The sequence below is a fragment of the Oncorhynchus mykiss genome, chromosome 16, assembly GCF_057628025.1.
Source record: "Oncorhynchus mykiss isolate SJ-2025 chromosome 16, ASM5762802v1, whole genome shotgun sequence".
NCBI lineage: Eukaryota > Metazoa > Chordata > Actinopteri > Salmoniformes > Salmonidae > Oncorhynchus > Oncorhynchus mykiss.
The window spans coordinates 44,895,985-45,016,479 of record NC_143037.1 but is presented as its reverse complement, the minus strand read 5'-3'; the positions used below and the strand labels follow the sequence as shown (position 1 = coordinate 45,016,479).

At 41.4% G+C, this 120,495-nt stretch overlaps 5 protein-coding genes across 17 annotated transcripts; 1 reads left to right on the top strand and 4 right to left on the bottom strand.

The window, feature by feature from the left end:
- Positions 1–5,553: 5,553 nt before the first annotated feature.
- On the top strand, positions 5,554–37,488 carry LOC100136795 (adenosine deaminase). Its single transcript, XM_021566004.3, has 11 exons — positions 5,554–6,035; positions 22,174–22,235; positions 22,568–22,690; positions 26,991–27,134; positions 27,414–27,529; positions 28,539–28,663; positions 30,032–30,103; positions 34,917–35,018; positions 35,924–35,991; positions 36,161–36,290; positions 36,449–37,488. Exons 1-11 carry the CDS (start codon positions 5,991–5,993, stop codon positions 36,566–36,568), a joined length of 1,107 nt encoding a protein of 368 aa, XP_021421679.3. The 5' UTR covers positions 5,554–5,990; the 3' UTR covers positions 36,569–37,488.
- Positions 37,489–40,772: 3,284 nt separating this feature from the next.
- On the bottom strand, positions 40,773–60,326 carry LOC110492034 (cAMP-dependent protein kinase inhibitor gamma). Of its 4 annotated transcripts, XM_021566000.3 has the most exons (5): positions 59,918–60,188; positions 53,151–53,310; positions 43,539–43,602; positions 41,950–42,134; positions 40,773–41,516 (listed from the first exon to the last, which is right to left on the bottom strand). In XM_021566000.3, exons 2-5 carry the CDS (start codon positions 53,290–53,292, stop codon positions 41,434–41,436), a joined length of 474 nt encoding a protein of 157 aa, XP_021421675.2. In that variant the 5' UTR covers positions 53,293–53,310; positions 59,918–60,188; the 3' UTR covers positions 40,773–41,433. The 4 variants fall into 4 exon arrangements, with proteins under 4 accessions (XP_021421675.2, XP_021421677.1, XP_090058990.1 ...); XM_021566002.3 differs by lacking the exon at positions 53,151–53,310 and having other exon boundaries at positions 59,918–60,326; XM_090202864.1 differs by lacking the exons at positions 53,151–53,310; positions 59,918–60,188 and adding an exon at positions 46,461–47,024.
- A 3,494-nt stretch (positions 60,327–63,820) lies between these two features.
- On the bottom strand, positions 63,821–69,168 carry LOC110492033 (alpha-tocopherol transfer protein-like). Of its 4 annotated transcripts, none has more exons than XM_021565999.3 (6): positions 69,042–69,168; positions 68,169–68,457; positions 67,715–67,896; positions 66,915–67,108; positions 66,623–66,733; positions 63,821–66,168 (listed from the first exon to the last, which is right to left on the bottom strand). In XM_021565999.3, the coding sequence occupies exons 2-6, from the start codon at positions 68,447–68,449 to the stop codon at positions 65,884–65,886; spliced, it is 1,053 nt and encodes a 350-aa protein (XP_021421674.3). In that variant the 5' UTR covers positions 68,450–68,457; positions 69,042–69,168; the 3' UTR covers positions 63,821–65,883. The 4 variants fall into 4 exon arrangements, with proteins under 4 accessions (XP_021421674.3, XP_021421673.1, XP_021421672.1 ...); XM_021565998.3 differs by having other exon boundaries at positions 68,826–69,096; XM_021565997.3 differs by having other exon boundaries at positions 68,757–69,094.
- A 1,406-nt stretch (positions 69,169–70,574) lies between these two features.
- On the bottom strand, positions 70,575–98,370 carry LOC110492032 (hepatocyte nuclear factor 4-alpha). 7 transcript variants are annotated; one of them, XM_090202861.1, is made up of 10 exons: positions 98,017–98,370; positions 76,173–76,347; positions 75,834–75,928; positions 75,045–75,151; positions 74,591–74,746; positions 73,143–73,230; positions 72,819–72,971; positions 72,385–72,621; positions 72,023–72,145; positions 70,575–71,532 (listed from the first exon to the last, which is right to left on the bottom strand). In XM_090202861.1, the coding sequence occupies exons 1-10, from the start codon at positions 98,069–98,071 to the stop codon at positions 71,390–71,392; spliced, it is 1,332 nt and encodes a 443-aa protein (XP_090058987.1). In that variant the 5' UTR covers positions 98,072–98,370; the 3' UTR covers positions 70,575–71,389. The 7 variants fall into 7 exon arrangements, with proteins under 7 accessions (XP_090058987.1, XP_021421669.1, XP_090058988.1 ...); XM_021565994.3 differs by having other exon boundaries at positions 75,804–75,928; positions 98,017–98,202; XM_090202862.1 differs by having other exon boundaries at positions 70,575–71,496; positions 98,017–98,201.
- Positions 98,371–99,592: 1,222 nt separating this feature from the next.
- LOC110492031 (peptidase inhibitor R3HDML) lies at positions 99,593–103,105 on the bottom strand. Its single transcript, XM_021565989.3, has 6 exons — positions 102,942–103,105; positions 101,900–102,241; positions 101,423–101,541; positions 101,160–101,262; positions 100,820–100,935; positions 99,593–100,581 (listed from the first exon to the last, which is right to left on the bottom strand). The coding sequence occupies exons 2-6, from the start codon at positions 102,224–102,226 to the stop codon at positions 100,440–100,442; spliced, it is 807 nt and encodes a 268-aa protein (XP_021421664.1). The 5' UTR covers positions 102,227–102,241; positions 102,942–103,105; the 3' UTR covers positions 99,593–100,439.
- Between the last annotated feature and the right edge of the window lie 17,390 nt (positions 103,106–120,495).

The following is a 120,495-nucleotide window of genomic DNA, read 5'->3' as shown; positions in this document are numbered from 1 at the left end:
CCTCAGAGCCTCCAGTGGTGCCATTCAAGGCTTTGGCCGTGCCATGAGCCTTGCGGTGTCAGGGGAGAGAACCTTGTGGCTCCACTTGTCCAGCCTGTCTGACAAGGAGAAAGCAGACTTCCTTGACGCTCCTGTCGAGCCAAAGGAACTGTTTGGGCCAGCTGTCGCCGCCATTGCGTCAGAAGTGCAAACTTCGAGGGCCTCCCGGGTGGCGCAGTGGTTAAGGGCGCTGTACTGCAGCGCCAGCTGTGCCATCAGAGTCCCTGGGTTCGCGCCCAGGCTCTGTCGTAACCGGCCGCGACCGGGAGGTCCGTGGGGCGACGCACAATTGGCCTAGCGTCGCCCGGGTTAGGGAGGGCTTGGTCGTTAGGGGTGTCCTTGTCTCATCGCGCACCAGCGACTCCTGTGGCGGGCTGGGCGCAGTGTACGCTAAACCAAGGTGGCCAGGTGCACGGTGTTTCCTCCGGCGCATTGATGCGGCTGGCTTCCGGGTTGGATGTGCGCTGTGTTAAAGAAGCAGCGGCTTGGTTGGTTGTGTATCGGAGGACGCATGACTTTCAACTTTCGTCTCTCCCGAGCCCGTACGGGAGTTGTAGCGATGAGACAAGATAGTAGCTACTACAACAATTGGATACTACGAAATTGGGGAGAAAAAGGGGTAAAAATTCAAAAAAAAAAAAAAAAAAAAAGTGCAAACTTCGAAAGAAGGAGGTTGACCCCTTCAACTTCTGGCTGTCCTGTAGACCCGGGAATCATGGCTACACCTCTGTTGTATTCAAGCGTATTGCCAAGGACACCGAGCAAAAATACAGAGGGTGCTGCGGCACCACTAGTAAGCGAGAGTCTGTCGACCTGTGGGCTACTCACCACCAGAGCTGGGAACTCTGTGCAGTCCAGCCCTGGATCTGGTCCACGGTCATGAAGGGTGTAGAGACAGCAGTCCACCCGCTTTCAGTAGCAACTGGCGACTTGACACGCATAAAGAGGATGGCTCCTCTTTATTACACAAAGGGGCTATCGGGGTGATACCAGCCGCCGAGAGCCACCTCGGCTTCTACTCCCGGTACTTCCTGGTTCCCAAAAAGGGAGGAGGGGTTCTCTTACGTTTAACATGCTGTCTCTCTCTATTTGTCAAAGCAACTGTTTCCTCTCAGTTGACCTGTGGGACAATTCACATAAGCATCCTGCCAGCACACATGAGATTTTTAAGGTTTGCTTTTCAAGGCACAGCCAACAAATACCTCGCTGTCCAATTCGGGCTGGCGCTAGCTCCCCGAAGGTTCATCAAGTGTATAGAGGCAGCTCTCACACCACTGAGAAACAAGGGGCTCAGAGTCTCCATGTGGGAGCAAGTGTTACGAGACACGACTATCCCACGTCTCCGAGCCAGTGTTCAATATCAATCTGAAAAATAAGTGTTTTGTGACAAAACAGGGAATAGAAGACCTAGGCGTGATGCTGGATTCTCTCTCTAATCAGGCAACACCCTCTGGCGACCGCATCGGGTCGTCCCGGCGTTTCCTCTCCCTGTTCCACAGGGGGAGCTCGGGTCACATTCAGTACGTGCGTCTGAGTGCTGGGGTTGATTGTGTCCTCCATCTCAGTAGTACCCCTTGGCCTACTGAGGATGAGAGACTTCCAGTGCTGCCCAGCATCTGTGTACACAGCATCACCTCAACCGTCAGATAGAGGTGACCTCTGCTTGTCTTTCAGCTCTCTGTCACTGGAAGAGCCCCTTGGTCTTTGTTTTGGGCACTCCCCTAGGGGTAGTGGCAACGGGGATAGTGGTGACGCGTTACTTACGGGCTGGGGTGCCGTTCAAGAGGGGAATGCAATAAACGGACTGTGGATCCCACAATGCTGAATTTCTCATATAAACTACCTTGAATTGCTGACAGTGTTTCCTACTCTGAGACACTTTCGACCCTCCCTTCGGAATTATCACGCCTTGATCAAAACAGACAATACCACTGTGGTGGCATACATTAACCGCCAGGGTGGCACTCTCTCCCTGCGCTTACACAGACCATCAATCAGAATTATTCTGCTGAGAAAAGCACACCTACTGTCACTACACTGCGCGACTCATGTCCCAGGCATACTTAACGTAGGAGTGGACTTATTGTCCACAGGGAATCTCCAACAAGGGGAATGGAGATTCCATCCTCAAGTGGTGAAACAAATCTGGGAGAGATATGGACAAGAATCAATAGATCTCTTCACATTGCAAAGAAAACGTGCACTTCCCGTTGTTCTTCGAGCTAGAAAGAGACACACCTCTGGGGGTGGATGCACTGGCACACCCTTGCCTGAGGGTATTGCTTTACGCTTTTCCTCCCCTCTGCCTCACACTCCCCACTGTAGCCAGAGTGAGGGACGAATGCTCATCCCTCATCTTGGTAGCCCCACAATGATACAGCAAGCTCTGGATAGGGGGGATTTTAATGCTGGATGCGACAGGCCTGTCTCTCTGTCATGTAGACTTTCCAGAGTGCTAAGGGTTACTTCGCCAAGCTCACTGTAGGGAAAAAGTTGGTGCGTTTTTGAGAAGCGGTGTGACCAAAAACAGATAATTCCTTTCCAATGCTTTGTGTCTGAGGTTATATGCTTTCTGCAGGACATTTTGTACAGATGGAGGGTGTTCTCCACTGTTAAAGTCTACATAGTCGCTATCACGGCCTGTCATATCGACTTCGACAATAAGACTGTGGGTAAACACCCCTTGTTATGTCATTACGTGAAGGGAGAGCTTTGCTTACATATCTATTCTTTAAGACTGTTTTACTGGTTGCCCTTCCATCCGCAATGTGAGTGTGTGAGCAACACGCACTGTCAGCTCACCTCACCGTTGGTACCTGCATTTATGCCTAAGGTCAGCAGCAATTACAATTGCCATTGCCTCGCCTGTTTAAGGGCATTTCCTTGCAGGAGATTTGCGATGCAGATTGTTGGGCATCCCCTCATACTTTTCTGAGGTTCTACCGGCTAGACATCACTACACAGTCTTTGGCGCAGTGTCCTCAGTGTCCTTTGAGGATTGAAACCTTGAGAATACCTGGCTTCAGAAAGCATGTGCGATACGGGAGTTGGCCATATATCCCATATGTGAGATATTGAAACAAATAATTGAAAGAGAATATTATGATATTATGAGTGAGATATCCCCACCACATTCCCCTACTCACAAGAGTGGCTCTTTAGTATGAGGTGAGGGGCTCCCTGATTCGCCACTTGACTTGTCTGTCTCTGACAGACATGTATGATTGATTCTTCAAGCTGCTTAGAGATTCGGTGAATCCCACTGTGAGATATCTCACTCATAATATCAGAGAACCGGGGTTACGCAAATAACCTTCGGTACACAAAGGTATCTGTTTATGGAAAGATAATTACATCTGTTTATGGAAAGGTAACATACTGTAGAAATAGCCATGTGCAATGCATTCAGACACACCTAAACCAACAACAGATCCATTTCTAGCCGCAGTTACTACAAATAACTGGAGAACAAATAAATACGGTCCAAGGACCAAATTCATCTGTGAGACCACTTCCTAACATGTGGTGAAGTGTGTCAATATTTTTTAGCTGAGACTGTGCCCTTTACTACAGTGGTGGAGATGTACTGTACTGCATACAGCATACTGAAGACATCTAACACACTGAAACCACTGAGAATTCAACTGAGATTTAGCCTTTATTACAATGCAAACCACTGCTAAAATGAATGAATATGTGATGACAGATGTGAATGGTAGTGGGCTGCTGTGAAAATGCATGACATATTGTGTGACACAATGCACATGGAATGTTATGGGAATGTTTAAGCCAACAAAGTTGCTGTGAGAGAAGCTCAGCTCGGGAACGTGTGTGATGGATCACACCTCTTTTCGTTGCTGAGGGCCCCAGAATGACACAAACTGGCATTGAATACAACTTGTAACTTACAATTTGAATGGCATTGTCAATCATTCACTGTGAATTTGAACTCAATGAGGATACACATTCAATGAGGGCCACATCACTGTGTTATGAAGGTTTTATTACTCTGAACAGGTTATGACACAGCCAGTCAATGCTTTCAAGTTAATATAGTACCCAGTATAATTCCAGGTCAGGTGACGTTCCTTGTCTCTTGCCATGTTTTGAGTTCTTTTGTCATAAAATTGTTCAATTTGATTTGGCAAAACCATTGTCAGAACTAGTATCAACAACCATAATACTTAAATATCCCGATTATTTGCGGTTTTGGCTCTTTCTTGTCTCAGCCCTCACTCCAGGGAGGAGAACATGTGTACATGTTGTAAAGTGTGACATTTTTTATTTAAAGGGACAGTTCACTTCTTTAAAGTTTATTTTAGATTTTTTATTGTGGGTAAAAAAAAAACGGTTTTAAAAAATCTTACGATTTGTCCACATTTACAACCACTATCACACACATGACCAGACTCAATCAACTTGAACACAAAACAAATCTCTGTTTTGTGTAGAACAAAAACAACATGAGACATATACAACTGCCACTTTGATTTATCACACACAACACTGGTTAAACATGTACTGTGAATATGAAGCCTATGATGATCAGTTCATGTTGACAACATGTGATACAGTAGGCTACCTGAACAGTGGGGCAAAAAAAGTATTTAGTCAGCCACCAATTGTGCAAGTTCTCCCACTTATGCATACCTTCAGATTACAACCACAGGGGGGTGCTACATCCTAATAGTGTTGTGAATTTCAACAACCTGTTAGTGGGTTACCCTAACGCCACACTGTTTCACTTGATTTTTAGAACCTAAATAATCTGTGTCAAAGAATAGGCATTATACAAAAAAATATGCAACTGCAACTGTTTTTTCCCCGAGTGGCACAGCGGTCTAAGGCATTGCATCTCAGTGCTAGAGTTGTCACTACAGACCCTGGTTCGATCCCAGTATCACAACCGGCAGTGATCAGGAGTCCCATTGGGCGGCGCACAATTGGCCCAGCATCTTCCAGGTTTGGTCGGAGTAGGACGTCATTGTAAAACAAGAATGTGTTCTTAACTGACTTGCTCAGTTAAATAAAGGTTACAAAATAAAACAAACAAACAAATTAATATAAACGAGCCATGCAGGCAGAACTAATTTAACAGTGTGTATACTGCAAGGGTGTATACTGTCTGTATGGCATTAATAGCCTACTGTACCTGATGGCAATGCTGTTAGAAAGATGTCCGTTTGTAATGTTGACTGTAGGATGCACCTATTTCCTGCCCAGTGACAGGAAGTGGCCCAGCACTTGATGGACATCTCAGTCAGTTTATCAAGCACAACTCACAGTTAAGACTGACAAACATGGAACCTGTCATAATATACTCATCATGCTGAACTTTAACACAAAGAAGAGCACATTCAATAGTGGCCCCAGGGCAGACCCCACAAGCTCCTGTAAGAGGACCTGACACATGGGTCCCATGGATGTCCCCATTTCCTTACACCACAGTGTGGCACCACCAATACAAATGTAATGGTTTTGATGTAACATTTATCATCATCATTAGGCCTTTATGTGTTTCCTTACCAGAAGTACAGTCCTGGCTATAGTAGCTCTGGACAGGATATAGGCCTAATCAGGTCATTGTTAACCCTCTAAGCATAGGATTAACCTGTGCTGCTAATCTTACACACCACAACTATTCTACTGGCTACATCGTGGAAATATTGTAACCATGAAATATCCATAGGTCTTAATAGATGTATAGAGGTGGAGAAACTCGATTTACGAGCGCGTTTATGCCAAATACCGACTGGAACGTGGAATAGCTGTTGAATTCACGTCTGTGCTCAGTGTTGTGGTGGGTTGGATCAAGGCGTGTCGCGCTAGCCATGTAGGCCTGCCTATATAATGGGAATGTTAGCCCTGCCGGGAGAAGCTTGAACTCGCGCCACTCATTCTGTGCTATCAGCAGTTTCACATTCATCGGCAGTCACAGGAGAGCTTTCACAATGGCAGAACACTTTACAGAGCAAATAGTATTTAACAAACCAAAGGTAAGTTACAAATGAAGAACATAATGTATCAGGCAAAGCGAATTTTGCAGTAAATTATTCACTCGTATTACTCAACCACGTTCTTGTATTTAGGAAATATACCAGTTCACTCAGCTACTTTGTTTATATGGTAAGGTTTCACTTCGTTAATTCATCTGTTTGATTCTAAAACCCCGGATGCACATGGTTAGAAGAAACGAAAGGTAGTCTACAGGTTAGGAGAAATCACGCAGCAGGTTAGGAGAATTAGTTTAAGGTTAGCGAAAATGCTTTCCTAACACTGCTACGAAAATCACTTCGGACAAAGTGGTATGTTTTTAAGGAGTCCCAGTCTACTACTACAGCAGAACTGCCGTCCTTGCGCAATTAACCTATTAATTTGCACAAGCCTCGCCGAGCAACACGTTAAATGGAGAATGCATAGCCTAGATCGGTGTTACTCACTATTTTTTGTAAGGGGGCACTTTGGGTTGAGACAATCATTCAGAGGCCGGCACAGAACTTACATTTGTTGTACGTTCTCTTCCAATATTATCAATTGAGAGCAAATTCGGAGCAATAGAGCACATGCAATTGATTTGATTTACAGCACATCGCAAATATATAAACTCAGTAAAAAAAAAACACGTCCCCACTGTCAACTGCGTTATTTTCAGCAGTCCTAACATGTGTAAATATTTGTATGAACAACAAGATTCAACAACTGAGACATAAACTGAACAAGTTAAACAGATGTGTGACTAACAGAAATGGAATGTGACCCTGAACAGGGGGGGGGTCCATATCAAAAGTAACAGTCAGTATCTGGTGTGTCCACCAGCTGCATTAAGAACTGCTATGCGTCTTCTCCTCATGGACTGTACCAGATTTGCCAGTTCTTGCTGTGAGATGTTACCCCACTTTTCACCAAGACACCTTCAAGTTCCCGGACATTTCTGGGGGGAATGGCCTTAGCCCTCAACCTCCGATCCAACAGGTCCCAGACATGCTCAATGGGATTGAGATCCGGGCTCTTTGCTGGCCATGGCAGAACACTGACATTCTCTTCTTACAGGAAATCATGCACAGAATGAGCAGTATGGCTAGTGGCATTGTCATGCTGGAGGGTCATGTCAGGATAAGCCTGCAGGAAGGGTACCACATGAGGGAGGAGGATGTCTTCCCTGTAATGCAGAGCGTTCAGATTGCCTGCAATGACAACAAGCTCAGTCTGATGATGCTGTGACACACCGCCCCAGACCAAATCAATCCCGCTCCAGAGTACAGGCCTCAGTGTAACGCTCATTCCTTCGACGATAAACGCAAATCTGGAACCGTGACTCGTCAGTGAAGAGCACTTTTGCCAGTCCTGTCTGGTCCAGTGATGGTGGGTTTGTGCCCATAGGCGACGTTGTTGCCGGTGATGTCTGGTGAGGACCTGCCTTACAACAGGCCCTCAGCCCAGCCTCACTCAGCCTATTGCGGACTGTCTGAGCACTGATGGAGGGATTGTGCGTTCCTGGTGTAACTCGGGCAGTTGTTGCCATCCTGTACCTGTCCTGCAGGTGTGATTTTTGGATGTACCGATCCTGTGCAGGTGTTGTTTACACATGGTCTGCCACTGCGAGGACGATCAGCTGTCCGTCCTGTCTACCTGTCTTAGGTGTCTCACAGTACATTGCAATTTATTGCCATGGCCACATCTGCAGTCCTCATGCCTCCCTGCAGCATAACTAAGGCACGTTCATGCAGATGAGCAGGGACACTGTGCATCATTCTTTTGGTGTTTTTCAGTCAGTAGAAAGGCCTCTTTAGTGTCCTAAGTTTTATTAACTGTAACCTTAATTGCCTACCCTCTGTACGCTGTTATTGTCTTAACGACCGTTCCACAGGTGCATGTTCATTAATTGTTTATGGTTCATTGAACAAGCATGGGAAACAGTGTTTAAACACTTTACAATGAAGATCTGTGAAGTTATTTGGATTTTTACGGATTATCTTTGAAAGACAGGGTCCTGATAAAGGGACTTTACACACACACACACACACACACACACACATACACATATATAATAGGCTACATCACATGTATAAGACCCATATTAAGGGTTACCTCAGTAGTTGGATGAGTGAAAATGTCCCTTCTGCTCCTTGACTGAATTAATTCTAAATGTATAGTCTGTTGCTGCTATTCTTGTGAGGCAATCCAGGTGTGCATTGGTCAGTCTGTTTCTCTGTTTTGTTTCACAATGTACATTGTTGAACATTTTGCTTCACATAAATAAGTGCTGACAAAAAATGGTACCTTTTGCACACACTGCTTCAGAAGTGGATACTCTGTGTCTTACACAAGGCTCCAGAAATGGGTAACACCTGATCTTAGTTCACTTTGAAATGTGTCATTTGCCTGCAGCTCCACTATCTCACTCTCTATGCCAGCACGGTCAGGACAGAGGGCTGTGATGACTGGGGTCAGAGATGCCACTGGCGCATGGAAGGGGTTCTCAATGAAGTTGAAAAACTCCTTGTACTCCATCATATCCTTGAATCTTGACGCAAACTCCAACTTCAACTCTTCCAACACACGCACAAATGCATCATAGCTAAAATGTTGCGGTATGTCTGGGTTTTGTTGGATGTGGTGACTGCTCTGAGTTTTGGGAAATTAACAAACTGTCTGTCAGGTATGAACAGTGTGGTGGTTTTTATTTTGAAATGCTGTGACCACACGCAGCATTTTGTCCAGAGTTTTATCTTTCCCTTGGAGCTGGAGATTCACCATGTTCAGGTAGCAGGTGATGTCAGTTAAAAAAGCCAGCTTTAATATCAACTGTGGATCATCCACTTTAGTTCTTCTCCTCTTTCTGGCAACAAATTCACAGATTTGAGGGAGGAGAGAGAAATCTATCCAAAATTCTGCCAGGAGACAGCCATTTCACCTCATTGTGAAATATCAAGTCGCCGTATCCTGTCTGGTATTCCTCCAGCAACTCACAGAATTTCCGGTGGACATGTTTTGTCAAAGTGGGCATGATGTGACTGGAAATGTCACTCTCTAAATGTGCTTGTTTAAAACAATTGACTGCCTTCTGGCAAATAAGACAGTGAGCTAGTCCCATCATGCAGTACAAAACAATACTTGTCTGTCCATTTCTCTTGGAACTTTCTGTGTTCTTCTTGAATCGACCGCATACTTCTCTTAGCTACGTTAGCTGCATTAGCTAGCTTCATTTCCCCGCTGCCATCTTCCTGGTTTTCCTGGTTCTCCGGCGGTTGTTCGTTCATAGCTTCCCCCTCATTTTCATTGTCAATAGATTTACGTTTCTTTTTTTACAATAAATCGATCCACGTCGACCAGACTGCAAAATTAGCTAGTAGCAAACTGATATGTGTCAGTCGCTGTAGCCGAGCAGTTGTGTTCTATTTCGGCCTTTATGTTCAACAGCTGTGCTATACTGCTATCTATCGGCCGTCCAAGGAACAATAGATATATTCAACAAAAGTGATTCAGGCCTGCATTAAACACATTTAATTGAAATTGCATCATTGTTATATATTATGAATGGAAAATAGGTAAATCAGAGCGAGCCACAAATTAATTGCTCGGCCTGCGGGCCGTGCAATGACTACCACTGGCCTAGATGGTCTACATTTTCTATTGATATATTTTGTCAGTCACTTACTGAGGTTTTACATAGCATGCAATATACTTAAGCAATCGAGTACCACAGTATGAGTCATTGTACCAATAAAACCCATTGCGCAAACAGGGAAATGGTTCCAATCGTTTTTCCACTATTCATTTCTCCCATCGGGGATTTTAGAAACACTTACAATAAGGGCTGTTTTGTGTATGCTCGAATAAATAACACACGAGCACAATGATTAACACACGGGACGAGACCCGTAATCATCTGCGCAATCCTCAATGGCACAAAAACAGGTACTCGCACTCACCAACGAACATTGTAACAATAATCGACCACCCAATGGAAACCAAATGGCACACTTATACAAGTACTAATCAGTGTGAATAGGGGACAGGTGTGCGTAATGAAAGTTCCGGAGGGATCCGTGACAGTTTGATTCCCACAGGGGACCAGGATGAAAAATTATGCACTCACTACTGTAAGTTGCTCTGGATAAGAGTGTCTACTAAAATGGAAAAACAATGAATAGACAGACCATTTCAGTTTTCACATAGAAATACGTTGCATTTTCAAAGTATTTAAAGAAACTGTAAAACATATATCAAGCAAGTATTTTTATATTCCACAAATATTATCAGATTACCAATGTAATTAGACCAGTACACTTTTTTGTCATACCCATGGTATATGGTCTGAAATCAGGTCTTTCAGCCAACGAGCATTCAGGGTTCGAACCACCCAGTTTATAATGAGTATTAGGTAACATGCCACTGTGGTGATGGATGTTTGAATTGGTATGTGCTTTACTGGTGGAATCAGACTGATTAATGTGTTAGGCAGTAGGAAATGTACTGTTTATGTAGAGTATAACATAAACAAAATATAACACCAGTAAAAAATAAAAAGGCCTTCCTTTCCCCTCTACCTAACTTCCCCTCACAGGCCCTTCAGTTTCCCTTAAATCCCGTTAGGTTAGCTGCTCAGCCTACCTTAGTTATCCTAGCCCTGCTATTCCCAACCAATTAGAGCGCTTGGAAATGCTCATCTAGACACTTGCACCCGCCCATTCAGGTCACTGTTATCGTCTACCGAAGGGAGAAGACTCATGTTTCAGAGAACTTTTAGTTGTCGACAGTGACACGAATGTCTCTGAATGATGTGCTTGCATTGAAATTTAAGTTGCAGGGGGGGTTTTAATGGGGGTGTTGCATGCTTTCTAACAATAATAATTACCACTAATTACTTAATGTTACTTTGATAAGTTTCAACCATATGTTCTACTAGATGGCTGTAACATTTATTTGAATGTTAGAGTTGCCAATACTGGTTTGTGTATTGTTTATTGTATATAGTATTATTTTGTATTGCCATAAGTGTCTTTATTGCATTGATTGCACAAGTACTTTTGTAGAAGTGGTTTAATTGTTCTATTAGTAAAAACATTAGGGGTAAAACGTTTCTCAAAATTCAAGGTTCGGTACGATACGGTACAGTGGTGTCAAGGTTTGGTACGATACGGTACAGTGGTGTCAAGGTTCGGTACGATACGGTACAGTGGTGTCAAGGTTTGGTACGATACGGTACAGTGGTGTCAAGGTTCGGTACGATACGGTACAGTGGTGTCAAGGTTCGGTACGATACGGTACAGTGGTGTCAAGGTTCGGTACGATACGGTACAGTGGTGTCAAGGTTCGGTACGATACGGTACAGTGGTGTCAAGGTTCGGTACGATACGGTACAGTGGTGTCAAGGTTCGGTACGATACGGTACAGTGGTGTCAAGGTTCGGTACGATACGGTACAGTGGTGTCAAGGTTCGGTACGATACGGTACAGTGGTGTCAAGGTTCGGTACGGTTTCGATACATCGCCAAAATAAATGCCTGAGAAATATGTCATTTGTATTTAGATTTTCCATTGATTATAATAGTAAACATGGGTAGCTTGAATTCCCAGGAGCATGTGGAAACAAAGGGACAACAAAAACCAGCAGTGCCTGCCTTATAACATGAAATGAAATAGTCATTTAAAACAGAACTTCAACAAGAGTGCATAGTCCAGCAGCATATATCAAAATGAAGTCCCATAGCAGTGTCTTAAACAAAATAGGACCACTTGAGACTGGTTACTTGGAAAAAATAACAACATTTCTATCAGATTTTCAAGATTTTCTTTAAGAAGATTAGTCTATCCACATTATCTGCAGTGAGCACAGATCAGCTTGCTGTGACAATGTCAGAGGGGCTGTGGAGAATACCCTCTCGCTAGGGACAGAGGTCCCAGGCACAGCCAGGTAGTGCCTTGCTAACATGGCAACATGTTAACCCTTTGGTCTTCAACCATGTAAGTGGATCAGCATCCAGGGAAATACAGTACACTTCCCTGTATGAGGTCACCTCCTCCTCTATGATCTTGACCTTTGACTTGGTTCCCTGCTCCTGGGTTGTGAACAACTCCCCAAAAAAGCTCCGCCATGGTAGACTTATTTTCTGGAGGAGAACGTCTGCCGTCTCTGGAGAGGGGTTTGCTCGTGTGGTATCTGTATCTTGACCCTGCAGAATTAAATTAGATGAAAATTACTATCTTTGAAGTGGCTTTAAAAATATGATTTTGTTGTTAGAAATATATATCAGACACTTATGACAATTACAATTATTACTTTGTAATTAATTGTTACTTTGTAATTAATTGTTAAATCACTAATTAATCAAATAATAAGTGTCACGTGAACAAAATAAATACAAAACCTGTTGTATATTGGTCACAATCTCTGTTGTGAGTTCATTGTCGACTCTCAGACGAGCAGCAGCATCCAGGTGCAGCAGGGACTTGAACCGGGGGTCCAAAGCGGTGCTCTTGTGTAAGAAGTCTTGGACACCAGGGTCAGCATATCTAGGCTCCAGGTTAACTCTGATCGCAGTCTTGACATCCCTTACTGCAGGTTCATCTTCATCAGATGCCACCATTGAGTTCAGGATCATTGTTTTTCATAGGCAGGACCATGGAAACCGATGAAATGCTCATATCAGTGCATATCAGTGTTGTGACTGTTTTGAGACGTTTGCCCACTTTGATAACTTCCTCTGCTAGTCTTATGTCATTTTCAGACAAAGTCACAATATCTTTGACATTCTTCCTCACAGCTTGATCAGTCAGTGTAAGAACACACTGCAACTTTCTGCTCAAGGTATCTCTCAACCATGCCATGGCTTGAAATCCATCTAGTAGGGACATCTTGAATTAGTTTGTAGTTTGGCAGCTCCAGCATCTCCTGTTGTGTCTTGAAAACATGTGCAGCAGTTGTGCTGTTATGAAAGAAGGATACCACCCTCCTGATCTTTGCTAGAAGGCAAGATAATGGATTCAATGACATTGCTTTTTGAGATGCTAGATTAATACACTTTAAACATGTTTCTGAACCCTGCATTCTCTACCACAGAGAAGGGTCTCATATCTGCCGCTATGAATTTTGCTATGGCTGTGTTTCGCCAAACCCCACAGATTGGCACTTTTGGGTGATTTTTTTTACAATTGAATATGTATATATTTTCCTAGCTATATGATTAATGTATTGTTCGGTTCGCAGTGTGTACCGTGCACCCTGGACCCTGTTCCGAACGGTTCGATAAGAATACACAAACCGTTTCACCCCTAATAAACAGTCTTTGGCATGCACATGCTATCTCAGCTTTTTCCATAGTTGCCTTTTATTATCCAGGCTGTAACACATCTGGCCATGATTGGGAGTCGTCCCATAAAGCGGCGCACAATTGGCCCAGCATCGTCCGGGTTTGGCCGCCGTAGGCTGTCATTGTAAATAACAATTTGTTCTTATCTGACTTGCCTAGTTAATTTTAAAAAATGAGGAGGTTTATTGCCTTGGATGAGCTTCTAAATTCATCACAGACTGTTCTTGGCGCTTGCTCATGCTCTGAGTAATTTATGACCCTGTGGCACCTTGCCAGATCTGATAAAATTGCAGATTCTCGCACCAGGCTGGAGAGAGGTTGTCAATCCAAGTAATTTGTTTTTCTCTCTCTCCAAGAGTGAATGTTTATGTTGATGCTGTGTTTATAGCCCTTTATAGACATGTTGTAAACTTAATGCTGTTTGTCAATTATTCATCTACATGTACAGTACCAGTCAAAAGTTTGGATGCACCTACTCATTCAAGGGTTCTTCTTAATTTTTACTATTTTCTACATTGTATTTTATATTTGAGATTCTTCAAAGTAGACACCCTTTGCCTTGATGACAGCTTTGTACACTCTTGGCATTCTCTCAACCAGCTTCATGAGGTAGTCACCTGGAATCCATTTGAAATGAATAGGTGTGCCTTGTTAAAAGTTAATTTGCAGAATTTATTTCCTTAATGTGTTTGAGCCAATCAGTTGTGATGTGTCATAGTAGGGGTGGTATACAGAAGATAGCCCTGTTTGGTAAAATACAAAGACCATATTATGGCAAGAACAGCTCAAATAAGCAAAGAGAAACAACAGTCCATCGTTACTTTAAGACATGAAGGTCAGTCAATCTGGAACATTTCAAGAACTTTGAAAGTTGAAACTGGCTCTCATGAGGACCAGCATAGGAAAGAAAGACACAGATTTACCTCTGCAGAGGATAAATTCATTAGAGTTACCAGCCTCAGAAATTGCAGCCCAATAAATGCTTCATGGAGTTCAAGTAACAGATACATCTCAACATCAATTGTTCAGAGGAGACTGTGTGAGTCAGGCCTTCATGGTCAAATTGCTGCAAAAAAAACACTACTAAAGGACAAGAAGAAGAAGAAGAAGAAGAGACTTGCTTGGGCCAAGAAACACGAGCAATGGACATTAGACCGGTGGAAATCTGTCCTTTGGTCTGATGAGTCCAACTTTTAGATTTTTGGTTCCAACCGCTGTGTCTTCGTGAGACGCATAGTAGGTTTACAGATGATCTCCGCATGTGTGGTTCCCACCGTGAAGCATGGAGGTGTTATGGTGTGTGGGTGCTTTGTTGGTGACACTGTCAGTGATTTATTTCGAATTCATGGCACATTCTGCAGCAATATGCCATCCCACCTGGTTTGCGCTTAGTGGGACTATCATTTGTTTTTCAACAGGACAATGACCCAACACACCTCCAGGCTGTGTAAGTGCTAATTGACCAAGAATGAGAGCGATGGAGTGCCTCATCAGATCTGGCCTCCACAATCACCGGACCTTAACCCAATTGAGATGGTTTGGGATGAGTTGGACCACAGAGTGAAGGAAAAGCGGCCAACAAGTGCTCAGCATATGTGGGAACTCCTTCAAGACGGTTAGAAAAGCATTCCAGGTGAAGTTGGTTGAGAGAATGCCAAGAGTATGCAAAGTTGTCAAAGGATGGCTACTTTGAAGAATCTCAAATATAAAATACTTTTGCTTACCACTGTACATTATTCCAGATGTGTTATTTCGTAGTTTGTCTTCAGTATTATTCTACAATGTAGAAAATAGTACAAATAAAGAAAAACCCATGAATGAGTAGGTGTGTCCAAACTTTTGACTGGTACTGTATGTATATTGCATAGTTATAACCCTTAACTAATACTTTTTACATGTGTGCAGATATTTGTCTTTTAGAACCACAACAATAATATTCCAAGTCATTCGATTTACCACAATCATACATATACCAAAGTATGTGGACAACCCTTCAAATTGATGGATTCGGCTATGTCAGCCACACCCGTTCCTGATAGGTGTATCAAAATCCAGCACACAGCCATGCAATCGCCATTGACAAACATTGGCAGTAGAATGACCTTACTGAAGAGCTCAGTGACTCAACCTGGGACCGTCATAGGATGCTACCTACGAGCAACAACGGCTCAGCCGCGAAGTGGTAGGCCACACAAGCTCACAGAATGGGACCACCGAGTGCTGGAGCGTGTAAAAATCGTCTGTCCTCAGGTTGCAACGCTCATTACCAAGTTCCAAACTGCCTCTGGAAGCAACATCCGCAGTACAACCATTTGTAGGGAGCTTCATGAAATGAGTTTCCATGGCCGAGCAGCCACACAAGCCTAAGATCACCATGCTCAATGCCAAGCGTCGGCTGGAGTCGTGTAAAGCTCACCGCCATTGGACTATGGAGTAGTGGAAACACGTTCTCTGGAGTGATGAATCACGCTTCACCATCTGGCAGTTTGAGGGACGAATCTGTGTCTGGCGGATGCCAGGAGAATGCTACCTGCCCGCATGCATAGTGCCAACTGTAAAGTTAGGTGGAGGAGTAATAATGGTCTGGGACTGTCTTTCATGGTTTGGGCTAGGCCCCATAATTCCAGTGGAGGGAAATTAACGCTACAGCATACAATGACATTCTAGACAATTCTGTGCTTCCAACTTTGTGGCAACAGTTTAGGGAATGCCCTTTCCTGTTTCAGCATGACAATTCCCACGAACACAAAATGAGGTCCATGCAGAAATGGTTTGTCGAGATCTTTGTGGAAGAACTACACTGGCCTGCACAGAGCCCTGACCTCACTAATGCACTTGTGGTGTTATAGCAGCAAAGGGGGCTGCATCTTAATGCCCATGACTTTGGAATGAGCTGTTCAATGAGCAGGTGTCCACATACCTTTGGTGATTGTAGTGTATAAACATATTCAAATGGTCCCCAACACACATAGCTGTTTCCAAGTTCAGTATGGGCCTCAAAATCATGTTCTGACCAGACCGTACTATAGTGGGCAGAACCAAACCAATATGGGGGCATTCATAGCCGACTGCTCAGAAGGTGAGGGCATACCAGCCAACCGTTTCAACATGGTCCTTCTAGACGGATTTAGCTACCAACAGTTTTTTACATGGTCCTTCATTCCGCCAGATTTAGCCACCCAATAGTTTTTTTACACCGGTATACCATTATTAGATATAGGCACATTGACACATTCACTCTTTCTCTTATCGACCACAGGTCAACTATCCATGTGACATAAGCATATACTGTGCATTACAGAACATGTTGCGTCGTTTGATAAGTCTTGATTATGTATTCTGTTACTGCCATGCCTGCCTGTTACACACGCTAACAAAATAAAGTTGAAATAGACATTTTCTTTCAGTTCCTGTATCTATGTAAGCGGCAAGAGCACAGATTATAAATAACTATATTTTCCACTGCATGTACAATTGCCGCCAAATAAATTGTCACCCTTGCACTTTTCCTAAAAAATTCCTGAACATTGCACTCCAAAACACCTTGATAATCTGCCGAGTTCATGATATCCTGCACACGTTCAAGGCCTCCAGTGACAGAGGCAGCCATGTGACCCAACAGCCACAGAGTTTCTAAAAACCAGGTGCAAGATTTCCAGAAATGCTTGCGAAGCAGACTAAGCAGATGTGGCCGGGGTTTGGGATTTGAGAAGTGAAACATTCTTCCTTAAGTTGTTCATGTTCTGTAAATCTAAAGGCAGAACCTAGATTGGAGCCAATGTCTTAAGTAGTTGAACATGTTATTACTTAAACCTTGTGAAAGTTTTATTCAAAACAACTTTTATATTGAAGGAGTGCCTTTTGATTTGACGGCCTGCAAACTGTGCAGTTTGGCTCGAGACGACCGTTTGACCGATGACATGTTCCTGCGCGTGAGCTTAGCTAGCCAACGTCGCCAGGATATCGCCTAGCGTTATCAGGGATAACTAGAGGCAGAAACTGCTTCTCCAATCTTCATAATGTACTCCCTTTTGAAACAGCATTATCAAACCTCCCCATGTTTTATTGTAGGGAGAGTGTATGAATGGCTCATTTGGTCATTAGAAAAACATGGGAAGACCCCACTGCTGAAGAAAAATATGATTTGATTTGTACTTCTCAAAAACCCAATCAAACAAGACTAAATCCTGGGGGAAATGTTCTGTGGACAAGTGAAACAAAATGTGAGCTTTTTGGCAATACAGATCAGCGCTGTGTTTACTGACAACCAAATGTAGCATTCAATGAAAATAATACCCTCCCTACAATCAAATGGGGGAGGTTTGCTAATGCTGTGCTGGTTGATTTTTCTGCCTAAATGTGCAAGGCATCATGAAATCAGCAGATTATCAGGTGTTTTGGAGACCAATGTTCAACCCAGTGTCCAAAAACTGGGTCTCCGTTGAAGGTTGTGGGTCTTCCAGCAGGACAACGACCCCAAACACACATAAAAAACACCCATGAATGGTTCAAGAAGAGGTTCTGGAGTGGCCAGATCTGAATCACATCCATAACCTATGGCGAGTTCTGAAAACAGCAGTTGGTGGAGGTCACCCTTCAAACATTGAAGAATTAGAGACGTTTGCTCATGGTTAGTAAAGTAGGAAAGCACAGAAGAATAGCCCATGAGGAAATAAGTTGTTACTACAATGCCAGAAGATGACCTCGCCTCTAAATGACTTAAACAGCTGTCTTAAACCTGATCTGTCTATGTAGCCTACAGTGGATTGATGCTCTGACATCATTGTCCATGTTGTGGTTGAGGCAGAGAAGCTCTCTGCTTGAAAGTCTCTGTGAGATTGTTTGTCTCCCAGCCTTGATAGACCTGTAATGGGCCTAAACAACAGAGACCGGAGAATATCTGTACTCCTTAAAACTCACTAATGTTATTGAAACACTGTCTTCTTCAAAACCGCAATGTATAACTCATTGTTAAAATTACACATGACACATTATCTAAGCACACATTCCCTCATCCTTTTGTCTGTTTCTTTCTCGCATAGGCATGTACACATACGCAGGCACATGCTCGCACGCATGGATTTCATGAAGGCCTTTTGGTGTACTCTGACGTAGTTTTACTAGGGTGTGTAGTACACTGTGAAGTCTATCGAGTCATAGCGTGTTCAGACAGGCTCCACATTCTTTCTAAGCATGTAAATCAGGGGTGTCAAACTCATTCCACGGATGGCCTAGTGTCTGTGGGTTTTTTGTTTTTTTCCTTTTAATTAAGACCTAGACAACCAGGTTAGGGAAGTTCTTAAGGTTGGCTTGCCAGCTATTTTATTAATCATATTAATCATTACCTCTTATCATTTCATCATTCTGAACAGTCGTAACCTGCTTGCATTTGCAAAACCCCCAGCCTTACTAATGATTCAGTACTACACAAATTGGTGTAATTATTTATTTACTAGCTAACTAAATAATAGCACAGGATAACATACACACTTACTTAATACATTATAAAGTGTCCCTAGCGGACTGACACAACAACATATGGCGGCTTGTTACACAACGACATGGAGAGGGAGGAAAAAGAGACACATCGTTGAAACTATTCGCACAGTAATCATATACTTTGCACACAAATTGCCGCCCGTTTGGAGTAAGATAAATGTATTTATGTGTGAATGCCTTCGTTCGTTTTTTTATCTCTGTCCGAACCAGCCCTCCTTAGGAAGGGTGTTGGGTTGGCCTTTCAGCGGCACGCTTGTAAGGCTCTGATTGTCCGAAAGGGGACCCCCTTTCCCGTCTTCTAATGTTGTTCACTCTGGAAGATGCTCCTTGGAAGATAGCCGTGTCGATGGTGATGAAAGTAGCGTACTACAGTGATTTGAGAAGAGTAGTACGGTGGAATGGTTTGAAGAGTAGTAGGATGGTCCCACTTCAATTCGCTTTTCTAGATATTTGTTTTAGGACCTAATCAGCTGTACCAGTGATTGCCTGAGAGGGTTTTCTTCTCCAAATCATGTTGGTATTCAGGGTTCAAACCACTCTGGCGTGAGCTGCAGCTCGACGCTTTTCTGGTCTGGGAGTTGAGTTTATTTTCTTCACCTCGTGTTGAGGTTCAAAGTTCCAATCATTTCAAATGTGTAGCTACCACTTCACGTTTTTCTGGTCTAATGTTAACTTCTTTACCAATCCTTCTATGCACTCTGGTAGAAGGGGGCATTTCCATCAGGCTGACACACTCTCTGACCTCACTCGGGGCGTGGCTACTTACCATGTGTAAAGTTTATAGGAGACAAATTCTCATAGCTCCTAAAATCACATTCAAAACGTATGACAAATGATGAAAGTATTTTTGTTATTTCATATACAACGTTAAGGATGGAGACGTCATAGATGTAGTGTATATACTTTTCAAGTTACCTTATTTCCTTTATAACCTTTTTAATGACATCACAAAATATCAACCCATATGACATGATTATTCTTTAGTTCACCACTGACCATTCCTCACATTCGTCTGTTAGAAATATTGTTCTAGTATTCGCTTTAGGACGTGTTAGGGTTTCGGCGGGAAGACTGTTTGTATAGATAAAGCACATCCCTCTCTTAACCAAAACACTTTCGTGATTTTTCATATTTCATATTGCCCTGTTCACCGACGAACACAAGAATTTCACGTATATACATTAATGATTTCTTACTCAAAGCGGGCGACGGTTTGTGTGCAACGTATATGGTTACTTTAGGTGAGAGGAGTTTCTGAATGTACCAATGTTAAGTGTCTCTGTCCCTCTTCCTCTCCATCTTAACAAGCATCAATGTTGTTGTCATTCCGCTATGGACCTGTTATCAGCGTATTACGTCTCCAGTCAATAACCAGTGCGGAGTGTGTATGTTTATCCTGTGTTCCCATTTAATTAGCTAGTAAATAAATAATTAAACCAATTTGTGTCATACTGAATCATAAGTAAGCCTCAGGTTTTTGCAGATGCAAGGAGGCTACAACTGTTCAGAATGATGATATGATACAAGGTTATGATTAACAAGTTGACTGTTTATAGATGTGATGGGTAAAGACCTTTTTAGAGTTTAATTCGGTAGATGCTAACTCTTTAAAGAACCACTCTCGTGGTGCCCCAGATCCTAATGAGTTAATTGTTACATGATTAATAAAAAATTGGGTAACAATTAAACATAGTTAGTTAATTAGATAAATAACAGTCTTCAGATTGATGTTAAGGTCAAGTCACGACACATTGATTTTCGCACTGTTAATTACATAACATTAAATTATACTAAAGTAGACTACCTTCACATTACCTATAGAAAACATATTAGTATTTCAAAGCGTTGGTTTCCTGTCATACCATTGTTAGTGACCGGGATCATGTCAGACCATAATTATCACACTCATACTAAACTCAATATGTAATAACCGTAATGGTATTCCCTTCAAGAGCCAACCTGTCAGACACGTAGGTTCTTAATTTAAAAAATAAATAATTTATTGTTAAATTTGACCCGTTTTTCATGGTATCCAATTGTTTAGTAGCTACTATCTTGTCTCATCGCTACAACTCCCGTACGGGCTCGGGAGAGACGAAGGTTGAAAGTCATGCGTCCTCCGATACACAACCCAACCAAGCCATACTGCTTCTTAACACAGCGCACATCCAACCCAGAAGCCAGCCGCACCAATGTGTCAGAGGAAACACTGTGCACCCGGCAACCTTGGTTAGCGCGCACTGCGCCCGGCACGCCAAAGGAGTTGCTGGTGCGTGATGAGACAAGGATATCCCTACCGGCCAAGCCCTCCCTAACCCGGACGACACTAGGCCAATTGTGCGTCGCCCCACGGACCTCCCGGTCGCGGCCGGTTACGACAGAGCCTGGGCGCAAACCCAGAGTCTCTGGTGGCACAGCTGGCGCTGCAGTACAGCGCCCTTAACCACTGCACCACCCGGGAGGTCGTAGGATCTTAATTTGACCAGTATTGTCATAACAAAATAGTACTGCAGCAACAGGATTTTAACGTTTAGTCCATACGTACTTTCCGCCAACGCAATGTTGCTTGATCAGTGGTTAGGCTATTAGCTAGCCAAAATTTAAGCTACATGAACAGTGCAATACTGTAAAAATAACCAATTGTTAGTGCAGGTTTTCAGTAAATCCTATGGTGCAGAGAAAATTCCCAGCAATAACAGAGTGATCAAATTAAGATCCTACACCTGTAAACTGTAAGATGATAAAGATGGCTTAGAACTTTTCAAGGTTCTTTCCTGTTGCTCGTCTTGGAAGATTTGTTATTTCTTAGGAATACATGACCTATATTCTCAATCTCATCCAGTATGTGCCTCAGACGGTCAGAAGATAACAAAAACGATACATTATATATCTTCCCTTTACAATCGAATCCTCTGGTCATGTTTTATTAGTTGTAACTGAGGCTTGGGGGTGACCACAGTCAATCTGCCCTGTAGTCAGCTGGTGTACAGTAGCTGGGCAAGATTTAGAACTTTCCTCTGTCAGCTCTGATGGAATAAGGGCCGAGCACTCAGTTGCTCTTCTTTGAACCTTCCCTGGCCCTTTCACCGACTGCAACAACTACGGTGCCCAGTCATGCACACTGCATTCGTTATAGATGTGGTCCAGCCAACACATTGCATTGAACCACATCACACAACAACACATGCTCTCTCATTTGCCAATGTTTAGTTTATTGATTTGTTTGAGTTCATCCTGATTGTCTGTACTTCAATTCAGGCTAAATTACTCTATAGCTCATTAGGTTAAAGTACATTACATTTTGAATTTGGTCTCATCTTCAGATTGAGCTGCATGTGCATCTTGATGGCGCTCTCCGAGTGGAGACCATCCTAGACGTTGCCAAGTAAGTCTATAAACCTGTTGAATTCTTAGTATTTTGTTTAAATAGTGTGTTTTATAACAGGTTTTGCAAGTTCTCTTTAAACATTAACTGTCAATTACCTTTGGTAAAAGGGCTATTAGACTCAAGTGACATGGTTTATTAGGTTCATGTGACACATTGTTCTTTCAGTATCTTTCGTTTGGAACATGTAGACCTATTTATGGGGCTATTTTTAAAACTAGCAATTTCCTTTAAGTCATTAATATAATTCATTGAAATTAACATTGAGCAGCTGTGGCTACCTATTGCTGGTTGTACTTTTAAAGTCCTCTGTTTCTGTATGTCTGTACCAGGCGACGTGGGATCCCCCTACCTGCATACACAGTGGAGGACATGAGACGAATCTGTGTGATACACCAGCCTGCCACCCTCACAGAGTTCCTTGGCAAGTTCGCAGAGTACATGCACGTTATTGCGTAAGTACCCTGAACATGAAGATGGCTGAGATAATGAGATGCTGACTACTGCACGAATCCCCTGAGCTTTTGGTGTCATACTGTAGTTATCACCGGGAGAAGTTGTCTCACGATGTCAAACTCAATAGCAGTGGTGGAAAAAGTAACCAATTGTCATACTTGAGAAAAAGTAAAGATACCATAATGGAAAATGACTCAAGTAAAAGTGAAAGTTACCCAGTAAAATACTTATTGAGTTCAAGTCTAAAAGTATTTGGTTTTAAATATACTTAAGTATCAAAAATAAATGTAATTGCCAAAATATATTTAAGTATCAAAATAATTTTGAATCCTTTATATTTAGCAAATATAAAGGCATGGTTTTCTTGTTTTAAAATGTATGGATAGCCAGAGGCCCAATCCAACACTGAGACATAATTTACAAACAAATTATTTGTGTTTAGTGAGTTCGCCAGATCAGAGGCAGTAGGGATGACCAGGAATGTTCTCTTGATAATTGCATGAATTGGACCATTTTCCTGTCCTACTAAGCATTCAAAATGTAACTAGTACTTTAATAGTTTTTTTTAGGAATGTAGTAAAAGTAATCAAAAAATAGTAAAGCAAAGTACAGATAACAAAAAAAACGACTTAAGTAGTACTTTAAAGTGTTTTTACTTAAGTACTTTACGTGTTACAGCACAAGATGGTGTCAAGGGGCTAAACTACCAATCATAACTGCTGTACAGTGTGTTAGGAGTTAAGAGTTTAAAATATGTTTGCATGACACGCAATGCAATCAACACACTTTTAAAGACTGTCATTTGGGACTGTCATTTGTAATGATTGTGAATTGAGTTAAGTTAAATAGCAGCCCAATTGAGGTACCTTCACTTTTAAGACCAGCGCTTGATAGGTCTTCTTCCTGGTTAGTATTATGCAATGTTTCCTCTGGTGGCCAGACTAGGGGGTCAGTTAGTTGAAATGCAGATCATGCAGCACAGAGGAGCACGTCATGATGCCAGCAGGTGTTTCTTTGGCAACCAACTGAACTCAGACAGAGTCAAGGTTGTTATGTATTCCATTCCCATTACAACACTACCTTATATTTAACCCAAAATCTACAGTACCAACATATTTCACATTTTGGCCCCCCAGATGGTACTTTTGAAAAAAGCAACAATCCTAGTAAAAATCTAACCTCAAACCAGTACATCACTGGGGCCAAACTTCCTGCCATCCAGGACCTCTATATCAGGCGGTGTCAGAGGAAGGCCCAAAAAATTGTCATAGAATCCAGCCACCCTAGTCATAGACTGTTCTTTCTGCTACCTCACGGCAGGTGGTACCGGAGCGCCAAGTCGAGGTTCCAAAAGGCTTCTTAACAGCTTCTACTCCTGAACAGCTAATCAAAGGGCTACCCAGACCCCTCTTTTACGCTGCTGCTACTCTTTGTTTATAATCTATGCATAGTCACTTTAACTCGACCTACATGTACATATTACCTCAACTAACCGGTGCCTAACCGCACATTGACTCTGTACCGGTACCCCTGTATATAGCCTTGCTTGTTATTTTGCTGCTGCTGTTTAATTATTTCTACTTTTATTTTCAACTTTTTCCTGAAAACGTATTTTTTTTAAAACATCTTAACTTCTTAAAGTATTGTTGGTTAAGTGCTTGTGGGTAAACATTTCACTGTAAGGTTGTTGTATTCGGCGCATGTGACAAATAACATTTGATTTGATTTTAACACGTGATGTTTCTATTCTCTGCCAGACTAACCAACAACCTCCCACAACTATGAAAAGAAACAATAATGGTTTGTAGTCGTAGCCTCTAGCCAGGACAGAGCAGCTGCTAGCTAGCGGTTATGCTGAATAAAGCATTCTTTATCAAGTCCTTCCCTTAAAAGCCTTGTTGTTGTGTCTGGTGCAACCCCCCCCCCCCCCACACACACACACACACACACACACACACACACACACACACACACGTACACACACACACACAACAAAATGGGGAACTTGATAGCTGCGTTTGGCTCATGCAGGATTTTTGTGTGTTTAGATGGATGGATAAGCATGGGGGTGGGGGAACAAAAAGCATTCAGACCAGGCCAGTTAGCAACAAGCGTTCGCGTTTTCACTTCCAGTGTAAAAGCCGGAAGCAGTCTTTTTTTTTTTCCAATCATGTGATGTGAAACAGAATCTGTGTTGTGAAGTCAAAAAGCAACAGAGAGGAAAACGACGCTAGGAACATCTGAGTGAGTTTGCAGACATTTCCCACCACTCCAACATACCCATTACTCCACAGGGACTGTTGCAGAAATATAAATAGTAAATCAAAGTACAGATACCCCCCAAAAAATCTACTTAAGTACTACTTTAAAGTCATTTTACTTACGTACTTTAGACCACTGCTCAAAAGTGAGCGTTTGATTAATCTCTTGATCAATGAGTGTTAGGGTGAGTTTGTTTTATGCTGGTAGTGTTACAGCACAAGTTGGCGTCAAGGTGCTGCACGACTCATTTGTGTTCGTGTCAAGTTCAGTTTACAGGAGGTTGTGCTCCACCGAGCTCTTTAATCAGCTTTATTATTGCAGATGGCTCTTAGATGGAGATGAAAGTTCAATCTGTAGAGAGCCATGACAGGGAGATGACATGTACTGTATGTACTGTTTACTTCCCTGTTTTATTTCAACAGGAATCATAACTGCTGTACGGTGTGTTAGGAGTCAAGAGTTTAAATGTATTTGCATGACACGCAATACAATCAACAAGCTTTTAAAGAACACGTGATCACCTAATTTGTTAAATTACGGCTAAAATATGAAAGCGAGGGGGAGCTTGGTATTGGGACTGTCATTTGTAATGATTGTGAATTGTGTGAGTTAAATAGCAGCCCAATTGGGGTACCTTCACTTTAAGACCAGTGCTTGATAGGTCTTCTTCCTGGTTAGTGAGTGAATAACGCAGACAGAGACAGTATTATACAATGTTTCCTCTGGTGGACAGACTAGGGGGTCAGTTAGTTGAAATGCAGATCATGCAGCACAGAGGGGCACGTCATGATGCCAGCAGGTGTTTCTTTGGCAACCAACTGAACTCAGACAGAGTCAAGGTTGTTATGTATTCCATTCCCATTACAACACTACCTTATATTTAACCCAAAATCTACAGTACCAACATATTTCACGTTTTTGCCCCCCAGATGGTACTTTTGAAAAAAAGCAACAATCCTAATAAAAATCTAAACTCAAACCTCACCCACTGCTCAGACTAACGTGATGTTTTAATTCTCTGCCAGGCTAACCAACAACCTCCCACAACTATCAAAAGAAACAATAATGGTTTGTAGTCGTAGCCTCTAGCCAGGACAGAGCAGCTGCTAGCGGTTATGCTGAATAAAGCACCCCCCCCCCCCTACACGACAACAACAAAATGGGGGAACTTGCTAGCTGCGTTTGGCTCATGCAGGAGTTTTGTGTGTGTAGGTGGATGGATAAGCATGGGGGTGGGGGAACAACACGCATTCAGACCAATCATGTGATGTGAAACAGAATCTGTTGTGAAGTCAAAAAGCAACAGAGAGGGAAACGACGCTAGGAACATCTGAGTGAGTTTGCAGACATTTCCCCCCCACTCAAAAATACCCATTACTCCACAGGGACTTTTGCAGAAATGTGCACAATATAACGGAATGATATGCACTCAAAATCCAATGAAACTACTATTACAAATAACTATAATATTCTATTATCCCCTATGTCATTCTTCAAATACTGTACACAGGCTGATCTTATGTCCTTTATCGTCATTGCAGGGATAATGATAATTACAGGGATAATGATAAGTAATTTTCTCCTCCAGACAGTCAGTCCTATTGGCAATAGCAGCTAATTGCTCAGTGTAAGTTCAAGTGCAGTTCAGAGGTCACGTGGAGTGTTGGTTCAGCGGCTCGCTATGCTCTGACTCTGTGACAGTAATAGTCCTCCTGCTGTGGTGTGCTGAGGATGTACGATCAGATTACCCTTCTGCCATTCAGACACACAACTACCCTTTACTAGCCCTGCAGGCAAAGAGGGAAAAGACTGAAAGAATAGTTGGCCGTTCCTAGAACATTTCCTTTGTTTTATGTGTGTCCTAAATCAAGTTGTTTTAAAAATGTATTTGTATCTGGATGAGCATAATTTGAGGAAATCCCCCAACAATGTAGGGCCTTTGTTGCTGACTAACAATTAGCATTTTACCTGCCATCGTTGAGTAAATATTTGTGTTGTTTCTCTTGGCCTTCCACTGATTTTGTATTACCTTTCCAGTGGCGACAGAGAGGCGATCAAGAGGATAGCTTACGAGTTTGTGGAGGACAAAGCCAAAGAAGGGGTCATCTACGTTGAAGTTAGATACAGCCCACACTTGCTGGCTAACACTGACGTGGAACCCATTCCATGGAAGCAAGAAGAGTAAGTGGATATGATATTTTTCTGAGTTGGTAAGGTAGCTGGCAGAAAAGTGTGAATTTGAAACATACCGCATTAGCGATGGTCACACTTGAATATATGGACATGTGCAATACAGTACTTCTTTGAGTTCCTTGTGCTCTCCAATGGCAGAGTTTTGTATTGTTCACGTCATTTGTAGGTATCTGTTCTTGTCCTCAGAGCTCAAAACGTATAACATTCAACATAGAAATGCATTCAAGGATTCTCGCGGTCTTGATTTCACTCGCTCTCTTCTCCCAGAGGTGACCTGAGCCCGGATGAGGTGGTTCACTTGGTGAACCAGGGTCTGGCCGAGGGAGAGAAGGCGTACAAGATCAAAGCCAGGTCCATTCTGTGCTGCATGCGCCACATGCCAAGTAATGCCCTCACTGTCCTGTTCATGCTCCTGTCCTGTCTGTCTGGCACGACTCATCCCCTCCTCGTTGTCTGTAGTTAATGTCTGTGATCCTTATCACACTGTAGGAGGTTGCAAGCCAAAACATCTCACATTTAAAAACACCTCCCACACTTCCTGTTGTGTCATTTTCCGACTGTCTCTCGTTTCATTCCATCCCCACTCAACTGTGTTGATCTATACTTGACGATGGTTGTGATGCTGTGCACATTTATTTATTTTTCTCCTTAGCTGATATTACCATTTGCTGACCCAATGCAGACAGTAAAAAAAGGGGCTCTTGTTTGTGTATTGTATCACTGAATGAACAATTGCAAGTCTCATCTCCTATGTTACAGTACAGAATGGAGCTAGCATTGTCTCCCATACAAAAGATCCCCTTTCAGGGCTTCCCAAACTCGGTCCTCGGGACCCCAAGGGGTGCCCGTTTTGGTTTTGGCCCTAACACTACACAGCTGATTCAAAAGACCAAAGCTTGCTGGTTAGTTTATTACTTGAATTAGCTGTGTAGTGTTAGGGCTAAAACCAAAACGGGCACCCGTTGAGTTTGGGAAACGCTGCAAGTATTAGTTAAGTCATTTGGATTGATGTAACTTTCTGACTTACCAGAGCATAGTATCTGTATTTGAAATTACATGTAACAAAATGTCAGTGGCTATTTTAGGCAGACATTCCAGTGAACAGTGCTCTGTAGTCAGTTTTGGGGATTTTGATTCTGCTTTTAAATTTTTTAACTGGACAATTTGACCTTTTCAACTATTACTTTTAGCTTTTACTGAGATGCTTGGCATATTACACATTCGTGGACTGCAGCAGACCATTTAGATAACCATTAGGTCATAAATCTAGCATGAAAACATTTCAGAAACATCCCCAGAAATCAAACATTATACGTTTAAAAAAAAAAAATCTCATCTGTTTGACCTTACTGGGTTGCTACTGCTAATAAACGTGTGTGTTGCGTTGCACAGGCTGGTCCATGGACGTGGTGGAGTTGTGTAAGAAGTATAAGAAGAACGGAGTGGTGGCTATTGATCTGGCAGGAGACGAGTCACTCAACTGTGAGGCCTTCCCAGGACACAGGATGGCCTATGAGGTAACTGCCTAACTTTGAACCCCTCCTATCCAATGCACACTGTATGTGCTCTAGTCAACTGTTTTATCATTGTCGTGCAAGCATGCATGGTTAACGGAAATGCTAAAGGACTAGAGTTGTCTTTAGCACATCGTATGCACATCGTATGCAGGATATGAGGTTAACCACGGTCCTACTATCATGCAGCATACCATGCTAGGTTTTATGGTTTAAAGGTGAGAGCTCAAACTCCAACTTGCTCAAAACTTAAAGGAGTGGGAGCATAGAGCGAAGGTGTACTGAAAACACTAAGAATGATTCACATTTGATTGTTGCAGAACAGATGTTGCAGAACCGCAGACATTTAAGTCCTGCAATTGGTTGATGTATTTCCTAACGGGCCAATTACTTGCACCTTTCTTGTCATTATAATGAATGGAGTTGCTCTGTAGCAGAACCCATTCAGTACATAGAGGCATGACGGTCACTTTAGAGACCCATTTGATGGCGAGATCATTCTTGTGAGCCATTTTCTTGAAACCAAAAAACTTTCTTAAGAATAACAAAGGACTTTCAGCAATAAAACTATTCGCGCTGTGGTAAAGTTGGGCCAACTTTAGAAATACCATAAGTCGGTAATAAATGTGGTAATAACAAGCCGACCAAAAGTCGACACACGTCGTTTCAACACGCATTTCGTTCGTACTGCTTTGCATAGATCTATTTTCCATGTTTGTGGTGTAAATGAATACGAGACCGTTAAATCATTCCCTCAGGACAATATCTGGGAACACTGTGGTAAGTTTGACCAGAGGCTGGAGTGATACATTTGGACATGCCAGGGCAAAATACTAGGGGCTGGTATCTCAGAGCCAGATTAAGCCTAGTCCTGGACTAAATGGCACTTTCAATGGAGAATCTCCATTGAATATAAGGATGCCTTTTAGGCCAGGACTAAGCTCCATCTGCATCTGGGCAACTGGCCTTAAGAGAATATTAAAAGAGAGCACTGCACTAATACAGACTGTTAACATAACTGAACAAGCTCTAGATGTTTTTTTTTTTTTTAGAAGCGATGCTGGGGTTTGTCAAAATCTGATGTTTCTCAAATGTTGTTGGTGAGATATAGTCCTTTTCAGTCTAGCCCTTGGCAAAAAAAGAAATAAAAAATATCTCCCTACTCGTGACAGCAGCACAAGCTCTTGGAATCTCTGAGGTCTTGGAACAATCTTGTGACTGTAGGTCATCCATGTATAATTACATAGTTTCAAGACAATGAAAAGTATTTAGGTCGGGAACTAACTGCATTGCTAATGTAAAACCCAGATAGTTCTCTGGTTAACTTGGTGTTGATGCTTTTCATTGACCTTGATTGACCTTGATTGACAGGAAGCAGCGAGATGTGGGATCCATAGAACAGTCCATGCAGGAGAGGTGGGCCCTGCCTCGGTGGTGAAAGAGGTGAGCTTTCCTTTCCTCTATAGTCTTTGGGGAACACTAAATATGTCCATTTTAAATGACATGTCCAATGGCTGTTCAGCTTGACCCAAGACTTCCTCTACTGCTCAACACACAGCAGCGTTATTATGTTACAAGTGATTGCGTTGTGAAAACATATCCCCTCCCCTTTTATAACAACTTAAATATGTATTTCAGATGGAAACAACTCAGTACTGTTAAGGTTTTCTTGTGTCGAAAGAGAGGAGGACCAAACTGCAGCGTGGTTATTAGTAAACATCTTTAATAAAGATGAAAAACAAACAATAAAAAACAATAAACGTGAAAAACCTAAACAGCCCTATCTGGTGCAAACATACACAGAGACAGGAACAATCACCTAAGAAACACTCAAAGAATATGGCTGCCTAAATATGGTTCCCAATCAGAGACAACGATAAACACCTGCCTCTGATTGAGAACCACTCCAGGCAACCATAGACTTTTCTAGACAACCCCACTAACCACAATCCCATAACCTATGAAAAAAAACCTAGACAAAACATACCACATAAATAACCCATGTCACACCCTGGCCTGACCAAAATAATAAAGAAAACACAAAATACTAAGACCAGGACGTGACAAGTACACACAGCACACAATCCAATTTCATGTCTCCCGGAAAGTCTTCGCTAGCCTATGTGACTTCCATTCTATGGAAGCCATCTTTTAAAATGGTGCAACCAAAGACCGCATATTACCAGGCATAGGGTGAACTCATTTGAATTCAATCCCTTTTTGACAGCACCCCTTTTGATTAGAACGAAGCCTTCCATACATATTTGCCCATCGTAGAAGTGCTCAGAAAGTTACTTTTTTTTTCTTAAAGGGTTACTTCGGAATTTTGGCAATGAGGCCCTTTATCTACTTCCCCAGAGTCAGATGATTTTGTGGATACCATTTTTATGTCTCTGTGTCCAGAATGAAGGGAGTTGGAGGTAGTGCTGCGAGGCAATGCTAACTAACATTAGCGCAAGGATTGGAAGTCTATGGGTATTTAAAAGCTTAGAAACAGGGTGGTAAAACTGTTTTTACAAAAATGTGACCTGTTTCAATAAGCTAGGCTTACGTTGCACGTCACTACTGCACAGGAGAGACATTTCAAGTTTATTTATTTATTTGAGGAAAATGTGTTTTTTGGGGGCAGAAATGCCTTGTGGAACATGTTAACTTTCATGTGCCTTAATAACAATCTTGTATGCAATCTGTAAATAAAAATAAAATTGTAAAATTATGAGCCTAGTTGGTTTAGCCACAGAAAAAGCCAGGAACCTTCCCTCTAGCCATGATTGTCTGAAATAATGGATGGGCTGGACTTGCCGAGAGAAGTTCGGATTGGTCTGCCCTGTAGCATGCTTCTGTCTATAACATGAGCTGCTCAGTAAACAGTTAATGAACATGCACCTGTGGAACGGTCGTTAAGACACTAACAGCGTACAGACGGTAGGCAATTAAGGTCACAGTTATGAAAACTTAGGACACTAAAGAGGCCTTTCTACTGACTCTGAAAAACACCAAAATAAATATGCTCAGGGTCCCTGCTCATCTGCGTGAACGTGCCTTAGGCATGCTGCAAGGAAAGATGAGGACTGCAAATGTGGCCAGGGCAATAAATTGCAATGTCCGTATTGTGAGACGCCTAAGACAGCGCTACAGGGAGATAGGACGGACAGCTGATCGTCCTCGCAGTGGCAGACCACGTGTAACAACACCTGCACAGGATCGGTACACCCGAACATCACACCTGTGGGACAGGTACTTGATGGCAACAACAACTGCTCGAGTTACACCAGGGATGCACAATCCCTCCATCAGTGCTCAGACTGTCCGCAATAGGCTGAGAGAAGCTGGACTGAGGGCTTGTAGGCCTGTTGTAAGGCAGGTCCTCACCAGACATCACCGGCAACAACGTTGCCTATGGGCACAAACCCACCGTTGCTGGACCAGACAGGACTGGCAAAAAGTGCTCTTCACTGACGAGTCGCGGTTTTGTCTCACCAGGGGTGATGTCGGATTCGCGTTTATTGTTGAAGGATTAAGCATTACACGAAGGCCTGTACTCTGGAGAGGGATCGATTTGGAGGTGGAGGGTCCGTCATGGTCTGGGGCGGTGTGTCACAGCATCATCGGACTGAGCTTGTTGTCATTGCAGGCAATCTCAACGCTGTCCGTTACAGGGAAGACATCCTCCTCCCTCATGTGGTACCCTTCCTGCAGGCTCATCCTGACATGACCCTCCAGCATGACAATGCCACCAGCCATACTGCTTGTTCTGTGTGTGATTTCCTGTAAGACAGGAATGTCAGTGTTCTGCCATGGCCAGCGAAGAGCCCGGACGTCTGGGACCTGTTGGATCGGCGGGTGAGGGCTAGGGCCATTCCCCCCCAGAAATGTCCGGGAACTGGCAGGTGCCTTGGTGAAAAGTGGGGTAACATCTCACAGCAAGAACTGGCAAATCTGGTACAGTCCATGAGGAGAAGACTCACAGCAGTACTTAATGCAGCTGGTGGCCACACCAGATACTGACTGTTACTTTTGATTTTGACCCCCCTCTGTTCAGGGACACATTATTCCATTTATGTTAGTCACATGTCTGTGGAACTTGTTCAGTTTATGCCTCAGTTGTTGAATCTTGTTATGTTCATACAAATATTTACACATTTTAAGTTTGCTGAAAATAAGCGCAGTGGATAGTGAGAGGACATATTTTTTTGCTGAGTTTATATTGCCAATTTTAATATGGTACGTAATATCCACTTTCCTTGATTCTAACAAAGATTATTCAACCCCAAAATCTGCTAAGGAGCAGGTTTGATCCAAACTTTCTCATCTCACAAAATATAATACTTTTCTTGCCTCACACCCAAGCTAACTGGCTAATGTTGGCTAGCTTGCTAGCTAACGCTACTTCCAGACACGAACAAGAGAATACATCTTCCCTCTCCATTCTACTCACCTAGCAGAGCTGGTTAGGCTTTTTTCATGTTTATTTGAAACGTTGGTGACTAACTGTGCTGCTGGCAATAATTTAAATGACGTTATTTCCCTAACGTTTACTGATGCCGGCTATATTCAACCAGCAATAGCCAGAGCGAATTTACCAAGTACCCCATTTAACAATGTCCATACTCAAATTACTTCACAAATAGTACAGCTAATGCGATTATGCTGATAGAACTCTAACATCAATACACTGGTGTATTGAGCTAATGATTCTTCTTCTGCCAACTCACAATTACATCCCTGAATTCTATAATTACATCCCTGAATTCTCTAAGATTGGAATTTTCTTTCAGCAGGGCCGAATTTTTAGAATGCTTATGCGCTTCTATTAGTGTTTTTATGGCTTTGTTCGTGTCCCTCTCTTCTATGAATTTATTTCCGCTCCTCTCCTCTCTCCTCAGGGTTTTAATATATGCCAGTCTTTTTCTGAGACTATCTCCCAGATCCTGTAGACAGTCATATAATGCTTTAACCTAATCTCTAACAAATGATCCATAAAGAGACTTTTCACTTTTCACTCTGTCAATTATGTTAGTATTGTGGAGTAACTGTAATGTTGTTGATCCATCGTCATTGTTCGCCTATCACAGCCATTAAACTCTGTTTTAAAGTCACCATTGGCCTCATGGTGAAATTCCTGAGTGGTTTACTTCCTCTCCGACAACGGCGTTAGGAAGGACGTCTGTATCTTCGTAGTGACTGGGTGTATTGATAAACCATTCAAAGTGTAATTAATAACTTCACCATGCTCAAAGGAATATTCATTGTCTGCTTCTTTTTTTCTCCCATCTACCAGTAGGTGTCCTTTTTTGTAAGGCATTGGAAAACCTCCCTGGTCTTTGTGGTTGAATCTATGTTTTAAATGCAATGCTAGTCTGAGGGACCTTACAGATAATTATGTGTGTGGGGTACAGAGATGAGATTGTCATTCAAAAATCATGTTAAACACTATTATTGCACACAGTGCGTCCATGCACATTTTCTCTCCTGAACTTATTTACTGTAGGCGTGCCATAACAAAGGGGTTGAATACTTATTGACTCAAGACATTTCAGCTTTTCATTTTAAATACATTAGTAAAAATTTTGAAAAACATAATTTCACTTTGACATTATTGGGTTTTGTGTGTAGGTCAATGACATCAAAAACAACAAATAAAAAATCACGATTTAATCCATTTTAATTTTAGGCTGTAACACAACGAAATGTGGAACAAGTCAAGGGGTTTGAATCCTTTTCTGAAGGCACTGTATCAAACTCAACCATTGATCTTTTCCAGTGATGAAGACATGGATGTCTCCTAGTAGGGTGGGGTATGCAAAAATGGGTCAACTTTAGGCACTTCTATGTTTTGAAATTCAGGTCCAAAAAGTCCCTTTCTCACCACTTCTTCCATGGGCAAACATGTCTGGAAGGAAGGTTTCGTTTAAATCATATGGATTTACCCAACAGCCAGTAGTTCTGTTAACGTGTAAATGAAAACATTTTTACCTGTTTGTGCATAGCCGCGGAAAGTAGGGGTGCTGAGGGTTCTGCAGCACCCATTGATATATCACAATGAAAAAAAAATATATAGAAAAATAATGATAGAAAAAATATATAATCACAATTTGGGCACTAGGTCTTTATTACTCCCGTATGAGCGGATAGAAATGTCCTTGAGAGCAGAGCGGGGAGAGAAATACCCCTCCCCAGCCCAAAACATCTTTAACGTGATTTCTCTGCCATGCCTTTGAACTGCTTGGTGACCCATATCTGATGTCTTCTTCAGGCTGTGGAGGTCCTGAAAGCAGAGCGAGTAGGACATGGATACAACACACTGAAGGATCAAGTGTTGTACAAACAGCTCCTGGAGCAGAACATGCATTTTGAGGTAAGAATGTGCACGTTACTTTTCACCTGTAATGAAAGTCACATTGAGCTTTGTAGACACAGTATATTACATGATGTATCACTCACTTTATCTCATAAAACAAGCCATACACACTGTGTACAAAACATTAGAAACCTTCCTTAATATTGAGTTGCACCCCCTTTTGCCTCAATTCGTCGGGGCGTGGACTCTACAAGGTGTTGAAAGTGTTCCGTAGGTATGCTGGCCCATGTTGACTCCGATGCTTCCCACAGTTGTCAAGATGTCCTTTGGGTGGGGGACCATTGTTGATACACACAGGAAACTGTTGAGCGTGACAAACCCAGCAGGGTTGCAGTTCTTGACACTCAAACCGGTGCGCCTGACACTTACTACCATACCCTGTTCAAAGGCACTTAAATATTTTGTCTTGTCCATTCACCCTCTGAATGGCACACACACACACACAATTCATGTCTCAATTTTCTCATGGCTTAAACATCCTTCTTTAAACTGTCTCATCTACACTGATTGAAGTGGATTAACAAGTGACATCAATAAGGGATCATAGCTTTCACTTGGATTCACTTGCTCAGTCTGTCATGGAAAGAGCAGTCATGTTCCTAATTGTGTATATCCTGCCATGGAGGCCTGTATGGCAAGCTAGTGCACAGGGACCTCTGGTGGTCACGGAGAGACATCACACATCTCATCCGCTAGCCGTACATCTGACTACGTCCTGATTCACCACTCCTTATTTTGAAGTGTGCACTTCTACACTTTCTGGCATGGATTTAACAATGGTGGAAACTTACACCAATCATATGTTGTTTTTTTTTTTAACCAATGAGTGGGAGTGTGCAAGGGCACACTTCTGGAAAAGGTTGGCGACTATAGGTACATGAAGGAATGCTGTGTGATTTCAGGTGTGTCCCATATCCAGCAGACTGACTGGAGCCTGTCATCCAGACTTCACCGAGCATCCTGTCATCACGTAAACTGTCTTTCACTCCCTATATTATTTGAATGATACGTCTTTGGATCACGTTTTCACCAATTCATGAAGATTGCAGTTACAGGCTCAGCTTGTTTCATTTTCGTTAAGGTTTACTTCATCACCTCGGAATGACGTGTGTGTGTGTGTGTGGTGTGTGTGTGTGTAGATTCAGGAAGGATAAGGCCAACTACTCCCTGAACACAGATGACCCTTTGATTTTCAACTCCACCCTGCACTTAGACTACAGCACTGCCCAGGAGTACATGGGTTTCACTGAGGAGGAATTCAAGAGACTGGTACAAAGCAAATTTGAACTCTTATTCCAATTTGGCATTGTGGTTTAATACCGTGAAATACTATCTACCACTGTTGATAATACCATGTGTGTCAAATACTACAGTATACTCACCTTTGGATGGTTGAATGTTTCTCTCTCGCTCACCTTGTTTTCCAGAACATAAACTCGGCTAACTCCAGCTTCTTGCCTGAGAAGGAGAAGAAGGATCTTGTTAACGAGTTGTATGAAGCCTATGGGATGGTGAAGAACACCATGTCTTTTGAAATGAAGCGCTGATCAGATCCGCTTAAATGGCAACACAACAAACCAGGAACCAACCACTTTAAACTCTTACTTCCACTCTGGAATGTCTATGCTCCTATGTGTACATGCATTGAACTAGCAATGTGTTATTGTACTGCTGTACATAGCTTAAATGCTCTCATTGCAATGGAGAAAAAAAAATGGTTAATTAGTATTCCATCTAACTGTGGATCCCACTGATAAAGCAGTTGTTTAGCCTATTGTGGAATTGGTGCAGAGATATAAAGATGGTCTTAAATGATTTATTTCAACCTGATGGTAAACAGTACAACAATCTGTTTGGTCTTTCTCAAAGTGAAACTAACAACTTACCTTGCCTCATCAAACAACAAGCACTTTATATGCCTCAGTCAATTCTCAAAGTACTTTTTGCATCCGGTATATATCATATATCATTAATTGAATGTAATAGATATGTACTATCCATTTATGCTTAAAGGTAAGTACTTTTCATCTACTGGTGGTAAAGGAAAGCTATTGTGTACTATATATGAGTTGTGCCTAGATCAAGTGAGATAGGCCAATAGACCGTTTGAATCACCATGCCCACAACTTACTTATTTTTTTAAATGTGGGGATGCATCGGGTTTACCAGCTCTATACCAAATATTTTCTAAACATTTAATGTTGTTGTAGTTATAGTTCGCCACCTAGTGGTCAACTATAACTATCTACTAGCCATCTCATTGTAAGACGGCCTACTAAAGTGGTTTTATAATTTTAAGAATAAGTTGTGTAATATGTTTTTCTCTGATTTTATAGCGTAACACATTTGATATATTTTTGCATTTTTACTAATTTGAAAGTAATTCAATGTATTATACATCTCTTCTGTGGAGGACAATGACGTTAAAATACGAGCAATGTCTACAATTAAACACTTTTGCATCAAATGGTATTTTCATTCTTGAAACGTATCAGAATAAAACTACAAGATGGACATCACCGCACTATACACAATGTAGTTCAAATGTAAAACCACATTTCATGGCAACCTCCGTATTGAATGGAGAATGGAGAATCAGCAGGACCCAGGCACTTAGAGAGCTTCCTGGTGAGTAACACTTCACTAAAACGTGCTTCTCCTCCTTTATCGAATAAAGACTTACTGTAAATGGAAGTTCAGGTGCTCCTTCCTATTGGCCGAAATGTAAACATTGGCTGTAAACATTCCAATGCACACAAAGCTGTTTATGGTCATAATTATGAGTGCAAATATTAAACTTCCACCAGTCATGTGTTTCTTTGAAGGGGCTAACGCCATTGTTTAAAAAAAGAAGAAGAGTGGAACACCCTAAATATACACTAAACAAAAATATAAACGCAACATGTAAAGTGTTGTTCCCATGATCCATGAGCTGATTTCTGTACAGCACTTTGAGATATCAGGTGATGTGCGAAGGGCTATATAAATAAATTTGATTTGATATAAAAGAACCCATAAATGTTCCATAATTAAAACATCTCTCTCATTCTGTGCATAAATGTGTTTACATCCCTCTTACTGAGCCTTTTTCCTTTGCCAAGATAATCCCTCCATCTGACAGGTGTGGTATATCAAGAAGCTGATTAAAGAGCATGCTCATAACACTGGTGCACCTTGTGCTGGGGACAATAAAAGGCCACTCAAATTTTGTTTTCGCATTTTGAGGGAGCGTGCAATTGGAATGCAGACTGCAGGAATGTCCACCAGAGCGGTTGCAAGATCATTGAATTTCCATTTCCCTTCGATAAAACTGCTCCGAACGTTGTTTTAGAGAACTTGGCAGTACGTCCAACCAGCCTCACAACCTCAGACAAAGCGTATGGCGTTGTGTGGGCAAGTGGTTTGCTGATGTCAACTTTGTGAACAAAGTGCCCCATGGTGGAGGTGGGGTTATGGTATGGGCAGGCATAAGCTACAGACAATGAACACCATTGCATTTTATCAATGACAATGGGAATGCACAGAGATACCATGATGAGACACGGGGGCCCATTGTCGTACAATTCATCTACTGGCATCACCTCATGTTTCAGCATTATAATGTACTGCCCCATGGCGCAAGGATCTGTACACAATTCCTTGTAGCTGAAAATGTCCCCGTTTTTTTCATGGCCTGCATACCCCCCAGACATTTCACCCATGGGGCATGTTTGGGATGCTGTGGATCGACGTGTACGACAGCGTGTTCCAGCTCCCTCCAATATCAAGCAACTTTGCACAGCCATTGAAGAGTGGGACAACATTCCACAAGTCACAACCTACAGCCTGATCAACTCTATGTGAATGAGATGTATTGCGCTGCATGAGGAAAATGGTGGTCACACCAGATACTGACTGGTTTTCTGATCCACGCCCCTACCATTTATTTTAAAGGTATCTCAAAAACAAATGCATTTCTGTATTCCCAGTCATGTAAAATCCATAGTTTAGGGCCTAATGACAACTTAAATTGGCTGATTTCCTTATATGAACTAACTCATTAAAGTCTTCAATTGTTGTTTATATTTTTGTTCAGTATAATTAGCATAATACAAAAGTCCCCATAAAAATCTGTCAATTTAAGAGAGATGTGGAGACCCCTTCAAATGAGTGGATTCGGCTATTTCAGCCACACCAGTTGCTGAAAGATATATAAAATCGAGCACACAGCCATGCAATCTCACTGCTCAAACATTGGCAATAGAATGGCCTTACTGAAGAGCTCAGTGACTTTCAACATGGCACCGTCATAGGATGCAATCTTCCCATCAAGTCAGTTTGTCAAATTTCTGCCCTGCTAGAGCTGCCTCGGTCAGCTGTAAGTGCTGTTGTTGTGAAGAGGAAACATCTAGGAGCAACAACAGCCTGAAGTGGTACCCCACACAAGCTCACAGATCAGAATCTCCGAAGGCTGAATTGCTTAGCGTGTAAAAAATCTTCTGTCCTCAGTTGCAACACTTACTACGGAGTTCCAAACTGCCGCTGGAAGCAATGTCAACACAATAACTTTTCGTTGGGAGCTCCATGAAATGGGTTTCCATGGCCGAGCAGCCGCACCCAAGCCTAAGATCCTCATGCGCAATGCCAAACGTCGGCTGCAGTGGTGTAAAGCTTGCCGCCATTGGACTCTGGAGCAGTAGGAAACTCAATCTCTGGAGTGATGAATCACGCTTCACCATCTGTCCGACAGAGAAATCTGGGTTTGGCGGATGCCAGGAGAACGCTACCTGCTCCAATGCATAGTGCCAACTGTAAAGTTAGGTGTAGGAGGAATAATGGCCTGGGGCTTTTTCATGGTTCAGTGAAGGGAAATTTTAATGCTACAGCATTCTGTGGTAAAAGTTTGGGGATGGCAATTTCCTGTTTCAGCATGACAATTTCCCCGTGCACAACAAGGTTCTTACAGAAATGCTTTGTCGAGATCGGTGTTGAAGAACTTGACTGGCCTGCACAGGGGCCTGACCTCAACCCCATCGAACACCTTTGGGATGAATTGGAAGGCCGACTGCGAGCCAGGCTTAATCGCCCAACTTCACTAATGCTCATGGCTGAGTGGAAGCAAGTCCTCGCAGCAATTTTCCAACATCTAGTGGAAAGCCTCCCCAGAAGAGTGGCGACTGTTATAGCGGCAAATGGGGGGGGGGACCAGATGTTCGAGGAGTAGTTGTCCACATACTTTTGGTCATGTAGTACATCTGTTTTTTTTTTGCATTGGATGTCTCTCAATCCACCGCATCCGCCGATGTCACACTTCTGCATCTGGGGTGAAAGGTGACAGAGCTGCAAAACTATTATGACCCTTCTATGGAAAGATGAGACTCATGAACAAGATGGGGTTCTCCGTTTTGCTCTACGACCCCCACAAGCGTCTTGGGACTCGTCTGAATTCAGTACAGCTGATCTGCCAACTTCTGTCTGTAGCGTCCGAACTGTTTGGGCTACACACCAATATGACCCCTCTGTGAAAAGGTGAGACTCTCACGAACATGTCGGTTGTTTTGTTCTAGGATGCACACAAGACTTGTCTGAAGGTCCCTAAGTACCAGTTGAAAAAAATGAATGGAAGTATATATGGAGACTGTTTAGTGCCCAAAATAAGGGGTTAAATACAATGTAAAAATTATATTTTAAAATATATATTTCATCTCTCTCAGATATAGGATAGGCACTTCAGTCCCCCCAAAAAAAATCTAAAGGAAGTTTGTTCTGTTGTTCCTTGTAGTGAATCTGTAATTCAATGAGTTTGTATGGGCTATTAGCAGTAAAGACAAATTACATTTTTTTTTGTTAAAACAATTCCATATAGCCTAGCACTTACACATTTTATTGCACAAAGAAATTCCAATTACAAAGATATCAGAGAACCATTTGAAATAAATATGACCTCCATTACAGTACATTGTAATTGCAACTTCATGTGTTCTTGTAAAAGAAAGGGTAAACTAAGAAACATGTTTAACTGGGCCACAAACGTACACATAACAAAAGGAGTAACAAATGATTATAGATTCTGTATAGCTCTTCTTCTTGATGGGAGTTAGGTCCAAAGTTCTGTGCTTTCTCATAGTGATATGAGAACATTTCCTTTACCACTGTATTCCAGCAGCAACTATAGGCCAGGATCAGATGTAGTCCTACTTGTCAACTGTCAAGTTCTGTCAACTCCATTTCCCACAATGCCAATTGATAAAGGAGAGGAAGTATCATGCAACTGGACCAGCAAAGCTCCATCAGAGCTACACAGTGAGAGATTATGTCATTGCTGTTGAGGAGTAGGATTCAGGCAGGCAGGACAACCAGTAGATTTCCCTCTCTCCGTGTCTCCTGCTGTCCCTTCCTGTCTGTGTCCCTCTCTCCTCTCCTGTGAGGTGGTTTACGATGGGCCCTTGACTCCCTGGGCCTCTTGGCTGGTTGACCCTTCACCCTCAGGGGCTGGTGATGCACCAGTCTCTCCTTCTGAAAGACAGAGGAAACATGGTCCATTAAAAAAAAACAGCAACCACAAAGGATATTTTTCCACATAAACTGTTTCATATGGCGCAAGTGAACAGCAAATAAGGTATCGTTTAAAAAATAATAATACATGTGCAAAATTCTAAAACACTTTTTGTCATTATGGGGTATTGCAATTTTAGAATAAGGCTGTAACGTCACAAAATGTGGAAAAGGGGACGAGGTCTGAATACTTTCCGAATGCACCCTATAAGTCTAATATCTATGTTCATGTTTTACAGGTATGTCAATTGTAAAGTCTTTTTGTCTAATGTATTTTTCATTATATGTTGGACCCCAGGAAGACTAGCTGTCGCCATTGGCGTCGGCTAACGGGGATCCTAATAAAATCATAAACCATAAAGACACCTCCTGGTTATATAGCATATACGCTCACCTGCAGCCTTCAGGTCCATCCCTTCCATGCCTTTGGTTAATTCACTGGTGCTGGCTGCTGCCCCCTGTCCCTGGATGTCAGGTACTGCGTTCCTGCGGCCTGTACGATCACAATTGATGAAGTCAGAGTACGACGTTGTTGTCTCCACATCCATCATCTGTCCATGACCAGAAACCTCATTACACCTGCAGAGAGAGGGATGGATAAAGTGGGAATGAGAGAGAGAACACAGATGATGCAAAGGACATCAATACACACTTGGGCTTTTCAAAGTCCTACTACTGTGCCAAACACGGTAGTAGCCTGGTTATGCATCCACCATAGCAGCTGGAACTGTGTAAAAACGGAAAATAAACAGTTTGGTTCTGGTTGACACACTAGTCTGAGGGGTATGACTCTGTCAATGTTGAGCCATACAGGTCTGTGCCATTCTGTAGCAACAGTGAAGGAGTTCATTATTGCCATTTGTATTTCTGCACAGGGGCTAATGGAGCTGGTGTCAGTGTTAACTCACCAACCTAATTACAAAAACAAAAAAACAGGAGCGCTGATCTGAGACTCAAACCTTCAAGCCCATCACTCACTTCGGCCGTCTAAAAACTACTCACACAAACAATGCAAGCTTGCAGGAAGTTCCTCTTTATAGGAAATAAGGAGCTTTTATTGAAGTAAAAACACGAGAAGTGATCAATATGAACCAAAGTGTCTGACTGTGCTTATAAAGCCATTCAAAAAGGGCGGAGGTCGGCCGGGGGAGAGAAAAAAAGAAAATAATGAGTTCAAGTAAAGAGCGTATTGAGCTCAGCTATCGATTCCTCCCTGCTCGGTCTTTTTCTTCTTAGCCCATATTAAATTGGGTCATGGATCCTGCCAGGGACTACAACACTGTACAACTGGTGGTTCCTAGGAGAAAAGGAGGGTGGAGGAGAAAAATAAGCTGCTCCAGAAAGAAAAGACAATCATCTACTTTTCGAAGTAAGGGCCTTTCCTCTGGAAAAGAGATGGAGACTGAATCTATGAGCTGGTTAAACCAGACTGAACGCTGCACCCACCATTTGAAACAACTGTGACATGTAGCAAAAAAAATGTGGACTCCAAGCTATGAATTTGTTGGCCCGGTGTGTCTGACAATTACAGGCAGCCGGACGAGTGGACCTTTCCTACTCCCACACTTCCCTCCTCCTCCAACCACCATTAAGAATCAGCCATGGTTGGCCTATGGTCAAGAGCCTTGTAGTGACACTCAAAACAGCATTACAAAGAGTTGATAAGAGAGCTGAATGTCAATCTCGAGCATAACAAAGTTCTACATAGTTTGATAGTCAAGGTCAGGTCGCCACAAATAAGCAACTTTGCCTGCCAAAAAACAACAACGTGTCAACGGATTCAACAAAACATTGAACCCTGAAGAATTCCTGGAGAAAAACTAAGTTGGCAGCAACAGCCTTCTCTCCTTCCATTTTAGCAGTGACACAGTAACCCTGGGTCGGGTGGTTGTCAAACACTCCACTCACATTCCTTTAGTATCACTCAGAGGAACTCATTCAGAACGGCTTCCTCTCTACAGATATTATAAATATTATAATTACCCAGTGTCCGTCGGTATGGGGCAAGGGCAGCTGTGTCTGTGCTGCTTGAAAAAAGAGGAATGAGCTGCAGGGGAGAGAGAGAGAGAGCCGCATAGAATTAGATTACTAGAACAGACATTTGCATTCAAGTCAACACTCTGTGATGGGTGGACCGGTGACCTTATTAGTCAAATTGTCATGGTCTGAAAGGTTTTATCCGTCCTCCCCTCCAGGAGAGGACAGCACCCCAGGAAATGTCACTGAGTGTAGGGCTTCCCTGGGCTGATCCAGAGCACTCATCATCCACCCATCAGCTAGTACCATGACCATGCTTCTCACAAAAAACATCCAAAAATAAAACTAAATACCTCCTCTAATCTATTTTCTCTGCAGACAGAAATTGTGTTTAAAATGTACCTTAGATCAACATTAGAAAACAGCACTTTCTCGGTGAAAGATGTTCCGTTGTTGTCTGCCTCACAACAGCATTTGGGACCTTTATCTAATTGCCATTTTTGTGGTCTCATGAGGACTTACCCACACATGCTGCTTTTCAGCCTCACACACACACGATCATTAACAAGCTGGTTTCCATGGAGGGATGTTCTGATCTTTAGCACATTTACTCTGCTCTGTTCCAACGCTGCTGTGGAGGCTTAAGAAGGCTGCAGCATCTCATTGAAAATACTGTGTGTGTGTGTGTGTGTGTGTGTGTGTGTGTGTGTGTGTGTGTGTGTGTGTGTGTGTGTGTGTGTGTGTGTGTGTGTGTGTGTGTGCGCATAATCTACATAGAGTATACATAGACGTGTTATTATAATGCATGGCACTGTCTGCTTGAGGCAAGCAGTTTGTTACTGTAACCAAGTTCTACCTCAGTTCGCCACTTCACTTTTACTGTAGTCTATGGCTTAACCGTTTGTTTTCCCAGTGCCACAGTTTAAAAGTCACAATGGTAACTCAATACATTAGCCTAAAGGGCTCTCTTTATGTCCTGAAAGGGTAGAGCAGGGGAGGAGAGGAAACTGTACCCAGCTGCAGCTTTTAACATTACCAGAGGTCAAATGTGTGCTTTCAGCCCAGACAAAAGACCTTAACTCTCTACGGGAAACGAATACTGTAGAGTGCAGTACAGTCAGTGTGATCTGTTAGTTTAGCTCAGTGCTCGCTCTACTGCAAGACACTAATGTGTGTTTACAATGTTCTGTGAATCTCTGAGGAAGCTATGATTCTCGGAACAAGAGGCGGAGCTTTCATTGGCTCCATTTACAATACATCACTAGTTGAATTTGTGAGAGGGGGAGAGAGCAACCTGGAATCAGGGGTAGATGTAACATAGTAAACGTAAAGCCGAGAGACTAATTGGTACATGTTACATTTTGCATGGCATATATTAATTTGTGGATGTTCATTTCGTATGGTATTTGTTACGAATTGCAATGTGTACAATATGTTACAAAACTTGCTAAACGTATGATATGTTACGAATTCCAATTTGTTGTGGCTAAAGCTGTTAGCTAGGTGGCAAACATTAGCTGGGTTAGGGGTTAAGATTAGGAGTTAGGTAAAAGGGTTAAGGTTACGGGAAGAGTTAGCTAACACGCTAAGTAGTTGCGACATAACTAAAAAAGTAAGATGAAGTTGTTGCAAAGTTGCTAATTAGACAAAATGCTAAAGTTGTTTGTGATGAGATTTGAACACGCAATGTTTGGGTTGCTAGATGTTGGCGTTATACGGCCAACCAACCGTACTTTCGTTTTGGCCTTAAGTAACCTTAGTCGAATCCCCGAGCTGACAAGGCCAAAATCTAGCATTCTGCACCTGAGAAAAGCAGTTAACCCACTGTTCCCCGGGCGCCGTGGATGTCGATCAAGGCAGCCCCCTGCATCTCTCTGATTCAAAGGGGTTCGGTTAAATGCAAGACACATTTCAGTTGAAGGCATTCAGTTGTACAACTGACTAGGTATCCCCCTTTCCCTTACCAAACGTAACATACAGTCTGAGTGTCCTGGGTTTACGTTTACTATGCTACGTCTTTGAAACCAGGCTGGAGCGAGAGAAGGCTCTTGATTGAATAAAGGGCTTTGTTTACAGTATATGAACATCACCGACAAGACAACATGATGTAATAGGACCACCACCACACACATGCACCAATAATCATCAACAAATTAAATGAAATTGTATTGGTCACATACACATATTTAGCCGATGTTATTGTAGCCTGTGAGATCAGCCAGGGAACCGAATGGATATGAGTCAGCAGAATGGCCATAGTGCTTTCACTGGCCTATAGGGAGAGATGCTGGTCCAATCACACCGGAGCCTTTTAAGCCTGATCACTGTAATAAACTCTACATTACCTGCAATAACCTGCACAAAGAAAAGCCGCCTCGCTGTCTTCTAAACCCCATTAGGGCAGTCTCCTGCCCAATTTCAAGTCCGTCAACTATTTCACTGCATTTATTGAGTAGAGGGGAGAAGGCCTAGGCTACACATGACTTAATCCAACTCTCTCATAGCAACAAGCTAATCTTCTGTGACTATTCTTAGCTCCTGCCTGGTTGCTTTGGGGATCTGTTCATTATATTTAAGCAGGAGTAAAGGAGAAAAAATAAATTAAGGTGTAATTATTATAGGCTAAACATGTTAGCTAGACTATAACAATGATCAAAACAAGAGCCCTTCCCTTTTAAATAGCAGAACAAAGGGTATGATTTGCTGATATTGGGATGAGAAACCATAGGAAACCATGTGCAACAGGCTGAGTAGGACACTCAACTTCCCTAATATTCCTGTTAAAACAGGAATGCCAAGTCCAGCCAAACACCAAAAAGCCTTTATAATCAAACCACATTCATTCAGAATTTTCAGACAGAAAAAGATACCAATTTACCAAAAATAATCTGAAAAAAAAATAATAATAATTTTGTTTTTGAATTTTACCCGTACGGGCTCGGGAGAGACGAAGGTTGAAAGTCATGCGTCCTCCAATACACAACCCAACCAAGCCGCACTGCTTCGTAACACAGCGCGCATCCAACCCGGAAGCCAGCCGCACCAATGTGTCGGAGGAAACACTGTGCACCCGGCAACCTTGGTTAGCGTGCACTGCGCCGGCCCGCCACAGGAGTCGCTGGTGCGTGATGAGACAAGGATATCCCTACCGGCCAAGCCCTCCCTAACCCGGACGACGCTAGGCCAATTGTGCCTCGCCCCACGGACCTCCCGGTCGCGGCCGGTTACGACAGAGCCTGGGCGCGAACCCAGAGTCTCTGGTGGCACAGCTGGCGCTGCAGTACAGTGCCCTTAACCACTGCACCACAAACTCCAGTTTTAGAACTCCAAACTCAGTGTGTGTAAAGCAGACAGCAGTCCATCGAGGCTCTCTCCTTCCCCTCCTCGGAGCCAGGGCTTCACCGATACACTGGGAGTCTGGGTGCTGGCCGTTCTCATTCTGTCAGCAGCTACTGCCTGCCTGTGTTGACTACCAGCCCATTCCACAACACTGAGTTGTATTTCCTCCAGCAACAGGGTTAGCATTGTTGTTCTACACAGCGCTTTAATTTCCCCTGGTAGTAGTGAGAAGTATAAAAGTTAAATCAGAAAGATAGCCTGGTGTGAGTTGAGGGAGAACTTGCAGCAGTTTGCATTTGTGAAGTAACAAATTCCCTGACTGACACAGGGAGGCTTAGGCTCCAACATCTTTGCCAAGTTTAATTTAGAAGAGTAACTAAGGGCTTTTTCAGAACCTCACAACTGCAGTTGCCCTCATTGCTCCCTGTGGCGCACTATGTAAATCCCTATGTAAATCTATCCAAATCGTTCCCATAGCTACAGATCTAGCCTATCATTAAGGGATAATACACTACTTAATGCAATCTGTTTTCTCCCTCTTTTGATGCTGAAGAAACCATGTTGATTGGCAATATCCAATTAGCATTTCTTGAACGATCATTTGGATCATTGTGTGTTGGCAATAAGTGGTGGGGTGAGCTGAGCAGTGCTCTGAGGGAGTAACAGTGACAAGGAGACCCAGGGGATGTGGAGTTCTAGTGGGCAGCCTGGTTCGTGTTCAGTAGCGCACGCTGTAGCAAAACATTTTGCAACAGTAAACAAAATCTTTGATCTTATTGGACAAGTTCAGCTGGTAATTTACTGTTTCAAAGGGACTGTTTCAAACAACACAACCATTCTGCTTTAGGACCTTCAGCTGGAGGATGACATCACTGGGGCTTCACCCGACGTCCCTCACATGACTCACCACATCTCAGGAAGTCCTTCATAACTTCCACATATTCTCAAGGCGCCTAATCAACTAACACAGCTTCCCTGAAAAACTTGCTGCTCCCAGGCCCACTGAATAAAAATCAACATAATCTACTGTAACACACCAATGGCAGGCCTGACATGGAAACTCATACATTAATTAACATCTAAACAGCCTTTTGAATCTTTTAAAATCCTAGTAGGCCAAAGATCCTGAGGACGTCAAACTAACACAAAGTTTAATATTCATCTTGCTTCATAGGTTCTTCAAGGCATTTCAGAATCCTCCTCGATGCCCAAAACCAGAAGGCAAAAATAAGGTCATGAACAAGAATAAAATAGTCTCACAATACAGGTAGAATACATTCTTTACAGTAGACCATTCTGTTCTCTATGTTGGCCTAGTTCCGTGTGTTACAGGCTACCGAAAGCTAGGTCAATATCAGTGCCTGTGGACCACGGGCTTAATGCATTATAACAATGTAGGGCCCGTGGAGATACATAATGGTTGGTCTTCTCACACTGCAACCACACCACATGACCACAATGGAATAAAGTGACTTCCATCTTGAGGGCAAAGCAGCACAAAAGCAGAAAGTGTATAGTGCCTCTGGTGAATGAATGTCATCCATGAGTGGAAATAGAGAGGAGAAAGGAGCTGTACAATTAAATAAGCTTTTCTATTCTCTTCTCCAGAATACATTAGAGGGATACGTGTGTAGGTCACCCTATAACCCTTCTCCACCCTGTCAGCCAGACACGTCAGATCAGAGAGCAACAGTAATGGCGTATTTTTGTAGGCACTAACCGAGGCTAACTCCACCCTGGCTCAGTGTCCAAAGCCTATGGGGAAATTAATGGATGTTTTGGTTAAATGACTAAAATAAAGCCTGTGGTAAACACAGGCTTAGGAGATCTTATAAGTTTAGTTCTATAAAATAATCTTTATCGGCTAACGTCAGCTAAACAATTAAAACGCTAACGATGTGCTAACATTTAAACAATAAAACTATAATTCTGGTTGCATGCCTTTCACGTCTAGCTAACAGGCGTCGCTTGCCTTATCAGACGGACCCAATGTCTCGTCTGGACAACATCGTTCAGGAAGCGATAAAACGAGCACCTTCCCCCTGAAGAGATATGGTTGCAGCCTGGAGTAAATCAACATACTATCCTTGCGTTTTCGTTCAAGCTGGTAAGCAGAAAGCTAACTAAACTAACTAGCTTTTTGTCAGACTAGTGTAGCGTAGACTAGTTTGTGTGGTCCGCGTTGTAACGTGAAAAATGACGCTACTAATGTTGTAGTTCCATATCTTTGGCCGTTAGCGACTAATTAGTAAATAGCTTGAGCACATAAAGGCTTCATAATTCATAAAAAGTTCATGTTAACTGACTGATATCTCATAGAACGAAACATACAAGATCTTCTAAGCCTGTGTTAACCTCAGACCTTATTTTCGGCGTATATCCCAAAACACTATTCTTTTCCCCATTAATTTCCCCCACAGGAATAGCCAACGAACCAGAGGTAGAAAATACAAATGTACTTCAGTTATTTTAGGACTACAAGCTGGCGAGCTCTATAAGTGTACTGTAGCAACATGGCCTGCCAGACCTATACAGCAAGGGGCTTCCCCAGTCCGTGTGTGCGTGTGGAGGACAGCCACAAATCACAGCTGAGGCTGAGTCAGAAGCAGGTGTTAACAGCTTTAGAGGAAAACTGCTGATGTTAACAGTCCAAAGAACTCACTCATCTCTGGACGTCATAGAAAAGCCGCATACATATCGGAACTGGTCTCCCCCCCCCATGCTGCTAAATCACCATCGATTTACCATCGTAAATCAAAATGTTTAATGGGGATTAAAACATTTTTTTATGTCCTTTTGAGACAGACTGGTTGGATAAGCAAAGGCACAAACACTTACACTCTCCTCTTTTCTGGTGCAGAATGAGTTTATAGGAAAAAGCTAACGAGCCAGGACACCCATATGGTGAGGCACTGGGGTGCTTCTGAAATGGCAATCTATTTCACATACGGCTCTGGTCAAAAGTAGTGCACTATAATGGGAAATAGTGTGCCATTTTGGATGTGATCAGAAACTCACTGGAGAAGATAATGTTTCTGATATGAAATAGAAAAAAGCTCTGAAGTTCTCCTGAAGAAATGTTCCTAAAACAACAGTGACTAAAACAACCGTGACAGAAAGTACAATTTGTGCTGCTTTTCTTTAGAGTAAATGTCATCGTGCTATCTTTCTAAGCCTGCTAAACAAACACAGATCTGTTTCCGCCAAATGAAATATGATATGGCCTACCTAACAATGCTGAACATGTGCAAGAGTAAAGTTGAGTATGACATGTTTTTTTTTTTTTTACAAACATTTACCAATAATCCCCGTTTGTTACTTTAAGCTGAATGCACATGTATAGGTGTCAAGCAGAGCCCGGGTTTCCACGACAACAATTTTAGGAGTGTTTTAATGACGCATCTTCCCTTCAACAGCAGAAACCACTTTGTTACCAATTATTTTTCACTAGTCTTGTTCAACTAAAAATGTCTCATCTCAACTTTTTAAGTCACTCAAACAAAACGATTTTGAGGTACATTTATAAAATATTTTGTCATAGGTGGATATATATATAATCTAATAAATTAGATCCATAAACATTTTTATATATATAAAAAAAATTCTGACCATGTGGATTATTTATCTTTATTTATATATCAGTATGGGAGCTTAAAGATAAATAATCCACATGGTCAGAGAAAAAAATGTAATCTATATATATATATATAAAAAACATTGTTCAGTGGGGCAAAATGCCCCCAGGGCAATCAACACAAGTCAAATGGTGCCTATATTAGCATTTTCCAAATCATCTAAGTAACATTGAGTTACACAATCAGATATTTTAGGATGATTTGGACAAAAACAATGTCAAACTATATTAATAGTGACATGTGCAATTTTTTTCCTGTCAGACAACAGACATTTCCCTTAAGGGGGACAGTTTTCCCCAAGTTACCTTACTGATAGGACAGAAAGAAAAGGGAGTGCTGCTCTCTGATCAGCTTTCTCTATTCAAAACTTACCTTAACATTATAATTATTTCACAATACTAATGACGGATCAGCTCCTAGAGAGATATTGCCACCTTCGGCTGCAAATATTGAGGTGGCTTATTTTAATGCTTACTCAATAAAAATGCACAAAATCCCCGATTTGGCACATCATTGCGCACGTTAGGCTACACACACCATGAAAAATGTAGAGACAAATTACAGACAGTAGCCTACAAGCAGCAAAATAGTGATTGAACATGAAATATATCTCAATATGATTGAAAAAGGCCAATACCGTTTATTTTAATGCAGTCATATCGGATTTCATTTGAAGCTTCTCTTTAAATGCCGCTTGTTTGTATAAATTGCAAAGACATTGGCAACTGTGTGTTTGTAGTCAACTTGGTTCTAAAGTTAGAGGTCACAGAGAGAAGGCTAAATGTGATTCTATGTTTAGCAGAGATCTTCTGTGTATGAAGTGATGCGGGGGGGGGGGGGCAAATAAGCATCTAATGACGCACAGCTGTTCTATGAGTGGCCTGAGGCAGGCGTAAGATTACGAGTATTTTCAAGTGAAACGATAAAGGGAAATTTAAAAAAATGGTCAACTTCATATTCATAATTTCCAGCACTACCTGAATATCAACATACTGCATGTGAAAATGACACATCTATGTTTTGTAGTGCAATTAGTATGCAATTAACAGGCGATACCTACTCATAATTGGTTAGAATTACAGGATGCACACCGATGTCATTGGAAACTCTTATCGTCTATATTTTTTACTACAAAACATAGGAACGCTCCATTTTCACATATGTTGATGTCGGGGTGATGCTGGAGATGAATTTGAAACACTGACATTTCCCTTTAATACCGATGATTTTGGGAAACAGCTGAGATTTAATGATGCTCCTACGAAAGGTTCTAACGGTCAACTTACATGCTGACCACACCACTCGCGTTGCAAAATAAAATGCACACATACATATTATTTAATCATTGCACCCACACTGCTCACGAGCGTCTGCATGGCCAGGCACTAAAATAGAATTTGTTTCTATTTGTGACGCTCAACACGCTGAAAGTCCAGCCTCTCCCATCTCCTCATTGGTTGTTAGTTGCACATACACACGTGGGTAATTGAAAGATGAACTGAGGTTTCCGAATGGCGCAGCAGTCTAAGGCACTGCATCTTAGTGCTAGAGACTTCACTACAGACACCCTGGTTTGAATCCAGGCTGTATCATAACCGGCCGTGATTGGGAGTCCAATAGGGCGGCGCACAATTGGCCCCGCATCATTCGGGTTTGGCCGGTGTAGGCCGTCATTGTAAATAAGAAATTCTTCTTAACTGACTTGCCTAGTTAAATAAAGGTTAAAAAAAAAAACTGAGGTCCACACTCCAGTCAGTTGTGGTAACACACGAAAGTTGGTGGCCAACCGCCATATACAGTCCAAAATATGAAGAAGCCTGAAGGAAGGAGAGACGACTGGAAGCCGTTTTATCTGTGGATTAATTGTCGGAGTAGAGGACCTTGTGCATTTTAGGTAAAATAACAACCCAATGTTTATATCCCAGGACAAATGAGCTAGCTACAGCAAGCTAGCTAGCTAAATTGCCATACATGCTTAATACTTTTCAACCCGTCCCCAAATTAATATAATTGGTTCAGAGTTTGTTTTGATATTTCAACCCGTATGTCCTGATCGCGTCCGGTGTGGGTGGACAAAATCAAATTGCGCGCGATGGCGCACACGGTCTGGTCAGCATGTTAGCCTTAAGATGTTTTTTGGGGGGGAAACCGAACACAGGCGACATTGCAAAGACGAGACAAGCAGATAACTCTGAGAAGGAGTCAAGAGAGTGGGAATATTTAGACGTCTCTTTAGCTCTGTTCACTATCACGGTGGTAGAAAGGGATCATGGTGACAGACTAAGTATATTTCTGCTCTCATATTTAACATACAACTCTAGCAGAGTTGTTTATGGACTGGCTTCTCCAAACCACCCCGTCAGACTTAAAAAGTAAAAAGAGGATGGGACTGAACAGGACCACCATGCTTTACTTCTTAGAATAAACAAGAGGGGAGAGGAAAGAATGCATGTTTATTATTGTGGTTGTGGCCAAATAAGGCAATCTGTTATTGGATCATACTGGAAAACACCCTGTTATGCATGTATGTGTATAGCGACTGAACTGGTATCTACACAAAACAACTAGTAGGTTGCAGCTTTTTTCAACACCTGTTTCAGTAAAGGTCCTCCCCAACCAAACTGAACACATCTCAATCACTTACCAGGGCTAAAACATATCCACAGCTGCACCAGGTCTCGCAGCCGCAGCCTTGTCCTCTCCAACAAATCTACCAGGATGTGGATGTCCAGTGATTCGATTTTGCTTTGTACAGAATGAGGAGGGTGGAAGTGAAGGCACAACATTCCCCGTAAGCAGCAAGCCTTGAAAAACAGCAAACTTGGGTAATCATTATGGTTTGTTAGAAGTAATCAAACCAGCTCTTCACTATAATAACTACTAATGTAGTACATGAAGATTATTGAGAAATGTAATCTTAGTTGCTAGTTATTTACTCAGGTTACCCAGTCATGTTAATGATTTTTTTAAAGTCAATCATTAGCATTATTCTAAGAGGGCCTCAATCATACCCACTTAGAACTAACTAACCAACCCTTTACATGTTCTTAATGACTAAGCCTACGTAGTTATTTTGCTAAACCAATTAGCATCTAGACTTCCTGAAAAAGTTTGAAAACACAAAGTGATGTGTAATATGAAAATCATGACTCAACTTAACTAAAGTAATGCCACGATTAAGTTAGAGACTTAAGAAGCAGCAAACAAGCACATTCGGACAAATCTTAAGTCTGGTCTACAGACGAGGTGTGTGTGTGTACGCGTATATATGATGTCTTTGTGCAGTAAAATACATTTAACTTCCTGCCAGTCATTTGGTCATGAGAAAGTGAAGGAGCTAAAAACTGACACACAACCAAATGTCCTCCAGCCTGGTCTAACTACAGAGCATATGCTCTACAAGTCCATCACATTTTCAGAGAGGGCTCACAAGTAATTTTGAAGGTAAAATAAATTATGAGCACCACAAACATAGTGAATGGAAAAATGGATTCAAAGAGAACTCTGCTGGTGATTTGCTGAATGTACACTACTAAAAGGAGGGCTGTGATTGGTTAATGACATACACTACCAGTCAAAAGTTTTAGAACACCTACTCATTCAAGGGTTTTTCTTTATTTTTACTATTTCCTACATTGTAGAATAATAGTGAAGACATCAAAACTATGAAATAACATATGGAATCAAGTAGAAACCAAAAGAAAAAAGTGTTAAATCAAAATATATTTGAGATTCTTCAAATAGCCACCCTTTGCCTTGATGACTGCTTTCCACACTCTTGGTATTCTCTCAACCAGCTTCATGAGGTAGTCTTTCTGGAATGCATTTCAATTAACAGGTCGGCCTTGTTAAAAGTTAATTTGTGGAATTTATTTCCTTCTTAATGCGTTTGAGCCAATCGGTTGTGTTGTGACTAGAGGTCGACCGATTATGATTTTTCAACGCCAATACCGATTATTGGAGGACCAAAAAAAGCTGATACCGATTAAATCGGACGATTTGTATTTATTTTATATTTGTAATAATGACAATTACAACAATACTGAATGACCACTTATTTGAACTTAACATAATATATCAATAAAATAAGTTTAGCCTCAAATAAATAATGAAACATGTTCAATTTTGTTTAAATAATGCATAAACAAAGTGTTGGAGAAGAAAGTAAAAGTGCAATATGTGCCATGTAAGAAAGCTAACGTTTCAGTTCCTTGCTCAGAACATGAGAACATATGAAAGCTGGTGGTTCCTTTTAACATGAGTCGTCAATATTCCCAGGTAAAAACTTTTAGGTTGTAGTTATTATAGGAATTATAAGACTATTTCTCTCTATACCATTTGTATTTCATTAACCTTTGACTATTGGATGTTCTTATAGGCACTTTAGTATTGCCAGTGTAACAGTATAGCTTCCGTCCCTCTCCTCGCTCCTACCTGGGCTGGAACCAGGAACACATCGACAACAGCCACCCTTGAAGCAGCGTTACCCATGCAGAGCAAGGGGAACAACCACTCCAAGTCTCAGAGCAAGTGATGTTTGAAACGCTATTAGCGCGCATCCCGCTAACTAGCTAGCCATTTCACATCGGTTACTCCAGCCTCATCTCGGGAGTTGATAGGCTTGAAGTCATAAACAGCGCAATGCTTGAAGCACAGCAAAGAGCTGCTGGCAAAACACACAAAAGTGCTGTTTGAATGAATGCTTACGAGCCTGCTGCTGCCTACCATCGCTCAGTCAGACTGCTCTATCAAATCATAGACTTAATTATAACATAATAACACAGAAATACGAGCCTTAGGTCATTAATATGGTCAAATCCGGAAACTATCATCTCGAAAACAAGACGTTTATTCTTTCAGTGAAATACGGAACCGTTCCGTATTTTATCTAACGGGTGGCATCCATAAGTCTAAATATTCCTGTTACATTGCACAACCTTCAATGTTATGTCATAATTCCGTAATATTCTGGCAAATTAGGTGGCCCAAACTGTTGCATATACCCTGACTCTGCATGAAATGAACGCAAGAGAAGTGACACAATTTCACCTTGTTAATATTGCCTGCTAACCTGGATTTATTTTAGCTAAATATGCAGGTTTAAAAAGATATACTTGTGTATTGATTTTAAGAAAGGCATTGATGTTTATGGTTAGGTACACATTGGAGCAACGACAGTCCTTTTTCACGAATACGCACCGGATCGATTATATGCAACGCAGGATACGCTAGATAAACTAGTAATATCATCAACCATGTGTAGTTAACTAGTGATTATGATTGATTGATTGATTGTTTTTTATAAGATACGTTTAATGCTGGCTAACAACTTACCTTGGCTTACTGCATTCGCGTAACAGGCAGGCTCCTCATGGAGTGCAACGAGAGGCAGGTGGTTGTAAGCGTTGGACTAGTTAACTAAGGTTGCAAGATTGGATCCCCGAGCTGACAAGGTAAAAATCTGTCGTTCTGCCCCTGAACAAGGCAGTTAACCCACCGTTCCTAGGCCGCCATTGAAAATAAGAATGTGTTCTTAACTGACTTGCCTAGTTAAATAAAGATTAAATAAAGGTGTAAAAAATAAATAAATAAAAAATAATCTGCCAAATCGGTGTCCAAAAATACAGATTTCAAATTTGTTATGAAAGCTTGAAGTCGACCTCTAGTTGTGACAAGGTGGGGGGGTATACAGAAGATAGCCCTATATGGTAAAAGACCAAGTACATATTATGGCAAGAACAGATCAAATAAGCAAAGAGAAACGAGTCCATCATTACTTTAAGACATGAAGGTCAGTCAATACGGAACATTTTAAGAACTTCGAAAGCTTCTTCAAGTGCAGTCGCAAAAACCATCAATCGCTCTCCTGAGGATCGCCACAGGAATGGAGGAGCCAGAGTTACCTCTGCTGCAAACAATAAGTTCATTAGAGAGTTACCAGCCTCAGAAATTGCAGCCCAAAGAAATGCTTCAGAGTTCAAGTAACAGACATCTCAACATCAACTGTTCAGAGGAGACTGTGTGAGTCAGGCGTTCACGGTAGAATTGCTGCAAAGAAACCACTACTAAAGGACACCAATAAGAAGGAGACTTGCTTGGGCCAAGAAACAAGAACAATGGACGTTAGACCGGTTGAAATTTGTCCTTTGTTCTGGAGTCCAAATTGAAGATTTTTGGTGCCAACCATGTCTTTGTGAGACGCAGTGTGGGTGCTTTGCTGGTGACACTGTCTGTGATTTATTTTGAATTCAAGGCACACCACAGCATTCTGCAGCAATACGCCATCCCAACTGGATTGGGCTTAGTGGGACTATCATTTGTTTTTCAACAGGACAATGACCCAACACACCTCCAGGCTATGTAAGGGCTATTTGTCCAAGAAGGAGAGTGATGGAGTACTGCATCAGATGACCTGGCCTCCACAATCCCCCGACCAACCAAATTGAGATAGTTTGGGATGAGTCGGACCGCAAAGTGGAAAGGAAAAGCAGCCAAGAAGTGCTCAGCATATGTGAGAACTCCTAGAATGTTGGAAAAGCATTCCAGGTGAAGCTAGTTGAGAGAATGCCAAGTGTGCAAAGCTGTCATCAAGGCAAAGGGTGGCTATTTGAAGAATCTCAAATATATTTAGATTTGTTTAACACTTTTTTGGTTACGACATGATTCCATAAGTGTTGTTTCATAGTTTTGATGTCTTCACTAATATTCTACAATGTAGGAAATAGTGAAAATAAAGAAAAACCCTTGAATGAGTAGGTATTCTAAAACTTTTGACCAGTGATGTATGACATATTTTATACATAGAATATCTTTAATAGTACCTGAGAGCCCACTATGGAAATGTAACATGTCTAAAGAGTATTTTGTTCCAAACAATGTCTAAAAAAGGTACTTTTCCGATAGTAATATGAATGTTTAATGTTGAAAAAATGTATGTGAAAATTGTTATTTAAGAATCTGGACATACTCCATATTTGAGAGCACACGATAAGGAGTATAATGACACCAAGATGTTGTCTGTATCATGTACAGTTCACAGATCATAGGGTCTTGCATGTATAGCTCTAAAAGGGTCTAAAATGGCCACTTTCATCATGATTTTCTCAAACACTGTGACACAAATGTAAAAAGTACGTAACACATCCTTCCTCCCAATTAGGTTCCTCTGTGAGAATTGCCAGAACAACCAGAGACACCAAAAATAAGCCTATCCTGGCGTGGGATCGCCCACGTAACCAGATTTACACCAGAGACTAAAATAATGTACTTCCTGAGGGAAGAAAGTGATGGCCACCACACCCAAAACGATAAACAACCATACACAACAACCCAACAAAACACACACACAGTACTTTACACTCGCCCAGAGTAGGCCTACTCTACAGTGGATTCAATCTGAATTTTTCCTGGCTAATAATGTTATTGTTACCTTGGCAGCTATCAACATACACACAGATATGACATCCATTAGCTGAAGTGGGAGTTGTAAAAGAAAGAAGAGAGTGGTTCTGCTGGTGCTACTGCAGATACACAGTACAGGCTTACAGTACATTAGCATTATTGTTGATCCATGAAGCCTTAACTGCATCTGAAAGATAGAAAATGACTCATGCTTTTCACCCCTGGTCTTAAAGGTGTGTGCAGGCTTTTGTCCAAGTTCATATCATCTGATTCAGCTAATGGTCTTGTTTATCAAGTGATTGTGCTGCTGGCCTTGGAACAAAAACCCTGCTAATACACATGGCATCCCTACAGGACCAAGAGGGAACATTGACCAAAGCAAGAGGGCTATATTTTTCTACCAGAAACATGCAGAGGGTGTATCCACTAGAAACCAAACGAGAAGTGAACTTGTCCACTAAGAAATTATTGTTTTTGGTTACAGTTCGCACTAATTAATACACCCCAGGTCCACTGGGGCCCCCCTTCATCTACTACTGGGTCAATAGGCAACATCTCCATTTACACCAACACACCCAAATGATAATCATGTGTTCATACAGATAACCAGTTACAGCAGTACCTGTTCACAAGAAATCCCCCTGTCAAGGCAAATTGTAAACTGCATATGCAAATGTGATGATCATGATCTTAACAGAGGGTATTTGTTGAGAATGGTTATTTTAAATAGGACTATGTGAAAACACCAATAGCAATCCTCTTTAAAGTGAACTCTTGGGGTAAACAAAAATAATAATAAAATAATAAAAACTCTGTTCTCTTTGCATCGATGCTGCCCTTGCCTTTGAAAGAGGACTCAACTCTTTTCCCAGTTTACTTCACCATTTTGTGGTCTGAGTCCCCTTTGCATTCACTATGTTTAGAAAGGAACCAATATCTTTTTCCAACATTCACTCAATGCAGGACAGGCCATTCCGTCAGAACGTGTTATCGGACAGCTAGATATACCTACTTACATTTTGGAAGCAAATAGATGGCGCTTATTATTTGACCCTGCTGGCCATGTATGAAAGTTTGAACATCTTGAAGAACAATCTGGCCGTAATGCCCATGTACTAAATCTCCACCCGGCACAGCCAGAAGAGGACTGGCCACCCCTCAGAGCCTGGTTCCTCTAGGTTTCTTCCTAGGTTCCTTTACCTTAACCATTTAAACTGTCAACTTCAATGGGGTCCCAGGAATCCCAGATAGCAATTACCTTTATTTTGTACGCTATTTTGTGACTCTCACCAAATATGTTGTCGTCTTCTCACACTATTCAAACCCCACAATCGAATAAACAGTTTATGAAGCTCGCTTAACATATAGCAAACTAATAATCTGAATGTCTTAATGTATCAAAACGACACATATATTTCGTAATTTCTGTGCATCCTTGACAGTCGCTAACCAATATCCCAAAACAGCACACGTTTTTTTCGAAGTTCCTTTGGAATGTTCATACTGCACACAAAACATGACTCGAACTGCACTGACTTCAAACAAATTGGCTGATAGGGGCCCAAGTGTGAAAACGCCCATTCTTTTGAAACTGTCATTGTACAGGATCAGTTTATTGGTGCTGAAAGCTGAACTTACTTATGTGTTTACCTGATTATGGTGCGCAATACGCAAAACTGAATCGAATGTTGAAATATTGGACGAGTACATCAATCGCCCAGAATACTGAGAAAATAATAGGCATTGATAGGCTATCTATTTCACCAGACGACAGTACTTTCGGGTCAGATAATATAGCCGCTATAGATAGGAACTCCAATGAGCAAAGAAACAAATAAAACGTCCCTCAAATCCCCAAATGCTGGCCACTTTGACGAACACACGGCCTGCATCAACATAAGAATTGTAGGCTAATTGCTCTTAGTCTAAAAGCACATCGGCCGAGGTCGTGCCGCTACAATCATTTTCACAACAATGTGTTATACTGTAACCAAAATACACATTACTAACCTTGATTCGCAAGCCTTTCTTATCTACTTGTTACAATCGGATCAAACACCAATTAAGTTTCCGGGATCATCTGCAACACGTAGTGTAAATCTTATAAGGACGTTGGTCTGGATTAGTGATAAAAAAGTATCCGAAAGCGGGATGTTTCTCTGGGAACCTCAGGGAAACAATGAGGGAAGGGTACTTCTCAAACAGCTGTTTCCAAAATGGAGTTAGCCACCCCACAGCCAATCAAACACCGTCTTGTGTTTCAGGCGTATTATTGTATTGTGTTCTGTTCTGGGCCCGGTTTCCCGATATCGGTGGAATTTAGGCTTTTAGTGATCTTTCCTACAACGACCGAAAGATGTAGGCAGAGAAAACGGTCGTTGTTGGACCATGTGTCAATACTGACAGGATCGAAATAAATGGAGTGCTGCTCTCAGATTGAAATATTTCCTTAACATATAAAACGTTTAAAATTGATTTAACACACGAATCTTTAGGGGGCATTTTGCCCCATAGACAGGGGCGTTTTGCTCTTATAGTGGCGCAAATAACAACGTAAATTGTCCACTTTTTTCCCTTCAAAATGTTGTTGCCTAAGGATAGCTAGTATGCACATATCTAAATCTTACCAAAATTAGCTTTTTTTTATAGCCTCCTTTTTTCAATTTTCACCTAAATGACATACCCAAATCTAACTGCCTGTAGCTCAGGCCCTGAAGCAAGGATATGCATATTCTTGGTACCATTTGAAAGGAAACACTTTGAAGTTTGTGGAAATGTGAATGTAGGAGAATATAACACAATAGATCTGGTAGAAGAAAATACAAAGAAAAAAACAACCAGTGTTTTTTTTACCACCATCTTTGAAATGCAAGAGAAAGGTCACAGTAATAACCATCACCCTGGTTGTAATTCCGATAGTGTCCACAAGATGGCAGCAGTGTATGCAATATTTCAGATGGATCACTTGAAGTGTGACTGAACCTCAAGACTTTTAGTGTGAAGTCCCCAGGTACATTTGGACAAATCGTGAAGGAGATATTCACATTAATATTATTTTTTTCTGCAAGAATATCATCAAATCAGTATACTTGGACTTTGATTTAGCTTTCCAAGTATTAGTAGCCATATCATAAGCTCAAAATTTGCAAAACAAACAGTTTTCATAACTTCATAACTCTGAAAATCCTTATAATTTTTATCCAAAATGAAAAGGCATGTGGTTGTACAATATTAGTAGCTACATTTTACAACATATACATGGTTTCCGGATACTCCCGTAAAGCCCAGCTCATTGACTATCTAGCTAGCTTTGCTTGGCCCCGATTGTTGCTTATTTGACAAAGATACAGTCATTCAAGTGATGGCCGCCCGAGTCATCGGCGTGCCATGAAGGCGTCGCTCTCTGACCAAATATGGTGTCCTATAGGATATACTACATCCCTAATGAAATAGTGAAGTCTTGGTACCTTCTAGGATCTCTGAGGAATAGATACGAATGTGATTTTACTCGTTAAAACAATGTTTAGGGTGAGATTTTCACAGATTCCTTTCATTGCAAATTGAACAAGTAGAAATACAAAATCGATTGTGCATGCTATATGGACCTTTTTAGGATAAGAAAAATGATTTTATCTAACAAAACGACACATCATGTTATCTCTGGGACCCTTTGGATGATAGATCAGAGCAAGATTTCAGAATGTAAGTACACATTTCACCTTCAGAGGTGAATTTATCAAACCTATCGCAGTGAAAAACTGTTTTGTTGTTAGGAGCTCTCTTCAAACAATAACATGCACTTTTTTTCACAGTAATAGCTACTGTAAATTGGATAGTGCAGTTATATTAACAAGAATTTAAGCTTTCAGGTTACTGAAATTTGTTTCTCTAAATTCTGCGATCTTGACATAACGTGCTGCATGATTTACAACTGGCCTGTTGACGGGACGCCAATCCTTAAGAAGTTTTAAATTAAGGGGAACAGTTTCCCCCAAGTTACCCTACTGATATGATCGAAAGAAAGGGACTACTGCTCTCGGATCAGCGTTCTCCATTCAGATCTTACCTTAACATTATAATTATTTCACAATACTTACGATGGATTAGCTCCTAGAGATATTACCACCTACAGCTACAAATATTGAGGTGTCTTATTCTAATGCTTACCCAATACAAATGCACTAAATTACCAATTTGGCACATCATTGCGCACGTTAGGCAACACATCAAGAAATCTATTGAGACAAGTGACAAACAGTAGCCTTCAAGTAGAAAGAAAGACATTTCAGTGTGGCCTACCTGTGCACCTGACATTAAAACGAGAAACTTAAAATATAAGTCAATTCAAAATGCAATGTATTTCAATATGATTGAAATATGCCTATAGTGTACTGTTTATATTTTAACACAGTCATCTCGGTTTTCATTAGATTATGAACATTTCAAGTGCAATGTTAATAATGGTTTTGGGAAACATCTCAGCAATTTAATGAGGGGACTATGGAGGTTCTAATTATGAATTTAGCCTTAATTAAGGATCTGACCCTTTTTTTCATTTTTTTGCCGAAAATGACATACCCAAATCTAACTGCATGTAGCTCAGGACCTGAAGCAAGGGTATGCATATTCTTGATGCCATTTGAAAGGAAAAAAATTGAAGTTTGTGGAAATGTGAAGCTAATGTAGGAGAATAATGTAGGAGAATATAACACATTAGATCTGGTTAAAGATAATACGAAGAAAATACTGTTTTTGTTTTTTCATCATCTTTGATGAGAGAAGGGCCATAATATACTTTTCCAGGTTATGCACAATTTAGATTTTGGCCACTAGATGGCAGCAGTGTATGTGCAAAGTTTTAGGCTGATTCATTGAACCATTGCATTTCTGTTCAAAATGTTGTGTCAAGACTGCCCAAATGTGCCTAATTGGTTTATTAATACATTTTTAAGTTCATAACTGTGCACTCTCCTCAAACAATAGCATGGTATTCTTTCACTGTAATAGATACTGTTAACTTGGCAGTGCAGTTAGATTAACAAGACTTTAAGCTTTCTGCCCATATCAGATATGTCTATGTCCTGGGAAATGTTCTTGTTAATTACAACCTCATGCTAATCACATTAGCCTACGTTAGCTCAACCGTCCCACGTGGAGACACCGATCCCGTAGAGGTTTTAATATGCATTTGGGAGGCCGGTCCATGTTCTATTCTTCATATGCATACCCTAGGACATGAATCATCAACTAAATTCAGGACAATTTTTACTTAAGTGGATGGTCAGGGGGCCAGAACATAATTACAAATAATTTCTAGACTGAAAATTGATTGCAGGAAGCCCAAGCATATATAACATTTGACTAAAACATAATCATTTCAGACCTTGCTTACGTTTGTATATGATCACATATTATGTGTGGGGATTTCCAAAATTAAAATCATTTGGAGCCGATTTGCTGGTGTTTTTAGTCTTTTATGTCCAACAATAAAATAAACACCTTTTTTGCTCAGAAAACTTGGGGGGCCAAATAAAATCACCCTTGGGCCAAATTCGTCCTGTCGGCCGCTAGTTGTGGAATACTGCCCTAAGATCTCTATGTGAAAACCATCCTCTAGGCCTAATGGACATGTAAGGGTTTTGCAGAATACATAACATCTGCATTTGAAATTAGTTTATTAATCTTTTGATCGATATATGTTTACTTTGCAATATGAGGGAGGACATCTGCATTGCAGACATGCTTAGAAAAATACATGTTTTATCTAATTACAATATAACAATGTGCAATGTAACAATGACAAAATAAAATATTTTAAAAACACTTTGGCCTTTCATAAAATAATGAATAATAGGCCTATATATATATATATATATATATATCCAGTACCAGTCAAAAGTTTGGACACACCTACTCATTTAAGGGTTTTCCTTTATTTGTACTATTTTCTACATTGTAGAATAATAGTGAAGACATCAAAACAATGAAATAACACATATGGAATCATGTAGTAACCAAAAATTGTTAAACAAAACAAATTATATTTTATATTCTTCAAAGTAGCCACCCTTTGCCTTGATGACAGCTTTGCACATTCTTGGTGGCAATATAACCTCATCTCTAAATGACCTGTGGTAATAATAAAACATTTGGCAAAAACTGACATATAGCTCCAGTGTTGCTGGGTGGGGTCCCCGATAGAACTGGCTTCTGTACCCTGGGTTTGCGATTAAAACAAAACATTATGGGCTGGTATCTACAATGCTAGTGGGTGAAATCAAATCAAGATGAACGAGAAATAACCAACCTGGACTCAGGGGTAGATGTAACATAGTAAACACAAATCTGTCTCCCTCCATTTAATATATTGGCTCCCAAGTGGTGCAGCGGTCTAAGGCACTGCATCTCAGTGCTAGAGGTGTCACTACAGACCCTGGTTCGATATTGGGCTGTATCACAACCGGCCGTGATCGTGAGTCCCATAGGGCGGCGCACAATTGGCCCAGCGTCGTCCGGGTTACGGGAGGGTTTGGCCGTCATTGTAAAATAAGAATTTATTCTTAACTGACTTGCCTAGTTAAATAAAAACAATTACAAAATATGTATGGTATGTATTAATTTGTGGATGTCCACAATCCATTTCTTATATGTTACAAATTGCAATTCCTGCAATGTCTTACAAGTTGGCGATACGTATGATATGTTACGAATTCCAATTTTTTGTGGCTAACATTAGCTAGGCTAGAGGTTAGGGTTAAGTTTAGGGGAAGGGTTAGCTAGCTAACATGCTAAGTAGTTGCAAAGTTGCTAAAGTTGTCTGTGATGTGGTTCGATACACGTGACCTTTGGGTTGCTAGACGTTTGTGTTATACGCCCACCCATCCTCCCCACTTTAGTTTTTGGCTTAAGTAACCTTCTGTCTTATGTAACCATACCAAATGTAACATATCATACTACTGTAATTTGAGTGTCACAGATTTATGTTTACTATGTTACGTCCTTGAAGCCAGGTTGTATTAACTGATCAGGACTAGTAAAATGTGTCTTAATAAGAACGAATGCACATGCCATACTGTAGGCTAGGGATCTCAGTAACTCAGACATTACAGGTCTTGAGTGGCTCAGTTAGTAAGAGCGTGACACCACCGATGGCAAGTTCATCACTGGTTTCAATTCCTGCAGGGATCACATACACATGCTAAAATTGTAGGCTATCCACTCATTGCACTGTAAGTTGCTTTGGATAAAAGTGGCAACCTTGCATGGTTACAAATTAAATCCCATTCATAACCCCTTGCACATCAATGATTATCGAAAATAGATTAAGGCAAAGTATGGATCCGGTAAGGCTACAACATGGTGTTTGAATATGACCACGCAGAGGAAGTCTAACAGGAACAGCCTCAGTACATGTATTCTGAGAAATTAAGGAGAAAGCGGAAGTGAGTGGCATTTTAAATGGGCACAGTTGATCGTCTTCCTCTATAGGAAATAAATGTAACACTGGAAATGGTTTGAAACCGAGAGGCAGCTCCTATTAAGCCTCTTTGCCAAAACCTGAAGCTGCCTTATGCTTGGCCATGTAGCAGGCCCTGAACTCGTAAAGCGTCTCCCATGTCCATATAACTGTATTAATTATGATCTCAAAGGTAAAAACCAATCCTATAATCAACACTCCTACTCTGAGACGCTTTTTGAATATGGGCCCAGACGACTATTTAGCTCCTCCTGTAGTGATTTCTACTAAATAACATTGAAAACTTGCCCCATGGGACCATGATAAAACATAGATAAATGTTTCAAAAGAAACAGTAGTGTTCTCATAGCCTAGTCCCAGATCCAGTTGTGCTGTTTAACGAACTCCTATGGCCATTGTCACATAAATGACTCTAGGCGTTGGCAAGACAGCACAAACACATCTGGGACCAGGCTAGTGTCCTCACAGTAGTTAAACAAGAGAGAGGTGATGGTCACTATCAGTAACAGTAGTAGAGCTGAGAGCGTAGACCCCTGAAGGTGTCATCATCCTGGGCAGCACCACCGGGCTGCTGCCCTTCAAACAGCATGGAGTTTGGGAGAACTACGCCCTCTAGAGGATCTGGCTGGCAGAACTCCACTATAAACTCCTCCTCAGAGTCCAGTAATGTCTTCGACCAGGCTGACATGTCGAGGTGGCCGGCTACCCCACCATACTCATCTGGCAGGACGGATCGAGGGATGTTGCGGTGCAGAGAACGCAGGTCTGATCCATGGAGAACGTACTGTATGAAAAATAAAGGGAATTATGTTAGGCTGATGTGTCACAGAATCACAAAGGAGCATACAGTACTTCAAGTACTCCTGTTCACTTGATTACATTCATTCATAATGGCTTTTAATACATTTGAATTCACTTCAAATCATATCACTGGTAACAAGCTGTCTTCATCAGGGTATAACCCCTGTATATAGCCTCGTTATTGTCTTTTATTGTGTTACTTTTTCATTTGTATTTAATTTTTTACTTTAGTTTATTTAGTAAATATTTTCTTAACTCTATTTTCTTAAAACTGCAATGATGGTTAAGGGCTTGAAGTAAGCATTTCACAGTAAGGTTTACACCTGTTGTATTCGGCACGTGACAAATAAAATGTGATTTTATTCAATTAAATCTGAATGCAGTGATCAAAATTCAAAAGGCTACAGTGTACAGAAAAAAAGGAAGATAAGACTCACCCTCTCTGCCATCTTCTCCTTCAAAAAAGGCTTAATTATTGCAAAGATCCCTTTGAAAATCCGGGGCTCATTTATGATGTTAACAGCCTTGATTCTTATTGGGAAGCTATCCTGAAATGCAACATTGAAATTAAAATCTATTAATATTATTTACAAAATACACAAGCCAAGAGTATCTTCCTTAAGGGTGTTTGATAAGATAAATATTTGAGATCTGATTTGAGTGTTCTTTGATCATGTTGTTATGGATGATAATATCAAAACATAAATATCAGAACAGTAATAAGGTTACCTGAAGAATGCTGACAACCTTCTTGGCCAGGAATGGGCCCGGATTGGATGCCTGAGACAAGCCCACCCCAGTGTAGTCTGCTAAGATGACGATCCCATTAACCTGAGTCTCCTCTGGCTGAATCAGCTTCTCCAGAGTCAGGTAAATTGCCCGGATGTTGTCCTCAAATGGATAATCATTCGCTTTCCATTTTCCTGTTGTAAAATAATTTGTATTTAGTAACACCGAAGAAGGTCAAGCATAGGACAATTTTAATCTGTTATATCAAGGCTATTGGCAGACATGTTTTCAAGATTCCAATTTTTGTTTTTGCTGTATATGTTTATGAGCAGCTATTACCTCCTATGTCATGCATTATAGTGTATTATAAACTGGATGGTTCGAGCCCTGAATGCTCATTGGCTGACAGCCGTCGTATATCAGACAGGATACCAATGGTATTACAAAACATTTATTTTTACTACTAATTACGTTGGTAACCAGTTTATAATAGCAATAAGGCACCTCGGGGGTTTGTGGTATACAGCCACTCCGCTTTGCGTCGTGCCTAAGAACAGCCCTTAGCTGTGGTATATTGGCCATATACCACACCCCCCCCGTGCCTTATTGTTTCATTATACATAGCCCATAGGGCATTGTAAATGATCCATTTCCATCCCCTATGGATTAAATAAAATGAGATTCTATTATTCTACGATGAGTATGTCCATATGAAGTGTTACCAAATAAAGACGAAAAAAAAAGTTAGAGCCCTTCTTGGACATGGACATACATTAGATAGTGCAAGCTAACACACTGACCAGGTCTGAGACAGAGGATGTAGCGTCCATTAGGGTCTGGATGGGGCAGGACAGTGAGGAAGCCCAGGTCTAACACATGTTTGATAGTGGAAGGTTTCAGGTCCTGGAAGACCTCAGGCCAGGCCCGCCGACTGGTATGGTAGTTAAGGAGAAGCTGCATGGCACGGTCATAGTCAAACTTCCTGGTGGTTGGACAAGGACATGGGACAGGTGACAGGACACCATTATGTTAGCTTCAAGATAGAACATCTTCAATAAGAAGAAACCAGGGCCCATATTCATAAACAGTATTAGTGTATGAGTGCTGATCTAGGATCAGTTTTGACTTTCAAATCATAATTACATAATTATATGGACCAGGGGCCTGATCCTAGATCAGAACTCCTACTCTGAGACGCTTAGGGACAGTGACCCAGAGAATTGTGGGTAGGTACTGTAATACATCATGACATACCTGGCCCGTAGGAAGCGCAGGAGGAAGGTATCGTCCAGCCTGGTTCGGAGGTTAGGCTGCTCCTTCAGCACCATGTCCCTCAGGGCCTGCACGTCTCTCAGCCTCCACTCGGGCTTCTCCTGTAGCTCCTCCCGGGCTTTGGCTACCAGCTCAGGGGTCAGAGTGCAGGAGTAGATGGGTGGCGGAGGGCCGGGGAACCTGTAACCAGCCGCTGGTGGTTCCAGAGCAGGAGGAGACCCAAGATCAATGTGCCTCATAGGTGCACTTTCTTCAGACATCATTTTGGCCACTAAAATATAAACAAATACTAAATACATGTCTGGATAAAACAACACAGCAGAAATAGTCGTGGTACAAGAAAACCTGGACTGGAGAGCATTACAAGACAGTAGAACCACATGAGAAATACCACAATTACCACAGGACATCTCTAAGGTTGTTATCAGCAATTAGTCATACACGGTAGCCACAAAATTGTGTGTATTCTCTAGTCTAGCCTACAGCAACAGCAGCGGCCTAAACAACATAAATGTCACGACAATATCTTGAAAACACTGTATTGTAAACACTATCCTGTATTTCCCATACATTCTGCTTTTGACCGCGCTGTACTCGAGAAGCTGTGCTTGCAAGCCACTGCGGATTCTGAATACCAACCAGTATGACGATAGTTTTTTTTTTTTGTATTTTCAGAGTCAAAAGTGTTCTCCAGACGAATGCTTAGTAAATCAAAACAGAAGCTGCCCACAACAAACCAACATTTCTGGGTTTCCACTAGTTACCACAGCCACAGACAAAATTGGCTGTATCGTAAAAAATAATTTAAACAAAATGAGCATTTTGGTCTTAACTTAAGGTCAGGGTTAGGCATACCGTTATCAGTGTGTTTACTGTTAGGGTAAGGTTTAAAATCACATTTTGAGAAGGTAAATTGTAGAAATGGGCGGGGTTTACAACTTTGTGGCTGTAATAACTTGTGACGACCTTCTTTCTGGCGCAATCCGCGGCGAGTTCCGGTGGCGCGAGATTCTTTCTCTCTTTGGTTACTCTGAAGCATGTGATGAGCTGCGTCATTCAGTACTTGCTACAGTACATTGTAACAACAAATCATCATCAGAATTATACATCAACCCCTAAATAGGCTATTATGAATTGTGTTGGCTTTTGTTTTTTTTTATTCGGATACATATTTATACAGATTAAATTAAAATACATTTATGATGCACACTTTATGTTTAATCATCTTCAGAATAAAATGGTTAACCTAGGCCTTCTATAATGTGAAGTAAAGTCCATGCGCGTGATATGCACGTGATAATGGGCAGGTTTTCTGCGGTCATTGGATCCGATAGATGGCGCAATTGCACCACAAACGTTGGTTGATAGGCCTAGAGACTGAGCAAATTGGATTGAACGCTTGCGTTACAGCTGTCCCATTTTGGCTTCAATTGACAGGTCATAGAAATTCTAAATAGACAATAGCCTTTTATATTGCACTGTCGCTGCTACACGCTCCTGAACATGCCTGTAAGACCACACTACTCCACACACTGGACCGCAATGAACTGGTAAAATATTGTATTTCACTACACTTGTCAAACAAAACTCGATGTTGGACTATTACTGTAACGAGAAATGGAGGGGAGGTGACAGAGATAACCAATAGAGCCGGGAAGAAATGGGTGCACCAACAAACACAAACATGTAAATGCCTTGTCTTGAACCTATCGATGAAGATATTACTGACTTTTTCTTTAGCTTACTCAAGTAGAAAAATAATCTATGAGAAGCTTTATTTCACAGCTATCTGCAATTACTTTATGACATGTTATCAGCCTGAAGAAACACCCCTTGTACTATTTATCCTGACCATGCACTGCCACGTAGGCCACGGCTTTTCATTCGTCAGAGACTAAAACAGCCGACAATCAATTCAGGCTGGTTTTGAAATGTCACTTTAATTCTTTAGCCAGCGTTAACGAAACATTGAATATCATTATGGTCATTGACCATTATCCATATCATAATACCATGCTAATAATAATTGAGAAATACACATCTTGAGGATTCTAGGCTATCTTCATCTTCAATACCATAGCTTAGTAATAACTAAGAACAGTAAAATGAAGATAACAAATCATCTAGTTTTCTCATTCACTTAACTTGTTGTACAATATTGACTTTGCCAGACAAGTGTGTGATAGATATAGGGTGACAAGAGGAGACCTCTGAAATAATGTAGCAAATTATATTTTTCCTTCTGACATAAAATCAGGGTTTATTAACAGTGGATAGGCTATGCCTTCTACATTTTTAATTGAGATGTTATTGGTCTCATACCATATAAGTTAAGATTCCATTAAGTACTTGTATTGTGTAATTTAAATAAGGGGCAGTGCAAAGTGATTTAAAAATAAACATTGACATTTTATTCATCTTCACATTGTAAGGTGAACCATATTGCCCATCTTTCCAGTGTAAGGCAGTATTGAATGAAAGGCACAGTTTATTCTGTAATTTAGTAGTTATAATACCATGACACAAAAGGATTCTATAGTCAAACAAAATACGCTAACATGTCTTTACAGTAAAACTGCAAATATTTGTTATATCTAAACACCAATGCTATGCATTTATTTCAAATTGAGTTCCTCAACCTGTGATTGTCTTAAGCTTTTATGAGGTGGCTCCACAGAAAGTATACAGCATTAAATGGACCGAGAAGCAAACATTCAAACATTTAAGCACGTTACTACAGAACTAAATAGCGATTTTTAGAACATATAGACAGGGACATATTAAACCATATTAGACAGGGACAATGAAACACAAACCTGTCATACAGCAAGTTGAATAGAACTTGAAAAAGTAAAAAATAATAATAATTCTGAACCAATTGACTACCTATTATATAGCTATGTCTGTCACATTATTATATTATTTAAAAACATGACAATGTCATTTCTCATCTCTTGTCTGCTTGATACTACATTGTACATGTAATAATATTATTGGGCTTATGTACCTCTGGTGGGGGTTAGTTGACTAATGTATCCCAACTGTACAGTACACTCCTGAGATTTGTTGAGAATAAGTGTTTCTCACATATGAATTGTTTTTCATCTATATACTGAGTATGTATAAAGAAATAGAGATACTAAGCGAAGATTATGAAATTGTGAATGCTTTGTTGGACGGGGTTTGTGGGGTCCAGTTCTGTGTTAGATGGCTTCTTGTTTGGTGATGGTTGGCTGCGGGACGGAGCTAGTTTGCTTGGGCACGGTGGCTATAACCCCTTGAGCCATCTTATAGTGTTCTGAACTGGAGGCTGTGGGAGGAGAGGGAATTGGAGTTTCAGGAGTGGCTGCAACAAACCAGAAATAATCAGTTAGTGGAGGAATAACACTGAACTACGCAGTCAGTTGGGTACACAACAAAGCGGCATATTTACCTTGTGGCATGACATTACTTGGAAAGAAAACTTTTTTTTTTCCAGACAAGGAATAAGCACTTTTGTGAAATTTCTGAGGGCATTAAAAATGTTAAGAAAAAAATAACAGACGTTTTCTTTGACAAAGTAAGCCTGATTAGTCTCTCTGAAGAATTTAGTGGATTATTCTGCATAGCTTGTTTGTCCTTCCAACTACCTGACTGTTGCAAATGGGAGTGGATTGATGCCACTGAGCCCATCGTTGGTTGAGAATCACAGGCATTTTTAGGTACATTTTGTGGTCGGTGTCCCAGACACAACTTTCAGTGCTTTTGAATCCAGGACTAGGCTTAATCTGTTTTTGGGGAACCTGCCCTCAGAGTAGGACATTTAAAGTCGGGCATATGTAGTTATTGATACTCACAGATTTGGACGTTATGGATGGGAGTAGCCATGTTGCTGGCCACAATGACATTGTTGCTGAGGTGTTCCTGAACCAGATGTGGATGCAGAGAGTGAGGTGTGTGAGTTGTCTCGTTAGCAGAACCTGAGGGAAACCACAAAACATGCAAAAATCACACAAACAGTTAGTTTCCTCATTCACTGTGACACTGTCCATTGGTAGTACAGTATGATAACTAACTAGCATGTTATCCTATTGAAGAGTGTACACTTCTTTAGACAGTAGAACTCCTGGAAACTTGTTTGTACTCAATTATTTTGGCATTACCTTTGGCCATACATTTAGAATTGTTGTTTCTCAGTAACAATATCAAGAAGGCTAACCTCCTAAGAGCATCTCTTGGAGCAGGTTGTCAATCTTGGCCATCCCAAATAGCTTGACAAACTGTATCTGTTCAATCATCTGCCAGGTGATGCTCTGTAGTGTGGGCAGCAGCAGGAGCAGTTCTCCAAAGCGCCCCCGGGAGTCATACTGCCGGTCGTTGATGTAGTCCTCTAGGCTGACCTGAATCTGGTAACGCATCCGCTTGATCTTACTGGGGTCACTCAGACCTTTGGCATCTGGAGCAGGAGAGAGTAGGTGTTTGGTCAATAGCTTGGTCACTCACTGCTTGGTCATATTGCTCGTAGAACAACCATTTCTAGTCAATAGTTTTGTTACTCACGGGTAAAATCATTTTTATTTTTAAACACAAAAGTTACTGCCCTCGAATGATAGTCTGTTTATTTTAAAAGTGATGTTGTGTTTCATGTAGTACCTGGATCGAAGAAAACAATGGCTTTCAAACAAGCGTATTCATTGTCGTCTATCTGGTGCTCCTGGAAGGACTGCACTAGCTCGTCCAGAATCCTAACTGCTACCCGGATCACTTCCAACTCGGGGCAGTTCCGGGGAATAATGTGGTCATTTCCTATAAAGAACAGAAAAAATAACTGTCTTGTAGGGTAGGATCACTCTGTGTTTGATGACCCCCCCAAACAAGTATCCTATTATTGCTATCATAAACTATTCTGACAATTATAACTAATCTGTTATATGACATATGTGATGTACTGTAGCTAAGATGTTATCTTGACTTTACCTAATAGCAGGAGGTCCTTGTACAACATAGACCTCTTTGCAACTCCAAGCAGAAGATGCTCTCCAGCATGAGCTCGTAGCAATGCCACCTGAAACAAAGAAAAGTCATTTCATTATTAGCTTTAACCTTGAAACTGTCTTGCAGCAAAACACCTCTTACCAGCATACATGCTAGTCTCCATGTTAACTGTCTTTTCTATGAAACCATGTATTTGATAAGACATGGGAAATATTCAGGGTTGGGGAGTAACTTATTACATGTCATCTGATTACAAAATAGCTTACTGTAATCAGAGGTTACCAGCAAAAATATTGTAATCAGATGACAAATACGTTTTTAAAAACTAGATGATTACTTCTTGGATTACTTTTAAATTCAGAAAGGATGTTTGTGGAAAAAAAGACATTATGTTTTCTCAATTACATTCAATTCAGCATTGAAAAAAGTTGTAGTTTGTTCCACCTGAGCGAGTCCACTATGAAGACACACCAAATGCATTTGATTTATTTGAGATTTTTGTATTGAACCTTTACCAGCAGGGAGTCATACAGAAGAGCCCTGTAATTATGTTTAGGAAGAATAATTTCACAGTTTGATGGATCCCTTTTGTCTTCTTCTAATGCCTCTTAAGGGGAAAGTAATCAAAAGTAACTCACAGTAATCAGATGACATTGCTGATTACAAATTTGGACACATAACTAGTACATGTAAAGGATTACATTTAGAAAGTAACCTACCCAACCCTGGAAATATTATACCTCTTATGACACTTATACCTAACCATTAAACAAGGAAATCTTTCCCACCACCTTTTAGGTCACTGAAGAGCTGACCAGAGTCAAGTAAGTGTGTGAAGATACACCTGTTGGATCCCTCACTAATTCAATTTCAGCAAATCAGTTACCAAGCCCTGGTCATCACAGTGTTAATGATTCTGGAATGGTTCTGAGCACGGATAGAACTTTCAAACCAGCTCATCATATTCTAACTGGTGATTCAAATTCAAATACATTAACCCCTTCTTTGGATTCGGAGGTCTTTAAAAACAGCAGCAGCACTCCCTCCTCAAGATGCTGATTGGAGAGATGTATATTCCCTGGACACATAGCTTTAAGTTGTTCTTTTTAGGAATGACAATAATACTCCAACATCATTTTTTTTTTTATTTAAATCCCAGCCCCCATCCCCACAGGAGGCCCTTTGCTTCTTGCTAAGCCTCCATTGTAAATATAACTGTTGTGCTTAATTGACTTGCTTGGTTAAATATAAGTTTAATAAAATAGTTGAATTATCTATCAGACTGGTTTCCTGCCCTATATTGCAGGCTTTTTAGTCCAAGACAAAATGGCCCATAAAGTGCAATACCCCAGAATAAGAGTAGTATGGTTTAGTCCAACCTAGTTTAGTCCAGTCCACTAGACACTGTAAAGTCTAGTGCAATGTCTTACCTGGTCATCCAGAGGCAGATCACAGAAGGCAGGGATGTACTTGGCCCATTCTACCAGCACCAGCAGCTGCTGTTTCATTGATTCACACACATCTGTGATGGTCGCTATCTTTTTCGTCCTGATGTCACCATTCAGTATGGGCCCAGGTGAGGATATCTACACACACACACACACACACACACACACACACACACACACACACACACACACACACACACACACACACACACACACACACACACACACACACACACACACACACACAATAATAATAAATACATGTGTGCCCTATTCATAGACAAATTATCAACACCACTTATTTAACCAGAATAAATTCAATTCCATTCCTTTCAATACAATGTTTTTTTTTTTTTACCCATTCTGGGGCAATTTAAAATTACTTTAAAATGCTTACAATGATTTCGATCAAAATAGCCATATCCATGGGCCTTACCTGTCTTGAGAGTACATCTGCCTGGATGAGTGCATTGATAGATGGTAAACTGCTGTCTTCATAGCTAGATCTTCTGGTGCTGATTCTGTCTCTTTCGTTCTGTACAGCTGAGAAACAAACAAACCGTAGCTATCAGGAGAGAACAGATCCTTGATTGTCTATTATTCACCAGAAACTGTACAGTCAAAGCACTCCCCATACTGTCATTCTGACTCAACATGACAAACCTTCAAAGTCATACAACTCAAATATGCCATTCTTTTCATAATAAACGGTGCATACAATATTATCTGACACTCATTAACAATTATTATGGGGATATTATCATTGACTCATATTAGCATTGACTTTCGAGGGAGACAAAAGTCTCCCAAGGTTGATGTGTTTATCAGTATGTGTGGCTATAATTCCCCCACAGAACTGTTTGCTCAGCATAAGCTGGTCATAGACTTTAGTGCATCATGGAGTCAACATTAACAAAGTGCTGGTCTCCTGGCTCTTGCAACATACCTCATGAGCAGTGGCTCTGCCCAATGGCTCTGCTTGGCTCTACAATGCTATGATAGGGACTGGCTGATAAAAATGGGACGTTCTAGTTCTAGGATATCCTTTACCAGAGATTTTGAAATAATCACTGCTAGTTTCATCACGTTCTTGTACAAAAAGTAGAGACTGAGCATAATACGTACTACCACAATATGACCACATAGGCCTCAATCATTTCAATCATTTTTTCACTCTTTCACTCTTGTAAATTACCATTTGAATGAAGTTGAATGAATTGTATACCTTCTTTTTTCATGCCAGCTCGAAAGCACTTCTTCAATCGACAGTATCTGCATTGATTCCTTTTGTCTTTGTCCACAATGCACTGTCTGTTGAACCTAGAGAAGGAAGTTAGAAAGAATGCTTTAGATGAATTGTGTTGCAGTAGAGAGAGCGCTGTTGTTGAATATGCCAGCGTCATTATTGCAACCGTCTGTTTTAGTCATTCTTTTGTTGTTATCTCGGGCTCTAGAGGCATAAATCAGCAATTGCAACTTTGTCATTATTCTTGCAAAATGGACCGGAATATGGTGGTTCTGTTGTTTGCCCTTGCGTATAATGTACTATAAGCCGGATCCTCACCTGCATGAGTACATGTGGTTTTTGCGAACACTCCGGCGGAAAAAACCTTTGCAGCCGTCACAGCTGGAGGCCCCGTAGTGCTTTCCCGTGGCCCTGTCCCCACATATGGCACACAGGGCGACCACACCGAGGTGGTTGGCTGTGTTCATGTTGGCACTCTCAGCCGGTGAGGAGTCTGAAACAACAGACAGAGCGATATTGTGGGTGCTAGACTATGTAAAGCATTTTGAGCTGTGGAAAAGTGCTATATCAATCCAGTCTTCCTCTTCGGGTCAGGAGGTCTTTGGGTCACCAATGTTTGACTTAGGGAAGAGGATATGTATGTGTGCAGTGGGATAAGTAGTTACTAGACATTTTTGATGACTGAATTAAATCATTCACAGCTTGGAACTTTTTGGAAGTTAGCCTGTGAGTATAGGGATGGATGGTGTGAAGTGACTAGTTCAACAGAGTTAGAAAGGAAATGTTATGTGATGCTGAAATATTTGTTACTTTTAGCAGAATGTTTGCCCTAAAACGTGTTTAGACTCTTAGCTCTCTCTCAGTAATTGGTCAATATAATGACAGAATATTATATTCAGTCATTAACTTAACATATTTTCAAAGCAAACAGATACTTTGATTAGTTTAATTTAAAAGGTGAGAACAACCGGCATCAAGTGATTGCATTACGGTCAGTGTCATTGCTTGTTGATCAAATGGGCTAATACGACTATCATCAAGCTACGGTCTATTACAGTAGTATTCACTGTCTATCTGAGTAGTAGCTGAAATCCCAGTCAAGGTAAACAGTAACTGATCCAGGCTTGATTACCTCTGGAAATGCAATCAGTGGAGACAGGCAGTCTCACACCCTCCCTCAAAGTCATCAATGAGATGACTGGTTCAATCAATCATACAGTATGGAAGGTTTCTGCCAACACTTTACATTGAGTTACTCACAGTTATACCTGTGTAGTAAAGCTGTAATTATACTAGTAAAAACATTTATTGTTGAAATAAACTACACATATACAATGTACTGTATGCTGTTTACGTATCATTAAAAATCTGAATATTTATGTGTATAAGCCAGTACAATGAGTAAGGAATAACAAAGATGATATTGGCCATGCAATTCGATTGTCTTTCAATGGTCATTGCCTTTTCTTCCTCAGACGAAATTGTTTCATTTCAGAATCAAGTTCACAGCCGAATGTCATGGGAGACTAGAAAGGCCAATGTTTCACTTTCAAAAAAGCTATCATGCTGTCAAAGAACTCTGAGAAATGCTTTTTCTTATTGTATGGACCTTGAAATGCGTGGGAACATAAATCATATAATGAATATCTAGTTGTTGTAACTCTATTTTAGGTCAAATACACAGTCTACAAGTTACAACAGGATAAGGTCATTCTCTACCAAACAGTTGTTTCACCACCAAATCATCCAGATGCATTGGGTGTATTGTGCAAAACCTCTGAATGTTTTACTATTGCAACAAAAGGTGATCATATTATCAGAAAAGCACATTCTCATCCTTTTGCATCCAATACAAGATTGGACAAATGACAGCTACTTTTGATGACATCAACTTAAACCCTCTGTCCAAATGTTTAGTAGCCAAAAGTCTCAAAGTTCAACCAGGCAACGTATGACTCTGACTCACCTGTGCCCATGGAGAGCACTTGCATGTTTTCAAATTCCAATGTGGTGTAGGCTGGGTCCAGGGCGTCACTATAGTCTGCCATGTCCATGTCTACCAGTGCTTTGGACAAACAAATTCCCTCTCAGCTACCTGACAGTTGATCAAAAATACTTGTCCATGAAGCTAAGTGCCTTCCCTCCTCACTCCCCCCCCCCACCCCCCCTCCCCCCGATTATTTGGCCAGGCTCCTCCTCCTAAAAGTAAAAAGAGATACCCCTATGCTATGGGGACAGTCTCTCCTCCAGAGCTCTGGAGGAGGAGGCCATGAGAAGCCTGGGTCAGACTGACAGGAGGAGCTTCCTCCCAGGCTCCCAGGAGGGGTGGGGTGGAAGTCTGGTTGATGTTTAACTAGACTCCTTCTCTATTGGAGAATCATGGTTGTTTTTCTCTCAAACATAAATTGGATCTCTCACTCTTTTTCACATCTCTCTCTCTCTTTCTCTCGCTCTATCTCTCTTTCCCTCTTTCTCTTTCCACGTTGCTGTCAGTAATGGATCAACAATTATATCAAGAGAGACATAAAATGAATGTTGAATCTCAGCCAAATCATTGTGCTTTACTTGCTTGAAATCACCTCTTGTTGTTTCCTGCCATTTAAAACCATCAGATAACTAAATGTCTTTGACCAAAGAATTGGAAGCTCAAATTGTAGGCCAAAGCACTCTTAGCCAACTCCTTCATCAGGGCACCAAAGGGCATCTTTTCATATGAATTCTTATTGCAATCTGAGAGCATACAGATTATTTAGCCTTTTAGCTAGATGTTTTAATCAAATCTATACTCAAAGTGAAGAGAGGTGCAGCTCAACAATATATTTTATATTTTAAATTCTTGAAAGTAGCCACCCTTTGCCTTGATGACAGTGTTTCACACTCTTGGCATTCTCTCAACCAGCTTCACCTGAAATACTTTTCCAACAGTCTTGAAGCAGTTCCCATATATGCTGAGTACTTGTTGGCTGCATTTCCTTCACTCTGCAGTCCAACTCATCCCAAACCATCTCAATTGGGTAGAGGTCAGTGGATTGTGGAGGCCAGGTCATCTGATGCAGCACTCCATCACTCTCCTTTTTGGTCAAATAGTCCTTACACAGCTTGGTGTGTTGGGTCATTGTCCTGTTGAAAAACAAATGATAGTCCCACTAAGCGCAAACCAGATGGGATGGCATATCACTGCAGAATGCTGTGGTAGCCATGTTGGTTAAGTGTGCCTTGAATTCTAAATAAATCACCAACAGTGTCACCAGCCAAGAACCCCAACACCATCACACCTCCTCCATGCTTCACGGTGGGACCACACATGCAGAGATCATCCGTTCACCAACTCTGCGTCTCACAAAGACACAGCGGTTGGAACCAAAAATCTAAAATTTGGACTCATCAGACCAAAGGACAGATTTCCACCGGTCTAATGTCCATTGCTCGTGTTTCTTGGCCCAAGCAAGTCTCTTCTTATTATTGGTGTCCTTTAGTAGAAGTTTCTTTGCAGCAATTTGACCATGAAGGCCTGATTCACGCAGTGTCCTCTGAACAGTTGATGTTGAGATGTGTCTGTTACTTGAACTCTGTGAAGCATTTATTTGGGCTGCAATTTCGGAGGCTGGTAACTCTAATGAACTTGTCCTCTGCAGCAGAGGTAACTCTGATTTTTCCTTTCCTGTGTCGTTCCTCATGAGAGACATTTTCATCATAGCGCTTGATGGTTTTTGCAACTGCACTTGAAGAAACGTTCAAAGTTCTTGAAATTTTCCGTATTGACTGACCTTCATGTCTTAAAGTAATGATGGACTGTTGTTTCTATTAGCTTATTTGAGCTGTTCTTTCCATGATATGAACTTGGTCTTTTACCAAATACCTTCTTCTGTATACCACCCCTACCTTGTCACAACACAACTGATTGGCTCAAACGCATTAAGAAGGAAAGAAATTTCACAAATGAACTTTTAACAATCACACCTGTTAATTGAAATGCATTCCAGGTGCCTCATGAAGCTGAATGAGAGAATGCCAAGAGTGTGCAAAGCTGTCATCAAGGCAAAGTGTGTCTACTTTGAAGAATCTCAAATATCAAATATATTTTGATTTGTTTAACACTTTTTTTTATTCAACAATGTAGAAAATAGTAAAAAATAAAGAAAACCCCTTGAATGAGTTGGTGTGTCCAAACTTTTGACTGGCACTGTACGTCCACATGTAATATGTCTCTGGTAAATCTTACTTTATTCTTGCATATTAAAACAGATAAATAATTATTGCTGGATTTTTTTTTTTGCCTTTATGTTAAAGAGTTAATTGTTTCACAAAATTCTATACGCACATAACAAAGTAGTGTGACCCAACTCTTCCGAAACTTTTTTTGTTCAAAGAAACTTATGGTCAAATGTAATGCTTTTTAGAGCGCTATTTGGTCACTAATGTCATTGGTTTGTCACCACTATCCGGCATCCGCCCAGTACCCTGCCCTGAACTTCAGTCACGGTCACTAGCCGGCTACCACCCGGTTACTCAACCCTGCACCTTAGAGGCTGCTGCCTATGTACATAGACTTGGAACTCTGGTCACTTTAATAATAGAACACTGGTCACTTTAATAATGTTTACATACTGTTGTACCCATTTCATTTGTATATACTGTATTCTAGTCAAGGCCATCCTATTCAACTATTGCTGTACATATATTATTCTATCCATGTATTCTTCAGATATACTACATATTCTATCCACATACTGTCCATCATGTCTACACATCCCATCCCATCACACACACACACACACACACACACACACACACACACACACACACACACACACACACACACACACACACACACACACACGTGCATATATATACAGTGCATTCGGAAAGTATTCATACCCCTTGACTTTTTCCACATTTTGTTATGTTACAGCCTAATTCTAAAATAGATGAAATTATTTTTTCCGCTCATCAATCTACACACAAAAACCCCATTATGAAAAAGCAAAAACAGGTTTTTATAAAAATGTCATGTATTCTAAATAAGAAACTGAAATAACACATTTACATAAGTATTCAGACCCTTTACTCAGTACATTGTTGTAGCACCTTTGGCTGCGATTACAGCCTCGATTCTTCTTGGGTATGACGCTATAAGCTTGGCACACCTATATTTGGTGAGTTTCTCCAATTCTTCTGTGCGGATCCTCTCAAGCTCTGTCAGGTTGGACGGGGAGTGTCGCTGCACCGCTATTTTCAGGTCTCTTCAGAGATGTTCAATCGGGTTCAACTCTGGCCCCTAGCTGGGCCACTCAAGGACATTCAGAGACTTGTCCCGAAGCCACGCCTGCGTTGTCTTGGCTGTGTGCTTATAAAATAATGTATTTTTGTTTTTATATTTAATACATTTGCAAACATTTCCAGAAAACCTGTTTTTGCTTTGTCATTATGGGTTATTGTGTGTAGATTGATGAGGAAAAATGGTTATTTGTGACCAATAACATTTTGATTTGATTTGGTAGGATCCTATGTTTTTAGGACCAGATTGGGATACGAGTCTCAAGCCATAACGGGTTCATTTTGGGGAAAGCAAGCACCGTATTAGAAAGCTTTCAGCAGGATTTACCAAACTAAAGTGGCTTAACAAGAATTTGAGAACAGAATGCGCTGCGAGAAAAGTATTATAATACTCGAAAGTGTATCATAAGTTCATAAGACGACATCATCTTTAAAGGTCTAATACAGTCAACACTTATATAAAGCAACTGATTTTAGAAAAATGAAATGTTGCAGAATACGCAAATAAGCTGGCCCCACTGTGTAAGTAAATGTGACATGGTAAACAGCAGTGTTGTATTTGAAGAAGGAAGGTGCCAGTACAAAGCGATAGGTCAATGATCTTGGGTTCACCGAGACCTCAGAGCAGTAAAACGCAGGCTGGTGAAGTTGATAACCACCCACCCAGAGCATATATAGGATTCAGCAAGTAAAATCTCCTCCCGAATCAAAACATTCCTGTGGTTAAGTCGGTCACAGTGATCCCGCCTGAGAGTGTAGAGAAGATCAAGTGAAAATGTTAGAATTTGATTGTCCACTACAACCGGTCAGATGGATGAACAGCGATTTTAGAATCACAAAGAAAATGTCACTGAAGAATCTTCACACTTCTTTGAGCTTGAGATAGGAAGATGTGTAGCCTGCCACAAATTGTTTTATCAACGGATGACACGAGGTGGTCAAATAGAACATGCGACTAATCTAGGGCCTCGCCAGAGCTGCTAGGTGTATATCATACAAGTAAGTCTGAACAGAGGTCATTACAATTGATTACTTCTCCACATCTTTGGTAGACACAGACTCTAGTGGAACACCCCTCAAGTGCCCATATTTGTTCATGTTTGCTTGAGCACCACTGCAGGAATGATCATGAAGCACTTCGGCTGAGTTCCCAAACAGCCCTCTATTCCCTATACAGTGCACTACTCTTGGCCAAGGCCCATAGAGCTCTAGTCAAAAGTAGTGCACAAGGGAATAGGGTGCCATTTGGGCCACTACAAAAGACTGTTAGAACGCCCCTCAAGTGGCCATATTTGCTCAATCACCACGGCAGTAATGATCGTGAAGAACCAGAAGGTAGCGAGAGGGAAATCTGTGTGACGGAATGAGGGGAATGAGTCACTTAGAAGAAATCTTATCTCCTTAGCCATTAAATGTCTTTATTATCACCAGCTCCCATCTTAATTTTCTGTGAACTCGTCCAAGAACAGTCATATACTGCTCTATAAAGTGTAATCTGCAAGGTTAAGGTTTTCTTATTCACACTCGGGCAGTGACAGACTCTTCGGGTATAGAAAGATACTGATAGCTACTTTTTGGATCCTCACCTTAAACTGACATAACTTGTCTACGTTTTAGTAACTTTCAGTATTTTACTAATGATCATTTATCTCATGTTGTGCAAATGGGAGATTTTTAACTAAATGTTGGGAGTTCTGGAAATGTCATTTTCATGTGATTCACATGCTGCTAACACTAAATATAATCGCCAATGATCATTTATCATCTTAGTAACTATATGATCTGTCATGCTTTTTCAAATATGGAGAGTGCTATTATATGAGGTCGTATGTTTAACATTAGTTCCTGTTAACCTGTATGTCGTACATTCCCACGGCACAGAAACGGCAACGATGGGATGGGCAGAGGTTATCATAGAGCAGCCGAAGGAGCCTCCTGTGAGTATCTTATCACAGAGTAATCAGAGAAGCCTGCTGATTTAACCAGTTCACTTTAACCTGTTTTAACCTGCACCGGCAACGACCCTAACACAAAAGTCAGGAGACTAGATCTTTAGCAGTAACATGCAGTCCATATAAACGCTCAAAGTGAAATTTCTTCTAGACAAGTCATTTATTTCTGTGAAACACACAGAATTTTTTTTTCAACGAGGTTATTCCATTTGTAATTTTTTTTTAATGAAGGGTTAACATGACATAACGTGTTCCCTCACGCTCCCTTTTGACACAGGCAGTCCTCGTCACACGCATATGAAGTAGCCCTGTTCATCTGTCTATGACGTGTCTATGGAAGTCCTGTCCTGTCAGTCTTATAATCAGTCGCTCAGTCTTATAATCAATCGCCCAAACAGCCCAGGGGCTAAAAGTCAAAGGACTGACTGCCGGAGAGCCCTGATGTAACACCAGTGTAATTCTCCCCTTTGAAACTAACTTCAAACTCCAGTTTGTGAACAAAGTCCTGTCTGTCTTCTGAATAGGAATCTGAATAGTCCGACCACTGACCAAACTCCATTTGTTAACCACTGCCTATTTGTACCTTCCACTGAATGACTCTTTTTCATTCCACACGTCCGATCCCAATGGAAAGAGCTAGTGAGGATAAAAAAACAAATAACTGGAGGTATCAGCCGGGGGGAAACCAAGAGTCAATGATATTTGGAATATACTCTATATGGGAACATATTATTTTTAGGAGAGCTTCAAGCGCAGGGAAAATGTAAGTGTTTTTGATGTGTGTACGATACAGTGCTGTAGATATTGATAAGAAGAGCGAGAACAAGGAGGCAATGTGCTCGTAGCAGCATATTTTAGGCCAGTGTTGAGCCTGCGCTGCCTCTGTCTGTTAGATGTAGGAGATACCATGTGAGTAGTAATAGTGTCATGGCAGGCGAAGACCTTGTCAATAGATGATAACTATCTGCAAATCACACATCTTGTGCAACTACAAGCCCCTTTGGCTGACCAGTGGGATTATCACTGTCTGTACTGTTGGAAAATAGTTGACTGCATGTCTTCATGTTGACATTGGTTGAAATTATTCTTATATTTGGTGTTTTAGTGGTTGCTTTAGTGTTGATGATACAATTGAAATGTTGTGTTTACAAGTGAAGGTGACGTTGTTGACTTGATTCTCCTCCCCTCTGTTTTAGCTAGCACTGACCAACACTTATACCTCTTGTGACTTGTTTGTTAAAACGTACATCAGAAAATAAACATTTCATTTTTCCAGATATGCTGAGGTGAATTTTTTTTTTTTTTTTTTTTTTTGACTCAAAACAATTTTGTGCAAATGCATTGAGCAACACTGAAACTCAAACTTGCAGTGGTAGTAGACTCCCAGAGGCCTACACAGTAGGAACATGTTACTCTTTTCAATGTGCCTTTATTTTTAGTCTGCCACCTCAGGTTGGAGCAGAGAACCACAGAGAGTTATGATTGTGGCACCAATGGTCAACTTCAGAGATTTGAACGTGTATAATTTGGCCCAGAGCTTTATCATTGATTCAAGTACAGAGGAGGAAACATCAAGAAAAAGTGAAAATGCATACATCTTCATACGAAAAACAACTGAAAAGTTGTCATAGTCCTGACCCATGACTGTTTGTTCTTAAGGTAATGATAAACTACTAGGATCTAATTTTGCTCAGCCCCCATAACCCCAATAGTATTGGGCAATAAACACATTTGCAAATAGAGCTTAAAATGAGCTAGAAATTGAGGAAGATTATTCCTTGCTCACAGTCCCACACTCCAATTTGCCACAGAGAAATCCTATTTGTTTGTCACTGGAAATCTCTAAAGAGACAAGAGACAAGAGACTCATATTCTTGTAAAAGTAAGGTTTAGACTTCCACTAGGTAATCATAAGTCATTTGTTAAAGCAATATTCTCTACAAAATAAAACATTAAAGGTGAAGTTATGAAACTTCTTCACTCTGTTTGTAGATAACTTTCAACAGTCAAGGATTTGACATGTAAAATGTAGTCTACCGTCTACACGCAAAACCTTCAAAACTAAAACAGACCACCATTGGAATATATTCTTACACATCCACCACTAGTTGTTTTTTCCACCATGCGAGAGGAAAACTCAAGTAGCCCCATGTCTGTACACTAAATAAGTAAACAATTGCATCAATAAACATTTAGCGCGATGCTCCACGTAAATCAATTGCAGTGTCTTGATAAAGCCCTTTAATCATTAACCGCTGTTTTGCTGAGAATTCATTTGGCCTCTTCCTAGCCCAATCCTATCTGTCAGCACACGGCTGCCGTGACCGGTTATCTCTGTCTGCTGTAATAGGTTCTTTCTTCTGTCATCAACCAATCAATAGTCATTTGACCTCATGATCGGGAAGAAAACACAAGATACTATAAGAGAAGGATTTCAACCTTATCCTTCATCTTCACAAGAATTGTTTTAAAATGAACAAATACCTAAATAGCATCAGAAGCTAGACAGCAACTGACATTGGTGCCTCTTTCATAAACTCAACATTCAAACAAACTAATTGGCCCCATTATGACAGTTCATCACCCTTTCACCTATATTCTACTGACTGAGCTTGATGAACAGTTCAACTTTATTGGGAGTTGAAAGAGGAGGCCTAATGATGAGAAGGCCTAATGATGAGGTAGATGTCACAGACTGACCTGTATAATAGAGAATGGAATCACTGGGTTGCAGTGCCACCTTGTGGACAAAGGATTCAGTATCCCATTATTTTTGTAGGTGATAGTTGCCCAAGAAGACAACTTTGCGGGGGACGTTCAGCTTTTAGAGCAAATTAGTTAATCGGCAGTTTTCCCAATTTTTTATGAATAATCTCAACATAGAAGGTAAAATGATACACAACAACAATAATACACTGTATAACTTTACCTTTTACATGACCAATATGGTATCACCACATCAATAACTACTGACCTATAATAATGTCTCCATTTTCATACACAGCCAAAATGATTAAGTCAGAATGTGTTAATTCAACTAACGAACGACACGGATCTTCGTTCTGTGAGCAATCCGTCCGCAGCTTTACTTCGACTGCTCTTGGAACACAGTCCCATGGTTTGAAACGTAAACAAACAGCCAAGTTGCTTGTTGTGTGGTGGAGTTAATCTACCGTACACACTGATTAAATTCCTCTCACTGTAGCCATCAGCTATGTACAAGTATGTGTAACAGGTCATATGGTCAATATCTGTTGAGCGGTTGTAGTCGGAAGGTTATAGTGCTACAGTACTACAGTCATAGCACAACAGTTCTAGAACTACAGAATACTTGTCTGTTACATGTGTTCCTGACTGTACCTGGAGTGGTGAGGTGACCATGTAGTGTTCCATGCTTCTCTCCATACATCCTCCTGACTGTGGATAGCTGAGCCCTGACAGTGACCAGGCCCAGTGACGAGACTGTAGACCAATCAGCCTCTCTCTCCCCTCTCACTGGGAGCACACTACAGTGCTCACCCAGGCCCTGCCCGGCCCTACACGAGCAGAGTGAGGGTGAAAGAGTGTGTGTGGGAGTTTGTTTGTGAGGGACGGAAGCTATGGGGCTGTAGCCGGTGGGGATGTAGGGCCATAAGCTAAGCCACTTACCCAGTGTGTGTGTGTGTGTGTATGTGTGTGCGTGCGTGCGTGTGTGTGTACTTGTTTTTCTACCATATCAGGACCCCAGTGTCCTAACAATTCACCCAAATGTCCTGACAAGGAAAGAAAACTTTTTTGAAAACTTTTTTGAAAAGTCTGTGTGTGTGGGGGGGGGGGGGGGGGGGGGGGGGGGGGGGCTAATCTTATAATGCCTGGCACAATGAGATTTGATTGGAGTGTAATACCCCCATCCATGCACACTGCTAATGGGGAGATCTGCTTACCTGGCTTTAACACTAACACACACACACATCTAAATGTAGATGTGTCTGTAATTTTGTGTGCTGCTATTTTGGCGAGGTCTCTCTTGTGAAAGAGATTGTTAATCTCAATGAGACTAATTTTGTTTAATAAATGTAAAATAACCTAAAGAAAGAAAAACATTTAGACCATGTTAACTTAGTATATGAGTTGAGCCCAGATCTTGAAAAAGAAATGCCAGTCTCAATTTGACTTCTATGGTTAAAAATAAAGGATAAATAAAACTAATGCACGCACCACTGTTCAAAAGTTTGGGGTCACTTAGAAATGTCCTTGTTTTTGAAAGAAAAGCAAGTTTTTTTTTTGTCCTTTGAAATAACATCAGTCTCAACGTCAACAGTGAAGAGGCGACTGGGATGCTGGCCTTCTAGTCAGAGTTCCTCTGTTCAGTTGTCACGACTTCCGCCGAAGTTGGTGCCTCTCCTTGTTTAGGCGGCGTTCGGCGGTCGTCGTCACCGGTTTTCTAGCTGCCACCGATCCACGTTTCTTTTTCCATTTGTTATGTCTTGATTGTACTTACCTGGTTCTCATTATGTTATAATTATTTACCTATTTAACCCTCTGGTTCTCATTATGTTTTGTGCGTGATTGTTCCTGGTTTTGTGTTAGTCTTTTGTGTTAGGGTTTGTTATCCCTGCATGGATTTATTGGCTGATTATTTTTCAGAGTAAAGTACGTTATTTTACTCAGTTCTGTGTCCTGCTCCTGACTCCGTCCTCATGCCTGCACAACTGACACTTGACACAAGTGTCTGTGTTCTTTTGTCCATCTTAATCTTTTATTTTTATTGGCCAGTCTGAGATATGACTTTTTCTTTGTAACTCTGTCTAGAAGGCCAGCATCCTGGAGTCGCTTCTTCACTGTTGACGTTGAGACTGGTGTTTTGCGGGTACTATTTAATGAATCTGCCAGTTGAGAACTTGTGAGGTATCTGTTTCTCAAACTAGACACTCTAATGTATTTGTCCTCTTGCTCAGTTGTGCATTGGGGTCTCCCACTCCTCTTTCTATTCTGGTTAGGGCCAGTTTGCTCTGTTCTGTGAAGGGAGTAGTACACAGCATTGTATGAGATCTTCAGTTTCTTGGCAACTTCTCTCATAATAGCCTTCATTTCTCAGAACAAGAATAGACTGATGAGTTTCAGAAGAAAGTTATTTGCTTCTGGCCATTTTGAGCCTGTAATCGAACCCACAAATGCTGATGCTCCAGATACTCAAATAGTCTAAAGAAGGCCCGTTTTATTGCTTCTTTAACAGCACAACAGTTTACAGTTGTGATAACATAATTGCAAAATAGTTTTCTAATGATCAATTACCCTTTTAAAATTATAAAATTGGATTAGCTAACACAACGTGCCATTAGAACACAGGAGTGATGGTTGCTGATAATGGGCCTCTATAGGCCAATGTAGATATTCCATAAAAAATCTGCCGTTTCCAGCTACAATAGTCATTTACAACATTAACAATATCTACACTGTATTTCTTATCAATTTGATGTTATCTTAATGGACAAGAAATGTGCTTTTCTATCAAAAAACAAGGAAATTTCAAAGTGACCCCGAACTTTTGAACGGTAGTGTACATGGCGAGGAAAAGTTCAAGCATGTAGCCTGTCCAAGCATAGAGAGCTGTCATGAAATAGCTGAAGAATGACGAATGAGATGGTTTTGAGATGATGAATAGAGAGAAACAGGATTTGTCTGTCTGTGACCTAAAGCATACGTCTACTGCTCCAGATTAGAAAACTCTCTCCACTTTAGAACTGTGTTGTGCCCAGTGTCTCTTTCCAAAAACCCTTCATTCACATCCTGTCATTCTTGTTAGAGGGATTTGTTTTCATTTTGATTGATGACAGTATGTACTAATGTAAACTGAAGTGATTGACACTATCAGCATTCACAAGCACTGCCTCCTAGCAGACAACAAGGTGTATATGGGTCGTACTGTATATATGGCCCGTACACCAAACCTGATTAAATAAAGGTTAAATACATATATTTTTTAAAATTACATTCTGACTGACAGTAAACATACAGAAATTTTAGATTGCACTCAGTCCTAGGCAATAGAAAGGTGAATTAAATTACATTCCACTAACTTTAATTATATGTTAACAAATGAGAGGGCTGGCCTGTTTGAGGTTACTTGAGTTGCTTTAGTTCATTCTTGTCCTGTCACTGATAGGGCAGGAAGTTGACTGGTTCAGCCAATCAGAGCCCACCACAAAGTCATTCAGCATTGTGGGTAAACAGATCAGTTCGCTGAAGGGCTGTTCTATGGCTTTTGTTGTGTTTACATTTGCCAACTGATTCTGCAAGCATCAGAGCGACAGTAGTAGTTTGTCCAAGTTGTGACGGTTGAGCAATTCATCTCAATATATATGACCTGAAGCTAAGTGAAATATACAGTTGAATTTTACACTGAACGTATGGTGGCTTGTTGCCTCAGGCAGCAGTACAATCGGTTTGAGAGGAGGGTTCATAAATGACAAGAAAACCCTCCATCTTAGCTGTTTATTATTGTTATGTGGCTGTTGATAATTGTTTATAGTGTTGATACTGTTGAGGAGGGACTGGCTCTGTCCAACCCCATAGAGACGCAGACATATCACAGATATTACAGACGTATCTCCTTAACTCAGTTCAAAACAGGAACATCTATGTAGATTCACTTCTCGGTTTGATCATTGCACTGCTTTTAGCATTGTTGTATTTACTCTATGTGTGTAATAAACTGTTAATAAATAATGGCATAGCCTTCCATCTCAAATGGCAGATCTCTCCTGTCCAAGTCCAGAAAAACGGATGTTATTGTCAAAGGTCACATCCCAGGATGGCTGATATTGCTTCTGATTTGGCACCCTATTCCCTATATAGTGCACTAACTCTGGTCAAAAGTAATGAACTGTATACTGTAAGGTAGGGGTATTCAACCAGGGGTCGAGGTACTGCTGGGGGTCCGTGAATCTATACAGTATATATTATTATTGACTTTTTCCACATTTTGTTACAGCCTGAATTTAAAATGGATTAAATGTAGATTTTGTATCATTGGCCTACACACAATACCCCATAATGTCAAAGTAGAATTGTTTTGTCGACATTTTTACAAATGAATTAAAAATGAAAAGCTGAAATGTCTTGAGTCAATAAGAATTCAACCCCTTTGTTATGGCAAGCCTAAATATACTGAATAAAAATATAAATGCAACATGTAAAGTGTTGGTCCCGTGTTTCATGTGCTGAAAGAAAAGATCCCAGAATTGTTCCATATACACAAAAAGCTTAATCCTCTCAAATATGGTGCACAAATTTGTTTATATCCTTGTTAGTGAGCATTTCTTCATTGCCAAGGTAACCCTTCCACCTGACAGGTGTGGCATATCAAGAAGTTGATTAAACAGCATGATCATTACACAGGTGAGCCTTGTGCTGGGGAAAATAAAAGGCCACTATAAATGTGCAGTACAAAACTGCACATTTATAGTGGCCTTTTATTTTCCCCAGCACATTACACAGATGAGCCTTGTGCTGGGGGAAATAAAAGGCCACTATAAATGTGCAGTTTTGTCACACAACATAATGCCACAGATGTCTCAAGTTTTGAGGTGTGCAATTGGCATGCTGACTGCAGGAATGTCCACCAGAGCTCTTTCCAGATAATTGAATGTTCATTTCTCTACCATAAGCCGCCTCCAATGTCATTTTAGATAATTTGACAGTACATCCAATCGGCCTCACAACCGCAGACCACGTGTAACCATGCCAGCCCAGGACCTCCACATCTGGCTTCTTCACCTGTGGGATCGTCTGAGACCAGCCAGCCGGGCAGCTGATGAAACTGTGGGTTTGCACAACCGAAAGATTTCTGCACAAACTGTCTGAAACAGTCTCAGGGAAGCTCATCTGCGTGCTCATCATTCTGACCAGGGTCTTGATCTGACTGCAGTTTGGCGTCATAACCGACTTCAGTGGGCAAATGCTCACCTTCGATGGCCACTGTCACGCTAGAGAATGGTGCTCTTCACAGATGAACCGGTTTCATCTGTATCAGGCAGATGGCAGGCGTATGGGTGAGCGTTTTGCTGATGTCAACATTGTGAACAGAGTGCCCCATTGTGGAAGTGGGGTTATGGTATGGGCAGGCATAAGTTACGGACAATGAACATAATTCCATTTTTATCGATGGCAATTTGAATGCACAGAGATAACATGACAAGATCGTGAGGCCCATTGTTGTGCCATTCATCCACCTCCATCAACTCATGTTTCAGCGTGATCATGCACAACCCCATGTCGCAAGGATATGTACACAATTCATGGAAGCTAAAAATGTCCTAGTTCTTCCATGGCTTGCATTCTCACCAGACATGTCACCCATTGAGCATGTTTGGGATGCTCTGGGTTGACGTTTAGGACAGTGTGTTCCAGTTCCTGCCAATATCCAGCAACTTCGCACAGCCATTGCAGAGGAGAGGAACAACATTCCACAGGCCACAATCAACAGTTTGATTAACTCTATGCGAAGGAGATGTATCGCACTGAATGAAACATTTGCTTAACAAGTCACATAATAAGTTGCATGGACTCACTCTGTGCCATAATAGGATTTAACGCTTGATTTTTATTTTTTTATTGAAACATTTTTTTGACCCAATTTCGCGGTATCCAATTGGTAGTTAAAGTCTTGTCTCATTGCTGCAACTCCCGTACAAACTCAGGAGAGGCGAAGGTCGAGAGCCATAGTTCTCCAAAACACAACCCAGCCAAGCTTCTTGATATGATGCCCGCTTAACTTGAAAACCAGCTGCACCAATGTGTCGGAGGAAACACTGGCAACCGCACCCCGCCTGCCACAGGAGTCACGAGTGCCCAATGGACAGAACATCCCTGCAGGCCAAACCCTCCCCTAACCCGGACGATGGTGGGCCAACTGTGCACCGCCCCGTGGGTCTCCAAGTCACGGTCTGCTGCGACAGAGCCTGGACTTGAACCAGGATCTCTAATGGCACAGCTAGCACTGCAGTGCAGTGCATTAGACCACTGTGCCACTCAGAAGGCCTTAACTTGATTTTTGAATTACTACCTCATTTCTGTACCCCACACATACGCTTATATGTAAGGTACCTCAGTCGAGCAGTGAATTTCAAAGAAGAAGAACGAAACCACTCAGGGATTTCACCATGAGGCCATTGGTGACTTTAAAACAGTTACAGTTAGAGTTTAATGGCACTCAATAATACTAACATAAATGACAGAATGAAAAGAAGGAAGTCTGCACAGAATAAAAATATTCCAAAACAAGCATCCTGTTTACAATAAGGCACTAAAGTAAAAATGCAAAAAATGTGGCAAAGAAATATACGTTATGTCCTGAATACAAAGCATTATGTTTGGGGCAAATCCAACACAACACATCACTGAGTACTACTCTTCATAGTTTCAAGCATGGTGGTGGTTGCATCATGTTATGAGTATACTTGTCATTGGCAAGGACTACAGAGTTTTGTTTTTGATGAAAAGAAACGGAATAGAGCTAAGCACATGCAAAATTATAGAGGGAAACCTGGTTCAGTCTGCTTTCCAACAGACACTGGGAGACAAATTCACCTTTCAGCAGGACAATAACCTTAAAGACATAACCAAACATACACTGGAGTTGCTTACCAAGATGACATTGAATGTTCCTAAATATTTTACAGTCCAGGTATGTAAAGATTTTAGAGATTCATCCAGAAAGACTCAAAGCTATAATCGCTGCCAAAGGTTATTCTCACATGTATTGACTCAGGGGTTTGAATACTTATGTTATTGAGATATTTTGGTATTTCATTTTCAAAAAATTTGCTAACGTTTCTATAAACAGGTCAGGGTGGCAGTTGACCTAGTGGTTAGAGTGTTGGGCCAGTAACCAAAAGGTTGCCGGATTGAATCGCCAAGCTGACAAGGTAAAAATCTGTCCTTCTGCCCCTGAGCAAGGCAGTTAACCCACTGTTCCCGGTAGCCTGTCATTGTAAATAATAATTTGTTCTTAACTGGCTTGCCTAGTTAAATAAAGATTTAATTTGTCATTTTATTGTGTGTTGATGGGTCACAAAATAAATATATTGAATCCATTTTGAATTCAGGCTGTAGCACAACAAAATGTGAAATAAGTCAAGGGGTATGAATACTTTCAGACGGCAATGTATTATCGGCAACTATTATCATTGGGTTTACTTGATAGCTACCTACACAAATAGCTAGCTAGAACAAAGTGTTAATAAGATATTCATTTAAAAAGATTAAAAGCAATACAAATAAGTTATACAGTACCAGTCAAAGGTTTGGACACACCTACTATTTTCTACATTGTAAAATAATAGTGAAGACATCAAAACTATGAAATAACACACATGGAATCATGTAGTAACCAAAAAAGTGTTAAAACAAAATTATTCAAAGTAGCCACTCTTTGCCTTGATGACACCTTTGCACACTCTTGGCATTCTCTCAACCAGCTTCATGAGGTAGTCACCTTGAGTCCATTTCAATTAACAGGTGTGCCTTGATAAAAGTGAATTTGTGTAATTTCCTTCTCAATGCGTTTGAGCCAATCAGTTGTGTTGTGACATGGTACGGGTGGTATACAGAAGATAGCCGTATTTGGTAAAAGACCAAGTCCATATTATGGCAAGAACAGCTCAAATAAGCAAAGAGAAACGACAGTTCATCATTACCTTCAGACATGAAGTTCAGTCAATGTGGAACAGTTCAAGACATTTAAATGTTTCTTCAAGTGCAGTCTTCAAGTGCAGTCTTCAAGTGCAGTCTTCAAGTGCAGTCATAACAACTGGACTCCTGAGTGGCGCAGCAGTCTAAGGCACTGCATCTCAGTGCAAAAGGCATCTCTACAGTCCCTGGTTTGAATCCAGGCTGAATCACATCTGTCCATGATTGGGTATTCCATAAGGCGGCACACCATTGGCCCAGCGTCATCTGGGTTTGACCGGGGTAGGCCGTCATTGTAAATAGAAATTTGTTCTTAACTGACTTGCTTAGTTAACTAAAGGAGGATAAGTTCATTAGAAGTTCCAGCCTCAGAAATTGAAGCCCAAATAACTTCTTCGTGGAGTTCAAGTAACAGATGCAGCTCAACATCAACTATTCAGAGGAGACTGTGAATCAGGTTGAATTGCTGCAAAGAAACCACTATTAAAGGACACCAATAAGAAGAAGATACTTGCATGGGCCAGTAAACATGAGCAATGGACATTAGGCCAGTGGAAATCTGTCCTTTGGTCTGATGAGTCCAAATTTGAAATGTTTGATTCCAACCGCCTTGTCTTTGTGAGATGCAGAGTAGGTGAACAGATGATCGTCGCATGTGTGTTTCCCACCGTGAAGCATGGAGGAGGAGGTGTGATTGTGTGGGGGTGCTTTGCTGGTGACACGGCCAGTGATTTATTTAGAATATATACTACCGTTCAAAAGTTTGGGGTCACTTATAAATGTCCTTGTTTTCCATAAAAACATACATGAAATGAGTTGTAAAATGAATAGGAAATATAGTCAAGATGTTGACAAGGTTAGAAATAATGATTTTTAATTGAAATAATAATTGTGTCTCTCAAACTTTGCTTTCGTCAAAGAATCCTCCATTTGCAGCAATTACAGCCTTGCAGACCTTTGGCATTCTAGTTGTCAATTTGTTGACGTACTCTGAAGAGATTTCACCCCATGCTTCCTGAAGCACGTCCCACAACTTGGATTGTCTTGATGGGCACTTCTTACGTACCATACGGTCAAGCTGCTCCCACAACAGTTCAATAGGATTGAGATCCGGTGACTGTGCTCGCCACTCCATTATAGACAGAATACCAGCTGACTGCTTCTTCCCTAAATAGTTCTTGCATAGTTTGGAGCTGTGCTTTGAGTCATTGTCCTGTTGTAGGAGGAAATTGGCTCCAATTAAATGCCGTTCACAGGGTATGGCATGGCTTTGCAAACTGGAGTGATAGCCTTCCTTCTTCGAGATCCCTTTTACCCTGTGCAAATCTCCCACTTTATCACCACGAAAGCACCCCCAGACCATCACATTTCTTCCATCATGCTTGACAGATGGCGTCAAGCACTCCTCCAGCATATTTTCATTTTTTCTGTGTCTCATGAATGTTCTTCTTAGTGATCCGAACACCTCAAATTTACAGTAGGTTTGTCCACAACACTTTTTCCAATCTTCCTCTGTCCAGTGTCTGTGTTCTTTTGCCCATCTTAATATTTTATTTTCATTGGCCAGTCTGAGATATGACTTTTTCTTTGCAACTCTGACTAGAAGGCCAGCATCCCGGAGTCACCTCTTCACTGTTGACGTTGAGACTGATGTTTTGCGGGTACGATTTAATGAAGCTGTCAGTTGAGGACTGGTGAGGCATCTGTTTCTTAAACTAGACACTCTAATGTATTTGTCCTCTTGCTCAGTTGTGCACCGGGGCCTCCCACTCCTCTTTCTATTCTGGTTAGAGCCACTTTGCCCTGTTCTGTGAAGGGAGTAGTACACAGCGTGCATGAGATCTTCAGTTTCTTGGCAATTTCTCGCATGGAATAGACTTAATTTCTCAAAACTAGAATAGACTGATGAGTTTCAGAAGAAAGTTATTTGAGTCTGACCATTTTGAGCATGTCATCAAACCCACAAATGATGATGCTCCAGATACTCAACTAGTCTAAAGAAGGCCAATATAATTGCTTCTTTAATTTAGCACAACAGTTTTCAGCTGTGCTAACATAATTGCAAAAGGGTTTTCTAATGATCAATTAGCCTTTTAAAATTATAAACTTGGATTAGCTAACACAACGTGCCATTGGAACACTGGAGTGATGGTTGCTGATAATGGGCCTCTGTACGCCTATGTAGATATTCCATTAAAAATCTGCCGTTTCCAGCTATAATAGTCATTTACAACATTAACAATGTCTACACTGTATTCCTGAACAGTTTGATTGTATTTTAATGGACAAAAAAATGTGCTTTTCTTTCAAAAACAAGGACATTTCTATGTGGCCCCGAACTTTTGAATGGTAGTGTGTTTTCATTCGTTGAACACTTTTTTTGGTTACTACTTGATTCCATATGTGTTATTTCATAGTTTTGATGTCTTCACTAATATTCTACAATGTAGAAAATAGTCAAAATAAAGAAAAACCCTTGAATGAGAAAGTGTGTCCAAACGTGTGACTGGTACTGCAGGTCTGAATCCAGACTGTAGGCCGAGGCCCCTTCATGATGCAGTACCTCTTGACTTGGACATACATTTTTGCCAACATATTGCTAACCATTGTTTAACCAGCTAAACAGCTGCTATATGCGAATGTGTTTGTAGTAGGGCTGGCGCAATTATTGTATAATAGTCATCGTAATCGTCTTAATACGTTCATTTTAGGAGAAGTGGGGTTTAAACTTTATATTCAAGTATTTATAGTTTAACCAATAGCAGTTTTTCATTTTTACATGAAGTTGGTAATCATTTTACGAGCAGAATGGCACGGTTGGGTGGAGAAGCCTCCTTTCCAAAGGTTCCAAGCGGTGAAAACTATTCTTTTTTGAGACGGGTGTAACCAAAGCTGTGTTGTATTAATGAAGTACTTACTGTATGTCGTTGTTGTGTTCAGTAGGTATGTCTTTCAAATATGCATTATGATGCATTACAAGCTCAAAATATTTTTAAAAAGAAGACAATTATGCCCAAAAAACTGTTAATTTGCATGACAATTCATCATTACCCCAAAATTCCATTATCGTCACAGCCCAAGTTTCACGTTACCTTTCTAGTCTAGGCGATCTTAGAGTTGACACTTCTTCCAATTAGAATGTGGGGAGGTCAAAACCATGAAAAACTATCTACCAAATCTATTCAAAATGAAATGTTGATTTACTTGTCCCTGCCATTATAATTCACCGGGATGATAAGACAAGATTTTTAAAAAACAAAACATGTTTTGCAAACATGATGGGAGTTTAAGACACTGCTGTAAGGGAATAAGGTGCAGCCCAGGTAATGTCCACCAGGGACAAGAACTCATAACTGCAGGTCATGGCTGTGACGTACTACTGTCAGTATTATTAAGTCTCCTGATATGCATGAGACATTATGTCAGCACTACCTCAAATTAGGAGGAGTGACCTTGTGACATTGTGATTTGCAGCATTTGTATGTCTGCACAAAGAAACATAGTATAAAGATATACAGTATAATAAAACCAGAAAGAACCCAACAGTTTTGAATAAACAATGACGCTACTCTAGTGTGCCCTTCTTAGGACGACTAATATCCCTAGTTTGGTTGGGGAGTTTTACATCTCCCAGACTCATATGTAAATCATACCATGTGTGGTGAATGACATAATGAAAACCAACCCCAAGCTATTTACACAGTACACTCCTGAAAAGGCATGTTTTGGCAACTTTAGTGTAATTGGATCAGAGGTTGCTGATGTGGTTGGATGCTTTTCCAGTTTTACTCAGGTGGTTCCCATGTGTTTTTCAGGTGAAAGCCCAGCGTTTCAGGCCTCACTTCGTCACACCTTTCTACTATCCTGATTCCATCCTGATTCACTCTGACTCTGTCTTTTCCATTCATCAAATACTACCCACTGCCTATATTGGACCTTAAATCGTATTATTCAACTCTTCAAAGCTTTGACTTCCCAGGTTCATATCAGTCTGAATGGAGTCTCATCTGTCAGTCTCAGCTTATTGTGGGGCCCTTTTTAACAACCTTCCCATCGTCTCCACACCTCCTTGATTGCGGTCGTGTCAAAAACACAGACAAAAATGACGACGATATTTTCTACATTGAATGGACCTGCCTGCCAGAAGAGAAGCCCTCTGCAGTGTGTATTGCCAACCACAGTTTAAACAAAGTCAACAGCTGGTGTGAGCTCCACCATAACGCACCGAAACCGTGAGATGATAAACGAAACTGTGTACTCACCATCAGCGAATGGAATCTCCATGCTTGTACTGACTTGTGAGTTTACATTGACCATCTCTCTCCTCCCCCTGTTTCTTTCAAATGTGTCTTTCTTTTTCTCCTGTATTCCTAAAGTTCTAGGATTTCAAATATGGAAGTTAGCGCCCGCCTGCGTTATAGTGAGAAAGGGAGTGTTGATGCAAGGTAAGGCCCCAGCCGTAGGTAGGTAGGTACTCCTAGCTGTTATCTTATTGATTTTCCTAATCTGGGCAAATGTGGGTGGAGAGGTTAAACAGTAACCAGGCTCGTATAGAGACCAGATCTATATGACAGGCAGCTGTCGCTATAGCAACTAGATGATAGAAGCTCAAATACGGTCTGTAGACAAGTTATGTATTTCTTTCTATATTCAATATCCAAACATTTTATTAGTGTGCACTGAGTAAAAAGGAAGGAAGGACGAATGGGAGGCTGCATTTGTTCAACCACGGCGAGAAAGGGGGAAGGCGGAGAGTGGGACATGAAAGAGAAAGCTGGATTGGAGCATGGACAGAGGGTGATACCTCCCCACCTTCAGACGCTGAGTGTGAATGAAGTTAACGTTTTGGTTGAAAAAACATATAGTCCGTCCAGGTTGTGCAATGCACAGACAAACACTGGACAAATACAGTTTGATACAAATATCCCTGTGGGTGGCAGCAAGGTGACAACATATACAGGTCTCACACTGATATCATTACAAAATAGCGCATTTGTTTTCCTTGTGGGGACTTTCACTTTTGGTCGCATGTATGGGTCAGTTGCTGTCCCGAAAAGGAGTTTCCCATGTTGCTTTTCCTGAAAATGAGTTTTCCCACGGAATCAGATGTCCTCTGAAAACATCGAAATATTTATTGATTGATTAGGTGTCATAAAGTTTCACTCCAAAATATTTTACGAGCATGAACATGTAAAGAGGAATGACGCATGCAGTGCAGATTCATCAAACGTACATTTGTGACACATACTACAAGGTAGAATATTTAGTATTAATATGAACCATTGTGGCCATGAAATAAAAGAGACAAATCACTTTATATTTGACTCCCAGTCTCTCATTGTTAATGGATATGAACCAATTGAATTGTATAGTTCCGGAGTGTCCATTGCGCAGATATCCCAATGATTCTGACCATAAAAGCCTCATTTAGTCCAGTTTTATAGCAGAGACGGACACTCTCTCCGGATGAGTATGGAGAATCAACGAGGTGGAAAAACATGGCAGCAGAGCAGATCCCCTAGCCTCCCTTGGCCTCCTAGTTAAATAAGCACAGATGCAGGCCGGGAGCCATTTGAGAGAATATGCACAATATAGCCTGTCACTGTGTCCATTTGATAATATCTACGTTCTCATGCGTACATGAATAGACTACATGAATTGACATCTTACAACTGTAAATGTAAAATGGGATTGATTGGCTGTTGCTAGTAACAAACGCCCATGCAAAGATAATGAGAAGAAAATCTATTAAAAGTCTCTTGAAGTCCTCTTAAGACAGACAGAGGTGAGAAAAAGCACCCTGGAACTGTAAGGTTCATTAAAACACCCACTACTGAGTTAAACTCCTTTCTTTTTTATTCAAAGAATGCTTGACAGTGTTGTCATTTTCAGGCCAATCATGACCTCTAATAAGTGAATTACAATGTTATAAAAGATAATTGGTCTACAACAGAACAATTCATAAAAATGATCTATGTCTCCAAATTTACAGTAAACATATTATACAATTTTAAAAAAACGAAAACAAATAGAAAACAGTGAACTATAAAAGTGCTTCATTTTCAATACAAATAGCTTCGCAAAATTTCACTCGAGCCGAATAATCAACCTAAAACAGTGCAAACAGTTTGTGGACTTATCAAACACGTTGGCATAGACCTACAAATATCATGAACTCATCTTCTCAACATTTTCAATAAAGGACATAATCAGACGAATACAACATAATTCCCTTGTGGTTTTAGGTAGCTGGGATCTGTATGTCCTGGCCCCAAATGGAGCTTTGCAACCCAAGAGTTTAAGTTCCTCAGGCTTCTAATTAGGCTTATTTCCATGCAGAGGAAAGAATTGACATCATCATGACCGGGGGGGGGGGGGGGGGGGGCTTGCCTAAACATCCAGTGGGTGGTGCATCAAACACTTGTTAATAATAAACACAAAAATAGTGGTACTGTAATTTAATCACAGAAACTTTTTTTTGTCATTTTTAGTTCCTTCCAACTTTGCAAAACCAGTTATTGTTTTTTTTAATTACTATTATTATTTAGAAATTCTTCGCATCTTACACATCTTCTCTTGCAGTTATTTTTTTTAATGAGATCAATGGAATGGTTCAACAGGAAACAGTTAATCATTTAAAGTCTTCCATTAAAACAGGGAAAATGTGACTGATGTCCAACTTGTTTTAATATCTTTTTCGTTTCTTGGCTTTGACTTTTGAACCAGCGGAGGAACACTGGTTTCTGTTGCACGAACCTCCATATTTTGATGGACAAGCAGAGCATGGTTTGCCACTCTTGTAGGGAGCCTCTCCAACCCAGTTTCCTCTGGAAGAGCAATACAACGTGGTTAACTACTGATCTTGTGTGTTTGTTTGTTTCCTTTTATGATTAGAGAATATTCACTTCAATGTAAGGTTCTAATGAATGTAGCTTGTACATTGAAAAATAAACGTATTCATCTCTAGTGGGTATATTCTACAGATTTGGCTTTTTTTGTGTTCATCATAACAAGACAGCTTACTTTTTCTATGAACAGAGAAGGATTTGTGTGTACATTACTTACTTGATAGAGTAGTTGCACACCAGGAACACTGCTGTTCTCCAAGAGCTCCCATACACGTTCATGTTTGAGCACTTGTTGATGGCACATCCCATCCTATTGGTATTGGCCCATACCATCTGAAACAGAAAGATGCAATGTATCAATTTGTTGATGCAATGTGTAGTTCTCATAGTCAACATGATTAATTGCAGACAAGTTCTCACACACAGTCACCCAATTTCTTACCAATACAAATATCAACTATACCAGTACAGTACTTATCTTCTGTAAATAGAAGACTATGGATAGAACACATCCCAGTCAATACATTCCCATTTAGTGCAATATCTAAGCCACACACCTGTGTATAGTGGGAACAAACTGGTCCACTGCATGTGTTGGGGTAGGAGAATGAGTTTTTCTCATCCTGCCAGGACCTCACCAGCTCAATGACTGATCGGTATCTAGGAGAAGAAAGACACATTTTGGATTTTCAAAAAATTCCAACCTACTTCATATTTGACCAGATATACAATAAGACAGTGTTCTTTAGGCAGCCATTGTTGAACCAAACATTCACATAAGCAACATGGAAAGGAGAGGGACAGTTCAGTTCAAAAGTACCTGCCAGAGTTGATGGACAGGTTTTGGCCCATATATCTCATGGTCTGTGAGGGTCCATGATCCCATATGCAGCGGGAAGCCCAGGAATCTGCTGATTTTGCCAGTTTCCCATCCCACACCTAAAGCATGGAGAGAGAGCAGCAGTTCAACACCTCTCAAAGATAAAAACTCATTAACCCTGCCCCTAGCATGAGGAAGGCTTTACAGATGTCCGCTGGTCCTATCTATCTAGCGTCTCCTCACCACATTGTTTTACTTGTGTGTACATACCTACGCGACACTTGACTTACTCAATAAATATACGTGATTAAACATCGACAAAAGATATTTCTAAAATGTCAAATTTAACTCTAGTGTAGAGCAAAAACTCCAAAGTTATGTTTCCAATTTTTTTCCAGATTTTTTTCTGATTTGTCGGTCAGTCATGCCTCAGTCCCTTGTTTTCCTGCCCCGGTACAGTAGATGTCGGGGCCTCACCATGATCTCCATGTTGGCAGCTTGAGGGAAGACCTGGGAGCGGACACGGTTGTGATAATCCAGCAAGGCATTCATTTCTCTGGAGGAGATGGCTCTCCTCCTTCGGCTACGAGGCATGTCGATGCTAGTAAGATTCAGATTACTCCAGTCAGACTCTGCCTCGAAGGCAGACCTAGTTAGTTGGAGAAGGTCTGTCTGGTTGGATTTGGACAGAGACAGCACAGCAGCAGCACCAGTGTAAGGCATTGACCAGAAGATGGCAGCGAAGAGGAGCTGAGCACAAGCAGCACCCATCTCTACCCTCTGGATGGGGTTTTGATAGCACATGGTTCTAGTAGACTTCTGTTGAGTGGGGAGAGGAGGGAAAGCATGTTGAATGAATATAGATATTTTTAGAAACTGTCATAAGCTACAATATTAGGAGTCAAAAGAGCAACACTTATTGGGGAGAAAGCTTCTATTAAGTAATCTTTCTAATTCCTGTGCAAAGTGTTGTCTGAACTCTATGAACATACTTATCAATGTATAATGAATTAATTCATGATTATAAGTCAGAATCAAGTTTACAGAGGAGGTCAAGAGAATACAAATGCTACATTCTTAACTGTAGTTTGTTTGTAGTTAGGCAAAAAATATACAGTAGATACTGATAGCAAGAACCTTATACAGTGACAATATAATATATGCAAATCACTATCAATATTTAATTCATATGTAAATTGTACAGTCAGAATGTTGTCATGAAACTTGTTCATTTTAACACACATAGTCATACCTAAACTGTGAAAAATTATAGGAAGCCTATAGCTGAAACAATATTTTTACACAAGTATCTGTAATCAATATAATTATTTAATTTGACATTCTAATTCACAGTGGAAAGTTATAAATGTAATATTCTCTACTAGCATCAATGAAAAAGTATAACTACCATTCTTATTGCTTAATTCATCTCACATTCATCACAGTCTCCATTATATTTAATAAATACAAATGCCATGCACACAAAGCAGCAATGCCCCTGACCCAGACAAGTACATACCTTTATTAGTTATTCAAGCCCAGCAGAGTAGAGCAGAGTAAAGCAGCCAGCTAGGAGATGAGAAGCTCAGCAGATCCACACTTAAACACTAGCCTTTGCAAACAAGACCGTTTGACATATGTGGCAGGGGACTTTAACTGGGCCAACTCTCTCGCAGGGTATCTGACGCACTCACAAGCCCTCCTGTCTTTTCTCCCTCTTCCTTTTTTTTATTTCACCGAGGGTTTCTACCCAGGGGTCAGAAAACAATTTGATACAGTGCCTTGCGAAAGTATTCGGCCCCCTTGAACTTTGCGACCTTTTGCCACATTTCAGGCTTCAAACATAAAGATATAAAACTGTATTTTTTTGTGAAGAATCAACAACAAGTGGGACACAATCATGAAGTGGAACGACATTTATTGGATAATTCAAACTTTTTTAACAAATCAAAAACTGAAAAATTGGGCGTGCAAAATTATTCAGCCCCTTTACTTTCAGTGCAGCAAACTCTCTCCAGAAGTTCAGTGAGGATCTCTGAATGATCCAATGTTGACCTAAATGACTAATGATGATAAATACAATCCACCTGTGTGTAATCAAGTCTCCGTATAAATGCACCTGCACTGTGATAGTCTCAGAGGTCCGTTAAAAGCGCAGAGAGCATCATGAAGAACAAGGAACACACCAGGCAGGTCCGAGATACTGTTGTGAAGAAGTTTAAAGCCGGATTTGGATACAAAAAGATTTCCCAAGCTTTAAACATCCCAAGGAGCACTGTGCAAGCGATAATATTGAAATGGAAGGAGTATCAGACCACTGCAAATCTACCAAGACCTGGCCGTCCCTCTAAACTTTCAGCTCATACAAGGAGAAGACTGATCAGAGATGCAGCCAAGAGGCCCATGATCACTCTGGATGAACTGCAGAGATCTACAGCTGAGGTGGGAGACTCTGTCCATAGGACAACAATCAGTCGTATATTGCACAAATCTGGCCTTTATGGAAGAGTGGCAAGAAGAAAGCCATTTCTTAAAGATATCCATAAAAAGTGTTGTTTAAAGTTTGCCACAAGCCACCTGGGAGAGACACCAAACATTTTTTTTTTTTTTATTTTTTTATTTTACCTTTATTTAACCAGGCAAGTCAGTTAAGAACAAATTCTTATTTTCAATGACGGCCTGGGAACAGTGGGTTAACTGCCTGTTCAGGGGCAGAACGACAGATTTGTACCTTGTCAGCTCGGGGGTTTGAACTCACAACCTTCCGGTTACTAGTCCAACGCTCTAACCACTAGGCTACCCTGCCGCCCCGTGTGGAAGAAGGTGCTCTGGTCAGATGAAACCAAAATTGAACTTTTTGGCAACAATGCAAAACGTTATGTTTGGCGTAAAAGCAACACAGCTGAACACACCATCCCCACTGTCAAACATGGTGGTGGCAGCATCATGGTTTGGGCCTGCTTTTCTTCAGCAGGGACAGGGAAGATGGTTAAAATTGATGGGAAGATGGATGGAGCCAAATACAGGACCATTCTGGAAGAAAACCTGATGGAGTCTGCAAAAGACCTGAGACTGGGACGGAGATTTGTCTTCCAACAAGACAATGATCCAAAACATAAAGCAAAATCTACAATGGAATGGTTAAAAAATAAACATATCCAGGTGTTAGAATGGCCAAGTCAAAGTCCAGACCTGAATCCAATCGAGAATCTGTGGAAAGAACTGAAAACTGCTGTTCACAAATGCTCTCCATCCAACCTCACTGAGCTCGAGCTGTTTTGCAAGGAGGAATGGGAAAAAATTTCAGTCTCTGGATGTGCAAAACTGATAGAGACATACCCCAAACGACTTACAGCTGTAATCGCAGCAAAAGGTGGCGCTACAAAGTATTAACTTAAGGGGGCTGAATAATTTTGCACGCCCAATTTTTCAGTTTTTGATTTGTTAAAAAAGTTTGAAATATCCAATAAATGCCGTTCCACTTCATGATTGTGTCCCAGTTGTTGTTGATTCTTCACAAAAAAATACAGTTTTATATCTTTATGTTTGAAGCCTGAAATGTGGCAAAAGGTCGCAAAGTTCAAGGGGGCCGAATACTTTCGCAAGGCACTGTATATGTTAATACGCTCATTATGAAAACTCACTGCACTGGCTTCCAAGCCCTGTAAAAAAAAACACAAGAAAGATTTTCTAGTAATCATTGAAATACTGTATATGTATTTATATATTCTGTTTCTATAGAATTCATTGCACATGAATATCTCTTCTTCTCTTGTATTGGCTAATATTACTTGGATTTTTTTTAAATCCCTGAATGATAAAGATTTTTCTTTAAATCAACTATACAATGAGAGTTTTCCATCAAAATAATTTGTGGGTTGGGACATTTGAGTGATATTTCATTTGAGTGCTTAGGTCTGCCTAAAGAACTGTTTGTAATCGTAGAGCACATGCTTTGGCTGCCCCTCTATCTCCACAGTTATCCCCAAGTTGTTTTAATAAAACACAATAAAACATTTCAATAAATAAGAAGCATGCTTCCAGGGAATGAAAGGAGAGAAGAATGCATATTAAGCATTAAAAGGTCCCATTTTGAAAGTGCCTGACACTGTGGAGTCAGCGTTCATCTCCAGCTGTCCCAGTGGATTCCAGGCATGAAGGTTCCTAGAACCTCTGCCATTTGTAATATACTGTACCTCTCGACTACCATGGCACTGCCAAGGTACACAGCACCAACTGTCAAAACTCTACCAGCAGTGTGGGGTCAAAGAGATCGCCAAGATACTTGCCTCCTCAGTGGAGCAAATATATAAGGTCAAAAGAGAGGTACAGTAACTGTCCAGTGGGAGCACTCTGATTAAATCAGTGGTATTTAGGCATTAAATCAAAAGGTTTTCATACCATATATAGTCACACATACAGTTGGCATGTCAAATGGTTACACTTACATATTACATTTCTTTCTAGGAGACTGTCTACAGTAGATAGTACATGAAGTACTGTATTGTGTGTGATGGAATTGCTTGCTTACAAGAATCACTATACTGTACTTTAGTTTCAATAACTTTAGTTTCAATACTTCAGTTTCAAACACCATTACAGTCTAACCATTGACCACCCAAACCTCTGAATGTATGCGATGAATAATGAATGTCACAGTTGGGAAATACCTTGGATGTATGCCATGGAATCGTATGGAAAAGTCTTTACTTTGTGGAAGATTCATCCACCCTCTACCCCCATGCCATGCCCAACGAAAAATATGTTCTGTGTACAGAATGACCAGCACTCTTTAACTAAGGCATTCCAATGAGTCTTTCTCTCACTTTGAGTGGATGGGGAAAGCACAGGATTTCAGTCAAATTGGCCTAAATGCAAACTGAAATAGGTTTAGATTTTTAATCCAAATAAAACCCCATCATTTTGTCAGTCACCCAATTATCTCAAGGAAATATAATATACTTCCTGAAAAGCTTATATACTCACTGTAGTATCATAAACATCCCCTTTCGACAAAATCATTGAGGTACAACCATACTGATGCCTGCTATAGGTACTATAACCAGACATATGCCAGTGAACTGTGTGGTGACATTATTGACTCTCCCTAAACTTTGGCCCCATTGGCTCATCTTGACATCATATTTATCAGGATAAGGTAAAACCCAGATGCAGACCGTGTCAAAGTAACAATGTTTATTACAGCAACAGAGGCAAAGGTACAGGACGGCAGGCAGGCAGGCTCAGGGTCAGGTCAGGCAGAGGTCGGAAATCCAGATAGTGGCAATGGTACCGGACAGCAGGCAGGTTCAGGGTCAGGCAGAGTGATCAGGCGGACGGGTTCAAGCTCAGGACCGGCAAGGTTCAAAAACCAGGAGGGCGAGAAAAAGAGAGGCTGAGAAAAGACAGGAGCTGGCCGGACAACCACTGGTAAGCTTGACAAACAAGACGAATTGGCAACAGACAAATAGAAAACAGAGGTACAAGTACACGGGATAATGGGGAAGATGGACGACAGCTGGGGTGGGGTGGAGACAAGCACAAAGACAGCTGAAACAGATCAGGGTGTGACAGTACCCCCCCCCCCCGGGGCGGCTACCTGGGCGCATACCTGGTTGACCGGGGTGCCAGTGGTGGAAGTCTGCAATGAGGGCTGGGTCCAGGATGGCTCTAGCGGGGACCCAGCACCTCTCCTCCGGGCCATAACTCTCTCAGTCAACTAGGTACTGGAAACCCCTGCCCCCTGGTCGAACCCTCAGGAGGCATCTCACCGTGTACGCCAGGCGGCCATTGACGACCCGGGGAGGAGGGGTGGGCCTGGAAATGGAAGACAAGGGACTGTGAGACACGGACTTGATACGGGACACATGAAAGGTGGGGTATATACGAAGGGTAAGGGGCAACAGAAGACGAACAGTAGAAGGGGCTAATGACCTTGGAGATGGGGAACAGTTTGCCGGGGGGACAGTTTGCGAAACTCCATCCGGACAGGCAGATCTCGGGTGGAGAACCATACCTTCTGTCCGAGATGATACCGGGGAGCCGAGGTCCGATGGCGATCCGCTTGTCGTTGATACATGGAGGTGGTCTTGAGGAGGGCCGACCGGGTCAGTAGGCGAACAAACATCTGGACAGAAGGTATGCCGACCTCCTCTTCCTGCTCAGGGAAGAGCAGGAGCTGATATCCCAGGGAACACTTGAAGGGAGATAGGCCCGTGGCAGAGAAGGGAAGGGTGTTGCAAGCATATTCGACCCACACAAACAGCTGGCTCCAGGTGGTGGGGTTGGCAGAGACCAGGCAGCACAGGGTGGTCTCAAGGTCCTGGTTGGCTCACTCCGACAGGCCGTTGGACTGGGGGTGGAACCCGGAGGACATGCTGGCCGATGACCCAATGAGGGTGCAGAACGCCTTCCATAACTGGGATGAGAACTGAGGACCCCGGTCGGAGACCATGTCCACGGGCAGTCCATGGATCCGGAAGACGTGCTGCACCATGAGCTGGACCGTCTCTTTGGCAGAGGGTAGTTTGGGGAGAGGAATGAATTGGGCGGCTTTGGAGAACCAATCCACCAGTCAGGATGGCGGTGGTGCCATCAGATGGGGGAAGACCTGTGACAAAGTCCAGGGAGTTGTGAGATAAGAGACGGTGGGGGACAGGCAGAGGTTAGAGGAGACCAGCCGGAGTTTGCCGAGGAGTCTTATTCTGTGCACAACTGTGCAAGCTGTGACAAATGTGGACATGTCAGGGACCTTGGTAGGCCACCAAAAGCGCTGTTGCAAAAAGGCCAAGATCTGACGGGCGCCTGGGTGGCAGGCCAGTCTGAAGGAGTTGGCCCACTCCAGGACTGCGGAATGGACAGTGTCGGGAACGAACATCCGGTTATCAGGGCCGGAGATGAGTGGTAGAGGGTAACGGTTTTTAACCGTAATGTCGTTGAGTCCCCGGTAGTCAATGCATGGGCACAGGGTCTTGTCCTTTTTCTCCACGAAGAAGATGCCTGCTCCGGCGGGAAAGGAAGAGGGACGGATAAATCCAGAAGCTAGGGAGTTCCCAATGTAGGTACCATAGCCTTGGTCTCCAGTCCCGACAGAGAGTACAGATGTCCCCGGTGCGGTGTGGTGCTAGGGAGAAAGTCAATCCCGCAGTCATAGGGTCGGTGCGGCGGAAACGATGTGGCCCAGGCCTTGTTGAACACCTCCCGGATGTTATGGTACTCCGCGGGAATGGCGGAGAGGTCCGGGGCACCTTCCAATTCCCCAGGAAGACGTCCCAGGGCAGGTTGTGCTGACTTCAGGCAATGGGCCTGAACGGGAACGGGCTTCAGCCCATGATGACACCAATAGACCAGTTAATGAGGGGATTGTGTCGTTGGAGCCAGGAGAATCCCAATACCACGGGAATCAGAGGGGACTTGATGAGCAAGAACTGGATCGTCTCGCTGGGGTTCCCTGACACCCGTAAGTGGATGGGAGTGGTGTTGTGAGTGACTCGGCCTGTAGAGCGCCAGTCCAGCGCTCTAACGTCCATGAGAATGGAGAGGTGCTGAGTGGGGACGTTCAGCTCAGACGCCAGGGTAGCGTCCAAAAACTCTCGGCGGCCCCAGAGTCAGTGAGAAGATACAGTGCATTGCGAAAGTATTTGGCCCCCTTGAACTTTGCAACCTTTTGCCACATTTCAGGCTTCAAACATAAAGATATAAAACTGTATTTTTTTGTGAAGAATCAACAACAACTGGGACACAATCATGAAGTGGAACGACATTTATTGGATATTTCAAACTTTTTTAACAAATCAAAAACTGAAAAATTGGGCGTGCAAAATTATTCAGCCCCCTTAAGTTAATACTTTGTAGCGCCACCTTTTGCTGTGATTACAGCTGTAAGTTGCTTGGGGTATGTCTCTATCAATTTTGCACATCGAGAGACTGAAATTTTTTCCCATTCCTCCTTGCAAAACAGCTCGAGCTCAGTGAGGTTGGAGGGAGAGCATTTGTGAACAGCAGTTTTCAGTTCTTTCCACAGATTCTCGATTGGATTCAGGTCTGGACTTTGACTTGGCCATTCTAACACCTGGATATGTTTATTTTTGAACAATTCCATTGTAGATTTTGCTTTATGTTTTGGATCATTGTCTTGTTGGAAGACAAATCTCCGTCCCAGTCTCAGGTCTTTTGCAGACTCCATCAGGTTTTCTTCCAGAATGGTCCTGTATTTGGCTCCATCCATCTTCCCATCAATTTTAACCATCTTCCCTGTCCCTGCTGAAGAAAAGCAGGCCCAAACCATGATGCTGCCACCACCATGTTTGACAGTGGGGATGGTGTGTTCAGCTGTGTTGCTTTTACGCCAAACATAACGTTTTGCATTGTTGCCAAAAAGTTCAATTTTGGTTTCATCTGACCAGAGCACCTTCTTCCACATGTTTGGTGTGTCTCCCAGGTGGCTTGTGGCAAACTTTAAACAACACTTTTTATGGATATCTTTAAGAAATGGCTTTCTTCTTGCCACTCTTCCATAAAGGCCAGATTTGTGCAATATACGACTGATTGTTGTCCTATGGACAGAGTCTCCCACCTCAGCTGTAGATCTCTGCAGTTCATCCAGAGTGATCATGGGCCTCTTGGCTGCATCTCTGATCAGTTTTCTCCTTGTATGAGCTGAAAGTTTAGAGGGACTGCCAGGTCTTGGTAGATTTGCAGTGGTCTGATACTCCTTCCATTTCAATATTATCGCTTGCACAGTGCTCCTTGGGATGTTTAAAGCTTGGGAAATCTTTTTGTATCCAAATCAGGCTTTAAACTTCTTCACAACAGTATCTCGGACCTGCCTGGTGTGTTCCTTGTTCTTCATGATGCTCTCTGCGCTTTTAACGGACCTCTGAGACTATCACAGTGCAGGTGCATTTATACGGAGACTTGATTACACACAGGTGGATTGTATTTATCATCATTAGTCATTTAGGTCAACATTGGATCATTCAGAGATCCTCACTGAACTTCTGGAGAGAGTTTGCTGCACTGAAAGTAAAGGGGCTGAATAATTTTGCACGCCCAATTTTTCAGTTTTTGATTTGTTAAAAAAGTTTGAAATATCCAATAAATGTCGTTCCACTTCATGATTGTGTCCCACTTGTTGTTGATTCTTCACAAAAAATACAGTTTTATATCTTTATGTTTGAAGCCTGAAATGTGGCAAAAGGTCGCAAAGTTAAAGGGGGCCGAATACTTTCGCAATGCACTGTATATACTTTCCCAAATAATGACCTGGCAAAAAGAATAGGCCAGAGAGTGTGAGAGTAGTGTGTGTCCATGGGACGTCAAATTCAATAAAGCAAGCTTGAGAAAGAAGATTCTTGGTATTATAAAAATAGGTACTCCGTCTGCACATGAGCACGACAGCACAGACTGCGAATATACAGTGCATTCAGAAAGCATTCAGACCCCTTCACTTTTTCCACATTCTGTTACATTACAGCCTTATTCTAAAATGCATTAAATCGTTTTCCCCCCTCATCCATCTACACACAATAACCCATAATGACAAAGCAAAAACAGGTTTTTAGAAATGTTTGCAATTTTTTTTTTTTTAAATGTACACTGAAATATCACAATTATTTTTTATTTCATCAATTTTAGAATAAGGCTGTAACGTAACAAAGTGTGGAAAAAGTGAATGGGTCTGAATACTTTCCAAATTCACTGTATGCATGTAATTCCTTTCTATTAAACAAAGCTTTGGTGTTTAGAAAAGCTGTTGTGGAACATCTGTGACCTCTCTACCTCAGATGTGCAAAAGATGTTTGGAACCTGCCAGGTGAAGTTTCAGTTACGCGAGGTCACTATCTAAACACTAAATTGTACAGCCGTCACTCATGAAAAGCTTATATTAAGTGACAGTTTAAATGTCTGTTAACTTTGGCGTTAATAGTAGATGTGGGATGATGAAAACACAGGGTATGAAGCGGAATCAGCATTCTGGATTCAGTGTTCTCATCACACATTGACTTGTTGTGAGTCCGATTGACTTCAAAGGTTTTTACATGTTTTATTCTGTAAATCAAGACTTAACTCCAGGTTGATTTAGACCAGTTGGATCAGCATGGTGACTGATTAGGTTCTGGATAAGGTTGCAGAGATTTCCAGAACTCTGCTCTGTGTGCACCTGAGTGGAAACACAAGCATTTTTGCTCTGTTGAGTTACATTTTACATGCTTTTGTGATCTGCAGGTACTGTAACTGCCAAAATAAAGGAAACACTTGAGCAAATGAGGGATACAAAGTATACTGAAAGTAGGTGCTTCCGAACAGGTGTGATTCCTGAGTTAATTAAGCAATTACTTAACATACCATCATGCTGAGGGTCATGTATAAAAATGCCCAGTTGCCCATTATTTTGGTTACCATGGCTAGAAGAGATCTCAGTGACTTTGAAAGAGGGGTTTAAAGTGTGTGTGTGTGTGTGTGTGTGTGTGTGTGTGTGTGTGTGTGTGTGTGTGTGTGTGTGTGTGTGTGTGTGTGTCTCACAGTCACCAGATCTCAACCTAATTGAACACTTATGGGAGACTCTGGAGCAGCTCCTGAGACAACATTTTCCACCACCATCAACAAAACACCAAATTATGGAATTTCTACTGGAAGAATGGTGTCGGCCCTATTAAGACCCTTTATGTTGCTGATTCCTTTATTTTTGTATTTACCTTTATGTTTGTATGTTATGTTATGAAAAGCAAGGCGCATTCATTTCCCTGCCTGTTGATTCATTACATTTTCCTCCTCTTTTTTTCCCCAGCCATGGTCAAATACATGCAAAACATTTCATGTGTTTAGAACCGGATAACTCAAATATAACCTACAACCTTCAAATCCTTCAGAAATACCTCATCACGGTCTAGTAAAGTGTTGTCAGACTCTTATTCAGTGCGCTCCTTCGAAGAGTCAGTGTAAACCCAAGAAGGCATAGGAGTTCACCAAAGAGCTATTAGCCGGCATCTGGGTCAAGGTTCACCTCAAACCCTAGTCCCAAAATAGGTGTTTCTCCTTTTGAAGCACTATATAGATGTCTCTAATTTTGGATAATGCGTATGTTTCATAATAGATAGGTTGTTTAATGAGAATTTACACTATTCCATTTTCCTACGTTAAAATCTATTTGTCCTGTGTAAGCATTGTAAATCGTTTATTTTCTACTCTCTTTTTTCCTTATAAAACATGTGATTTATGTGTTGCTATTGTGCCGGCCCCTAGTGGCCAATATATGAACTACTTGTGAGTCAAGTAAAAGGTTTTGCATGGTCAGTCTGACGTCTGTAGTGACCTACAGAATACAGCATTTACTGCAATGCGGCCTCTGCAGAAGGCAGGGCATTCATACGTCTTGCGCTTTGCATAGCAGCGCATAGCTGTTGAGTAGCACTGTTGTGAAGGAAGTTGTCAAGGAAGTGAGTTTGTATTTATACAGGACCCTCTACCGTCAACCCACTCATGTCAATGTGGAGCTATATGGAGTAGGGTGACCAGGCGTCCCCGGTTTTGGTGGCCTGTCCCCGGCTGTGCGTTAAAAACAGACCGCAAAATGGAATATTTTACTTGGCAAGAAAGACCGGGCAGAAGAGCCTACCGGTTGACGTCTCAATCGCGTTGTGCTTGTTTTGTCCAGCAGAGGGGGCTGCTCGCCATAGCAGCTTCATTCACTCTTCTTCTTCTACTAATTACTTGCTCGCGATAGTTTTAGAGAAAACTGCTGTGGAAAACTCGGCCAGAAGCTAGCATTTGTCAGGTGAAACCACAACATCAGCACAAACGTCTTTTCAAGCCAGATAAGTTACAATCGTTTGAGATACTAGCTAGTGATGTTATAATGTCACAATTTATTATATAGATAGATGATCTGCTCTATAAGGTTTTAAATAGGTTATGCTAGTGAACGTTAGCTATGTAGACTAAGTTAGCTAGCTACTGTTATAGCTAGGTTAAAAAACGTCCCCATGTAAACATGCAGTGGACTGGCTATTTTGAAAATATGGTTGTATTAAATGAATGCACAATTAATTCTGAGAATATTTTTGTAGATTAAAATTTAAATGGTTTGGCATGATGATAAGTAGTGTGAAAAATAGTTAGAAATGTTCATGGATAACATTAGCAGTGGAGAGGAAGGAGAGGAGGAAGACTGGATAGGAAAAAGAGTAAAGGAGACAGAGAAGGAAAGGTAAAGATATGATTACAGAGCCTGACAATTAATTTTTCCAAACAAAGTTTTTGAGATAAAATACAGAAATTAGGCAAGCGATGGGAAGCTGTTAACCAAAGTATTTTATCTAATAGTATGCTATTTATTAATACAGATTGGAGAGGAAGGAGAAGGGAAAATTAAGTGAGTAAAAAGAGTGAAGCAAGGAGGGTGTGGAAAGGTGAAGAGAAGGAAAGGAAGACGACACATTTCTCCCTGTAAATTAACACATTTAAATAGTGCAAACGTGTTAAATTATATCCATGGTATTTAAGTGATAATGCACGAGAAGCCAGTGTTTGGAGGATATATTGGCACGGTGTTGTTAGGCCCGAGATGAAGTGGAGAACAGGTATTGTGCCAAAAATCTCCCCCCCCCCCCTGCCAGAATCATCCCCTCCCCCTCTAATTTCCTTAATTTTGTGGCTAGAGTCAAATACTTTCTGTGACACACATCAGAGTCAAATACTTTCTATAGAACAAACTTCACGTCAGGATAGGCAACCAAAATTAATAATTAATGTATGTGTGTTATATTAAACATAAAGGAGGGAGTAAAATGTTGGCAAGCAATAAACATTTCAGAACAACTATGGCTGAATTATTATCCTTACGCTTTCAAAAATACTAGTAGAATAAGGCATGGGAGAGATTATTATTTATAGACATACAAAAATCAATAGCGGATTTAGGTATGGGTATCTTGCCGCCCCGGGCGCGGGCGCTGAAGGGGGACGCCTTACAAGTTAGAACCGCCACATACACTTGAAACAAATAGTCAAACCGAAAACTGCTGACAAAAATGCTTTCTGCTACTAAGATCAGTGAAATGTAGGCTAAACTGACAATTGAGCGAAGAGCAGCAATCTCAACTAGCAAGCAAGTCGCAGCAATGAAGAAAGCGGGGGATTCTGGCACAACACCGGCATTACCACTTAATACCATGGCTATAATTTAACACGTTTGCCGCTATGAAATGTTTTAATTTACAGGGAGAAATGTGTTCAACATCCTGGGTTACCAATTGGTTACGAACATATTCAAATGATTGACATATTTTTCTTTAAAAATGTTATATTGATGAATTTATTAATACATATTTCATCCTTCCACAAGATATAGAGTTGCTACCCAAGCTGGCTGATCGGTCCGTTTGCTAGAGACCCGACCCCGTCATTCAGTCTTTTGGTTTTGTATCTATTGACGCGACCCAATAGTTTGTTCTAAATGTCCCATTGCAATACTGGCTGGCAACTGTGCTTATCCCATGCTTGCTAGCTAGACAACTACGGCTAACTTAGTCACATCAAAAAGTCCTGCCAGAATAACAGCAAAGTAGCTGTATTTGCATTTGTTTATGTCTCACCCTGATCTGTTTCACCTGTCTTTGCGCTTGTCTCCACCCCCCTCCAGGTGTCGCCCATCTTCTCCATTATTCCCAGTGTATTTATATCTGTGTACTCTTGTCTGTTGCCAGTTCGTTTTGTTCGTCAAGCCTACCAGTGCGCCTGTATTTTTTCTAGTTCCTGTTTTCCCGGTGTTGACCATTCTGCCTGCCCTGAGCCTGCCTGCCGTTCTGTACCTTGTCACATCACCTTGGATTATTGACCTCTGCCTGCTGTTCTGTACCTTATGGACTCTGATCTGGATTACTGACCTCTGCTTGCCCTTGACCAGTCATTTTGCCTGCCCCCTGTTCTAGTAATACACTTTTGTTACAACGACACTGTCTGCATCTGGGTCTTCTCCTGAAAACTAGTTGAATCTGTTTTCTAGTGACATTTATTTGGATACATCCATAACAAGGAGCTAATGATGCATGATTTATCCTGGCATAGAAATGTGCTCTCTCCTCAGGACAGTTGTTCAGAGGAGCTAGCAAACAACACAGCTAACATAATCACTTCAAACTGAAGCCGGAAAGACTGCAAGCTAGCTGCACTTTGTTTTACCTTTTTTCAATTGAATTTTTTTTGTGGTTACAAAACGTCCTTGCTTATTTGAATGGCTTGCAATGAAAAAACTAAATTTCATTTAGTTCCAAACAGCAGCATGATTAAATAACAGACAGGGACCTCTGTGTGTAACACTCTGTGTAACAAAGATACAGTTACTGCTGCACACCATTTTTACACTTGTCTTTTTCCATTTACACAGCCTGATAACAGTTTGGTTATCTTTAGAGTTCCATCAATGGTATTTTTTGGTGTTGGTTATGGTAGAATGATGGATGACCATGAGTACACAGGAGTGCCAGGTCTACAATTGACAACATACATTTATATATAGCAACAAGCACACCCATGTTAGTTCTACCACATAAACTCAGCAGAAAAAGAAACGTCCTCTCACTGTCAACTGCATTTATTTTCATGTGTAAGTATGTGTAAATATTTGTATGAACATAACAAGATTCAACAACTAAGACATAAACTGAACAAGTTACACAGACATGTGACTAACAGAAATTGAATAATGTGTCCCTGAACAAAGGGGGGTCAAAGTAACAGTCAGTATCTGGTGTGGCCACCAGCTGCATTAAGTACTGCAGTGCATCTCCTCCTCATGGACTGCTCCAGATTTGCCAGTTCTTGCTGTGAGATGTTACCCTACTCTTCCACCAAGGCACCTGCAAGTTCCCGGACATTTCTGGGGGGAATGGCCCTAGCCCTCACCCTCCGATCCAACAGGTCCCAGACGTGCTCAATGGGATTGAGATCCGGGCTCTTCGCTGGCCATGGCAGAACACGGACATTCCTGTCTTGCAGGAAATCACGCACAGAACGAGCAGTATGGCTGGTGGCGTTGTCATGCTGGAGGGTCATGTCAGGATGAGCCTGTAGGAAGGGTACCACATGAGGAAGGAGGATGTCTTCCCTGTAAGGCACAGCGTTGAGATTGCCTGAAATGACAACAAGCTCAGTCCGATGATGCTGTGACACAACGCCCCAGACCATGACGAACCCTCCACCTCCAAATTGACCCCGCTCCAGAGTACAGGCTTCAGTGTAACGCTCATTCCTTTGACGATAAACGCAAATCTGACCATCACCCCTGTTGAGACAAAACCGCAACTCGTCAGTGAAGAGCACTTTTTGCCAGTCCTGTGGTCCAGCGATGGTGGGTTTGTGCCCATAGGCGATGTTGTTGCCGGTGATGTCTGGTGAGGACCTGCCTTACAACAGGCCTACAAGCCCTCAATCCTGCCTCTCTCATGCTATTGCGGACAGTCTGAGCACTGATGGAGGGATTGTGCGTTCCTGGTGTAACTCAAGCAGGTATTGTTTCCATCCTGTACCTGTCCCGCAGGTGTGATGTTCGGATGTACCGATCCTGTACAGGTGTTGTTACACGTGGTCTGCCACTGTGAGGATGATCAGCTGTCCGTCCTGTCTCCCTGTAGCTCTGTCTTAGGCGTCTGACAGTACGGACATTGCAATTTATTGCCGTGGCCACATCTGCAGTCCTCATGCCTCCTTGCAGCATGCCTAAAGCACGTTCACGCAGATGAGCAGGGACCCTGTGCATCTTTCCTTTGGTGTTTTTCAGAGTCTGTAGAAAGGCCTCTTTAGTGTCCTAGGTTTTTATAACTGTGACCTTAATTGCCTACTGTCTATAAGCTGTTAGTGTCTTAACGACCATTCCACAGGTGCATGTTCATTAATTGTTTACTGTTCATTGAACAAGCATGGGAAACAGAGTTTAAACCCTTTACAATGAAGATCTGTGAAGTTATTTGTATTTTTAAGAATTATCTTTGAAGGACAGTGTCCTGAAAAAGGCACTCTTATTTTTTTTTGCTGAGTTTAGTTACCAGTTCTCTCATCACACATCAAAGGAGAGGAAAAATGTTGAGATTCAATATAAAGTGGATCCTTCAAACCTGCGCAGTAGTAGCCTATGGAAGTAGAAATGTTGGGGGATGGTGTTATTGGTGTGTTTGTGTATACAAGTTTATGGGAAAAATTCCTTCTCAGACAATAAACGTATTCCCTCAGTCAGTACATATGAGCAGTCTCTGCGTGAAGCCCGTCATTTAGCATAAATACAAGATAGGCCTGCTCTCGCTACTCCTGCTGCTGCCATGTAATGAGCCGTTTGGTTTTTCATGTCAGCAAACTTTGTCCAAACTTTGTTTTGGCAGCCAGAAAACAAATTTACCCAGTGATGTAGCAGTGAGCTTTTCCCGGACCGACCGGTGATACATAGAGGGACTGAGGGAGACAGTGACAATTGGAACATCATTCCTGACGGAATTTACAGGAATTGAAGGAATTGAAAACTCTGCTTTCTAACATAAACTTTCAGCCAGGCATTTAGCCACAATGAATGGTTTAACAGGTGTTAAGAAGGTCCAAAAATGACAATGTTATAGCACACAATGAGGCCTACCTCTGGAACGTTTGTCTACGTTTTACCTACGTCAGTAACCTTTAGAAAGACAAGACACTGTTATTCCCTACACCGCAAGTAGGAAACAGTGTGGTCGTGTGTATGTTAAAACTGTCCTCAAAAATGTAAATGGAGGTTACAAACATTGTAGAGAGTAAACTAGAGAGTAAACTATGGTAAAGGCTACATTTGTAATGGACTTGAAATAATCAGCATAATTTTAGGCTATAATGTGTACCAGACCTGGGTTAAATACATTATGTCAAATACTTCAAATAATTGAGCTGTGCTTGATTTAGTTGGCCTCGTACAATGGAACCAACAGAATAGTCCCAAAAGTTCAAATTGTGTGAAATTAATTTATCATCGGTTCTAGGTGGCACATACTGCTAAAGCGGTTTCGAGCCCCCCTCACATTATACTTCTAGAGCGGCAGGAGGCCTAGTGCTTGGAGCTTTGGGCCATTAACCGTGAGTTTACTGGTTCGAGTACCTAAACTGACAAGTACCTAAACTGAAAAATCTTTTGAAAAATCTGATAATGTGCCCTTGAGCAAGACACTCAACCCTAATTAGCTTCACAGGTGCAGTACTACTATAGCTGACACTGTGAAACTGCACCTATCAGATGTAAATGACTATATATATATATTTATATATATTGTGTATATAACTACACAATCCCTAAGGCTAAAATGACCACTATTTTAAAAGATTGTCATTTAGTAGTCAAATAGGCGATCACCTGAAAAAACAATGAATAATGCCAGACACTAAATCTGGTAGACCTGGGCCCAAATTATTAGAAATATTTCAAATACTTTGAGAGTTTACTTTAGCCTGTCTGGAGTGGCAAGTGGGCGAGGTTTGCACTTTCGGGTGTTCTCCATTTGTTCCATGGCAACTGACAAGCTCAATCAAGCACAGCTCAAGTATTTTAAATGATTTTGAATACTATTTGAACCCAGGTCTGGACTGGTGATTTATGGTTTGGAACTCTGCTGAAGCATGGCTAACTGTCCAGTAAATCAGACCAGACCTTTCTTCAGGAAAGCTTGAAGTGGGTCGGCCTGAAGCCTGGGAGGATGAACCCTAGACCAAACAATCAGGCCAGAGACAATCCCACCCCCTGGGCTTGCAATATGACATCATCTGTCTGGGTCTAGACAGAGCTGACTGTGGCCTTGCATACAAAAGCACACTGTGACCTCGTAGTGTCTAGGTAGTGCCAAAGGCACGGAACAGAAAATCACTGCACACTGAATGGCCCCCGTATTTACCTTTAGGGAACATAAAATAAACCTTACAAAAACTGTATTTGAGGTCCCTTAGCCACAGCATTCAAATGTTAGCCAGCTCTATCCTCTTCACTCTGGCTACATCAGCAGCTGGTGCCTTCAGGGAAGGCTCCACCTCTGTCACAGCAGACACTCAACGGTCTCTAGAATGTAGCCTACAGCATAATATATATTCCAATCAAGGTGCACAAATAGAGAAACAAACTTGGTAGTAGGACTGGGTACACATGTTGCTGCTTAACAAAATAGATCAGGGGAGACTGAGGCAAAGAGTGGTATGCTTTTTTAAAAAGTCAATAAACACATGGACAGTAAAATAGATGGTAACCATCATGCCTGTGGGGGAATGCCTTTAGAGTTGGCACCCTGTGAGGTCAAGTCAGGTGAGTTTGTTTAAAAAATTGACTCTCTAAATTTTGTATATACAGACTCTCTTGATCATTGGTGTTGCTACCATGCTGGGTTGTCATGTGTTTCTGCCATGCTATGTTGTCTTAGGTCTCTCTTTATGTAGTGTTGTCTCTCTTGTCGGGATGTGTGTTTTGTTCTATATTTGTATTTATTTTTAAATCCCAGCTCCCTTCCCTGCAGGAAGCCTTTTACCTTTTGGTAGGCCGTCATTGTAAATAAGAATTTGTTCTTAACTGACTTGCCTAGTTAAATAAAGGTTAAATAAATAAAATAAATTAAAATCATTGGGCCAAGTTGTCTGCAGGATAGCATCAAATGTTTCACTTCCTGCACTGGATTTGGAAACAGGAGACAAAGGGCTGTGAGACATGGGTTTAATCCTAGACACATGAAAAGTGGGATGTATACGGAGGGTACGGGGCTAATGATCGTAGAGATGGGGCATGGGCCAATAAATTAGGGGAACATTTTACGGGACTCCACCCAGAGGGGCAGATCTCGGATAGCCATACCCTCTGCCAGAGACGATACCGGGGAGCTGGGGTCCGGTGGCAGTCCGCCTGTCGTCGATACCTGGAGGTGGTCTTGAGAAGAGCCGACCGGAACCTCTTCCAGGTACGACGACAGCGGCGGACAAACATCTGAGCCGAGGGTATGCCGACCTCTTGCTCAGGGAAGAGAGGGGGCTGATAACCCAGGGAACACAAAGGGCGAGAGACCCCAGAGAGACCAGAGCAAGGAAGG

What these genes read in the sequence shown, in the direction of transcription:
- LOC100136795 (XM_021566004.3), top strand. Translation starts at nt 5,991, where the DNA reads ATGGCAGAACACTTTACAGAGCAAATAGTATTTAACAAACCAAAG. An exon ending in TAGTATTTAACAAACCAAAG is followed by an intron (nt 6,036 to 22,173) that starts GTAAGTTACAAA and finishes TCTCATCTTCAG; the next exon opens with ATTGAGCTGCATGTGCATCT. An exon ending in CTGCCTCGGTGGTGAAAGAG is followed by an intron (nt 30,104 to 34,916) that starts GTGAGCTTTCCT and finishes TGTCTTCTTCAG; the next exon opens with GCTGTGGAGGTCCTGAAAGC.
- LOC110492034 (XM_021566000.3), bottom strand. Translation starts at nt 53,292, where the DNA reads ATGTTGTGCCTTCACTTCCACCCTCCTCATTCTGTACAAAGCAAAATC. An exon ending in GTGGATATGTTTTAGCCCTG is followed by an intron (nt 43,603 to 53,150) that starts GTAAGTGATTGA and finishes TCTCCCCTGCAG; the next exon opens with CTCATTCCTCTTTTTTCAAG. An exon ending in CCCATACCGACGGACACTGG is followed by an intron (nt 42,135 to 43,538) that starts GTAATTATAATA and finishes CTCTCTCTGCAG; the next exon opens with GTGTAATGAGGTTTCTGGTC.
- LOC110492033 (XM_021565999.3), bottom strand. Translation starts at nt 68,449, where the DNA reads ATGATGTCTGAAGAAAGTGCACCTATGAGGCACATTGATCTTGGGTCT. An exon ending in CTGCGCTTCCTACGGGCCAG is followed by an intron (nt 67,897 to 68,168) that starts GTATGTCATGAT and finishes TCCAACCACCAG; the next exon opens with GAAGTTTGACTATGACCGTG. An exon ending in CATCCTCTGTCTCAGACCTG is followed by an intron (nt 67,109 to 67,714) that starts GTCAGTGTGTTA and finishes ATTTTACAACAG; the next exon opens with GAAAATGGAAAGCGAATGAT.
- LOC110492032 (XM_021565992.3), bottom strand. Translation starts at nt 77,908, where the DNA reads ATGGACATGGCAGACTATAGTGACGCCCTGGACCCAGCCTACACCACA. An exon ending in CCAAGAGATGCTCTTAGGAG is followed by an intron (nt 72,146 to 72,384) that starts GTTAGCCTTCTT and finishes GGTTTCCCTCAG; the next exon opens with GTTCTGCTAACGAGACAACT. An exon ending in CATCCATAACGTCCAAATCT is followed by an intron (nt 71,533 to 72,022) that starts GTGAGTATCAAT and finishes GGTTTGTTGCAG; the next exon opens with CCACTCCTGAAACTCCAATT.
- LOC110492031 (XM_021565989.3), bottom strand. Translation starts at nt 102,226, where the DNA reads ATGTGCTATCAAAACCCCATCCAGAGGGTAGAGATGGGTGCTGCTTGT. An exon ending in CTGTCCATCAACTCTGGCAG is followed by an intron (nt 101,263 to 101,422) that starts GTACTTTTGAAC and finishes TTCTTCTCCTAG; the next exon opens with ATACCGATCAGTCATTGAGC. An exon ending in TTTGTTCCCACTATACACAG is followed by an intron (nt 100,936 to 101,159) that starts GTGTGTGGCTTA and finishes TTTCTGTTTCAG; the next exon opens with ATGGTATGGGCCAATACCAA.